This window comes from Anabrus simplex, chromosome 1 (genome assembly GCF_040414725.1).
Source record: "Anabrus simplex isolate iqAnaSimp1 chromosome 1, ASM4041472v1, whole genome shotgun sequence".
NCBI classification, from domain to species: Eukaryota; Metazoa; Arthropoda; class Insecta; order Orthoptera; family Tettigoniidae; genus Anabrus; species Anabrus simplex.
The window spans coordinates 1,763,926,346-1,764,070,524 of record NC_090265.1 but is presented as its reverse complement, the minus strand read 5'-3'; the positions used below and the strand labels follow the sequence as shown (position 1 = coordinate 1,764,070,524).

Sequence of the window (144,179 nt, the reverse complement as noted above, 5' to 3'; positions counted from 1 at the left end):
AGTGACGGACCAACCTTTTGGTCTCACTCTCTCAATGACGAATAATTAATGGCTCATTGAGTCTTCTCCATCTCTCGTTCACACTCGTTCACACTCGTTGACTGACCAACTAAGGCCTCTTGATCTAGTAGACTTGTTCACTGTACTGCTTCCGTTTAAATAATGACTGACGCTACAATATGCATCCACCTTTTATAGACGTTGGTTGACACAGCTACGTAATCTCCAGAAATAACAATGACATACTCCCACCTACGCGACAAATATTACATACAGTTGCGAAATCGCCCCGGGGCGGCTGACTCTCTGAGCGCATATCTAAATAAATACGATGACATAGCCATGAAGTGGCGATGACTTGGCAGAATCGCCAACAATATTGCACAATGCACCAACGTCACACCCAATCTCTGATATATACAACAATTCTCTCTGTACAGGTATTCAGTGTTATACTACACATACGTATATATGCATACATCTAGGTACAATCTTGCAAGCAACAGGCATTGCAAAATAGAATTGAATAAGACTGATAATTACAATAATAGTAATAATATCACAGATAAAATAATAATAATACTGACATAATAATAATAATAATAATAATAATAATAATAATAATAATAATAATAATAATAATAATAATAATAAAATACAGATAAAATAATAAAATAATAAAAATACAGATATCATCTTGTAACGGGATTTGAACCGTTACAGCTGCCACCCCCGGAGGTCCGGATTCTTTTCCCGGCTCTGCCACGAAATTTGAAAAATGGTACGAGGGCTGGAACGGGGTCCACTCAGCCCCGGGAGGTCAACTGAATAGAGGTGGGTTCGATTCCCACCTCAGCCATCCTCAAAGTGTTCCGTGGTTTCCCACTTCTCCAGGCAAATGCCGGGATGGTACCTAACTTAAGGCCACGGCCGCTTCCTTCCCTCTTCCTTGCCTGTCCCATCCAATCTCCCCATCTCTCCACAAGGCCCCTGTTGAGCATAGGTGAGGCCGCCTGGGCGAGGTACTGGTTATTCTCCCCAGTTGTATCCCCGACCCAAAATCTGAACCTCCAGGACACTGCCCTTGAGGCGGTAGAGGTGGGATCCCTCGCTGAGTCCGAGGAAAAAACCGACCCTGGAGGGTAAACCGATTAAGAAGAAGAAGAAGTAATTCATTTTGCTGTTTTTATCAATTATAAAACAATTTATTCTCTGTTCCAAAGGGACTTTATCTGAACTAGACTGACTTTACGTCTGTTTCGAGTACACAAAATTTCGGCAAACTACGAAAGCAGAGGCCACTCAGTACTCACATAGCTCCGTCATTTTCGTACGCAGTGTTGGAGTCAGGGTTATCAGCTGCTTGCGTCAGAGACGATGGACTTTTCCTGTGACCGCAATAGAGCATTAATACTATGATCGAAGCCGCAATTGCATGAAGCAACAGCGTGCTCTGTTATCCGTTTGGCGCTGAATTACAAAATTTCTCATAGCGTCTGGTACGTAGGTTGGACCGAGCAGATCGCTATGGTGTAACTCTGCATTCGGGAGGCAAATTGATTCAGATCCCACCGTCGGCTGTGCTGAGGATGGTCTTCTCTGGTTTCCCATTTTCACCTCATGAAATCACCGCGACATATCTTCTGGCCTGAGAGAGGGTATCACCGCCTACGAGGCCCACCCTAACCCAGCAGGGTACGGAATGGATTTTAATGTTTAAAAATATTAAAACCCGCAGGTTACTGTCTCCTGTGGTGTATATTTACGTAGTTATCCGAATCAAACTAGAGCAGCCGCATTGTTATCTAAAGGATTATCGAATCTCTGTACAGCGGAAGCGGAAAGGAAGAAGGCAGATCCTGTGCGTCTATTGACCAAAAAAAAAAAACGACCATCAACTCCACTACGGCCTATATAACGGTGAATGAATTATGCCGTTCGAGCACTTCAAACTCTCTATTAGGGGCCGATGACCTTAGATGTTAGGCCCCTTTAAACAACAAGCATCATCATCATCATCATCAAATTGTCTATCCCGGGTCAAGAGCAACTGAGGCGTTCCGGGTAGTAAGGGGGAGCTAAGTATCAAATCAACTTTTGTTTTGTTTTTTATACAAAACAGAAGTCCGCCTCTGTGGTGTAGAGGTTGGTATGATTAGATGCCACCCCCTGGGGCTCAGGTTCGATTCCCGGCTCTGGCAAGAAATTTGAAACGTGGTACGAGGTCTGGAACGGGGTCCACTCAGCCTCGGGAGGTCAAATGAGTACAGCGGGATCGATTCCCACCTCAGCCATTCTCGAAGTGATTTTCCGTGGTTTCCTAATTCTCCAGACGAATATGTCCGTCTCCATGGCTAAATGGTTAGCTTGCTGGCCTTTGGTTCAAGGAACCCCGGGTTCGATTCCTGGCCGGGTCGGGGATTATAACCTTAGTTGGTTATTTCCACTGGCTCGGGGAGTGGGTATGTGTGCCGTCCTAAAATAGAAAATAAAAAAGGAGAACAAAGAAAATGAGAAAAAAGAAAATATCAGTAAGAAGTCTAGCCTCCGTGACTCAGGCGGCAGCGCACCGGGCTCTCACCGCTGGGTTCCGTGGTTCAAATTCCGGTCACTCTATGTGAGATTTGTGCTAGACAAAGCGGAGAGGGTACAGTTTTTTCTGCGGGTGCTCCGGTTTTCCCTGTCATATTTCATTCCAGCAACACTCTCCGATATCATTTCATTTCATCTGTCATTCATTAATCATTGCCCCAGGGAAGTGCAACAGGCTTCGGCAGCCGGCACAATTCCTATCCTTGCCACCAGATGGAGGCTTCATTTTAAAATAAAATAAAATAAAATAAATAAGTCCGCCTCTGTGGTGTAGTGGTTAGTGTGATTAGCTGCCACCCCCGGAGGCCCGAGTTCGATTCCCAGCTCTGCCACGAAATTTGAAAAATGGTACGAGGGCTGGAACGGGGTCCACTCAGCCACGAGAGGTCAAATGATTAGAGGTGGGTTCGATACCCACCTCAGCCATCCTGGAAGTGGTATTCCGTGGTTTCTCACTTCTCCTACAGGCAAATGCCGGGATGGTATCTAACTTAAGGCCACGGCCGCTTCCTTCCCTCTTCCTTGTCTATCCCTTCCAATCTTCCCATCCCCCCGCGAGGCTCCTGTTCAGCATAGCAGGTGAGGCCGCCTGGGCGAGGTACTGGCCATCCTCCCTAGTTGTATCCCCCGACCCAGAGTCTGAAGCTCCAAGGCACTGCTCTTGAGAAGGTAGAGGTGGGATCCCTCGCTGAGTCCGAGGGAAAAACCGACCCTGGAGTGTAAACAGATTAAGCAAGCAAGCAAGCATAAATAAATAATATTAATTGTACCGGGAGGTACACCTTTACGCTGCGCGTTCAGAATGAGCGCCTAAAAGAACTCCTCGAAATATCAAATGTGAAACCAATAATACAACAAGTTAGAACTTTACTCTGAAGATGTCACCACTAAAATCTGATGTAATTTTGTTATTGTGAAGTTTCCTGAACTGACTGTATTTCTACGTGTTTTGTTTGCCATTCATCAAGAAGATTGGACTTTCTTCCATAGATGTCACTACAAAACAACTATGATCATGCACCCTGGTGCAAAGTGAAAGAACTTTTGATTTAAAGAAGTTTTGCATTCATGTTTTGTTTTTTGTTGTTTTTTTTTTTTTTTTTTTTTTTTTTTACTAATTGATGTTCATTAATTTTTGGGCTGGCAATATTTATCTTTTCTTTCCGCCAGTTTTGAATCTAGCCAATCCCTAATTTCTGTAATTAATTTTCTACCAATCACAGTCTTGTTCTTCTACTTCTGCTTCTTCGATTTTGCGTGTAACTTTTAAAGTACCCAATAAACGTGAGAGGGTGTGGCTAGTTTAATCTGGAATGGTCTCGTACTTTCCCCGAGGGTTTATAAGCTGCGGATTTTCACGTCTCTTGGCCAATTGATCGTCATCTTAGTGAGTGTGTGTGTCAAGCAGGAGGCGGGAGGCCTCTTCGTCAGCTGCTAGAACTTCTACCAGGTAATGGCCACTTAACATCTTTATTTCTTACTACCTCCGCAGTTTAACCCGAGGGAAGGGTCCGAAACTTTAACTATGTAAGCAACTTCTCTAAAATGTATATCTCCTTTCGGCTAATGTAAAATTTCATAAAACTTTAATGGTAAATCGGGGATAGAGAGTGATATACCCTCTCGAGCTCCCTTTCATCTTAGTTTGAGGTGCCACATTTGTTTCTGCAATATATTAAAGTTATTTCCATCCGTGCGACCTCAGTAGTTTGGGATTAGCCCCTGTGTCGTCGGCCAAGTGCCCTATAGGTCTTTAAATTTCTGGAGCTCGATCTTCGACTCCATTCAAATTGTACTCGGGCCATTTATTTAACCTGTTCTGTTTCTCTAAGGCCCTGTAGGTTGGGTACTAGATACCTCTGTGGAATATGATCGCTATTTTTAAATAGTGCCTTGTAAGGCCAGAGATTATTAGAGTTTCTTGCTATGTTGCCTTGAGTAGGCTTGGAAAACTGAGAGCACTTTAGCTCTTTTTCAAGTGTTGTAAAAGTGCCTCTGGGAGGCCTGATATAGTAGTTTAAGGAGCAAGTGCTCCATGTATCAGGGGATTTCTGCCCTTGTGTAAATTCATGAGCTTTGTAAATTTGAGCGGGTAGCTCAGGAAGTGTAAAGCTAGGGGCTTAAACCCCATGGTGTTAAGATTCTGAATCTTGGATTTTTTACCCTATTTAACGTTTGCTACTTGCAAACATTGCCAATTTTGGTGTCTGAAAATATAACCTTCACTTTTAAGTTTTAAATTATATTCTTGACATTGTAGTTAGACCCATTCATCCCGGCATCTTCTTTCACCTCTTCTGCTCCACGGGTAACTCCGTAACATTAATAATAATAATAATATTAATAATAATAATAATAATAATAATAATAATAATAATAATTGTTACCGTGTTTTGGTGGTAGTTATGCATGAAAGAAGGTGCTGGGTGGTGAAGGGGTCTCAAGCTACTAAAGTGAAATTAATTTTAAAATTTAACAAGGTTATATTTTCTTTTCAAAATTAGGTAACAACAAATAGACAGGTACTTAGTAGCCGAAACACGATTGACAATTACATTTACATAGGTACCCCATTTGGGGCTTCAAAAGGTCAGAAACATAATTCTTGAGCCATGAGCCCAACCTTACAATGAACACCATACAACAAAGGGGCCGAAAACCCCCAAACATGCCAGAAACACCGGCTTCCAATTACATCCAAAAGCCTCCTTGAGGCAGAAACACAATTTTCAAAAAGGGCAACTTCCCCTTAAAATACAAGCCTATCATAGGCCACTCCGAACTCCACCTTTAAGCCGTCCTCAAAGGACATATACACAGGGGCAAAATACCCAATCTACTGAGGTCTGTTAAATGACAAGAAAGTTAATACATGACCTCTAAAATCACAATTTGAGAGGAGGCGAACTTGCACTCCTAATACACTTTGTCTTTAAGACCTATTTTGGCTCTAAGGCCACTGATGCAAGGGCTAATCCCATACTACAGAGGTGACTTAAGAAACTACTAACTTACATTACTGAAGAATAGGTTGCGAAAAATAAGTTCACCTCAAACAATGTGAGTGGGAGCTCGAGAGGGTTAACACTCTCTATCCCAGTATGTCGCTTTACAAGAGAATAGAAGAAAAGAGAAGTTACATTTTAGGAAAAGGTTACATAGGGGAACGCTTAGAACCTGCCCCGAAAGTTAAACTGCTGAGCTGGCAAAGAAAAAATTTATTAATCGGCCATTACCTTATTGTTGACCGCTGCCGAGGAAAGAGGCGCTTCCCGCCTCCTGCTATGTACTTAATACACTGAAAGATGGAACAGAAGTGGCCCGGAGACCCTAAAATCAGCAGTTTAAATACTCTCGCAGAAAGTTCTAGGCGTTAGGGGAAAGAAAACACCCTCCCACAAAGATTTTATTGGGTAGGACCCCGCAACAGATTCAAGTTGGGGAAAGATACACCAGATTGGTCAGAATTAATTGAAAAAATTCGTGATTGGATACATTCAAAACAAGGGGAAGAAAGGGGTAAATATTGCCAACTTAAACAATGACAGAAAGAAATTTAACAAAGAACAAACTCCTGAAATTAAATTTTCTCCAACAAAATAGTTCTTTGACTCCGCACTAGGGTGCACTATTGTTGATCTTCAGTAGTGTCCTCTAGAAGAGAAAGTTCACACTTCTTAATACAAGCAAGACAAAAGTACGTCGAAAATGACACAGTTCACAAACTCAAAATTTTCCAGGTAGTGACATCTTCTGAGAAATTTGGAAATTAAGACCGTAGATAAAGTTCAGACTTCCTCCAGAAGAGGAGTTTCAACTGGCGCAACTTTTAAATAAACGGTGTGGAGGTGTACCGCCCGGTACAATAATAATAATAATAATAGACTATACCAAACAGATTCATGACAGCCAGCACAAATGCCCGCAGGTAAACTTGTTGGAGTTCGCCCGTCTTTCTAATATTTGTAAAATAAGGTTTCAAACGAAGTAGAAAAATGATTTGAAGTGTCTGCCTCAGTTGCGTAACGGTTAGCGGTATTATCTGCCATTCTCGGAGGCCTTGGTTCGATTCCCGATACTGTCAGATATTTGAGAATGATAGGAGGGCTGGTATGTGGTTAAAATAAATAGTATATGCAACTCACCTCCAGTGAGAGTATGTTTGAAAAGAGCTATACTACCTCGGGACAGAAAACGAACTTTTCGAGATATAGTGCGCTCGAACCCCATTGTCGGGAGCCTGAAGATGATTTTCCGTGGTTTCACATTTTCACACCAGGCAAATTCTGGGGCTGTACCTTAATTAAAGCCACGGTCACTTCCTTCTTACTCCTAGCCGTTTCCTACCCTATGTGTGGCGGTGCGACGTAAAGCAAATTGTGAGAAAGACACGAATTTACTTTTTTTTTTAATTTCGTGTGCCCAGAGTGAAAGTAGTAACGACCCACGCCATCACGCTGTACCTAGCAATACCTATGAAGAACCTTATTTGTGCAAACTGTCTTTGTATTATTTTGTGTATTTGCGCATTTCATTTAAAGAACAAAGAAGCCCCGCGGGAAGCTGCGTGTGAATTGGAAAGGAATGGAGCTCTAACACAGCAATACTCCAATTTACCTCGGTATTACTCTGGATGGTTCGCTGACCTTCACCACACACTGCACCAAACTCAAGGCAAAGGTGCCCATCCCCAGACAGTAAGGACAACTGCCCTAGCACTCTGCTACTCTGCTGCTGAATATGCTATGTAGTCCCGTGTGGTACAAATCATCTCACGCAAAGAAAGTTGGCATTGCCTTGAATGAATCCTGCAGGCTAATCACAGGCTATTTAAAAGCAACAGCCACACAGAAGTTGTATTCACTTGCAGGTATAGCCCCACCTGGCCGCTAATATCGACCGAAAAAAAAAGGTTTGCAGCATCTCAGCCCATCCCCTTCATGAACATCAGCCACCAGCTCGACTGAAGTCCAGGAAGAGTTTTCTAGTCTTCTGCAACGACTGATTCCGACCCTAAACAATGCCAGGGTTAAGCTATGGAAACAAAAGGTGCCCAGATCATCCTTAATGCCAGTGGCATATGCTGGGATCAAGACGTGGGCTACCACTAGACTTCGGTTACCCCTTTTCGATGGTTGGTTTAATGAACGTCAAGCCTTAAGCGTTTTGAGCTGCAGCCAATAGCCAACGGAGAAGCCTGCTGTGTTGCCAAAGCTGCTTCACAAGCTACTGCCCTGGACCTGCCACTGCCAATACTCAACACCTGATCGGTGGAGATGGTAGCCTAAAATTTAGCAAATTAAAGTCCGGCTTTGTGGCTAAATGGGTAGAATGCTTGCCTTTGGTCCGATGGCAGAGGTCAAATTTTCAGTATCAACCCCCTCATAATGTTAATTCCCCTGGCTTGGGGCTGGGTGTTTACATATGACGTCTTCGCCATTCATTTTATCCTCATTAGGTCACCACCAAGCCTATACAGATACTACGCACCATTATTATTATTATTATTATTATTATTATTATTATTATTATTATTATTATTATTAGCGTATTCTCCCAATAATGTAATGGAAGACGTTAAGCAAACAACTCAATCAAGCTTTCTTTGGTTTCTTCTTGTTCTTCCAATAGGCTTTCATTCTCTGTGAGAAAGCTTGTTTACGTTCTTCCGACCATTTCGGTCTGCACCGTCCTTACTTTGGTTGCTCTGATGTAACTTCCCACTTGTTGACTTTGTGTCTGAAGGTATCTCTTTCTAAAATGTCTGTTGCACATATGTTTGCGCTTTTGAGGTCCTTTCGAAGTTCGTCCAGGCAAGGTGTTGAATTCTTGTGAGCTAACATAATTTAATATTCTTTTCGACAGTCGATCTTCTGGTAATCTTGTGAGGTGTCCAAAGAATTTCATTCGTCTTTTCTTAATGTCAATTTCAATGTTTGAAACTTTTTATGTTGTTTTGATTGATTGTAGCCTGTAACCATCTTGGGTATATCTTGCTCCTAGGATTTTCCTGATGATCTTCCTCTCTTGCTTTTTTATTTCTTCTCATTCTTGTTTACTGTTAAGTGACAATGTTACACTTGCGTAAAGGACTGTTGGTTTTATGACTGTGTTGTAATGCCGAATTTTTGTCTGTAGATGTCTTGAACTAACCCTAATGCCTTCTTGACTTTTTGGAGACGGTTTTGCTGTGAGATCTTCTCAAGGCCTGTCGGTTCGATGAATTCAACGAAGTATTTAAAGTACGGTCGATTTTACCGTATTTTGTTCTCAGGCTCGTGATATCTGTCTTTGAACAGAAGAATTTAGTTTTCTCAAATGAAATCTGTAGTCCCACTTTTTCTGCAGATTCCTTAAGTATCTCAAGCTGCTTGATGGCAGTCTCCTCATCCTCTGTTAAAATCGCCAGATCGTCCGCAAATGCGAGGTATGGTACGTAGAGGTTGTTTTTGGGAAAGCCCAATCGGATCGGTTTCCAAGATTCACGTTTCTTGAGTTCCTTCTCCCATTCTTCCATAACCTTGTCTAGGACGACGTTGAACAGAATAGGAGAGAGTCCATCACCTTGTCTCACACCTGTTTGAATGTCGAAGGGTTCTGAAATTTCTCCCATAAATTTCACTTTAGATTTTGTGCCCGTTAGTGTTTGTTTTATGAGTTCTAGTGTTTTGGGATCTAGTCCTCTCTCCTCTAGAATTTGGAATAGTGAGGGTCTGTCTATCGAATCATATGCCTTTTTGAAATCTACAAATGTGCATACTGTAGGCTTTTATCTGAGGGCTCGTAGTTTAAGTATGGTTTTGAGGTTAAAAATTAGTTCTGGGCATGACCTGTTTGGTCTGAATCCTGCTTGAAATTCTGATAATTTGGGTTCTAATTGTTGTTGTGTTCTATGCAAGAGACAGGCTGATAGTATTTTGTATGCGACTGATACAAGTGAGATTCCTTACGTCTACGATTGTTTACGTCTAACTTGCTGCCTTTTTTATGTAGTGGATGGATTAGAGCAATCTTCCAGTCATCCGGGAGCTTTTCGGTTTGCCAAATGTTTTGGATTATTTGTGTAATTTCTCTGAGTGAATTTGGGCCTAAATTTTTCAGAAGTTCAGCTACAATTCCGTCTTCCCCTGATGCTTTGTTGTCTTTAAGTTTTTTGATATGTGAATAAATTTCTTCCTGAGTTGGTGGTGACGAATTTTCCGGTATGATTTCTGGCTGTACTTTCGGGAATCTCTTTTTGCGTTCTGGACAATTTAAAAGCTGTGAAAAATATGTAGCTAATTCTTTGCAGTTTTCCTTATTTGTCAAGGCTAGTTTACCATCTTGCTTCCGAAAGCAAATGTTCTGTGGGGAATATCCTTTAATTTAGTCCGCAAAGGTCTTGTAGAAATCGTGTGTGTTGTAATTTTTGAAGTTGTCTTCAATTAACTTCAGTTGGTCATTGACGTATTTCCGTTTATTTTGTCTTAAAATCTTGGATACTTGCTTGCGAACTTCGAAGAATTTCCTCTGTGTTTCTTCTGATTTATTACAATTGTAGTTTTGAAATGCCTTTTTCCTTTCTTCTAGTGAGGTCTCACATTCTTGATTCCACCAAGGATGTTTTGGTTTCTTGCGAAGAGGGATTAGGTCCTTCGCCGTTTCGATGATTTTAGTCTGGAAATTCTCCCAGCTCTCTGCAGGTCGTTTTTTCCCATTCTTCTGAAATTTTGGAGTCCTTGATTTTGTGTAGATCAAATTTTGAAATCACCGATGTTTTCCTGTTGAATTTCCCTTTGGGTGTGAATTTAATTTTGATTCTGCTTAAATAATGATCCGAATCGATGTTAGCACCTCTGCGCACTTGCACATCATGAATTTCCTTTTGGTAATCATATGATATTGCCACATGATCAGTCTGAAATTCTCCTAAATGATGGATGGGTGATCGCCAAGTTTTTTGCTTTTTGGGATTCTTCCGGAGTGATGTTGACATAATTTTGAGGTTATTTTGTTGGCATAACTCAGTGAGGCGTGTGCCATTTTTATTGGTGAATCTGTGGGCTGGATAGTATCCCACTGTCCTCCTGTATTTGTATTCCCTGCCAAGCTGTGCATTGAAATCACCGAGTAGAATTTTCACATCATTTTTAGGGATTTTGGCCATTTCTGTTTCAAGTTCTTCCCAGAATCTTTCTGTTTTTTCAAGCTCCTTTTTATTGTCTCCATTTGTTGGTGCATGCACATTAATAAAGGTGTATTTTTTGTTTGTATGGTTGATTCTTAAGGTCATAAGCCTATTGTTGATGGGTTTCACCTCTATTACTGAATCCAAAACTTTTTTGTCTACACAGAAGGCCATTCCTAACAATGCTGCTCCTTTACCAATTTTCTTGTTTGTTACACTTTTGAAGATCCTATAATTATTGTAGTCCATCGTTTCTGAATCGGTGCAGCGTGTTTCTTGTAGGGCCAGAATTTGGATTTTCTGCTTTGTAAGTTCTGTTGTGAGATTGTGCAGTTTTCCTGTTTGAATCAGTGTCTGAATGTTGAATGTGCCAATGAAAGTGTGAGTCTTTCGTGGAAGTTTATCAGAGCACTCCGACTTGCTCTCTCGTATTCTCCCAAGCTCCCCAGAATCCGAATGCTTGGTTGCCACTTTAGAGTGGGTAGATTGTCCACCTGGGATAATTTTCTCTTTAGTTGTACGAGTCATGTCTGCTTGTAAGCAATCTTCTAGCTTTCGCTAGTGGTGTAGAACCAGGGATTGTTAGTTCCTGGAGCATATTTACAGCCGCACCTCTGGTAATCAGACGCTGACCACTTGCCACTTGCTACAAGTCAGACGCGAAGTGGATTTGATTCGGTTCTTCCGTCCTCTCTGCCATTGGGATATGTCCTCTTCTGCCGTCGAGGCCATTGACCATTTCTCTGTTTACCTCAGTTGATCCGCGGCTGCTTATTTGGCTAAGCCTTATTCACACCTGTCCTGCATATCTACAGGAGCTTCCCCTATCAGCCATATGGGACGCGCCGTGTCGGGGTTGAGGGCCCCCACCCCAGTGTCTTACGCAGGCTTATGCCTAGCTCCTACTCATTTCAGAACCAGACCCCCACGTATTATTATTATTATTATTATTATTATTATTATTATTATTATTATTATTATTATTATTATTATTATTATTATTATTACGGAGTTACCCGTGGAACGCAGAGCTGAAAGAAGGTGCCGGGGTGAATGGGTCCAGCTACAATGTCACGAATTGATTTAAAACTTTAACAAAGGTTATATTTCTTTAGAATTTCAAAAATCAACAAATAACAATATAACAGGTACAAGTAGCAATTCATAAACAAGTCTAGGGAAGACAATATTGGTGGTATAAACAGATCATGGGCTTCAAGCCCTCACTTTACAGTTCCTGAGCTCCTAGCTCAAATTTGAAAAGACACAAATTTACACAAGGGCAGAAATCCCTCAATACATGCAGCGCTTGCTCCCAACACACAATATCAAGCCTCCCAGAGGCACTTTTACAACACTAGAAAAGAGCTGACGTATTCTCAGTTTTACAAGCCTATTTTAGGCGATATCAGAAAATTACAATCACTCGCCATCAAGGCACAACTTACAAATTCGAAACAGAGGTATCTAGTACCCAACCTATTGGGCCGTTGCGGAAAAGAAAAGGTTAAGTAAATGGCCCGAAACACAAATTGAATGGAGGCGAGTACTTGCACTCCTAAATATGCATTCTTAAAACCTAAGGGGCACTAGGCCGATGAAACAGGGGCTATTCCCAAACTATGGAGGTGACTCGTAGAAGAAGATAATTTACCACACTACAGAATGAAAAACGTAGTCACTTCAAACAAAGATGAAGGGGAGCTCTAGAGGGTAGGCCTACATCACTCTCTATCCCCGATTCACAGTTAAAGATTTATGACATTTTTATATGAACCGAAAGGAGATTTACATTTTAGAGAAGTTGGTTACATAGTTAAAGTTTCGAACCTTTCCCTCGCGTTAAACTGCGGAGCTAGCAAAAAGTAAGATGTTAGATGGCCATTACGTAGCTGAAGAACTGCTGCCTGATGAAAGAGGCGCCTCCCGCCTCCTGCTTGACACACATACTTAGTTAGATGACGATCAAGTGGCCAAGAGACGTGAAAATCCGCAGTTTATAAACCCTCGGAGAAAGTTCGAGACCTTTCATGAATAAACCAGTCACACCCTCTCACTTTATTGGTTAAATTCAAAAGTAACACTCAGAATCGAGGAAGAAGCCTGTGATAGGCGGAAAATTAATTACACAAATTAGGGATTGGCTAGATTCAAAACTGGTGAAAAGAAAAGATAAATATTGCCAACCCGAAAATAAATGAACATGATTTAGTTAAAAAAAATTATGAATACAAAACTTCTTTAAATCAGAAGTTCTTTCACTTCGCACCTGGGTGCATGATAATAGTTTTTAGCAGTAACATCTATTGAAGAAAGTCCACACTTCTTGATGAAGGGCAAACAAAACAAGTAGAAATACAGTAAATTCAGGAAACTTCAGAATAACAAAATTTCATCAGATCTCTGTAGTGACATCTTCTGAGTAAAGGTTTAAGTAGGTCTAGTTTCAAGTTAGTTCCTCCAGTAGAGGAGTTCTTTTAGGGGCAAGATTTAAATGCGCGGCGTTGGGGTGTACCTCGCGGTACAATTATTATTATTATTATTATTATTATTATTATTATTATTATTATTATTATTATTATTATTATTATTATTATTATTATTATTATTATTATTATTATTAAATAAAAATGGTGAATTACAGTGGTCGTGCACATCGTTCATTGGTTAATTAGCTTCCTCGGGAGATCAGTGGTGGTGTACGACCCATGATCACGTGTTCGATTCCAATCAACAAAAGAGAACATTAAATCTGAAAGATTGCATTTCATTTTAGCAGATCTACCAATAAAAAGAAAACTACATTGTTCCTATAACAGCAGCCCTGCAGTGTCTTCCTACAAGGATGTAGAAGTAAACGGGAGTGTAATACCAGCACTCCGTTATCCATATAATTAAGTCAGAAATATGAGGTGAGGAAGTATCTACGAAGAGTAACGCATAGTTGATAGCAGTGGCGATATGTCGGACCGTAGCCTATAAAATAGTACACCTATCTACTCCTGCAACAGACAAGTCACAGTAACGCAATAAGGTCCACAAGATTCTGTAGCAGCAGACAAAGGGATGCTTCTTCCATTCTATAACTCGGAAGAAATATAATCAAATACTCAAAATTTGGATTGAAGCCCCTTTTAACCATAACTTACATTAAAACAATCAACTTCCAACGGAGAGTCTGGTCGCTACAGACAAGAATTAAATATGTCAATACTTCCTCTGATCAAATTGCAAAACTGCAGCAACAAGCCTCATCAAATCTAGAAGCCATTCTCCAATGAACCCAAGACTTCAATTCTAGATTATCATCATGACTCTAATCACGCATAATGCAAAATTACAGTCTTTTCAAATAACATTATTTAGAGAGCACAATTCTTAACTAAAATTCTCAATACTGAAATGTTACTGTATTCTAGAAACCAACGCACTTTAGAAACTACGGCTCCTATATATTAACATCCAATATTTATATTTATGACTCAAATTTTAATGCCAAATTATAGTTGAATCAATTTTATTTTAACATTGCAAACAATTTTTAGCCACATTTTCAAATTGTATAAACTGTGTTTTGGACGTCAATGTGGTTTAGAATTAAGAGTTACTCCATTTTAACATTGCAAATCAATTTGTCATAATTTTTAATGTGTATATTATTCTTATGTTTGAAATATTGTTATCACAGAAATTAGATTTAAATTCAATGTAATGAAATTTGTAACAACAATCCAAATATGACAAATCCTGAGACAATTGTATAGGCTGATGATGCTTGTGAATAAAGCGAAACATGTCCCGGTAAATTACTGTTGTAACATTACAACTTAGCAACACAAACTGTAATTTGTATTGAAAAGGTGGATCAAAACAACCAACAAATTGTTAGTATATCATAGCATAGTTCAATACGGGTCTAATCATGAGATTAGTTACATGTAACATACCACTTAGTCAAGCAGCTCGTCTTCTTTCTCCCAATTCTTCCCAGCCCAAACTTTGCAACATTTTTGTAACGCTACTCATTTGTCGGAAATCACCCAGAACAAATCGAGCTGCTTTTCTCTGGACTTTTTTCCAGTTCTTGAATCAAGTAATCCTGGTGAGGGTCCCATACACTGGAACCATACTCTAGTTGCGGTCTTACCAGAGACTTATATGCCCTCTCCTTTACATCCTTACCACAACCCCTAAACACCCTCATAAACATTTGCAGAGATCTGCACCCTTAACTCAAAATCCCATTTATGTGATTACCCTAATGAAGATCTTTCCTTATATTAACACCTATGTACCTACAATGATCCCCAAAAGGAACTTTCACCCCATCAACGCAGTAATTAAAACTGAGAGGACTTTACCTATTCGTGAAACTCACAACCTGACTTCTAACCCCGTTTATCATCATACCATTTGCCTGCTGTCCGTCTCACAACATTATCGAGGTCATGTTGCAGTTGCTCACAATCTTGTAACTTATTTTTTACTCTATACAGAATAACATCATCCGCAAAAGGCCTTACCTCTGATTCCACTTCTTTACTCATATCATTTATATATATAAGAAAACATAAAGGTCCAATTATACTGCCTTGAGGAATTCCTCTCTTAATTATTATAGGGTCAGAAAAAACTTTGCCTACTCTAATTCTCTGAGATCTATTTTCTAGAAATACAGCAACCCATTCAATCACACTTTTGTCTAGTCCAATTGCACTCATTTTTGCCAGTAGTCTCTCATGATTTACCCTAGCAAATGCTTTAGACAGGTCAATCGTGTTACAGTCCATTTAACCTCCTGAATCCAAGATATCTGCTATATCTTGCTGGAATACTACAAGTTGAGCTTCAGTGGAATAACCTTTCCTGAAACCAAACTGCCTTCTATCGAACCAGTTATTAATTTCGCAAACATGTCTAATATAATCAGAAAGAATCCCTTCCCAAAGCTTACATTCAACGTATGTCAAACTTACTAGCCTGTAATTTTCAGCTTAATGTCTATCACCCTTTCCTTTATACAGAGGTGCTACTTAAACAGACTGCGCACCGACGTTGCAAGATCTAAGGACAATCTCATGAAATGGGGCATCGTGCATGGTGGGGACTGATTGTGTGAATAGTCCGGCTCCATGGCTAAATGGTTAGCGTCCTGGCCTTTGGACACAGGGGTCCCGGGTTCGATTCCCGGCAGGGTCGGGAATTTTAACCATTATTGGTTAATTTCTCTGGCACGGGGGCTGGGTGTATGTGTTGTCTTCATCATCATTTCATCCTCATCACGACGCGCACATCGCCTACGGGTGTCACATAAAAAGACCTGCACCTGGCGAGCCGAACCCGTTCTGGGATATCCCGGCACTAAAAGCCATACGACATTTAATTGTGTGAATGTGGAGAGGAACAGACTTCTAGGCATCTCTTGGACTGTCGTCTATGCCCAGATTCATGTACAAGGCACTGGCTGGAAACAATGCCATCAATGTAGCCAAATACTGGTCACAGCTTGCGTAAATATTGTATATATAATGTAGATATTTCCTTGTAATAGTAGTATAATAAGCGGGTTCGGGCGCCTCCTCCCGCGGGAAATTTGAATTTTGGCGCGAGGTTTGAATTTGTAAACAAAGCCACGTGCGTTTTGACAGCTGTCATCGACAACAACGCATCGCTAACCTCACTGCTGCCATCTTGAAGGGCCTAAACCTCAGTGGTACCAACTTAACCTAACTAGCGCGAGGTAAACAAAGCCCGTCAAGATGGCAGTACTGAGGTTAGCGATGCGTTGTTGTCTGTCAAAAGCACGTGGCTGTCAAAAAACACCCGCTTATTATACTACTTGTAATACTTCCTTGTATATATTGGTACTTCTGACACGAATAAAAATCTGATTTGCTGTAGATTATACATAAATCTAGTCTCGACTTATTTTATGTTAGTTCTCGATCTGCCCCACTTATCGGAGTTGATAACCACGCTGTTTTCCCCCATTAAAACAAGAATCACCACAAACACCTCCCGCTTTGTTTATCATTAGTCCTTGGACTGCCCTCATGCAATTTCCAATTCATCTCATTTTACTTTACCCGCCCCTCTCTTCCAACTAATCTGCATACAGTGGCTCATAAAAGTATTGGTCTGCCCATAGCCGTGGTATGAACGGAAAGTACAAATAATGGTGCATATAATGAAATTACGTGTATGTAGATATGCAGGACAGTCAAGCATATCTGTAGGTTGAGTGTGGAACCAAGGAGATTCATGCTGTTTGCAAACGGACCAGTAATACCATAGAGTTAGTATATAAATGACACACTTAAGGTACCGGTAGCATTGGCGCCACCGTCTACGAGAGAATCACTGTAGCGGGCGGAGCATGTTGAAATCGTAGCTGTTTGACAAAAAGCTCACTCCGCTGTACTCATCAATGTAAATAGGGGACTTTTAAAACTGTATGGATATAGATAAGGTTTAAAATTTTTACATGTAAATTTTCAGATACTGCAGTATACTTGCGATTCTTCTCTCCAGTAAAAAAGAGGCCCAAAAAGCATCAATGCAGGACTAAATGCGTGAAAAAAGAGGACGGTGTTCAAGTGTAGTTAAGTAAGACAAAATCAATTTACTGTTCATATTAAGTCTTCTAACAATATACGTTTGGAAGGAGGGCTCGTATATTTCGCTATTTTTTGTGGAAATGACCGGAATTTGGTATAATTCTGCCCAACGATCGAAAATGTCCTCGCTCGTACGAAGCGGATGGGCGAGTTTTTAGGCCTAAAAACGTTGGCGAGACTTTGGGGTAAAGTAGATAAAATTTTATTATCGCGGGTTTAGAGCCTAGCTTTCTGATCCCAAGTTGCCAGGTTCGAGCCTGGCTTAGTCTGGTGATACTTGAATGTGTTCAAATATGTCAGCCTCTTGTAGATAGATTTAGCGGCACATGAAAGAACTCCCGTGGTCCAGTGGGGAAAAAAATCCGACACCTCAGCGTCTCCGAAAACAGTGCAAGTACTTACTGGGTCGTAAGGCCAATATTATTATTATTATTATTATTATTATTATTATTATTATTATTATTATTATTATTGTCGTCGATGTTTCCTACAAGTGGAAATTTGGCACTCGTTGTGATTTCAGCCTATTATGGAATTTTTATTTAGCTTTTCCTGAAATGTATGATTTGTTTTAAGATTTTAACTTGTAAAATGATTTCCGTTAATGGAAATGGAGAGTGGTAAATTATATGATTGAAGAGAACTGAAAAAGTACTTACAGTATTTTTTACAATTTGCTTTACATCGCACCAACACAGACAGGCCTTATGGCGATGATGGGATAGAAAAGGAATAGGAGTGGGAAGGAAGTACCCGTGGGCTGAATTAAGGTACAGCCCCAGCATTTGCCTGGTGTGAAAATGGGAAACCATGGAAAACCGTCTTCGGGGGTCCCGACAGTGTGGTTTGAAGCCACTATTTCCCGAAAGCAAGCTTACACCTGCGTTGCCCTAACCGCATGCCCAACTCGCTCGGTCAATAATATATTATGCGTGTATATAGTCCTATATGACATTTAAAAGAATAATAACATTGACGAAAGTAAAGGACTCAGATGTTCACACGGTGTTGCACATCTAGTCTCTAAATTGTAAAATCTGGTAAGGAATGGATGGGGACTGCTACACCTATTGTAAGAAGGGAAAGCAACCAACTGTATATACACGAAACATATTCAATATCTTTTAATAGGCTTACTATAAATATACACAAAAAGTGAAAAACGGAGCACAATTCCAGGCTATCATACACATCTTTTCTTATTTTCTTTTTTGTACCAATTCGCTTTACGTCGCACCGACACACATAGGTCTTACGATGACTATGGGACAGTAAAGGTCTAGGAGTGGGAAGGAAACGACTATGGCCTTAATTAAGGTACAGCCAAAGTATTTGCCTGGTGCAAAAATTTGAAACCATCTTCAGGGCTGCCGACAGTGGGGTTCAAACCCACTATCTCCTGAATGCAAGGTGACAGCTACGTGACCTGAAACCTGCAGCCACTCGCTCGCTATCATACACATGATTTTTGTGGATATTCGCTTTCAAAAGAATGGCCATTCAGTCATCCCTTATATTTCGTAAACATTAATTTCAATCTTTAATGTAGGATCCAAAGAATCTCATTCACGCCGACAGCGGAATCAGTCGCGAAGTCAACCCAAGTAGGCCACTTCACATGACAATAAGTGCCATGCAAATTATTATTTTATACGCACGGAAATGAATTTCAAGGTACACACCTGTGAAATGATACGCCATTGCCCTTTGTGAATCCATCTATGCAGCCATAAGCTGCACAGGAGACTGGTACTTTCCTTCAGAGAAGTAGGCCTGTATACAGTTCTTCAATTTATCGGGAAGCTCCAATAGTGACAGTGCCAAACAATCTAGCTTTTGCACAGGGAGTAACCTGCTTTTGCCAAACAGCGCGCTCGTTCAACTTCGCACCCGACTGCAGCGCCAATGCTACCTCTAGTGTATTATTTACTAACACTATGAGTAGTACAACGGCGTGCGTCATTAATTATGCTTTCCAACACTAGTGTTAACTACAATGAGTTACAAAGAAGACTACAGAGTGATTAACATGACTGCTACAGCGCTCTGGGTGGTGCCAAAGCGAAATAGCAACGCCATAGTTTAAGCGTCATCCATACAGTTTCGTCCGCTTGTAGTGGTTTTTTTTTAATATATTAGATCGAATAAATTAACTGCATAAAATTATGCCGTCTATGTGTGCGGTATACAATTGCTTGTAACACAATCCACCATGTGTACAGTGGGCCTACTTTTCTTTTATTGTAGGAAATGACGAAATAGCGAAACGTGATAAACGTTATCCTGCTAGAGAGTGAATTTCCTAGTCACCACATCCTCTCTGCCTACGATACAGAGTAATATTAGGACTTTCCGTCCTACATCACCACTATACTGAGCGAGCTCCCTACGTGGATCGAGGCATATAGCTCTTAGCTTGTATTCGGGATATTGTGAGATTGAATCCCACTGGTCTGCTGTACCTTAATCCAAACACCACTGCCACTTACTTCGCAGCCATTATTATTATTATTATTATTATTATTATTATTATTATTATTATTTCCGGCTCCATGGCTAAATGGTTAGCGTGCTGGTCTTTGGCTCAGTGGGTTCCGGGTTTGATCCCAGCCGGGTTGGAGATTTAAACTCTCATTGGTTAATTCCAGTGGCTCGAGGGCTACGCGGAGTCAACTCGAAAGATCTCCACCAGAAGGATATGAACAATTTCCACCCTAGTCTTGTATTGCTTAATTATTACTACAATTGTAATTATGTGATAATGAGATATTTAATTACATTGTTTTATTACAACAATTCCAAGTGATATGTTATATTATTTTGTTCCAGGTTTTCTGCTCTATACTTTCATTCTCTGTAAATAGGGCTATATGGATTTAAGTTAATGGCAATATTGTGATTTCTTTTATAATTACTGGAAATATGTGAATTCTTCTTTTTTTATGCAATATGTAAGTATGTAGTCTATATCTTGTATTTTTAATGCCCTTTTGACAGGAAATTATGCACCTTTGAGTTCTTTCCTAAATCAGAAAACCAGGAAATTGTCTTTATTCCTGCGAATTGTGTACTTGCTTCATCACTACGCCCTCGTGTTTTGATCGTTTAAAATATGGCAGATGCGGTTTTCAAGTAGATTCAAACATGGCGGTGCAATAGCCACTCTATAGTTCTCTTTCTAGCTCATTGGTTAACTATGTGTACTATTCTCTGCTGTCGTAGTTAAATTTCTGTAAGGGCAACAGATGGCAAGGCATGTACTGGTTTTCTAATACCAACAACACGACTTGCGATTACGAAGACAGGTGAGAGAGAGTGGCATATTGTGCATGTGTAAAGTATAGATATCCGTTTCCGCGATATCCTGGTCTTGTCTTCGTCTTGGCCGGCATCTCCCCGCACCTCACCACGTCCTTCGCTATGGTACAGACGGAAATGAGGGTTGCATTTCAGACGAGTACTGGTATCCAGCCAGAACTTTGCACGGTTCGCTTGAATTGAAAGTCGGTACGGCTAGATTGGCTTAGCAAAGGCTTCGAAACTGACAAGGGAGTTGTGAAAATTAAGTAGTTGAGTACAAAATGACATAAACTTGAGGTTCATTGCTCCGTTGCGCTATACCAGAAACCGCCACTGGAGTCCTGGAACAGATTTCGATCTTTGGTCTAAGTAGCATAAGTCAGAACTATATGTACATTATTTCATTTGGTCCTAATGGTACAAATAAACATGTTAATATCCGTGTAAGGGAGAAGAGTACAAGTCAGTTTTTGACTTAGAGGCTCCGTGCGCTGCTGGGAAAAATGCACCGCTGCGCTGCAAGTGGCGAACATTGTAAGTTAATGCGACCACCGCGCACATATCTCTATCGTTCAACAATGTGTTGCCATGACCGACTAAATAATAACAGTGGGATTTCAAAGTATTTTATGCAACAACAATCGGCCGAATTATTCCAAACATCCACAAAATGGTCATGAATAAAATTTACAAGAAAAACTGTTCGCAGGAAATAGCAACAGAGCGAATAACGGCAAATATGATAAGAGAAAAACGTTGGTTCACTAGAGACACAACAATTTCACGATAGAGGCAACATCAATAAATCAATCACTACTGACCTGCATTTAGGGCAGTTGCCCAGGTGGCAGATTCCCTATCTGTTGTTTTCCTAGCCTTTTCTTAAATGATCGCAAAGAAATTGGAAAATGATTGAACATTTCCATTGGTAAGTTATTCCAATCCCTAACTCCTCTTCCTATAAACGAATATTTGCCCCAATTTGGCCTTTTTTTTTTTTGCTAGTTGCTTTACGTCGCACCGACACAGATAGGTCTTATGGCGACGATGGGACAGGGAAGGGCTGGGAGTGGGAAGGAAGCGGCCGTGGCCTTAATTAAGGTACAGCCCCAGCATGTGCCTGGAGTGAAAATTGGAAACCACGGAAAACCATTTTCAGGGCTGCCGACAGTGGGGTTCGAACATACCATCTCCCGAATACTGGATACTGGCCGCACTTAAGCGACTGCAGATATCGAGCTCGGTCCAATTTGTCCTCTTGAATTCCAACTTCATCTTCATATTGTGATCTTTCCTACTTTTAAAGACACCACTCAAACTTATTCGTCTACTGATGTCCTCCAACGCCATCTCTCCTTTCACAGCTCGGAATATACCATTTAATCGAGCAGCTCGTCTCCTTTCTCCCAAATCTTCCCAGCCCAAACTTTGCAACTATTTTGTAACCATACTCTTTTGTCGGAAATCACCCAGAACAAATCGAGCTGCTTTTCTTTGTATTATTCCAGTTCTTGAATCAAGTAATCCTGGTGAGGGTCCCATACACTGGAACCATACTCTAGTTGGGGTCTTACCAGAGACCTATATGCCCTCTCATTTACATCCTTACTACAACCCCTAAATACCCTCATAACCATGTGCAGAGATCTGTACCCTTTATTAACAATCATATTTATGTGATTACCCGAATGAAGGTCTTTTATTATAATAACACCTAGGTACTTAACAATGATCCCCAAAAGGAAGTTTCACCCCTATCAACTCAGTAATTAAAACTGAGAGGATTTTTCCCATTTGTGAAACTCACAACTTGACTTGTAACCCCGTTTATCATCATATCATTGTCCTCCGTCTATCTCACAACACTATCGAGGTCACCCTGCAGGTGCTCACAATCTTGTAACTTATTTATTACTCTGTACAGAACAATATCATCTGCAAACAACCATATCTCTGATTCCACTTCTTTACACATATCATTGATATATATATAAGAAAACACAAAGGTCCAATAATACTGCCTTGAGGAATTCCCCTCCTAATTATTACAGGATCAGATAAAGCTTTGCCTACACTAATTCCCTGAGTTCTATTTCCTAGAAATATAGCCAGCCATTCAGTCACTCTTTTTCTAGTCCAATTGCACTCACTTTTGCCAGTAGTCTTCCATGACCTACCCTATCAAATGCCTTAGATAGGTCAATCGCAATACAATCCATTTGGCCTCCTGAATCTAGGATATCTGCTATATCTTGCTGAAATCCTACAAGCTGAGCTTCAGTCAAATAACCTTTCCTAAATGCAAACTTCCTTCTGTCAAACCAGTTATTAATTTTGCAAACATGTCTAATATAATCAGAATGAATGCTTTCCCAAAGCTTACATACAATGCATGTCAAACTGACTGGCCTGTAATTTTCAGCTTTATGTCTATAACCCTTTCCTTTATACACACAGGCTACTATAGCAACTCTCCATTCATTTGGTATAGCTCCTTCAACCATACAATAATAAGTATTTCAGATATGGTACTATATCCCAACCCATTGCCTTTAGTATATCCCCAGAAATGTCATCAATTTCAGCTGCTTTTTCTAGTTTTCAACTTTTGTATATTACTGTAAATGTCATTGTTATCATAGGTAATACTTCTTTAGTGTTACTCACATCCCCTATCTGGACATTATCCTTGTAACCAACAATCTTTACATACTGCTGACTGAATACTTCTGCCTTTTCAAGATCCTCACATACACACTCCCCTTGTTCATTAATGATTCCTGGAATGTCCTTCTTGGAACCTGTTTCTGCCTTAAAGTACCTATACATACTCTTCCATTTTTCACTAAAATTTGTATGACCACCAATTATGCTTGCCATCATGTTATCCTTAGCTGACTTCTTTGCTAGATTCAATTTCCTAGTAAGTTCCTTCAATTTCTCCTTACTTCCATAACCATTTCTAACTCTATTTCTTTCCAGTCTGCACCTCCTTCTTAGTCTCTTTACTTCTCTGTTATAATATAGTGGATCCTTACCATTCCTTACCACCTTTAAAGGAACAAAACTATTTTCAGATTCCTCAACAATTGTTTTAAACTCATCCCAGAGTCTGTTTACATTTGTATTTACCATTTTCCAGCGATCATAGTTACTTTTTAAAAACTCCCTCATGTCTGTTTTATCAGCCATATGGTACTGCCTAATAGTCCTAATTATAATACCTTCCTTTCTTTCACATTTATTTTTAACTACGACAAAAAGAGCTTCGTGATCACGAATACCATCTATTACTTCGGTTTCCCTATAGAGCTCATCTGGTTTTATCAGCACCACATGCAAAATATTCTTCCCTCTAGTTGGTTCCATCACTTTGTGAATCAGGTGAGCTTCCGATATTAACTTATTTGCCATTTGTTGGTCATGCTTCCTATCATTCGCATTACCTTCCCAATTGACATTTGGTAAATTGAGATCACCTGCTACTATCACCTTCCTTTCCATATCATTTCCAACATAGCTGATTATCTTATCAAATAATTCTGAATCAGCGTCAGCGCTACCCTTTCCCGGTCTGTACACTCCAAAGACATCAAGTTGCCTGTTATATTTAGAGAAGAGCCTTACACCCAGAATTTCATGTTTTTCATCCTTAACTTTTTCGTAGCTTACAAATTCTTCTTTCACCAGAATGAATACTCCCCCTCCTACCATTCCTATCCTATCTCTACGATACACACTCCAATTCCGTGAGAATATCTCTGCATCCATTATATCATTTCTCAGCCATGATTCAACTCCTATTACAATATTTGGTAAGTATATATCTATTAAATTACTTAATTCGATTCCTTTTCTTTACAATGCTTCTACAGTTGAGCACTAACATTTTTATGTCATCCCTACTTGATTTCCAGTTCCCTGTTCTCTTAACACCGCTCCCTAGGCCACCCCGTTTCCCTGAATGTACCTGCCTATAACCCTTCTAAACAAGTTTCCTAACTTATATGTATCACTGCGGTTTAAGTGAAGGTCATCTGGTGCAAATACCTGTCTCCTACCCACCCATTAGGAACTAGAAATCTCACTCCCAATTTCCCACAAACCCACTCCATAGTCTCATTTAAATCCCCAATCACCTTCCGGTCAGTATCCCTTCTACAGAGTATTTCACTAATAACAATATCCGCCTCCTTAAACTTCATCCGTGCTGCATTTACCAGATCCCACACATCCCCAACTATGTTGGTACTTATACCTGGTGGCCTTACGTTGTTAGTACCAACGTGAAACACTACCACCTTCTCCTTTCCCTCTTCCTTCTCTTCTACTTTCCTCAACATCTGCCTCAACCTAATTCCTGGACAACACTCTACCCTGGTTCCCTTTCCTCCACACACTTTCCCCACAGGTCTAACGATGGAATCCCCCATGACCAGAGCCTCAACCCTACCCACCTCATTTGATCCTCTCCCCTCCTGGTCAGCCCCATCTTCTCTCACTGCTGCAGAAGCTACTTCCTCCTCCCTTTTCTCCCTCCCATGATCCTGTTCCACCTGTCTTTTCCTTTCCACTACACTACATTTCCCTTTCCTACCTTTTCCCGCCCTCCTACTTCCACACATCTCAACAATAGTTACCTGGTCCTCATCTTCCCTCGGTTGTTCTACCTGCAGTGACTCGGACCGATTTCTAACAGGCACCTGTCCTGAATTCTGATCCTGAACAGAGCCCTTAGCCTGCAATCTCCTTCCCCTTAAAACATTAGACCACCTGTCTTCTACAATTCCCCCATTTCCTACCCATCCCTCCTTTACACCTACTGTATCCTGTACATTATTTGAGGGAGGCCCACTTTCCTTCCTGTCCTCTAAGAGAATCCTAATTATCTCCCTCAAAATCTCCAACTCCTCCCTCATACTCCTTAATGCCTGGCCACACCCACATTTCCTACAATTGCACTGCTTAGCCATTATTTACGGAATAATGGGAAGAAAAGGAAAAATAAAATAACTTATTCTTTGCAAATAAAATGAAAGGAAAGAAATATTGCCCATAAAAATGAAAGGAAAGAAATATTGCCTATAAAAATGAAAGGAAAGAAATATTGTCCAGGATAGTTCACAAAAATCACACAACAACAAGGTGATTAATATAAGCTACTACACTACAATATTACCGGTACTTAGTTGTACGATTTTTTTCTACAACACCCTAACAGAATGAAAATTGCTGTTCATTACTGAAAACCCAAAGTAATACACAAGAATTAGGTCTAAACAATTCTAAACTGCAGTTACGTCTGCCCTAATTACTGCAACAGAATTCTAGTAAGAGAGTCAATACAGATACTTTAGATACTACACAAATATTTCACAGTAATAGAATAAACGCACTAATTTATAATAAAATACCTACTATAATACACTACAATGATTTTAAACTACGTTCAGACGTAGGTAACCTAATTATAATACTACAGGTTATTACAAAACACAATATGAAATGGAAAACAATTAAATTTTGAAATTCGCAAGACTATTCAAAATAATAGAATAAGCACTCTGTTGCGAACGACGAAACAACATATCGGCCGCACATAACAAAGTTCAGTTCCATAGGCGCACAAATACAATTTTGAAACAAATCAAATGGAGGACCAGACTGCCCCAAACGAGCAGACACAAACACATCACTCACAAGGTGATTCAAACATTTATTACACATGAATAAAACACTGCATATTTACACATTATGTACAACAAATTCGGAGGTACACCAAAACACGTGTACTGCTGCCGGTCGCCATGTTCAGTGTCTGTGTATAAAACAAAAAAGCAGCAGCACATTGGCAACTGTTACAAAATGAAATGCGGCAGACGAGTACCAACACAAAAGCCGCAACATACTCCCCCCTTTGAGGGATCTTAACACTCAAAATCAAAGTCAAGTGTTCATGTTCATCACAGACAAATTAATAAAAAATAAACTCAGATACAACATATACAAATATACAACTATACAACATCCTTGGGCAATGGACACAATTTCACTATGGCACGGCGCAAAAGACCAGTTTTAGTCTTTACACTGACCACACGAGTAATATTGTCACAACCAGGATGGAGCTCCTGGATTATACCAGTTTTCCAAACCAGAGGAGGAAGGTTATCCTCCCTTAGAAGCACTAAATCTCCCACAGTTGGAGTCCACTTTCCTACAGAAGACCATTTACGTCTTTGTTGAAGTGATTGTATGTATTCTTTTGACCACCTCTGCCAAAAATCGTGATACAGCTGTTGCACCAAGTTCCATTTAGTTAGACAGGAGCGGGAGCTGTTGGATATGTCTGGAGAGGGGATAGAGGTCAATCGTCTCCCTACTAGAAAATGTCCAGGTGTCAAATAGCATTGATCATTGGGGTCGTCAGTCATTGAACAGAGAGGTCTCGAGTTCAACACAGACTCAATTTGACACAAAAGAGTACTCAGCTCTTCAAAATTAAGAATGCATTTTCCTAGGGTCCGCTTTAAAAGTGATTTTGTAGACTTTATTCCAGCTTCCCAAAGCCCACCGAAATGAGGACTGGAAGGTGGAATAAACTTCCAATTCACATTCAAATTAGATGAATATTCCTCTATTTCAGTAGAGCTATCCTTAATAAATCTTAATAACTCATTGTTGGCTCCAACAAAATTTGTGCCATTATCACTCAAGATGAGATTTGGAAATCCTCTACGCGCCGTAAATCTTCTAAATGCGGCGAGGAAGTCCTGAGTCGTTAGACTCTTCACAGTTTCAAGATGTATTGCCTTAGTGACAAGACAAACAAAGAGAGCAGTGTACGCTTTAAACTTTATCTTACTCCTCGGGTTATCACCTTTTATGATGACTGGGCCACCATAATCAAGAGAAAACAATTGTGAGGGTAAAACACCTCGAGACAAGTGGTCGGCTGGATTGCTGTGGGTAGGTACGTGTCTCCAATCTGAGACTGAAGTGAGGGATTGAATTTCAGCAACTCTATTAGCGACAACGGTTTTCCAACAATTGGCGGGTTTCTGTAACCAACACAGAACTATTGTGCTGTCAGTCCAGCAGTATGTTGAGAAAGGAATGTGCAATTTCAGCGATTCAGTTACCTTACTCATTAGGCGAGAAAGCAATAGAGCAGCACAAAGCTCTAAACGGGCAATAGATTGCTGTTTTAATGGAGCAACTCTCGATTTAGAAGTCAACAGGATCACTGATATCTCATCATTATCAGATACTGTCCTAATATACACACAAGCACCATAGGCAGCTTCTGAAGCGTCAGAAAAGCCTTGGATTTCAATAACCTTATTCTTAGCAAAGGGCATTACATTTCTTTGCACTCTGAGGTCATTAAGCAAGGGGAGCTCACTGTAGATAGCATTCCAGATTTCAATAATTTCAGATGAAGGTTCTAACACATCATCCCAATCAATTTTGAACTGCCAAAGAGACTGCAGGATAAGTTTGCACTTAACCACGGCACATCCTAACAATCCAAGGGGATCAAATATGGAAGCAATGATAGTGAGAATGCTTCTCTTAGTGACTTCCTTAGGTGCTTTCTTCAAGTTTATTTGAAACTGAAACTCATCACATTTAGGATGCCACACGATACCTAATGTTTTAATAGCTTCATCCTTAGTGAGGTTACAAGGTGACAACATTTCTCTATCCTCTACAGGGACATTGGCAAGAGCTTCTGGACAATTTGACGTCCACTTTCTAAGATGAAAATGTGCACTATCAAGCACAGAAGAGATTTCTGATTGAAGCTCCTTAGCTTCTTCAACTGAACTAGTACCTGTCAGCAGGTTGTCAACATAAAAACAAGAGCGAATGATCTCTGAAGCAGTGGGGTGAGATTCCTTGTGTTCATCAGCAAGTTGAACTAGACATCTCGTAGCAAGAAAAGGGGCGGAACTTGTACCGTATGTGACAGTAGTAAGACGGTAGTCCTTGATTTCTTCATCAGTAGATTCACGCCAGACAATTTTCTGAAGATTTCTGTTGTCAGGATGAATTAACACACATCTATACATCTTAGCAATGTCAGCCGTAAGAGCAACAAAATAGGTTCTGAACCTTAAAACAATGGACAGCAAGTCAGGCTGAATAGTAGGACCAACCATTAACATAGAATTCAATGCTATCCCATTTGATGATTCACAACTTCCGTCAAAAACAACTCTCAACTTGGTTGTAGTGCTAGAATCCTTGAGCACACAATGATGGGGCAAGTAAAAGCTTAAAGAGTTAGAGGTCTCTGGAGGTGCAATTTCCATGTGACCCATTTCACTATATTCACGCATGAAATCTACATACTTCCTTTTCAAGTCTGGAAGCTTAGCAAATTTATTTTCCATCTGTTTGAGCCTTCTAACAGCATTATGCTTAGACTCAGCTACAGGTGGCACTTCAGCACGAATAGGAAGTTTGACAACAAACCTACCGGAATCATCTCTTTGAACACTATTCACAAAGTGTTCTTCACAAGCCCTTTCTTCAGGAGTAAGAACTGGTTGATGAAGTTCTTCAAGCTCCCAAAACCTTTGGAGTTTAGTGTCAATAGAATCAAGTTTTACAAGATTAGCACGACGAGCCTTGGCATTATTCTTAATGCACGACTCAGGGAAAGTGCCTGACAGCACCCAACCAAATTCGGTATCTAATAAGGCGGGATAACCCTTCTTATGCAAAATATTAGAAGACACAATTTCATAGTAGACATCAGCACCTAGCAAAATATCAATAGTAGAGGGCTGATTAAATGTCCTATCACTCAAAATAATATCATCAGGAATAACCCAATTGGAACAATCAATTTCCTGCGCAGGGAGTGGACTTGTGATTGTGTTCACGACTGCACAGTTCAACTTCAATGTATAATCTGATACATTTGAGAACAAAACAAGGTTACATGTGGAACTTACAGGAGACACATTCGAATTGCCTATACCAACAATAGGTAGACGACAAGACCTAGTACGGATACCAAGCTTCTTGACAAGATCAGAAGTCACAAAGGATAATTGACTCGCAGAGTCTAACAAAGCTTTAACTAGTATAATCTCTCCTGAGCTATTTTTTATTCCTACACACGCTGTGCTCAGCAAAACATTAGAACCTAGTCCTGAAACAACCTTCATGGCAGTGGGTGAAACAATTGCAGAACTTGTAGTATTCATATTATTATTGTTATTATTGGGACGTGTTTGTTCCTTGTGAACCAATAAGTTGTGGGGCCCATTACACTGGGAGCATTTGATTTGCTTACAATGTTTAGAAACATGAGAAGCGGAAAAACAAAGATAACAAAGTTTATTTTCCCTCACAAACTTGCGACGGTGATCAATGTTTGCTTGTTTGAACTTCCTACAATCAGAAATGCTGTGATTATCAAGTTTGCAAAACCTACAATTCAAGGAAGTGCTATTGTTGGCAATGTGAAGGGCTTTTAGGTTGGATTTTAAGTCTCGTTTTTGCTCAATAACAGGTTTCTTGCATTCTGTTAGCTCTAATGTTTGACATTTTCTTTCCAAGAAATCAATCAAATTATTTAGTGTGGGAATATCAGTAGAGGCAAATTTGTTTTCCCATTCACTTCTATGGTTGGACTTGATCTTACTTAGAATCAATTCCTGCAGCAAAATTTCATGTAGTGGAACCTGACCCTCTAAATTGTCAACAGCACTAAGATTAGATTTTATTTGGTTTATCAATTTGCGATATTCAACGGAAGATCCACTAGTACAATTATGGAGATTGAGCAAATGTTTTACGTGCTGTGAAACAATCAAGCGTTTGTTATTGTACCTTTCATCAATTAAATTCCAAGCAACAGTGAAATTATCAGCACATATGGATAGGTTATCTAACAAATCCCTGGGTTCGCCTTGAAGAGACGACAATAGGTAGTGTAGTCTTTGCACATTGTCAATGCGGGTATTGTTAATAACTAAGCTTTGAAAGGTGTTCCTGAAACTCAAATATTTTGTCAAATCTCCTTTAAAAACAGGCAATTCAATGGGCGGGAGCTTCAAGCTACAGTTGGACCGAGTAGAGTTATCAGAAATAATGGATGCATTGCTTGGACTTGTGGGTCTCTCAAATGAGCAAAGCAATTCTTGAATCCTAGCAACTATTGCATGATATCTGTTTTCAAATTCATCATGCTCTCCAAAGTGAGTTTCGCTAGATTTTGAGTCTAATTCACATTCTAGATACTCCCTAACAATGCTGAATTCCTTCCAAATTTCTGGCAGCCTATTTTGCCTAGAAATTAGTTCGTGATGGTTGATGTTATCTTGCTTTAAGTAATTTTCAAGGTGAGTTAATGACCTTTTAAGTAGACCACGTTTTTGAACAGCCTTTGCTTCGGATTCAAACACCATGATGAATGGTTCAGGTAATCAATTATTGACAAGATAACAATAGAAATCAATCTTACAACAATGGTGACTATACAAACAATAAGCCCTATATTCAGTGCACTGCATTCATTTGCATTGTTGAAATGAGTGACAGTCTTTGAATGGAACCAACAATGTAGGTAGATGAACAAAGGCATGAAATAACGTATAATAAACCACGTACGTTCTAAAATATGCAAAATACACAAAGCGGCCCAACAAATTATTAGCACGAAATCGTATAATGCCCATGAGAAGTCAAGACAAATCTGTTAATTCTATACACGAAAAGTGCTAGCAGTAGGGTTAGGATATCAGGCAGGATGTCCACCCTAGTCAAGATAGGAACAATAAAGACAAATGGAACAGACTTACAGTACATGGCGGTGCTGTATCATCAATCATCACTACCACTGGAAACACTCCTTGGCTGGAATCACATGCCCAAAGTGACTGGAAAGTCCAAAGGATGACGTCTGCGATGTAATGTTCACTGGAGTCCAAATTCCAAGTAGCATTTAACATCTCGAACATCAGGGTATCAGATACAAGCTGGCATAAACAGCTCACAAGAACAAATGCAATAAATAGCACGTGGTAACTTCCACAGATTGTTAACGTGCGATATCAAAGCAGTTCCAAAACAATGTAGACTTCGTTGAAATCTCAATATGACGAGTTCAAACATTCGCAGTAATTAGTATTGAGCACGATATTCTGGTGCTTTTGTACAATAACTGTTCACGATGCTTTTCGCGCCAAGCTCGTTGCTATGTTCAAACGGCGATTGCAGGCAGCAATTCATGACGATAACAATTTTTAGGTGACTAGCACAATGTTCAAAGTTCATAATGATTCTCATCGCGGCCCGGAAGGACCAAAATTTTATGTTGCGAACGACGAAACAACATATCGGCCGCACATAACAAAGTTCAGTTCCATAGGCGCACAAATACAATTTTGAAACAAATCAAATGGAGGACCAGACTGCCCCAAACGAGCAGACACAAACACATCACTCACAAGGTGATTCAAACATTTATTACACATGAATAAAACACTGCATATTTACACATTATGTACAACAAATTCGGAGGTACACCAAAACACGTGTACTGCTGCCGGTCGCCATGTTCAGTGTCTGTGTATAAAACAAAAAAGCAGCAGCACATTGGCAACTGTTACAAAATGAAATGCGGCAGACGAGTACCAACACAAAAGCCGCAACACACTCTAAGTCCTAATAAGTCACTACAATACACTATAACAGTTTTTAAACTACGTTCAGACGTATCCTAATTACAATAGGTTATTAACAAGCACAAATAGAAATGAAAATTGCAATTTGGCCTAAAGTTTGAAATTCGCAAGAACTACCGTACTCAAGGATTACCAACAAAGTTAAACGTGTAGACAAAAGATTATTTCTTTAGGGTATAACTTTATCCTACTATGCTCTAATAGAAATGAAATCTTGCGTTTGGTTAAATGCTTAAGTATCGAAGGGATTGCCGTACACAAAGAAAAACACGAATATAACAGGCAAGATACTATCTAATATACCTTATCTTCACTACAATTCTAAACTGAAACGCGGTTATGTGATTATTACAGCTGGTGGATAACTATTATTTTCCTTGGTCCATGGGACGGAGAATAAAAGTGTCCTTAATTAGGCCTACTGAAAAATACGAGGTTGTCTACAATAATTTCTCAAAAACATTTCTGTCAAAACTACTCCTACTACTCCAGGGACTTGAATTGCAATTACTGGAATATATGAACTTTATTATTATTATTATTATTATTATTATTATTATTATTATTATTATTATTATTATCTAACCGCTCATAAATACTGAAAGATCGGGGGAGCGCAATATAAATTACGGATTTTATACACTCTTTGTTCACGAATTAGCCAACAATGCAATATTTGAATATGAAGAGCGACAATAATCAATAACAATACAACGACTGTTAAATATTACCGTGTAATCTCTTTAACTTCTTTTTAAATGGAAATTTACAGGCGTATCGTGTTTATTAATGTAGTAAATTATTACCTTCGCGATAGTTTGAACGGATATCTATACGAAATACCGGAGAAGTTGCGGCAGAAGTTACGGTACAATTCCTTATGATAATCTGCCTTTGTATGTAACCCATGGTGTCCCCCAAGATTCCATACTAGGTCCTATTTTATTTCTCATTTACATAAATGATATTTCTTCATGTAATCTAAATGGTTATATCACATTATACGCTGATGACGCCAATATCTTCTATACGGGCAAAATTAAGGACACAGTTTTAGAAAACATGCAGCAGGATATACTCACTCTCTTACACTGGTACCAGTGTAACAAATTGACAGTGAATCTGCAGAAAACTAAATAATATCTATTTCAAAACAAAAAATACTTCACTCAAATAGTGATAAATTACTCATAAATGATACGGAAATAGAAAAAGTAAATAAAGAGAAATATCTTGGATTAATTATTGATGAGAACCTGACCTGGAATGACCATGTTGAATACATAACTAAGAAAATCGCCCCAGTTACTGGGTTACTAAAAAGACCTAGATATTTAATCCCTAAACACCCCCTCCTACAAATTTATTATGCACTAGTACATAGCCACTTGCAGTACTTATGTGTAATTTAGTCACATTGTATAAAGTCTTCCCTGAATGAACTAATGGTGATACAGAACAGGGCAATAAGGAACATATTTAACCTACCATTATACACCCCAGTAAAAGACCTCTACACTCAGACCAAATTCCACCTCTCAGCATAATTACAGAGCTTAATTCTGTATTACTAATGTATAAAATAAAAAGAAACATAATATTTCACAATACTACTTTAATAACCAATTCAGACAACCACAGGTATCAAACTAGACATGCAGATGACTTGGCCTTGTATCACATACACTCTTCAAAATATGGGAAGAACAGTTGTAAATTCTCAGCAATTCAAGCATACAACAAACTTCCTGCTGACGTAAAAATTGCCCCTACTTTCAAACGAAAGGCAAGGGAAAATCTATGGAATAGATACTTCATAGGTGAAATATAAATATGTAACGTTTAAAACAAACACTCGCCCCGCTTTGTCAATCCTGTAGAATTGTTACTCACTTGTAGTACTAAGTAGTTTAAGTATCTTAGTATAATTAAGGAACTATAGAATGGTATTTTATTTTTATTTTTTACACTTTCTGTATTGATGTCCCTGCTTTTACTGTTTAAGTCACCTGATTGTATCATTGTAAGTATTCAGAGTTTGTAGATCCGCCATTGAATATATTATTCATTGTACAATTCCTCTGTACGAGCCTTTGGCTCGTTGGAATTAATTATTGAAATAAATATCTAACTATTACACCAACGAGCCTACAGATATTTACAGATATTTTTCAAGTTCCATGAAATGTGAGCATATTTCTGCTGTTATTTACACAGTTTACTCAGAACATGTCACCTCGCGTACTGATGAACCCTGTGAATAGTCTCGACCTCGCATCTCAAAACCAGGGAAAGAGAAATACAACAAGGAGAAGAGCTTAGAGGAACTTTTTCCGATAAAAAGGCACAGGTTTGATGTTGGACCAATTGAAAATATCAGGATATCTTAACGTTGCCCATCAATTATTGCGTCTGTACAGAGCCATATAACTGTAGTCGGCTATGTGACAAATTCCACCTCTCAGCATAATTACAGAGCTTAATTCTGTATTACTAAGCGGCTATGCGACCACCTCTGTAATATAACGGTTAGTGCTACTAGTTACCTTCGTCGGGGGCCCTGGCTTGATTTCCGATACAGACAGAAATTTAAGATTGACATGAGTGTGCATGCAGCTCATTTTCATTAGGGATTGCTTGAAAAGAGTTGCGTCACCTCGGATCGAGGACCAGGCCCCGATTTCAAGTAGTTAGCGCCCTGGGCAAACAATATTTAGCCGCCCCCCCCCCACACACACACCACCGCTCGTTTTCGTGTTTATCTAAAAAATAATTGTTTACAAATTAAATGTTACAGTTTTCAAGATTATGACTTTTAAAACAGCACATTATGAAAATAAAATTAATTCTCATAATTAAATTTGTCAAGCTAAATAAAGGTAACAGCCAAATAAGGATCAGGCTATTTTTATTTTTATTGAAAAAGCCGTTGGTTCAGTTTGATAGTTTGTGTGTGAGTAAAAAATTTTAGAAATAAGACACATATAAATTATCATTAATTTACTGTAATTTATTTCGATCGCATTTAAAAATACAAGTTTTGTTTATAGGCTACTTTACATAAAACTATTTTTCCTTGATTTTTTCCTAACAAACTCTTGAACAATTTCATCAAAGGTGGTTTTCAAAGTTAAATCTTTTTCAGTGCACATAAGGACTAATGAGTTTAACTTTTCATTAAGAAGCGTTGTCATCTTAGCATTATTTTACTCTGCTTAAAACTAAAAAAATTCCTTTCTGCCGTACAGTCGGTTACCGGCAAGGTCATTAAAACCTAATTTCAATTTCAAGGTTGGGAAAAGTACTTGACGAATTGTTTTGCTTAATGTAAGAATACACTTTAGGCAGGTTTTGAAATCCCTCGAGTTCAACATACAACTGAAAGTGTGCACACTCATTCACAAAATGTTAACTGATGTCTTCAGGGTACGGCGAATTAAGTTTCAAAGCAGCGTTCTTCACTTCTGATGATTCGGATGAGCAAGTCAGTAGTAGAAGTGACACTTGAAATCTGAAATCTACGACTACATATACTTCTTTCCTTCTTGCTAAGTTTCCTATAAGTGTGTCCATTATTTTAAGGAACACATTATTTTTGAAATTTGTTCTTGCATCTAGGTCTCCTTCAATCCCACGTGTTTCGTCTACAAATATTTTCCGTTTTCTTACCCTTGAGTAGCTTGGAACATCACATCCACCTATTTTCAAAGTAGATTGCTCATGTATGTCAAACTCATCCCTTTTCGCTTTGATAAATCCTTCCAGGGTTTTCAATTGTTTTACCCCTCCTTCAAGATTTAGATTTTCATACTGCAAGTTTTTAGAACTCTTGTCAACTCTTTCCAAAATGTCATTCCACACAACTAACAGAAAAGGGTCTCGAAATTCTGAAATTTAGTTTCAAGTTTTCGTGCCTCAAGTCTACAAGCAGGTTTTACACTGGAGTCTTCAGATAGCTGCCTCAACGATTGTCGTATTTCTTCATAACCTTTTACCAAAGCTCTGACAGCGTCTGCTCTTGCAGACCATCCGGTTACTGATAAGGATTTTACCACTGACGTACCGTTTCTTGCCAAGAATTGCTTCAAAATACTCCACCTGTACGTTGATACAGAAAAGTATCAATCAATCAATCAACCAATCAATCAATCAATCAATCAAACAATCAATCAATTATTCATTCAATCAATCAATCAATATCAATCAATACTGATCTGCATTTAGGGCAGTCGCCCAGGTGGCAGATTCCCTATCTGTTGCTTTCCTAGCCTTTTCCTAAATGATTTCAAAGAAATTGGAAATTTATTTAACGTCTCCCTTGGTAAGTTATTCCAATCCCTAACTCCCATTCCTATAAATGAATATTTGCCCCAGTTTGTCCTCTTGAATTCCAACTTTATCTTCATATTGTGATCTTTCCTACTTTTGTAAACGCCACTCAAACTTATTCGTCTACTAATGTCATTCCACGCCATCTCTCCGCTGACAGCTCGGAACATACCACTTCGTCGAGCAGCTCTTCTTCTTTCTCTCAATTCTTCCCAACCCAAACTTTGCAACATTTTTGTAACGCTACTCTTTTGTCGGAAATCACCCACAACAAATCGAGCTGCTTTTCTTCGGATTTTTTCCAGTTCTTGAATCAGGTAATCCTGGTGAGGGTCCCATACACTGGAACCATACTCTAGTTGGGGTATTACCAGAGACTTATATGCCTTCTCCTTTACATCCTTACTACAACCCCTAAACACCCTCATAACCATGTGCAGAGATCTGTACCCTGTATTTACAATCATATTTATGTGATTACCCCAATGAAGATCTTTCCTTATATTAACACCTAGATACTTACAATGATCCCCAAAAGGAACTTTCACCCCATCAACGCAGTAATTAAAATTGAGAGGACTTTTCCTATTTGTGAAACTCACAACCTGACTTTTAACCCCGTTTATCAACATACCATTGCCTGCTGTCCATCTCACAACATTTTCGAGGTCACGTTGCAGTTGCTCACAATCTTGTAACTTATTTATCACTCTATAGAGAATAACATCATCCGCAAAAGGCCTTACCTCCGATTCCACTCCTTTACTCATATCATTTATATATATAAGAAAATATAAAGGTCCGATAATACTGCCTTGAGGAATTCCCCTCTTAATTATTACAGGGTCAGATAAAGCTTCACCTACTGTAATTCTCTGAGATCTATTTTCTAGAAATATAGCAACCCATTATACAAAAAGCCTTTTCAGGGGGGATTAATTTTGAATTTTGACAGGTTTAGTTAGAATGAGTCAGATAAGGCCGACATTGGGGGCGTGACCAGTTAAAACAAGTCATAAGTTTGCCATTCAGCAAGGGGACTTGTCTGCTTTATTCGTGCCTGAAGACCTGAGTAGGCTCCTGACATATTGGAAGCATTATCATAACTTTGGCGCCGACAATTCTTGATGTTGATTTTGAAACTCTCACGACAGTCAACTACAGCTTTTTCTAGTCCACCAGATGTATGTGATATTCCAGGCAGAAGCTTAATGAGTCGTTCTACAGGCTTTGGCTCTGTTTGAGGTACATATCGTAAAACAATAGCCAACTGGTCAGTTTGAGAGTAATAAGGCGTCGAATCTACAATGAGAGAGTAGTATCTAGCTTCTTTTACTTCATCAACTACAGTTTTAAGCACACAATTCCCCATAGTTTCAATAAATGAATTACAAATTTGAGAAGACAGGTGTTAGGTGTGCCCTTGACCTTTGTTACCATATTTCCCGATGTGCTGGGCTAGGAAAGGGTCATATTCACTGATTAAGTCGAGGCATCCAAGATATAAACCATTTGAAGTTGATCAAAAATCCTCATTGTCTCCTTGGAAAGGTAAACCCCTAACTGCCAAAAATCGTACAACAGACACTATTCTAGAGATTATACTTCGCCAATAGTTTACCTCTTCTTCATATTATGTAAACAGAATTTTATCAACCTGCATTGCTGTTTTTGTCCGGAGATGTACATAAGAGCATTACGCCTGTGGTCATGAGAATGTTCATGTTGTTTCAGTAGTTCGTAGCAGTTCTTCCAATAATTAAAACCGGTAGAAAAATGTGTTTTTGCATTGTCTGGTTGAAATGAACAACATTGATTACAGAATACTTTCCCAGTTGACTGTAAATACAATAACCAATCTCTTAAAAAAAACGTCTCCATTAGGAAGAGTACCGGTACTCTTAACATGTTTTGAGACAGTGTTCTTTTACCATCATTGTAAGTTCGCAGAGATTTCGGAAAATCCACCATCAACTTAGGTTTTGTTTTGGAAAATGCTTAATAACATTGTCAACTACTGAATTTAACTTGACATTCCAAGTAGCAGGATCATCTATGGAAAATGAATTAGGTAAGGTTACCTCACGTTGTGATTCTGAAATAGTTCCAAACGGCTGCTGGAAAACTTCAGGCTCATCGTTCAATTTAATACTAACACAGGGCTGATCAGTTTATATATCTTGTAAGTCTTCTTGTGTAAAGTTAAATGGGGCCGATGACAAAGTCGTAGGTTTTGTTAAGTCATCTTGGCATTCCAATTCAGAGGTTGGAGTTGAACGAGTCAAAGTAAAGAATTTTCCCATTTTAGGCACTTTCATAAGTAGTTCAAGTTCGTCACTCTGCTTTTTAGATGCGCGTTTTATGTATTCAGCACCACTTTTTACTCATGATTAAATAGTGAAAAACATGTAAGAATTACACGAGACAATGAGTTGGCTAAGTGAGGTTATCAGGTTGATGATGAGCGGATGTAAACAACAATACGCACACGAACCGTCACGAGCCAATGGCAGACAGGGCAGTGGATGTCTAGACTAACAGGGTTGCCAAAACACCAACTACAATTGCCCATCTAGCACCCGCACGAGTTAAATAATATCTTTCTTATTGTTTGCAGTTATTTAATTTTCTTCATAAAATTTAAATATATAGATTAAATTCAGGTTTTAAAGTTACAATAGTTTAAAGTGCTTTATATAGACTAATAAAGTAATTGTAATAATTTGTGGAAAGTAAAAGTAATTTGAATGTAATGAATTTAAGACGTAATTCATGCAGGCTATAATTACTCGATCCGTCGGCCGCCGCCCCTCAAAAACTGGCACCCTGGGCAAATGCCCAGTCCGCCCATTTGTAAATCGGGGCCTGGCGAGGACAGAACTTTATGTATGTAAAATGCGGTATTTCTGTGAGCTATTGATATTGTGTAATGGAGGCCTATTTATATAATTAGCCTATATTTGAAGACTGGACATCAATAATGGGCTAAGTGCCAAAAAGTTGATTTTGAGTTATTCACTTTTTCTTGTTTTTGTCAAAAAAAATTTGATAAAGAAACTTAACCATATTTTTATTTAATATCTAGGGTAAGATTCATATTCCTATTGCAGTTTTTCTTAATTTCATTTCTCGTATGAATGAAACATAAAATTGTATTCAGCAAAATGTAGAACGTGTTAAGTGCCACATTTTTTGTCAGCAAAAAAAGAGGTAAGTGCCAATGAAAAATCTCAACCTTTTATTAATTTTAACGGTTTATTTCAATAATTCTACAATAATAAAAAGTGCCATAGTACATTTTCATGCATTTCATTACAGTTTACCTTTTTCTTACTTCTAGTTAGAAAGTCCTAGTATAGTTTTCTAGGAATACAAAACAATTTTAATTGATTAATTCTTCGAAGAATACTCGATTCTCTTTCTTCAAATCTCTTCTTCTCAGCTGACAAGTTGTTTTGAGACGGTTGTGATGGTAAAACCAAGTTCTTGATTGTATTAGTAGTAACCCTTTTCTTGAGATCCTTGCAAATGCTCCATGCTTCAAATTCATTAAATATTGTTCTCTTCTTGATGAATCCGGGTGCGGCTTTTTGAACTCTAATCCAGCTGCATTTGGAAATATATCGTTTTGTCGTATTGATGTATGAATCAGCTGTTTTTTTAAATCAAAGAAATCAGGTTGAAGCATAGTAACCGTAAATGGATTGTTCGGTGTTGCATTCACCATAAGTTTGACCAGGTCAGGAACTTGACAATTTTCAACCCTTTTACGTTTCTCGATCTGTGCAAAACCTCTATCGCAGATAAAAATGAATGGCCAGAGACCAAAAATTTATGGTTTATCTCATCATACTTGCCAGTAATCGTCACGTAAATCCAAAGAAACATCATCATTTTGTTCTCGTTCTGGCCAGTGCAGTTATCAGACTAGACATTAAGTTTTCGTTTCGTCATAAATTCAGGACTACCGAGTGCTTTAAACAGACATGAAGCAATTTCATTACCGCCTCGACCACTCATACCATCGTGCCACAAGTTGGACAAGCCCCTTGTTGTTGTCACCAACATGGTCGCACAGATTGTAGCATGAAAGCTGACGGGAATAAAACATTGATTCTCCCTTCTTTCTATTTTGCTTGTGTCACTGTTTAATTCCATCGTTCTTAAAATTTACTATCACAAATTAAAATTCTCAACAGGCTTTTCTCAAGAGAATTAGGTTAAAATTCACAGCGATGTTGTTGTCATGACGCTCAGAATCAACAGTAAAAGCTCGGTGGCACATAGCCCGTAATAGCTTCACCAGCGGCCCGGCACATACCTCTCATGCCATATCTCGGGCCTTGTATGCTCTACAATCATGGTCATGGCAGTTAGCCCGCTTTATAGGTTGTTGGCAATGGCACAGAGATCACTTTTTTGGGTCTAAACATTTTTTAATTATTTTGGCACTTAGAGCCCGTTATTGATGTCCAGTCTTCATTTGTCTACTGTCTTTTTAAATCCATTTCGTGAGGTTGTAACAGAATACTATAAAATTTCACATTGTGGTGTGTAGTACAGTACGGTATGCTATTCTTCTCCTTATTATTATTTATTTTGCACACTTCCGTGTTAATGATATTCAAGCAGTTGTACAGATTTTAAGAAATCAAAGCAGAATAAATCTTAATTTACACTACAGTTTTATGTAGAATTTGAACCCATAAATTTCCGTACAATTCTAGTCGTGTCAATGACCACCGTCTTCTGCATGGTCTTGTAGATGTTGGTGTTGACATCTAACTTCTTTATTATTATTATTATTATTATTATTATTATTATTATTATTATGGCTATCATTAAGACTATGTTAATAGAATACACTGTATCTGTTAGAGTATGATGTGTGTGCTTTAAAAAAGATGGCCTATTGTAGCTTACTTTTAAATTTAACGTTGCTATAATATACATATATACATACATACATACATACATACATACATTATCATTATAGACTGTTATGCCTTTCAGCGTTCAGTCTGCAAGCCTCTATGAATTTACTAAACGTCGCCACAATCCTCGATTTGCAACTAGTGTTGTGGCCTCATTTAGTTCTATACCTCACATCTTTAAATCGTTAGAAACCGAGTGTAACCATCGTCTTCTTGGTCTACCTCTACTTCTCTTACCCTCCATAACAGAGTCCATCATTCTCCTAGGTAACCGATCCTCCTCCACTCGCCTCACATGGCACCACTACCGAAGCCGATTTATGCGTACAGCTTCTGAAAACAGACCGATGTAAAGATAGTTTCGTCCGGGAGCTGACTTCCTTCTTACAGAATACTGTCGATCGCAACTGCGAGCTCACTGCATTTGCTTTACGACACCTGGATTCAATCTCACTTACTATATTTCCATCCTGGGAGAACACACAACCTAAATACTTGAAATTATCAACCTGTTCTAGCTTTGTATCACCAATCTGACATTCAATTCTGTTGAATATCTTACCTACTGGCATCAATTTAGTCTTCGAGAGGCTAATTTTCATACCATATTCAATGCACCTATTTTCAAGTTCCAAGATGCACTGACTGACAGAGCAAATGCAACACCAAGAAGGAGTGGTCAGAACTTTATGCCAATTGCAGGGCAGACCGACGTCACTGAGGTATGCTCATGATGTGAAATGCGCCGCTGTGCTGCGCACGTAGCGAACGATAAATGGGACACGGCGTTGGCGAATGGCCCACTTCGTACCGTGATTTCTCAGCCGACAGTCATTGTAGAACGTGTTGTCGTGTGCCACAGGACACGTATATAGCTAAGAATGCCAGGCCGCCGTCAACGGAGGCATTTCCAGCAGACAGACGACTTTACGAGGGGTATGGTGATCGGGCTGAGAAGGGCAGGTTGGTCGCTTCGTCAAATCGCAGCCGATACCCATAGCGATGTGTCCACGGTGCAGCGCCTGTGGCGAAGATGGTTGGCGCAGGGACATGTGGCACGTGCGAGGGGTCCAGGCGCAGCCCGAGTGACGTCAGCACGCGAGGATCGGCGCATCCGCCGCCAAGCGGTGGCAGCCCCGCACGCCACGCCAACCGCCATTCTTCAGCATGTGCAAGACACCCTGGCTGTTCCAATATCGACCAGAACAATTTCCCGTCGATTGGTTGAAGGAGGCATGCACTCCCGGCGACCGCTCACAAGACTACCATTGACTCCACAGCATAGACGTGCACGCCTGGCATGGTGCCGGGCTAGAGCGACTTGGATGAGGGAATGGCGGAACGTCGTGTTCTCCGATGAGTCACGCTTCTGTTCTGTCAGTGATAGTCACCGCAGACGAGTGTGGCGTCGGCGTGGAGAAAGGTCAAATCCGGAAGTAACTGTGGAGCGCCCTACCGCTAGACAACGCGGCATCATGGTTTGGGGCGCTATTGCGTATGATTCCACGTCACCTCTAGTGCGTATTCAAGGCACGTTAAATGCCCACCGCTACGTGCAGCATGTGCTGCGGCCGGTGGCACTCCCGTACCTTCAGAGGCTGCCCAATGCTCTGTTTCAGCAGGATAATGTCCACCCACACACTGCTCGCATCTCCCAACAGGCTCTACGAGGTGTACAGATGCTTCCGTGGCCAGCGTACTCTCCGGATCTCTCACCAATCGAACACGTGTGGGATCTCATTGGACGCCGTTTGCAAACTCTGCCCCAGCCTCGTACGGACGACCAACTGTGGCAAATGGTTGACAGAGAATGGAGAACCATCCCCCAGGACACCATCCGCACTCTTATTGACTCTGTACCTCGACGTGTTTCTGCGTGCATCGCCGCTCGCGGTGGTCCTACATCCTACTGAGTCGATGCCGTGCGCATTGTGTAAACTGCATATCGGTTTGAAATAAACATCAATTATTCGTCCGTGCCGTCTCTGTTTTTTCCCCAACTTTCATCCCTTTCGAACCACTCCTTCCTGGTGTTGCATTTGCTCTGTCAGTCAGTGTATTAGACTGCAGGCTTTCGGCACAATCTGCCATTAAGACCAAGTCGTCAGCGTAGGCCAGACTGCTTACTACATTTCCACCTAACTGAATCCCTCCCTGCCATTTTATACCTTTCAGCAGATGATCGATGTAAACTACGAACAACAAAGGTGAAAGATTACAGCCTTGTCTAACCCCTGTAAGTACACTGAACCAAGAACTCATTCTCTCATCAATTCTCACTGAAGCCCAATTGTCAACATAAATGCCTTGGATTGATTTTAATAATCTACCTTTAATTCCATAGTCCCCCAGTATAGTGAACAACTTTTCCCTCGGTACCCTGTCATATGCTTTCTCTAGATCTACGAAACATAAACACAACTGCCTATTCCTCTCGTAGCATTTTTCAATTACCTGACGCATACTAAAAATCTGATCCTCACAGCCTCTCTGTGGTCTGAAACCACACTGGTTTTCATCCAACTTCCTCTCAACGATTGACCGCACCCTCCATTCCAAGATGCCAGTGAATACTTTGCCTGGTATACTAATCAGTGAGATACCTCGATAGTTGTTGCAATCCTTCCTGTTCCCTTGCTTATAGATAGGTGCAATTACTGCTTTTGTCCAATCTGAAGGTACCTTACCAACACTCGACGCTAATTTTACTACTCTATGAAGCCATTTCATACCTGCCTTCCCACTATACTTCACCATTTCAGGTCTAATTTAATCTATTCCTGCTGCTTTATGACAATGGAGTTTATTTACCATCCTTTCCACTTCCTCAAGCGTAATTTCACCAACATCATTTTTCTCCTCCCCATGAGCTTGGCTGTTCGCAACACCACCAGGATGATTTCCATTTACATTGAGAAGATGTTCAAAATATTCCCTCCACCTCTCCAGTGATTCCCTGGGATCTATTATGAGTTCACCTGAATTACTCAAAACACTGTTCATTTCCTTTTTCCCTCCCTTCCCAAGATTCTTTATTACTATCCAGAAATGTTTCCCTGCTGCTTGATCCAGTCTTTCCAGGTTATTACCAAAATCTTCCCACGTCTTCTTTTTGGATTCAACAACTATTTGTTTCGCCCTGTTTCTTTCATCTACGTACAAATCCCTGTCTGTCTTGGTCCTTGTTTGGAGCCATTTATGATAAGCCTTCTTTTTACGTTTACAAGCTGCTCTCACTTCATCATTCCACCAAGATGTTCGCCTTTTACCATCTTTACACACAGTTGTTCCTAGGCGTTCCCTTGCTGTTTCTACTACAGCATCTTTGTATGCCACCCATTCACTTTCTATATCCTGAACCTGCTTAGTGTCTACTGTTCGAAACTTCTCACTAATCATATCCATGTACTCCTGTCGAATTTCCTCGTCCTGGAGATTTTCTACCCTTATTAGTTTGCAGACAGATTTCACTTTCTCTACCCTAGGTCTAGAGATACTTAGTTCACTACATATCAGATAGTGGTCTGTATCATCGAAAAATCCCCGGAAAACTCCTACATTCCTAACAGATTTCCTGAATTCGAAGTCGGTTAAGATATAGTCCATTATGGATCTGGTACCCCTAGCCTCCCATGTGTAGCGGTGAATAGCCTTATGCTTGAAGAATGTATTCGTAACTGCTAAACCCATACTAGCACAGAAGTTCAGCAAACGCTTTGCATTCCCATTAGCTTCCATATCTTCCCCACACTTACCAATCACCCTTTCTTATCCTTCAGTTCTGTTCCAAACTCTCGCATTGAAATCGCCCATTAGCACTATTCTATCCTTGCTGTTTACCCTGACCACAATGTCACTCAATGCTTCATAAAACTTGTCAACTTCATCCACATCTGCACCTTTACATGGTGAATGCACGGAGACAATTCTAGTCCTAATTCCTCCAACTGACAAATCTACCCACATCATTCGCTCATTTACGTGCCTAACAGAAACTATGTTGCGTGCAGTGGTATTCCTGATAAAGAGCCCTACCCCAGACTCTGCCCTTCCCTTTCTAACACCCGTCAAGTACACTTTATAATCTCCTATTTCTTCCTCGTTATCTCCCCTTACCCGAATATCACTTACTCCTAGCACATCCAGATGCATCCTCTATGGTGATTCAGCCAGTTCTACTTTCTTTCTTCCATAAGCCCCATTCATAGTGATAGCTCCCATCGAATTCCATTTCGTTCGCCAAGTTGTTTCCAAGGAGTCCCTCGCCTGTCAAATGGGAGTGGGACTCCGTTACTCCCATAGGTCCGAGGCTTGCTTAAAATGTTCTGAGCTTAGTAAATTCATGAAGCAGGATGCTACCCTACTTGCACATAGTCCAAGTGAGGATCTCTCCTCTAACGGGTTATGGACCACCGGTGAATTGTATAGTCCTAGCCACCTGAGCACAAGGAGGGCCACGACTCAGAGTATGTCTGAGATGCCCACTCCCATTCCATAGTAACTGGTATCCCTACTATCAGGACCACATACTAGGCCACTCAGCCGTTGCCCATGGTTCACGAACTAGGACGTGACTACAGTAACCCACAACCATGAACCATGTTGCTATAATAATTTGTTTGTAATTGTTAACCTTTATATTGTGTAAATAGTTGTTTTGTATTAAATAAATGTACAAATTCTGAATCAACTCCTGCAATTTAATGCAAAGATCCACCGTCTTTCAAATCCATTTCGTGAGGTCGTGAATGAAAACTCTGTACTACAGTATCTATTAATGCAGCCAAGAACAATCACATCATTCTGTCGGAACGTTGGGACATTAAAATATAATCATCTGAAGTCAGCGCTGTAAAATAATTGAATAAATGCATGTAAACGTCACACATATTCCAGCTTATGAGCTGTTGATGAAGATGCCTCTAAGTAGTTCTCGCAGTATCCAACCGCAGCAGCACAGTGCTATACTCGCTTTCCTTGACAGCCTATATACGGTACCGTATGTAATCATGTCAGTTTATTTTCATCAGTTACAGATTTCAATCCTCACCTGTGAAAATATGTCTTACTTCCCTTTTCAAATTTATGACTGCAATTGTAAGCAGCGCAAGATATGACGATTTTTGCTCTATTCCATCAGATTGGCGTACATTTCACTTACCACATTTACGAAAATACGTGCTTTTATATGTTTATAATATATTACAGTTATACAGTAAAAGCCTCGTATGTCAACAATGATTACTTGAAATGTCCAGCTTACGCCGACAGCCCGAGCATATTCACCATAGGTGCCCAACAACAGCTCATTTGTATCCTGGCGCCGTGTTCTGCCTTGAGCCTTGACAAGCGATGCTACTGCCGGCTGTAGCTACTCATTCTCTTTGGCTGTAGCCAAATACAGTAGAGACAATACACGACACTTACGGATTTCGCCTTGCTAAAATGGGAGACAATTCGACGGTGGCGCTCCTAGTGACTTGACCTGAACAAATCGCGCTAAATTCAAATATCAATGGAAATGTATATACGGAAATGGATAAATAAATTACGTCTAGAAAGAAAGTGGTATTGAGATATTAACTTCGAAGTTGCTAAAGCAATTCTGGATAAATGAATGAAGAATTATTTAAAAGGTTATTATTCAAAGACTGAAATCAAACACATAAACAAGATATGAAATGGGCTGCTGTGAAATGGCTTGATCTTTCATTTATGCATTACCTTTTTAGCTTTAGCATTCCTGCCTGAACTTTTACGGTTGGATTTGTCTTTTTTCTCATTTAAAAAACATTGTATGATCACATTAAGACACTTGTCAATAAAAATATCGGCACATTCCTTACACACATGATGCAATGAATTAACAATTAAAATCTGGACAATTTTCCTCTTAATATGAAGCCTACTAACAGAAAGAAAATCTATAAAATTCCGGCTTTAATCTGAGAAGAGGGATTAAAGAAAGAAAAGTATGAAAATGTTGTCGATAGTGATGCTTTGAGGAATATTTACGTACAATTAGAGTAAAAATGTAACATACCCTTGGCTGTATAGCCGAGGATTTTTAAAGTCGCTGGCCTGGAAATGATCTGAACAGATCTTATAATTCTTATATAAGCGTAACGTCCCGTATTTCTTGTACACCTTACCCAAATCAATTCTGTGACATTTCAAAACCCACAGATCACACCTAAAACAACACATCGGTATTGAAGGTTAACTGCTGCACTATACAATAAAATATGCGTATTACATTTTATGCCAGTTAAAATATGGGTCGAGCAGGTCAGAAGATTATGAAGTACTATAAAAATCTCTGTCTCTGGAAGAATATATATATGCAAACACAATATTACTTACATGTCTACTTCATAATTACTGCAGCCAAACACAGCACATACCTTTTCCCTCATGTTGAGAGGAGATATCAAGGAATGACACACGCTAATATTTTATTATGTCAACTCACTGAAAACGCATAAATAACACCAAAAACTTCACACAAAAATACACGTGCTCTTATGAGAGAATCAGTACTGTTCAGGTCTATCCGCTAGAGTGAGCTCCAACAGCTGTCTCTCGATATCTCGCTCAGTGTCGCGTATTGTCTCTACTGTATTTGCTGTAGCACACGATATGTCCTAGACCAGGGATGGCGAACCTATGCCAAGCGTGTCACTAGGTGGACCGGTAGCAGCTAACTGCGAGTCGCATCGCAACACTGTCACAGTAGCAGTGGACCGGTAGAGAAGAGGATCCTGGAGCAGGTTGTCACTGCTCCTTTCGGAGAATAGGTGACGCGGACCGGTACGCCAGTACCGACACACCTCTAGTATGTCAGATTGTCAGTTCTCAGTTGGCAACCTAACGTGTTGGCAACACGCAGTTGCTGTTACTGCATCCAGAGTTAGACTAGCCTGATTGGAACAACGAAAGATTGCGCTAATGCAAAATGTTTTACAAAATATTATTATAGGCCTATAATTTACAATTAGAGTTGAAGTCTGACAGGTGAGCGGCGAAAGCTGTAACTACGAAGTACGCTGCGTTGTCATAGTTACATCCATTTGCGGCCTACCACCCTTTCAGACAGGCTGAGTGTTTAATAAAACATGTAGGCCTAGGCCTAATGCAATTCATTTAGGTTGACCGGTTCCTAAGCTCGTGTTAATAATTCTAGCATTTAAGACAGAACCCGACATTATCGATATATATAAAATATTTCATAATCACTAACAAAATCATCAGTTTCTGACAATAACCTCAACAAATGCACATGGTAATCACAGAATAGAACAACACTACCTACATTAACAGTTTTTTTATTATTTAACTCCGATTGTTAACGGTACCTGTACAATTCAGGAACAAACTACGGTATAATAAACACAATAGGAAGACGATACTTCATCGAGAAAAGAAATCAGTCAGAATATGAATGACAAAAGCGACTGAGAGCAAGCCAACCCACGTGGTGATAGCGTCTTAAAATGTTGCAACTCTGTTATCGTTGCCATAGCAACAGGCCATTTTCGAGCAGCATTAGTCAACTTTTTCTCGCCGGTGGCGCTAAACGTCAGACTTCAACTCTCGTGGGCCCTACTGTATGTTATAGCGCAGTAGCACATTAGGGCGGGCCGCTCCTGCGTACAAATTGAGCCTCGGTGAAACATTTTTTTTCCGAAACCCGAATTGCCTTTTATCAAACGAGTTAGAAATTTCTCAGGGCTTCCATGCAACACATGTCAAGCTGCCCGTCCTGAAATGTTCCTCTTTATGTTTCTCACTATAGGGCTACTACAGCCACTCTCCATTCATTTAGTATATCCTCTTCATGTTTCATGTAAGAGAATGTATGAAGGGATAATGTGATAGATTCAGACTTCATTTTTATTGACAGAGCACTAAACAGAAAACGACGCTGCGCCACTTGTGGCTAGTTGTTTCTGGTGGTTTTCCCCAAATACTTGTTTTCACTGTTGGCAATTCGAATTGGAGAAGGATGAGGAAGTTTGAAAAGCATTCGTTCCAAGGTTCCAAGTTAACACGTACGTACAGTATGACAGGACCGTGTAAGAGAATGTACAGAGATGTTAACGTGATATATTTGTAGTTGAATATTAATGGATTAGTTAATTCCTGATAAAAACCATGTGGATTAAAGGTTCGCCGTTATATGTGGCATTATTTTTGGTCTGCACTGCAATTTCTCCATCAGGATCAGAAAGTATACAATGTTCCAAAAATTGCACTTTAGAGGTATGTTGACATACTTCCCCCTTTTTTATATTACATTTATAAATATTTCTAGCAGTGCTTCGTAGGGACTATTATGGCGTAAAATAGTTATGTAGTTCGCAAATAAAGGTGTCTGTACTTCCCTATATTTTTTTCTTTCTTTCAGGTCGACGATATCGCTCATCATATAACAAATATAAATGATGAAGGTGAGGATAAACATATTATTATTCATTATCTTGCATAATTTTATTATTGTTTATTGCTCTTTGGTTAGGATTAAACAGTGATTGTAACCTTTGTAAGGTGCTTTTGAAAACTGTCTGAGACCTGTGTAGATCATGATAGATTCTACCATCACCCGCGTCTTCTCTGACAGACGTATCAGTCAGCAATTTAGCAATATTGAAGCTGCAATAATAGTAATATGTAGGCCTACACACTTCCAAAGTAGTTTCGTGTCCTGTATGCTCCGAATAGTACATGACATTTAACAGACAAGTGCAGATGAGATATGCAGGTTTAACATATTTGCTATGGGCCTACCTATTAATCAAGATGATTTTTTCTTATAAGAATAAAGTATTGGTTTGTTAGTTTGAATTATCCAAACTATTCTCAGCATTTTTCCTGTTTGGTAACTTGTCCCCTATACTAGCCTACTTCTTGGATGTCATTAATGGTCTAATTTGCCTCACCCTTCAGTACGGTAGTAATTCCACACTGTTCTTGTAGATTGCATTATCTGCCTGGACTGCCAAAACTGGTTGTTTTAATTAATCCTGAGCATGTTTGTGTGGTTTGGAATAAGATGAGCTAGAAGTCTTGCTGCTTGGGCAACAGCAGCACTGTAGAGAAAGATATAGGCCTAAAGATGATGCCTGCGCATGTTTTTGTAAATGAAATCTTCTGTCGGTCTGTTGTTCCATATGGAGGAGGCTTGAAGTTAGTGTGTAGGATCAGCAGAGGCTTATAGTGACAACGTCAAAACATCACTGAGTTGCTTTGCTGCAATTACTGTAAACTTTTATCTGAGATGTACAGCTGCAAAAATAGAAATGAGCATATGATATTGTATGAGTTCCTCGCAGTTACACTTTTCTGAGAAACATAATACCATGTGCTCATTCTTCCCCCCTACCCCCCCCCCCCCCTTTGTTTTCTTTTTCTTTTTTAGTAACTAGCCTATACATCATTTCTGGATTCTCTTTGAAAACATAATGCAAGACTACAAGTTAGATCTGGTTTGCTACTCCCAAACAGAAATACTTTAGGTGGACAGAGACATGCAAGTTATCTTGGACCTCGTATTTATTATATCTTATCCCCCGCCCCTGGGTTACAAATGTCAGAAACAAACCCGGAGTAAAACAAATTTTCTATACCTGGCTCCTACAGGCAGTAGTAACAAGAAAAATAAATTTTCATCTAAAATGATTTTATATCACTTAGAATTAGGCCTTAGAATACATCTAAACAGACCGGGCGAGTTGGCCGTGCGCGTAGAGGCGCGCGGCTGTGAGCTTGCATCCGGGAGATAGTAGGTTCGAATCCCACTATCGGCTGCCCTGAAGATGGTTTTCCGTGGTTTCCCATTTTCACACCAGGCAAATGCTGGGGCTGTACCTTAATTAAGGCCACGGCCGCTTCCTTCCAACTCCTAGCCCTTTCCTATCCCATCGTCGCCATAAGACCTATGTGTGTCGGTGCGACGTAAAGCCCCTAGCAAAAAAAAAACAAAAAAAAGCAAACATCTAAACAGGAGTGAAAAGCTGAGAGAGAGGATTACACTCATTAATTTAAAAATAAATGTGTACAGTCCGCGCACCTTTTAGCGATATTACTTTGTACGGGGAGTGAGGAGTAAGGAAGGAGCTCTCCCAGTTCCGGTTATACTACTAACTGAATGGAAATTAAATCTGAATTGATTTGATAATATGATAGGTCAATATGAATTTTCTAAACATTTATTATTTTCATGGTTCATGTTTGTGGGTTACCGTAGTCACGTCCTAGTTCATGAACCATGGGCAACGGCTGAGTGGCCTAGTAAGTGGTCCTGAGAGTCGGTATACCATTTTCTATGGAATGGGAGTGGGCATCTCGGACATATTCTCAGTCATGGCCCTCCTTGTGCTGAGGCGGCTAGGGCTATACAATTCACCAGTGGTCCATAACCCGTTAGAGGAGAGATCCTCACTTGGACTATGTGCAAGTAGGGTAGCATCCTGCTTCATGAATTTACTGAGCTCAGAACATTATAAGCAAGCCTCGGACCTATGGGTGTAATGGAGTCCCACTCCCATTTGACAGGCGAGGGACTCCTTGGAAACAACTTGGCGAACGAAATGGAATTCGATGGGAGCTATCACTATGAATGGGGCTTATGGAAGAAAGAAAGTAGAACTGGCTGAGTCAGCAAAGAGGATGCATCTGGATGTGCTAGGAGTAAGTGATATTCGGGTAAGGGGAGATAACGAGGAAGAGATAGGAGATTATAAAGTGTACTTGACGGGTGTTAGAAAGGGAAGGGCAGAGTCTGGGGTAGGGCTCTTTATCAGGAATACCATTGCACGCAACATAGTTTCTGTTAGGCATGTAAATGAGCGAATGATGTGGGTAGATTTGTCAGTTGGAGGAATTAGGACAAGAATTGTCTCCGTGTATTCACCATGTGAGGGTGCAGATGAGGATGAAGTTGACAAGTTTTATGAAGCATTGAGTGACATCGTGGTCAGGGTCAACAGCAAGGATAGAATAGTGCTAATGGGTGATTTCAATGCGAGAGTTGGGAATAGAACTGAAGGATATGAAAGCGTGATTGGTAAATGTGGGGAAGATTTGGAAGCTAATGGGAATGGGACTTCTGTGCTAGTATGGGTTTAGCTGTTACGAATACATTCTTCAAGCATAAGGCTATTCACCGGTACACATGGGAGGCTAGGGGTACCAGATCCATAATAGACTATATCTTAACCGACTTCGAATTCAGGAAATCTGTTAGGAATGTAAGAGATTTTTGTGGATTTTTCGATGATACAGACCACTATCTGATCTGTAGTGAACTAAGTATCTCTAGGCCTAGGGTAGAGAAAGTGAAATCTGTCTGCAAACTAATAAGGGTAGAAAATCTCCAGGACGAGGAAATTAGACAGAAGTACATGGATATGATAAGTGAGAAGTTTCAAACAGTAGACAGTAAGCAGGTTCAGGATATAGACAGTGAATGGGCGGCATACAGGGATGCTGTAGTAAAAACAGTAAGGGAATGCCTAGGAACAACTGTGTGTAAAGATGGGAAAAGGCGAACATTTTGGCGGAATGATGAAGTGAGAGCAGCCTGTAAACGTAAAAAGAAGGCTTATCAGAAATGGCTTCAAACAAGGGCCAAGGCAGACAGGGATTTGTACGTCGATGAAAGAAACAGGGCGAAACAAATAGTTGTTGAATCCAAAAATAAATCATGGGAAGATTTTGGTAATAACCTTGAAAGGCTAGGTCAGGCAGCAGGGAAACCTGTCTGGACAGTAATAAAGAATCTTAGGAAGGGAGGGAAAAAGGAAATGAACAGTGTTTTGAGTAATTCAGGTGAACTCATAATAGATCCCAGGGAATCACTGGAGAGGTGGAGGGAATATTTTGAACATCATCTCATTGTAAAAGGAAATCATCCTGGTGGTGTTTCAAACAGCCAAGCTCATTGGGAGGAGGAAAATGATGTTGGTGAAATTATGCTTGAGGAAGTGGAAAGGATGGTAAATAAACTCCATTGTCATAAGGCAGCAGGAATAGATGAAATTAGACCTGAAATGGTGAAGTATAGTGGGAAGACAGGGATGAAATGGCTTCATAGAGTAGTAAAATTAGCGTCGAGTGTTGGTAAGGTACCTTCAGATTGGACAAAAGCAGTAATTGCACCTATCTATAAGCAAGGGAACAAGAAGGATTGCAACAACTATTGACGTATCTCATTGATTAGTATACCAGGCAAAGTATTCACTGGCATCTTGGAATGGAGGGTGCGATCAGTCGTTGAGAGGAAGTTGGTTGAAAAGTAGTGTGGTTTCAGACCACAGAGAGGCTGTCAGGATCAGATTTTCAGTATGCGCCAGGTAATTGAAAATGCTACGAGAGGAGTAGGCAGTTGTGTTCATGTTTTGTAGATCTAGAGAAAGCCTATGACAAGGTACCGAGGGAAAAGTTGTTCACTATACTGGGGAACTATGGAATTAAAGGTAGATTATTAAAATCAATCCAAGGCATTTATGTTGACAATTGGGCTTCAGTGAGACTTGATGGTAGAATGAGTTCTTGGTTCAGGGTACTTACAGGAGTTAGACAAGGCTGTAATCTTTCACCTTTGCTGTTCGTAGTTTACATGGATCATCTGCTGAAAGGTATAAAATGGCAGGGAGGGATTCAGTTAGGTGGAAATGTAGTAAGCAGTTTGACCTATACTGACGACTTGGTCTTAATGGCAGATTGTGCCGAAAGCCTGCAGTCTAATATCTTGGAACTTGAAAATAGGTGCAATGAGTATTGTATGAAAATTAGCCTCTCGAAGACTAAATTGATGTCAGTAGGTAAGAAATTCAACAGAATTGAATGTCAGATTGGTGATACAAAGCTAGAACAGGTCGATAATTTCAAGTATTTAGGTTGTGTGTTCTCCCAGGATGGTAATATAGTAAGTACCAAGCTGGATAGCTGCAGTCGCTTAAGTGCGGCTAGTATCCAGTATAGATGTTGATTCCCATAGGGAATCTGAAGTATTTGTCCTGAATGAGCAAATTTATAATACCAATATAAATGGTCCGTTATTGGACATTATAAATTTTCCAGCTAGCTCATTCTTGGTTGCCAGCGTTTCGCCCTCGTGTGCTAGGGTGGGCTCATCAGTTGGTACCTAGCACACCTACCAATACGCTGGCTAGTGCATACCGTGGAGGCCACTGCGTAGGCTAACTGGAGCCACCGGCAGTGCCAATGCACTAAGAGACTTTGTCTCATCACTAAAAATTGATGCCTGCTTGGCCATCAGATGATATAGATGTTGATTCCCATAGGGAATCTGAAATATTTGTCCTGAATGAGCAAATTTATAATACCAATATAAATGGTCCGTTATTGGACATTATAAATTTTCCAGCTAGCTCATTCGTGGTTGCCAGCGTTTCGCCCTCGTGTGCTAGGGTGGGTTCATCAGTTGGTACCTAGCACACCTACCAATACGCTGGCTAGTGCATACCGTGGAGGCCACTGCGTAGGCTAACTGGAGCCACCAGCAGTGCCAATGCACTAAGAGACTTTGTCTCATCACTAAAAATTGATGCCTGCTTGGCCATCAGATGATATAGATGTTGATTCCCATAGGGAATCTGAAATATTTGTCCTGAATGAGCAAATTTATAATACCAATATAAATGGTCCGTTATTGGACATTATAAATTTTCCAGCTAGCTCATTCTTGGTTGCCAGCGTTTCGCCCTCGTGTGCTAGGGTGGGCTCATCAGTTGGTACCTAGCACACTTACCAATACGCTGGCTAGTGCATACCGTGGAGGCCACTGCGTAGGCTAACTGGAGCCACCGGCAGTGCCAATGCACTAAGAGACTTTGTCTCATCACTAAAAATTGATGCCTGCTTGGCCATCAGATGATATAGATGTTGATTCCCATAGGGAATCTGAAATATTTGTCCTGAATGAGCAAATTTATAATACCAATATAAATGGTCCGTTATTGGACATTATAAATTTTCCAGCTAGCTCATTCTTGGTTGCCAGCGTTTTGCCCTCGTGTGCTAGGGTGGGTTCATCAGTTGGTACCTAGCACACCTACCAATACGCTGGCTAGTGCATACCGTGGAGGCCACTGCGTAGGCTAACTGGAGCCACCGGCAGTGCCAATGCACTAAGAGACTTTGTCTCATCACTAAAAATGGATGCCTGCTTGGCCATCAGATGATATAGATGTTGATTCCCATAGGGAATCTGAAATATTTGTCCTGAATGAGCAAATTTATAATACCAATATAAATGGTCCGTTATTGGACATTATAAATTTTCCAGCTAGCTCATTCTTGGTTGCCAGCGTTTCGCCCTCGTGTGCTAGGGTGGGCTCATCAGTTGGTACCTAGCACATCTACCAATACGCTGGCTAGTGCATACCGTGGAGGCCACTGCGTAGGCTAACTGGAGCCACCGGCAGTGCCAATGCACTAAGAGACTTTGTCTCATCACTAAAAATTGATGCCTGCTTGGCCATCAGATGATATAGATGTTGATTCCCATAGGGAATCTGAAATATTTGTCCTGAATGAGCAAATTTATAATACCAATATAAATGGTCCGTTATTGGACATTATAAATTTTCCAGCTAGCTCATTCTTGGTTGCCAGCGTTTCGCCCTCGTGTGCTAGGGTGGGCTCATCAGTTGGTACCTAGCACACCTACCAATACGCTGGCTAGTGCATACCGTGGAGGCCACTGCGTAGGCTAACTGGAGCCACCGGCAGTGCCAATGCACTAAGAGACTTTGTCTCATCACTAAAAATTGATGCCTGCTTGGCCATCAGATGATATAGATGTTGATTCCCATAGGGAATCTGAAATATTTGTCCTGAATGAGCAAATTTATAATACCAATATAAATGGTCCGTTATTGGACATTATAAATTTTCCAGCTAGCTCATTCTTGGTTGCCAGCGTTTCGCCCTCGTGTGCTAGGGTGGGTTCATCAGTTGGTACCTAGCACACCTACCAATACGCTGGCTAGTGCATACCGTGGAGGCCACTGCGTAGGCTAACTGGAGCCACCGGCAGTGCCAATGCACTAAGAGACTTTGTCTCATCACTAAAAATGGATGCCTGCTTGGCCATCAGATGATATAGATGTTGATTCCCATAGGGAATCTGAAATATTTGTCCTGAATGAGCAAATTTATAATACCAATATAAATGGTCCGTTATTGGACATTATAAATTTTCCAGCTAGCTCATTCTTGGTTGCCAGCGTTTCGCCCTCGTGTGCTAGGGTGGGCTCATCAGTTGGTACCTAGCACACCTACCAATACGCTGGCTAGTGCATACCGTGGAGGCCACTGCGTAGGCTAACTGGAGCCACCGGCAGTGCCAATTCCCAGGGAATCAACATCTATATCATCTGATGGCCAAGCAGGCATCAATTTTTAGTGATGAGACAAAGTCTCTTAGTGCATTGGCACTGCCGGTGGCTCCAGTTAGCCTACGCAGTGCCCTCCACGGTATGCACTAGCCAGCGTATTGGTAGGTGTGCTAGGTACCAACTGATGAGCCCACCCTAGCACACGAGGGCGAAACGCTGGCAACCAAGAATGAGCTAGCTGGAAAATTTATAATGTCCAATAACGGACCATTTATATTGGTATTATAAATTTGCTCATTCAGGACAAATATTTCAGATTCCCTATGGGAATCAACATCTATATCATCTGATGGCCAAGCAGGCATCAATTTTTAGTGATGAGACAAAGTCTCTTAGTGCATTGGCACTGCCGGTGGCTCCAGTTAGCCTACGCAGTGGCCTCCACGGTATGCACTAGCCAGCGTATTGGTAGGTGTGCTAGGTACCAACTGATGAGCCCACCCTAGCACACGAGGGCGAAACGCTGGCAACCAAGAATGAGCTAGCTGGAAAATTTATAATGTCCAATAACGGACCATTTATATTGGTATTATAAATTTGCTCATTCAGGACAAATATTTCAGATTCCCTATGGGAATCAACATCTATATCATCTGATGGCCAAGCAGGCATCAATTTTTAGTGATGAGACAAAGTCTCTTAGTGCATTGGCACTGCCGGTGGCTCCAGTTAGCCTACGCAGTGGCCTCCACGGTATGCACTAGCCAGCGTATTGGTAGGTTTGCTAGGTACCAACTGATGAGCCCACCCTAGCACACGAGGGCGAAACGCTGGCAACCAAGAATGAGCTAGCTGGAAAATTTATAATGTCCAATAACGGACCATTTATATTGGTATTATTAGTATCCAGTATTCGGGAGATAGTAGGTTCGAACCCCACTGTCGGCAGCCCTGAAGATGGTTTTCCGTGGTTTCCCGTTTTCACACCAGGAAAATGCTGTAGCTGTACCTTAATTAAGGCCACGGCCGCTTCCTTCCCACTCCTAGCCCTTCCGTATCCCATCGTCGCCATAAGACCTATCTGTGTTGGTGCGACGTAAAGCAACTAGCAAAAAAAAATATATATATATGTAGTAAGTGAGATTGAATCAAGGTGTAGTAAAGCTAATGCAGTGAGCTCGCAGTTGCAATCAGCAGTATTCCGTAAGAAGGAAGTCAGCTCCCAGACGAAACTATCTTTACATCGGTCTGTTTTCAGACCAACTTTGCTTTACGGGAGCAAAAGCTGGGTGGACTCAGGATATCTTATTCGTAAGTTAGAAATAACAGACGTGAAAGTAGCAAGAATGATTGCTGGTACAAACAAGTGGGAACAATGGCAGGAGGTTACTCAGAATGAGGAGATAAAGGCTAATTTAGGAATGAACTCGATGGATGAAGCTGTACGCATAAACTGGCTTTGATGGTGGGGTCATGTGAGGCGGATGGAGGAGGATAGATTACCTAGGAGAATAATGGGCTCTGCTATGGAGGGTAAGAGAAGTTGGGGGAGACCAAGACGACGATGGTTAGACTCGGTTTCTAACGATTTAAAGATAAGAGGTATAGAACTAAATGAGGCCACAACACTAGTTCCAAATCGAAGATTGTGGCGACGTTTGATAAATTCACAGAGGCTTGCAGACTGAACGCTGAAAGGCATAACAGTCTATAATGATTATGTATGTATGTAATGTATGTACGTTTATTATCTTACACCAACAACTGTGTCACACATACATTATATAACATTATATATCATTTCTCGATGCGAATCTTGTTCCTGGCATGAATTCTATAATTTGGCTTTGCTGTGTAAACAACAACAGTACTAGTACGTAAAGTGTATGCCAGTTGTCACACAGCGATGCATAAGCGATTCATAATTTGTGTTTCAAAGGTTGCCGATACGAATCTTGAAGATAATGGAGGTCGACCGATTCAGCACTAGGGTGTGCCTGTATCACTAAAAGGTGCACGTTCTGTACTCATAAAATTCTGTTGTATATAATGTCTGTTAAGCATCACCAAACCAATTATTTATTCAGTATACAGTGTCTCTCATATAAACTCAGACCAAACGCACAGTGTTGGTACTCTGTGCTATGGCAGCTGCTTCAGCCGAACTTATGTTGCACGTGGCCACCCTGCTTTAAGTGTTTGTACAAGTTGCTGGAAGTGTCGTCCTTCCTGGGTTATACAGGCATTGTATCTGTTAACCACATTCTGGCTGATGCGAGTGAGTTCTGCCACTAATCTTTTTGATTTCATTCATTTTCTATCAATTCCTCCAATGTGTGAGGATTTGTTTGATACACTTTTTCTTTCAGTTTACCCCACAAGTAAAAATCATACACCGTTAGATCTGGAGAACGAGGGGGGAAAAATAGATGAGCACTGATCACTATGTCTGCAAACACTTTCGAGATTGTAAGAAGGGAATCTTCTGCTGTATGGGCAGGGGTTGAATCTTGTTGAAACCACCCATGTAATTCTTCTTCCATTAACTGATGGAAGGATGGCGTAAAAATGTTATCTTGGTACCTCTCTGCATATGCCCAATTATTATTCTTGCATAAAGAGCACACCGAAGACCAATCTTCCTATCATAATGAGGGACTTCATAAACACCATTAGGATTTTCTGCACACCAATAGCGAGAGTTATGACTGTTCACACAACCATTAAGATGAAACCAGAACTTTTACATACAAATATACGGTGTTGCAATGATAATTGTCTCACCATGTTAATGTATAATTTTTAATTTATTTTTTGATGATTGCTATTTGATTTATGTTGCACCGACACAGATATGTCTTATGGCGACGATGAGACAGGAATGGGCTAGGACTGGGAAGGAAGCGGCCGCGGCCTTAATTAAGGTACAGCCCCAGCATTTGCCTGGTGTGAAAATGGGAAACCACGGAAAACCATCTTCAGGGTTGCCGACAGTGGGGTTTGAACCCACTATCTCCCGAATACTGGATACTGGCTGCATTTAAACGACTGCAGCTATCGAGCTTGGTATAATATATTTTAACATTGAATGAGTTCTCACTTGTAAAGTGAAGTGTAGCCTATTGATTGAGTGGACCATTAAACCTAATACTCGTTCATAATTAAACAGTACGTTCCAAGCTGTCTGTGGAGAGATGGCGTGGAATGACATTAGTAGACAAATAAGTTTGAGTGGTGCCTCTAAAAGTAGGAAAGATCACAATATGCAGATAGTTGGAATTCGAGAGGACAAATTGGGGCAAATATTCGTTTATAGGAAGGGGAGTTAAGGACAGGAATAACTTGCCAAGGGAGATGTTCAATAAATTTCCAATTTCTTTGAAATCATTTCAGAAAAGACTAGGAAAACAACAGATAGTGAATCTGCCACCTGGACGACTGCCCTAAATGCAGATGAGTAGGGATTGTAGTGTAAATTTGTACATCTCCAAAAATTGTAAAAATAATTATAAAGTAACATGTGAATATAACATACTTGGACATTGCCTTCTCAGCATACGTTAACTTCTTCTAAATCTTTATGACAGAATGAAAATACTTACTTCTCAATTGTACAGCTGTACAATCTCATTTGTTGTTCTTGCTTTCCTTCAATTCTTCTTTGTTTTAGAGTGGTAGGGTTATGTGCAGATTTCTTTACATTTACTGTCATTCCCAGAGAATAGTTATTGATGTAACCAGGTTTCGTATAGTTATGCACCGAAAATGTTTAAATTTGCATTGAAAACAAACATTTTCTATCAATTAGCAATGTGTATCATAAAAAATTAAATGTACACGTTAAACATTGCCAAAATAATTTTTTTAAAATGATTTACTGTACTACAATGAAATGCTCAAGTTTTTTCGATGAAATTTACAAATCTTGATTACACTTAATCACAGCACAATGCAGTAAACACAAATTTGCACCTATTTTCACTTAAAAGGTTTTTGTACATTGAAACGTACTCCAACTTAACAAAATCATTGACTTGTATTCATGCACTGTTTCTGTGCCTTGGAGTACACCAGAAATGTCTTCAAGCTTGTGGAAGTTGAAGTTTGTGATTACCACTTTTTGATATAAGAAATAAGGGACATTTAACTAAAAATATAAGATTTTTCACAAAAATAAGGGACAGTTCATAAATACCAGAAAATCAAACATTAGGTACCAATTTCAATTAGATTATAATTAGTTTCATTAACAGAATAAGATAATTATCGTAAAGTGAAAACCGTCAATACGGAATGATTCTAATATCTTGTAATAATAATAATTATTGAAATTTGTAAAAGAAACTAACTTCCACCCTTTTAACAGTACATACAGTACAATGCATCTGACATCTTAACACTGATGTCTTCGATGAGCTTTGATAACTTCACAATTTATGTGGATTTAGTCTCAAACAGCATGAACAATCACGTTAGAAATTGGAATGAAAGACCTATGGAAGTACGCGGCAGAAGACTAGGTAAATGACCCAGCATGTTCAGCTTTAGCAGCAGATGGCCAGATTTCCTTCTTCTGGGGCTCCAAAGAGAAAAAAAATAATGGAGCTACTTTGAACTGCAATGGCACTCAACTTCAATACGGGTTTGAAAATATTCAGGGAGAGATAAAGACAGACGCTTGTTTTTACGGGACTGTACCGGGAGGTACACCCGCCCCATTCATTCAAATGAAGCGCCTTGAAGAATGCCATCTGATATATGAAGTTTGCAACAACTAGTGCAAGAAGTTTGGACTTTTCTCTCCAGATGTCTCTATGAAAAAATGTACGTAATGCCCTTTGATGTATGGAGGAATTATTAAAATATTAAAGTAATTTTGTATTTTAAGGATTCCTGAACTGAATTGATTATTCTTTGTTTTTTGGTGTATTAAAGTATAGGCTACAACTCTTCTATCTCTGCCCGCCAACTACAAATATTGACCAATAGGAACTTTAGTATATTTATATTTCAGCCAATAGGCTCTGTCTTGTATCTATGTAATTACCCAATCAAAATTTGGGGGTGTGTTCAGCCTTAGCCCAGAGCTCTCTACAACCTTCCTCTCGAGTATAAAAGCTGGCACATATTTTGACCAGGTTGTCTTATTGATTGTCGCTCCAGTCTAGTGTATGTGGTTGTGAAAGGAGGCGGGGAGCCTCGCCCATCATCGAGTAGTACATCAGCTGAAAGGTAATGGCAGCCATTATATAACCAAGTGATAGTCTCTGAAAGCTAGCTCAAGGGGAAGGTTTTCGATCTTTAACTATATATCTTTAATTTTCTAAAATGTAAATTTCATCTTCTAATGTAAATTCCAAACAAGCCTAAGGAACCTAGCCGAAATTCGGGAATAGAAAGTGTGACACCCTCTCCCATTCCCTATTAATTTGACTTTGAGGTGACTATGACTTTGTAACCGTTTTCTGTCTGTAGTTTTTATAACTTAAATTTTCTCCTTCTAGTCACCTCACTAGTATAGGCTTACCCTCTGTAACTTCGGGCCTGAAGCCCAACTAGGGTTTTAATCTTTTAAGTGCAAGTGTCTGCCTCTGCATCATTTTGATTTTTGGGCCATTAACTTTAACCTGTTGTGTTTTTCTTTCTTTCTTTCTTTCTTTCTTTCTCCACAAAGGCCCAGTAGAATGGGTATTCAGTACCCCTGTAAAATTCAATTTCATTCTTTTATATTAAGAGGTAAGATGTTGAGTGTCTAAGACAGTGAACACTATTTGAATTTTAAAATGTAGGTTGTGCCTTTGATAGACCTGGACCTTTCTGGAACTAGGTTTCCAAGTGTAAAATTTTAATAGAGCAAAGACTCTCCTTTGTAATGGTTAATTGGTGCCTTTGAAAGGCCGGTGTGGTATAGGGTTTGGAGAGTATTCTCCTAGGTAATTTTTTGTAGCAAAAGGGTGCTCTTGAAACATTGTATATTTTGAATACTCTGTAGGCCTAGAAGAAATTGGGAGGTTCGTCTCCTTGACTTTTTTTGGGGAAGGAGCCGCAGCGCTCAGGGAGAATGTATTATTAGGGAGCTGCAAGTTCAAGTTGAAAAGTTTGTTATTGGTTGATTGTTCTGATTTGCTAAACCTAGTTTATAATCCAAACTTTGGTACTTGAAATTGTATAGTCTAACTTTGAAAAACCAAAAGATAGCTAAGAAAAAAATATAGCTATAATTTTAAAGTTTTAAATTAATCTCCTGATTGTCCAATTTTTACCCACTCATGCATGCACCTTCTTTCACCTCTGCATTCCTCAGAATTCCCGGAACAGGGACAACAGTTCATTAAAATGGTATTACCATTAATAAAGTATTATTATTATAATACGGGATGCAAAATTTTCACCTCAAATACGGGATGTCCTGTACAATATGGGACAGGTGGCAACCCTACTGAAGTTTTCTAACACTACACTGCATTTTCACTGAGAAAACCTTATGTTCATTAGGGATCATTCTGTTTCTTCAACAATTCTAGACCAGGTTGAAGGAATAGTCCTCTTTCTTTTAGTTTCATGAAGGCTAACGCCAATTTTAGAGACCATTATAAATTTCTGGAAGACAACTACAGAAATATGCTCCTCTTACATTAATGTTGAAAGATGGGAATTGAAAAATGGCACCTAGCAGTAGTAAAAATGCTGAGATTATGCAAAAGCATTCAGTAAACTTTTGAACTGTGAAGAACTATTACAAATTAATACAAATACTCCAATAAAACCCAAATTTAATAAGACAGACCCTCCAACATTTCAAGAATTACAAAAAGCAGTAAAAGAACTTAAAAATTATAAGGCATGCAGAGAAGACCAGGTTTTTGTAGAGATGTGGAAATATTCAAGTAATACGGTTCCGATTTCCTTACACATGGCTTTAACAAAAATTTGTATCACTGAACAGTTTCCAGAACGTTGAACAAGAGCCTTAACATACCCTCTTCATAATAAAGGAGATAAAGAGTAATCCAGATAATTATAGAGGATTGTTTGTCTTGGACTGCACATACAAGATTTTTTCAAAGAACTTATATGGAAGGATTAAAGATCAACTAGAAAAAGAGTTAGGAGAATACCAAGGAGGCTGTAGACCCTGGAGAAGTTGTGCTGAACAGATCATTGCTCTAATAATGGCATGCTACAGAAAACAAAACAACCCTATAGTAATAAGATTTTATTGACTTTCAATGACCTTCAGTGTTAAAAATAGTACAGAATTTTGAACTCCATCCTACATTAATTTAACTGATAGAACATTCGTTAACTTATACCATATAAAAAGTAAAGTCAAGAGGAGAGGTTTATGAACCATTTTTGGTTAAGACAGGTTTAAGACAAGAAGACTGTTTATCACCATTGTTATTTAACTGTGCATTAGAATTTTTAATAAGGGAATGGTACAAGGTCAACCCAAAGAACATAAAAGTTGGAAGCTCCAAACAAAATTTAAGTTTAAACTGTTCAGGTTTGCTGATGACCTTGCTCTATTGTCCAACAATATTCAGAAAACTTGACACCAAAACAAATCTCTACAGGAAATAGCACAAAAAATAGGTCTTACAATATCCTTTGAAAGAACTGAAATCATTTTACACATCCTCCATTGGTAAATAAAATAACAATTAATGGGCAAGAAATCAAAATTGTTGATAAATTTAAGTATTTAGGAAAAATCATAACTTAATGAGAAACCAGTTTGGCATAACAGAATAAATAAATTTAAAAAAGTAAATTATATTGCCAATACTACTTATAATTTTGAAAAAGCTTATCGACAGAAGCAAAATTAGGACATTATAAAACAGTCGCACGGCCAAAATAACGTATGCTAGTGAAACCATTTTTATCCGAGCACTCGATTCCTCATAGTGTGACAAACCCATATGGCACTCCACAGCAACCCAGTTTTACATGATTATGATCGAGCAGTAGAAGACTATAAGTTCAAAATACTCAGTTTTGTCTTGTTCATGATAACAAAACTAAAATAGTTCAATTTTGAAGTGAATGTTTACCTGTCTGTTATTGTTAATGCCCTCTGTGGATCTGTGGTAGTGTGTCATCCTCCAGGTCTCATGATAGCGGGTTCAAACCCGGCAGAGGTGTTCGGATTTTTGAATGGTGGGATAAATTCCATTCAACATTCCATGTTTTTGAACTATAACAATTTTCAATACGGATCAATAATGAGGTTTATAACGTGTAATACGATAGCCAAGCAGGCAAGATGTGGATTTTTTTAGGCTGAACATGCCCTAAATTAGGGGCAAAACATGTCCCAAAATAAGTATCTTAACCTTAAAATGAAGATTTGTACGTATAACTTTTAATGTAACCACTTATAAGATGGCATCAAATGAAAATGCTTGCACACGGTGGGTTAGTTAAATTAATAAATTTCATTGTTTGTCTGTATTGAACCAAGATTACAACTTTATTATAATTTGGATCCACCTTATTCAATACATAAAAACTGTTGTTTAGATGAAATTACAACATATATTTCAATCAGAACTAGTTTCGACGCCCTTTTTGCGTCATCATCAGCTGATATAGGTTCTTGGAAAAATTGGCAATCACATAAATTTATCTACGTCAAATTGAACACAATTTAAAACCATATTAATAACCTAAAACTGTGTTACGATTATACTGTCTCAAAGTCCATATTTTCTACAAGTCCGAGACTTGCAAGTTGTAATCACGGTAGGTTGGGCCATATGATTATTGTTGTTGTTGTTATTATTATTATTATTATTATTATTATTATTATTATTATTATTATTATTATTATTATTATTATTATTATTATTATTATTATTATTATTATTATTATTATTATTATTGCCCTGAGGGGAATAAATTGAAATTCTATCACATTCATTTCTTATGTAGTATTCCCCACCCGGCTACTCATTCCTGCCACCCGCCTGATGAACATTTCTGGGGAGAACACCAATGTTTATTTCAGTTGTTCATGAGAATAGAAGAATACATACTTTTTTTTTCATGCAGTACTTTTATTCTTATTTAGATATTTAGGTCCAGGCAGCAGCTAATTGTAAAGAAATTTGGCACATTATCAGAGCATGTCAAAAGTAAAAATAATAAAAATATAGGGGTTGTGTTTTGAAATCACTCAACATTTTTTGTGTACAGTGTGTGTACAGTGTGTGTATCACTACAACCAACTAAATTACACTAACTTAGAGGTCTTGTGGAGCTCATGATGTGGCTGATCATACAGCAATTTCGAAAAACTTGCCAGCTGGCTGTGTCACTTTTGTGAGTTGTCTGGAAACTTGGCTGTTCAATTGTAATCCATTTCTTGCTATCCTATCATTTCTTGCATTGAAATATGTAAGTACAATTTTTTTCTTTTTGTTACAGAATGTGAACGCATGGAGTTTAAACGTATTTTTGGTAGTCAGCTATCAAAATTTAACATTCTATCATCCATTTACAGAGGACCATATCGATCTTTCAGTGTACTTGACATGAAATTTTCTGAACCAAAATGGAATTGTAAGTAATATACAGCAATCTTATTTTTAAACATTCATTATAATGGGTTTCCTTCTTCAGTTTTATGAGATTTTCACATGAAGTTAATTGTATTTCATGAGTTTCACCTACCATCCAAATAAATTTTAATTCCATTCCGTTTTAGATGAAAATTAAGATGCAAGCATTTTAGTGAAGGTTTTTCTTGATGATAGTATTGTGCCATTTCACTGTCACGTAAAGTTCCATCCGTAGTAAGAACAAAGATGGAGTCTAAACTTCCGAATACTAAATATCAAAACGTCTGGCGATACCGCAAGCTAAGGTGACAACATTTACATCAGGCGCTTGTGAAAGGATTAAGATACAGGAGTCAATGCAAAAAGAATGAAAGGAGGAGATTGTTACGGACAATTATTGAGAAAAAAAGGAAACAAATGGAAGAGAGCTACTTTTCAAGTGAATCATATACGGAAAGCAACATCGTTTACTAAATAAAGAGGGTATCAACAAGAGATTCATCCAGCGGAAACAAGGAGTGGATTTTACTGATAGCTGCGCTGCAGATCATTAATAGAAGATTTTTATTTCGCTCCACGAAATTTAAATACGTGGAAATCCAAGTACAAGGCTACGACAGGCTTACGTCACCACAACCTTTGCTGACGTATTACTTGATATCATCAAACCTAAAGAATTAAAGAAGTGAGATTTCGATAGTAAACTCTAGAAAGAATAACTGAACATAATCTGTTTGTTTCGAACGTCATATTCAATCATTACCCCAGAGTTCTAGTTGTCGATAAAATCAACTCTTTCAAGGAGACAATCTTTCGCTATAAGCAGATAATAACACAGCTTTTCCTATAATGATAAAGTTAATTAAAATTATATGTTATTCTGTTTCAACTAGTCCAGAAATGAGCAAGATGTTCTAAGAAGATGAAGGGCTAGACTGCCCAAGTGAGCGCCGTCGGATGATATTGCCTGCCGCAAGATGACCAAGCCCAGAGGAGAAGTATTTGAGCCTTCCCAGTTTACATAGGGAAATGAAAGGAGGCGTGTCCATATGTCCTGTCACCTGGACATAACCGGCTACAGGAATTGCAGAAATTCAGATAAGTCTTTCTTGTAAACTAATGTATTAATGATTGATGTTCTTTTCTTTGTTCATTACAAGTTTACCGAGTTATTCAGTGTATAAATAATGAGACGACGTAAATAGTGGATTATGAACTAGGTTAGAGGTGGTCAGGTAATCTTCACATTCTAAATGTCAAATCCCTAGATAGGTGGTCAGTCGGTGATAAAAGCCTACGCTCGAAATATGATCCATTTTATGTGAGAAAAGTTGATTTCGCTAACGTGTTGGTAGATAGTGTACCTTGTCAAGAGTAAACTCAGGTATGTGGGTGCGATGGTTATAATCAAAGAATGTCAAATTAGACAATCCGTAGGAAATGCTTGCCAGATGAATATGTGTGTACAATAATTTAGGGTTATGACAAAATCGAGGTCATAATGTTGTGAATAAGTCCACAAGCCATGGTAGAAATAATAGATACATCGTGAGAGTGAGGAATAAAATATATTAGGTAAATGAAATGTGTTACATGTTTAACGAGTAGTATAATAGTTATTTAAAGAGATGTTGATATGAGATTGGTGATTAAGAATGGTGATAGTTATTGATTCGTCGTGAATACGATCATGGTTAGGTAGTGGTGGACTTAATTGTTTCCAAGTTGAGTTTTATGGAATGGTAATGAGTTTGTTGTGTTTCCTTTGATTATTTCGTTAGTGAGCAAGCATAAATAGGTTGATATATAATCGCAGTGACACCTGTTGGTTAACCAGTATACCTGAAAGTACCAATAATTTCACGGTTAGGAGGCTGAAGTCGAGCATGTTCGTACCACCACAGATATTTTTCAATTCTGAATTTATTCTCAAGTAAAAGGAATGTAGTATACTTCTTAGGCAAAATCCCATATCACTGATGGCTGACTGTAGGTGCATGAGTTATCACCATGTGACAGAATTTTCACACAAAGTAGACCACGCTAGCCAATGCGTTTCAGATGGAACTAAGATAGTATAGAGAATATGATGAAATTGCACTAGTACTCATTTAGAGTAACCAGTATACTCAGGTTAAGAGTAGTATTTAAGCTTACAGATACAATGTTGAATCATTTATTGAACGTATGCATTAGTTTAAAAAAAGGACTTACCAGTATTCACGCGGCAAAATAAAGAAACATGAACATTCATACCTCTTAAGATCCAGTACTTGTTATAATACTAGGAAAGGATTCTCCCAAGTTAATCTGAGTGTGTATCTGTATCACTATGAACTGAGAGAGAAAAGAATTACCATATTTAAGTAGGCCAATATAGGCTCGAACAATTAATTCGAAGGCTTCAAAATGTAATATAGGGGGATTGTGATTCCAATTTTATAAGATTTGGTTCTAAACATGAAAGTGCGTCCTGCATATTTGAAAACCACCCTCAATCTACAGCTTTATATACAGTGTATTATAATGTAAATATTATTTCTCGTTAGATGCATCTGACCTTATTTTAACTTAGTATTTCCAATATAATATTTTCAATTTTAATATTTTTAATCTAGTATTTCCTTTTAATCTAATATTTTGAACCCAACATTTCTAACCTTATACTCCTAATTTAGCATTTCTGAGCTAAAGGCTTAGTAATATTTAATTTGATAATTTACCTTACGTACCTTAATGATCTTTCGTTGAATTTCATTCCTGACTTTAGCCAATTTTTCGACCAATCAAGACTCTAGCACTTGATATATTACAGATACAATATTCTTGTTGAGGAGTATTTTAACTCAAATGATCATTCTATTACTAGGCACGACTGAGGTCGGACATATTGAGTGCTTTATTACAAGTTGTCCATTTCATGACCATATCGATGTTTAATCAAGAAGTATAAATAACCACCTAATCGATACTTTATTAATGCCTCAGGCAAAATTGAATAAAATTAAAACTTACAGGACATGTTTCGACCACTTAGTGGTCCTCTTCAGCTGTATAAATAAAGAACTGAAAAGAAAAACATTGACAATAAGCACAAATAAACGTTCTTTGGAGACTCCTTTGATAAAAATGGAGGTCATCAGAATAGGTCATCTTGCCTCTCGTTCTTGTTTGGAAAAGATGTTTATTCTGCGCTGTCTAGAGGGTCTGTCTTTGAGCGCGACCTGGTGAAGTAACGATGTGATACAGTTTGACAATTCATGGAAAGCTCTGGAGAGAAGGGAAGTAGAGTTTTATCGTCATCTAAAATAACATGTGAGGGAGGAGGGAGATTGGGCTGTGCTTCTGCGATGTCGTGTTTGATTATATCTCTTGTTCGTCTAGTCTGTTTCATGTCTACCCATTCTAAGTATTTGCTAATATTCTCATATAAGATGTTTTTATGCTTGTTGTTTTCGTTGAGATTCTCTTCACCGTTTTCCAATTTATCAAGAACGATGTGGATGTTTTCCAGGTTGTTCATAAGATTACCTTTATTAATCATACAGATAATTTGAAGGTCCTGTTTTATATTGGTGAATTTGTGGTTGGACTCTTTCATATGGGATCCCATGGCAGAGAATCTTTTGTATCTTTCAGCATTGACGTGTTCTTGATATCTAATTGAGAAGTTCCTTCCAGATTGTCCCACGTAAGTTTTTTTACATTGAGCACAAGTCAGCTTATAAACACCCGATTCCTGGAATTCGTCATCTTTAAGTTTATTAGCTTTATTATGACTAAAGAATCTATGTTTCATGTTGTTGTTTGTAGAGAAGGCTACCTTGGTATTGTGTTTCTTGAATAAGTTGGTGATTTCGTAAATCTTCGGGTTATTAAATGTGAATTTTACATATCCTTTTTCTTTTTCTGAATGCTGTTTAAGTTTAATTTGTTGTTGGTATTTGCATTTAGTGATGATTTTATTGATGAATTTCAAACTGAAACCATTATGTAGAGCCTGTTGACGAATGAAAGAAAGTTCCTTTTTTCTGTCTGTTTCTGTTAGCGGAATTTCAAAGGCTCTGTTGACGAAACTATAATAAGCTGATTTCTTTTGCGAGATGGGATGTAAAGAATCACTTTTGATTGTAGTCGGGGTAAAAGTGGGTTTCCTGTATATTTTAAATTGGAAATGGTTGTCTTTACGAATTGTTTGGATATCCAGAAAATTGAGTTTGCCTTTCTCTTCTTTTTCAGCTGTAAATTTTATGTTTGGGTCTAAATTATTCAAAGTATTAAGGATACTGTGACTATCATTTATTTCCTTGTTAATTATGGCATAGGTATCATCAACATATCGAAGCCAGAGATCGAGTCCTTTAAAGAACAGTTAACCGCATATGGCTTAAACGAGAAATTAAATTTATGTATAGGAAGAAATCCTTCCTCAACCGGGAGCTTTACCTAGCGCACCTTTCTGCTTCTAGTAACTTAGTTCCGTTAGAATGGGATTCTGTACAAAAATACGGCAGAGATAAAGTTGAAATTCTAATAAACAAGAAACGTACAACTTTGAATAAGAAGTTAGAAAACCTAAAAAACAATCCCCCAACAAATCTAAATAAGCATCAACCTAAATCTTCTTTTAATTGTGAAGAATTCCCACCCCCCGTCATGAACTTGTCGAACACGACGTTTACAGAACAAGAATTACAATTATTAAGCAAAGGGCCTAATCACAATTGGCATAGTTTCAATAACAGACAAGTATTAATACAAACTTTAGCAGAAACAGAGACAGCTATACAAACCCTTCCAGTCGACATTCAGAATGACGTACGGTACGAAGCAAAGAAAAAAATTCCCTCCATAATTAGAGGGTTACTAACCAATTCCACAAACACTAAAATCGAGAAGGATCTTCAGCGTAAAATTAGACAAAGTGATGTAGTGATAACGAAAGCTGATAAAGGTGGAACAGTAGTAATATTAAATGAAACCGAATACATCAATAAAACAAACTTTTTTCACTAACAACAAATTTAAGGTAATTGAGAAAGACCCCGCCCTAAAAATTCAAAAGAATTTGAAAGGGATACTGAAGCAAAGCTCCTTCCTTTTTAACGACCAAGATATTCAAAAACTCATTAATATGAATCCAGGACTTCCTAAAGCAAGAGCTATGCCTAAATTACATAAAAAGGATGCACCTATGAGACCTATAATTAATTTTCGGAGAAGCCCCACATACAAAATATCCCAATTTATTCATAGGTTCTTAACTCATAACTACGTATTTTATACCAAATCTTCGATAAAAAACTCCAAAGAGTTCTGCATTGCTATTAAAGATTTCAAGTTAACTTCATCTCATGTAACAAGTTCCTTCGACATCAAGGACATGTACACGAACATTCCTATTAAGAACACCATTGAGATTATAAAGACGAATTTATTAATTCACAAACGTATCAGTATACCTGAAATAGAAAACTTCATTACTATCTTGGAATTCGTTTTGAACCACAATTTCTTCTCTTTTAATAATAAAATATATCAGCAAGATGGACTTCCAATGGGAGCGCCGGCTTCTGGAATTTTAGCTAACATTTACCTCGACTTTTTGGAACACACTCAGATAGTAGGTCACATTAAAGGACTCGATCTCTGGCTTCGATATGTTGATGATACCTATGCCATAATTAACAAGGAAATAAATGATAGTCACAGTATCCTTAATACTTTGAATAATTTAGACCCAAACATAAAATTTACAGCTGAAGAAGAAGAGAAAGGCATACTCAATTTTCTGGATATCCAAACAATTCGTAAAGACAACCATTTCCAATTTAAAATATACAGGAAACCCACTTTTACCCCGACTACAATCAAAAGTGATTCTTTACATCCCATCTCGCAAAAGAAATCAGCTTATTATAGTTTCGTCAACAGAGCCTTTGAAATTCCGCTAACAGAAACAGACAGAAAAAAGGAACTTTCTTTCATTCGTCAACAGGCTCTACATAATGGTTTCAGTTTGAAATTCATCAATAAAATCATCACTAAATGCAAATACCAACAACAAATTAAACTTAAACAGCATTCAGAAAAAGAAAAAGGATATGTAAAATTCACATTTAATAACCTGAAGATTTACGAAATCACCAACTTATTCAAGAAACACAATACCAAGGTAGCCTTCTCTACAAACAACAACACGAAACATAGATTCTTTAGTCATAATAAAGCTAATAAACTTAAAGATGACGAATTCCAGGAATCGGGTGTTTATAAGCTGACTTGTGCTCAATGTAAAAAAAACTTACGTGGGACAATCTGGAAGGAACTTCTCAATTAGATATCAAGAACACGTCAATGCTGAAAGATACAAAAGATTCTCTGCCATGGGATCCCATATGAAAGAGTCCAACCACAAATTCACCAATATAAAACAGGACCTTCAAATTATCTGTATGATTAATAAAGGTAATCTTATGAACAACCTGGAAAACATCCACATCGTTCTTGATAAATTGGAAAACGGTGAAGAGAATCTCAACTAAAACAACGAGCATAAAAACATCTTGTATGAGAATATTAGCAAATACATAGAATGGGTAGACATGAAACAGACTAGACGAACAAGAGATATAATCAAACACGACATCGCAGAAGCACAGCCCAATCTCCCTCCTCCCTCACATGTTATTTTAGATGACGATAAAACTCTACTTCCCTTCTCTCCAGAGCTTTCCATGAATTGTCAAACTGTATCACATCGTTACTTCACCAGGTCGCGCTCAAAGACAGACCCTCTAGACAGCGCAGAATAGACATCTTTTCCAAACAAGAACGAGAGGCAAGATGACCTATTCTGATGACCTCCATTTTTATCAAAGGAGTCTCCAAAGAACGTTTATTTGTGCTTATTGTCAATGTTTTTCTTTTCAGTTCTTTATTTATACAGCTGAAGAGGACCACTAAGTGGTCGAAACATGTCCTGTAAGTTTTAATTTTATTCAATTTTGCCTGAGGCATTAATAAAGTATCGATTAGGTGGTTATTTATACTTACTTCTTGATATTGAGCACTAGCGTACTTATGGTGAACTTCACCAACTTCTTAGTCCGATACTGACATTTTCTTATTATTCCTTTCATACCAAAAAAGAAAACAAACGTATTCTAAGCCAAATAGTGGTAATAGAGGATTTTAATGGAATATTTAGGAATTACATCAAACATTCTGATAGGAGATATATTAGATTTTTGGAATTCAAGGCTAATCCCGTCGAGTATGAATACAATATTTAGATGAAGCCTACAAGGTCCTTAATTAGAGTCTAAGGGAGAATGATACAATGTCCAATACTTGGAACGAAAGGAATGCATAATAAATATGGTATGTGAAACACGACTTCTTCTTTCAATGTGTATCATAATATAGCGACCTAGTTTTAAGTGTGTATGTCGTAACAACTTGATAGTTATAAGGAATTCTAGCCAGTAACGTGTAGGAGACGTCCTTCGACGTGATTTAGGGATTCCTTAGGTTCAATATGACGTGTTTTTCTCAACATTGGGAACTCATAGCCCAGGTAGATGATTATGTTAACCGTTACGTTTGCCAGTTAAGCTAGCTTGGATCTTATGTATCCTCTCCTGGACGCAGGGACGGCACAGTATATTTTAATGTTTGGTATCTTTGTAATTGTTACAAATGATGAAATTAGTACTAATAATTCTGACTTCTTTTATCCTGCTACCATATGTGGAAGGAGACAGTACTACCTGCCACTCTCTGGCCGAGAGTCAAGCGGCTACTACCAAACAGAATGCTCAAAGGGGGGACCAGCGGCAATGGGCAAAGGAGTCCTCTCTTTGGAGACCTGGTGGTGCGTTTGTGTAGGAAATGACATGTAAGTTCACCAGTAAGGAGAACATATTCAGCAATTTAGATGGTGGAAGAAGACCCCAGTCCTACCGGCAGATAAATTGGAAGAACTTTCTCCTGTCAGCAACGTCTGTACTTCAGCGACGCCGTTGCAAAAGGTGTCTGTACTCCTGACGAGTGTTCTAAAGTTACACCTGGCGGACAATATAACTTGCCCTAGAAGAGGTTAGGGAATGGCCTGCAAGCAACGCACAGTTCCTTGGGTGCTGGAGGAACTGTGAAAAATGGGCGACCAGTAGTCAGCACCATGAAGGTGGGAATAATCAACCTTATGATCCTGACAGGAAAGGTAGAAATATGGATTTTATGGAGAAAGAGGGTATAGAAATTATGTGGTTGAGCAAAGAAAATGGAAGGGGAAAGGAAAGAAGAGACCAAGGAAAAGATATACACTATTGCATACTGGAGTGGTGGCTGAAAGGCAAAGAATGGACTGGGCCTGATAATTTCAAAACAAAACTAGGAGGATATCGAAGAATTCCTGGAGAAACTAGAAAAAGAGTTAACTGATGTGGAAGTGATTATAATGGGAGACTTAAATGCACAGGTGGAAAATGAGACAACGAAAGGAAGAAGGAGAGAAATTAGTGAGAGTGTGGGAGGAGTGGAATGTCTGTGGGCAACATATGGTTTCAAAAGAAAAATAGCAGGAAAATTACAAGGTATGGTTGGGGTGACAGAAGAATAAAATCAGTAATTGATTACTTTATGGTGGATAGGACAAATCACAGACAGTTGGTGGATATTATTATTATTATTATTATTATTATTATTATTATTATTATTATTATTATTATTATTATTTAATATCCAAAAACAATACAGGAACCCAATTATACCAGATATATATTAGGGTTATAATTTAAAATCATAACAGAGATGTTTTTATAAATTTAGTTTACAAAAAAATGTTGTTAATGAATGTGAGAAACTGCACAACAACTTTGTCTCTTTAGTACATGATACAGTGGTTTAGTAAGTTCCAGATTACAACCATTCAGGTGGCATTGTAAAAAATATCTTCTCATTTCAAGCACTGGATACTCAAATGATGCACTGTCTGAACTGATCCACAAAAGCATAAGTAGCCATCTGTAACAGCAAGTTTAAAGTGTTCTAAATAAGATTTGAACTATCCATGACCAGTTGAAAATTGAGTTAAAAACAAAGTTCGGCATTGATAATTTACACAATGTTAGATTTTGAACTTCTGGAAAAAATATTTCCCGTGTAACAGATCTTTTCAAACTACGTGTCCATAAAATATTCCAGTGATGTAAAATATATTGCCTGATTTGTCTTTGAACATAACATAACATAACATGGATATAACATCTTTACAAGGAGAAGCATTCGATGGAGACCATAGAGTTGTGATAGCAAATATAAGAAAGGGGAAGAAAGGAAAAGGATAAGATATAGTAAATAAAAGTGTGGAAATGAAAAGAGAAGAAAGTACAGGAAGAATTACTGGGAAAACTGAAACAATAGATTCCAATTACTGAAGTAGGAAATGTGGAAGATGAATTGGACCATTGGACCAGGCTTGTGATAGAATATTGACGAGACTTAAAGAAAAGAGACACGTGGTGGAATGAGAAGGTGAGAAAAGCAATGAAAGAAAAGAAGAATGCACGGCAAGAATGGAATAGAGATGAAAAAGGGTGAAAGCAAAAGGAACTACTTTGATAATAAAAGGAAATGTAAGAAATGGGTAAGAGAAGAAAAGAAAAGTTGGCAAGAATTTACAGAAAAGATGGAAACGGTTGGTGCTAACAGTAAAATAATGCTGTATGGATAATACGAAGTAATAGGAAAGGAAGAGTTTATACAAAGCTGATGAAAGAGGAAGGTAGAGAGTACATAACACATCTGGAAAAAATAAAGAGAAAATGGAAAGCCTATTTTGTTAAGCTGCCAGATTTAAGAAAATGTGCAGGGAAGATGGTAGTAATACGTGTGATGACTCAACAGTAGAAGGTGGAATTAGCAGTCCATAGAATGGACATGGGGAAGGCACCAGAAATGGATGAAATTTCTGTGGAAATGATAAGGCTGCTGGACCTGTTGCACTACAATATGTGTACAGATTGCTAAAGTGTATAGGGAAATGTGCAGAGAAGTAGTCAAGTGGGTGAAATGAAATACCTTAGAAGTATAATAGGAAAGACAAGGACAGACAGATTGAGAAATAAAGATGCTAGACTGGGGGAAGGGAATAACACTAATTTTTAAGGAGGGGGACAAAAAAGTGTGTGATAACTGTAGAGGAATCATACTTTTATCAGTGGCAAAAATATTGGAAAGGATATTAGAAAAATGAGAAGAAAGGTAGAGAATTGCAAGAGAAAGGCTTTAGAAGATGAAGATTTACGGTGGACCCAGTCTTCATCATGAGGGAATTAATGGAAAAGAATTGGGAATATGGAATGGATCTGATCATGAAATGTATAGCTAATAACAATAATAATAATTATTATTATTATTATGATGGTCCCTTTCGGAACACACGAAGCTTTATTTATGATTTCGTTTGCGGAGGATCCAGGATGCTTTCATCTGTTGACTAAAGATCCTCTTCCTTTCTTCCATCCGCTTGGTACCTGCTATTTTTGGTACTTCATTCTCTGGAGTAACTTCCCACTTGTCAATTTTCTTTCTATATATATTTCGATTCAAAATTTCTTCAGGTTGAATTTGTGTGTTCTTCATGTCCACTTTTGTTTGTTGTATCCAAGGAAAATTCTTCAGTTTATCAACTCTTTTAAGAACTTGGTGGGTTAGTCTGGTTTCTGGAAGCCTCTTAACATGTCCATAAAATTTTAGCCTTCTTTTCCTGAGGTCTGCCGCAATATTAGATAATTTTTCTGTGAATTTCTTGGTTTGGAGGCGGTACCCTTCTCCCGTGTGTCTTGGTCCTAAAATTTTTCCTCATGATTTTTCGCTCTTCTTTAGGATATTTTCCAGCTCGCCCTTTCTGTGATGCGTTAGAGTTTCCCCTGCATATAAAGCCTCAGGTTTGATTACAGTATTGTAATGTTTAATCTTAACGTGGAGAGACATATACATTTTTTGTTGTAGATTTCTCTTGTTCTCCCATAAGCTCTTCTGAGTTTTTGGACACGGTTGTTTTGGGCTATTTTCTCTTGTCCGGTTGGTTCAAGGATTTCGCCCAGGTATTTGAAGTGAGGGACTCTGTTGATTTGTCCGTATTTTGTATTGAGACTATGGATGTCTAGTTTTGCACAGAAAAATTCAGTTTTCTGGAAAGAGATATGAAGTCCGACCTTTCTGGCACATTCTTGGAGAATTTCAACTTACTTTTTTGCTGTGACTTCATCGCTGGACAAAAGGGCCAGGTCATCTGCGAAGGCTAAGCATGGAATTTCAAGCTTGTATTTTTGTGTCCCATTGTTTACTGGGTTCCAGCTATTTTGTGCTTTCAGTTCTTTTCTCCCATTCCCTCATCACCTTATCTAGGATGAGGTTAAGAAGAGGGGTGACAGTCCATCTCCTTGCCGGACACCAGTTTTTATCAGGAATTCGTCTGAGATTTCTCCCATGAATTTCATTCTTGACTTCGTGTCAGTGAGGGTCTGTTTGGTCAAGTTTAGCGTTTTGGAGTCTAGTCCTTGTTCTTTCAGGATGCTGAACAGAGACTGACGATCAATTGAATCATAAGCCTTCTTGAAATCTACGAAGGTACAGATGATTGGAAGGTGTCTGAGGGCCCTGAATTTTAGAGCGGTTTTGAGGTTGAAGATCTGTTCAGTGCACGATCTGTGAGGGCAGAACCCAGCTTGATATTCACCACTCTTATGCTCGAGTTGTTCTTGTACTCTTTTCAACAGGCATGCAGAGAAAATTTTGTAGCCGACTTCAAGGAGGGAGATTCCCCTATAGTTATTGACATCAGTTTTGTCTCCTTTTTTTTTCTTTTTTTTTGTGAAGTGGGTGAATCAAGGCTCATTTCCAGTCTTCTGGGAGTTTTTCTTTTTTCCAGATTTTCTGTATGATTTCTGTAAGTGTCTTGAGTGAATTTGGACCAAGATTCTTAAGGAATTCTGCAACAATCCGTCTCTTCCTGAGGTTCTGTTGTTCTTTAGTCATTTAATGTGGCTCTGAATTTCTTCCTGGTTTGGTGGAGGTGATTCTGAGTGAGTGAAACTGGATGCTTCTTCAGTAAAACTTTCAGTGGGTTCGGGGCAGTTAAGAAGTTCTGAGAAGTACTGTGCAAGTTCTTGGCAGTTTTCTTTATTAGTAAGCGCCAATGTTCAGTCTTGTTTCCTGAAACATAAGTTCTGTGGAATGTATCCTCGGATTTTTTCTGTGAATGTTCTATAGAAATCCCTTGTGTTGTGGTTTCTAAAGTTTTCTTCAATTGAGTCCAGTTGTTCTTTCAGGTGCTTTCTTTTATCTTGACTGATGGTTTTGGATACTCATTTTCTGGTCTCATAAAATTCTCGTCGAGTTTTCTGGGATTTTCTACTGTTGTATTTCTGAAACGCAGATTTTCTTATCTCTAAGGCTCGGTTGCATGTTGATTTCCACCAGGGGTGTTTTGTATTCCTTTTTAAGGGTACCATTTCTCGTGCCTTCTGTATGATTTTGGTGTGGAATTCTTCCCATGTTTTCGCTGGTTGATTTTCCCATGCTTCTTTTAGATCCATAACAGGAATCCTTTTTGTGTCAAATTTCTGTTGTTGGATTTTCTTGGGGTGGTATTTTCTTGGAGTAAATTTTACTTTAACTCTGTGAGGTGATCAGAGTCGATGTTTGCTCCTCTTCTCACTTGGTACATCATGTACCTCTTTCTGTAGTGGATATGAGATAGCTACATGATCAATCTGAAATTCGCCAGTGGATTCAATGGGGGACCTCCAGGTTTTTTGTTTCTTGGGATGCTTCCTGAGGGATGTGGACATGATTTTAAGGTTGCACTGTTGACATAGTTCAGTGAGTCTTGAACCGTTTTTGTTGGTAAATTTTTGCGCCGGGTAGAGTCCGACAGTCTTCCTGTGTTCCTTTCCTCGGCCAATTTGTGCATTGAAATCGCCTAAGAGGATTTTGACGTCATCCTTTGGAATTTTTGACATTACCTTTTCAAGTTTGTACCAAAATTTGTCCACCTTTTGGGGATTCTTCTTGTTGTCTATATTTGTAGGGGCATGTGCATTTATTAATATATATTTTTTATTGGCACACTGAATTCTCATGGTCATTAGGCGATTGTGGATGGAATTAACTTCTTGGATCGAGTTCAGTATACTTTTATGTACTACGAAGCTCATACCAAATAAAGGGGTCCTATTTAGAATCTTTTGGTCTGTTTTACTTTTGAATATACGGCAATTTCCATAATCCAAGGTGGCATCATCAGTAAATCGAGTTTCCTGCAGGGCAAGAATAAGAATTTTTTGCCGATCAAGTTCTGTGAGTAAATTGAGTAATTTTCCTGGTTGTATCAAAGTGTTGATATTGAATGTACCAATGTATGTGGGGGTTTTGTGGGATAGTTTACCAGAGAGCTCCGACTCTCTCCCATCTGTTCGTGGTTGTCCAGGCTCCCCAGAATCCGAAAGCCTGGTTGCTGTCTAAATACGACGGGTGGATTGGGTACCACCTGGGGTAATGTTGTTACTACGCTCACAAATCCTGTTTGGCTTGTAATAGGAGATCCAGCAGTGCTGGGTGCTTCGAACCAGGGATTGTTAGTCCTGGAGCTTGATATTGCCGCCGTACCCACAAGGTGTCAGACGCGGACCAGGAAGCTGGTGGATACCACTCAGACGCACCTGGATTTTAAACAGGCTTTTTATTACTATCCCAAAAAGCAAGGTTACCTCTTCCGCCAGTTCCGCCATACCAGTGATCTTCATCTCGGCCTTCACTGCCGTTGAGGTCTTCACTTGTAACCCTGGGCTGGGACCCTTACCAGATGATACCCACTGGGTCAGTGTGCTCTGGGACTCACATAGGCAGGGGCGCCACTCCCTGGGCAGGGCTGCCTCCGAAGAGGGTCCCTACCTGCTACCCATAATAATAATAATAATAATAATGTTATTGACTTTACGTCCCGCTAACTAGTTTTACAGTTTACGGAGAATGAGGTGCCGGAATTTAGTCCTGCAGGAGTTCTTTTACATGCCAGTAAATCTACCGACACGAGGCTGACGTATTTGAGCACCTTCATATTCCACTAGATTTAGCCAGGATCGGACCTTCCAATTTGGGATCAGAAAGCCAGTGCCTCAACCATTTGAGCCTCTCAGCCTGGCAACAGGCATAGATACAACAAAGACATACGATAGTGTTTCCAGGGGGAAGGTTTGGGAAACCATGGTCAGAAAGAGACTGAAAAGGTGGAATGGTTTAGAAATGAAATTTGACCAAGACAGGGGAGTGTGCTGTCACCTCATTTGTTTCTAACGGTTATGGAAAATATTGTAAAGGAGACAAAGGAAATGTATGGGAATAGAAAGATGAAGTTATTAGTTTTTGCAGACGATTTCTTAAGAAAAGAAATTTGCTCACTTTGAACATTAGTATAGAAATTAGAAAGATTACCGGGCGAGTTGGCCGTGCGCGTAGAGGCGCGCGGCTGTGAGCTTGCATCCGGGAGATAGTAGGTTCGAATCCCACTGTCGGCAGCCCTGAAAATGGTTTTCCGTGGTTTCCCATTTTCACACCAGGCAAATGCTGGGGCTGTACCTTAATTAAGGCCACGGCCGCTTCCTTCCAACTCCTAGGCCTTTCCTATCCCATCGTCGCCATAAGACCTATCTGTGTCGGTGCGACGTAAAGCCCATAGCAAAAAAAAATTAGAAAGATTATTTTGAAGACTTTCATCTGGACCTTGACATTGTATGGAAGTGAAACATGGACAATAACTAGCTCTGAAAGAAAGAGGATAGAAGCTTTTGAAATGTGGTGTTACAGAAGAATGCTGAAGGTGAGATGGATAGATCGAATCACTAATGAAGAAATACTGAATCGAATTGGTGAGAGGAAATCAATTTGCCTAAATTTGACCAGAAGGAAAGATAGAATGATAGGACACATCTTAACACATTCACGCCCGTATCCGAGTTATTGCCTATAGCGCGTGGCCGTGCTGTGGACCGTATCCGAATTAGCCCGGATAAGGGCAACCTTGAACTGGAGTCGTTCCTACGCAGCTGGGATCTATTTTGGTCATAAATATGTGCAAGAGAGATGAAAGTAATACCCTTATGAATGCTTCTACTCACCAGAAACCACATGGCCACGGCGATTTTCCCTCCCAATGCACTTTCTTTGTTTTGTTTCTGAAGGTAGCCTAGCGCTCGCACAACTAGCTGCGTAGTTGGTTTGTGATTGCACAAGCGTGTGTATAATCACGTTCTGAAGTATAACCATGGCATGTAGGGACAATATAAATGATGCAAGTGATGCGAATTTACAAAGCACAGTTTTTCAGCTGCTTGAAAATTATCTTGGCCAGGGGTATACAGTCTATATGGACAATTATTACAAATAGCGTTGGACTCGCGAAACAGTTACGGGAACAGAACACTGGCGTATGTGGAACAATACTGTCAAATAGGGATGTACCAAAAGATAAGGTACACCAGGCAATTCTCAAATGGGGTAAAAAGTGAACCCGACATACAAGTACAGTCACCTCTCTCCGAAATCTCAGCTCCATGTACGTCATCAGCTCCAAGTCAATGTTCTGCAATTTTGCCGCCAAAAAGAGCACCGGCCAAGTATCCATCATTTAGGTTAGATGGGAAGAGAAAAGAGCATATTCTCTTAAAGTTTCCACCATCAAATAAAGACAAGTTCCCCTGAAGAATGTGCAACGTGTGCTTCAAAAATATAATTATTAGTGAAACACGCTATTTTTTGGAATGTGTAGTGTTTCCATTCACCCAGGAAAGTGTGACATTACCTACCACACCCTACAGAGATACTAGAGGACTTCATTAAGGTATGTGGAAAATTTTGTTTCCATATCTTGTTCAGTTTAGAACTTATTGTGAAAAGAATTTGTTGTTGTTTGCTCTGCCACTAACAGCTGGAATAGCTGGGCCAGCCCTTTAAATAGCCGCTTAGATGATGGGCGTGAATGTGTTAAGACACCAAGGACTTGTTCAGTTGGTTTTTGAGGAAAGTGTAGGAGGTAAGAGCAGTAGGGGTATACTAAGGTATGAATATGACGAGCAGATGTAGGATGCAGCAGTTACGTAGAACTGAACACAATTGTGGGAATGAACAGCAAAGAAGCACAAGAACAACTTGATGCACTGAACGAGAACTTAGAAAAGTGTGGTGTGAACTTCAGCGCAGAGAAAAGCAAGACCATGGTGATATCAAAAGGAGAAAGAGAAAGGAAAGGCATTGTGAAAATGGGTGGTCAAAGCCTTGAAATTATGGACATCTCAAATATCTGGGGAGTGAATTAGTGCAGAATACAAGGCTGGACATAGAGATTTTTTTTTTGCTATGGGCTTTACGTCGCACCGACACAGATAGGTCTTATGGCGATGATGGGATAGGAAAGGCCTAGGAGTTGGAAGGAAGCGGCCGTGGCCTTAATTAAGGTACAGCCCCAGCATTTGCCTGGTGTGAAAATGGGAAACCACGGAAAACCATCTTCAGGGCTGCCGATAGTGGGATTCGAACCTACTATCTCCCGGATGCAAGCTCACAGCCGCGCGCCTCTACACGCACGGCCAACTCGCCCGGTGACATAGAGATTAGCAAGAGGGTGCAACAGGGCAAAGCATTCTACAAGTGTGTTGGAAACCTTGTCTGGGTAAGGAAGTACCAAGAAAAGAATGTACAAAATGTATTATGCACCGATATTGACTTGTGCAACTGAAACGTGGACAGTAACAAGTAGGGAGGAGAGAAGAATTCAAGCCAGCAAAATTAAATTCCTAAGAAATGACAGGAAAGAAAACGAGAGTGAGAAACAAAGATGTTAGAAAGGAAGACTGAATAGAAAGCGTAAATGAGGGAATTCATAGAAATAAACTAAGATGGACTGAGCGAGTTGGTCATATGATTAGGGGCGCACAGCTGTGAGCTTGCATTCAGGAGATAGTGGGTTTGAATCCCACCATCAGCAGCCCTAAAAATGGTTTTCCGTTGTTTCCCATATTTATACCAGGCAAATGCTGGGGCTGTACCGTAATTAAGGCCATGGTTGCTTCCTTCCCACTCCTAGCTCTTTCCTATCCCATTGTCACCATAAGACGTATCTCTGTCTGTTCTATGCTCATGTTTGTTATCTGTGTTATGCATTATTTACAATTGTACATTCTTGTTTGTCAGTGTGACAATTTGTTGTAATGCACTAGTTCACCACCAGGTGGCAGGAAATGTAGTGTTTTGTAATAATAATGAGTGCCCCTTGTCTTGTCTTAGCAACTCCTGTGTCAACCGTGGTCGCAAATAGAGAGTGTGATCAAGTGATGTTCATTTCATTATTCAAAGTTTGGCATGCCATCAGCATGACATACCGGTATTACAGGAATAAGTGTAAATTTTGTATATTTTTGTGTTTGTAAATATTTAATTGCAATCTTTTTTCATTAAACATGTTTGACCCTTATGTTACATCTGTGTGATTTGAATTCAGTCTTATGAAGTCCATTAATCATAGACATTGAAGAAAAGAAATCTAGAACACCTCGTTTCAGATACTATTCAATCATAAAACAGTGTCAGTGCAATGTAAAGCAAATTGTTAAAAAGTATAATTCACCTCCCATGTAGATGCATTCCCTGTGGAAACCCACAACAACCATAATATCATCTTCTTTTTTTCTTCCTTCTTCTTATTCCTATTCTAAGTCTTTCCCATATTCCCACCTCTTCTTGATAATTTGTCACATGGCAAAGGATCAGCTCCCCTGTAGATTTCCCTCTCCTGAAGCAATATTGTTCCTCCTCTAAGGTGTTCTCTACTTTTTTTTCTAATCCTTATTTCAAGCTTTCAAGGATCTTAACAGAATGAGGGATTGAAGTGACTCCCCAGTGATTATAACACATCTTTCTATCTCTTTCCTATAATAGAGGAGCTATTACCCCCTAAAAAAGTAAATTTGTGTCCTCATCCCCAGGTGTTGCAGCTCTATTCAGGCATACCCCCAGTGGAAGTGAGCTGTATGTACCAATTCAACCACATACCAGACCTCCTGCCAATCTTAAATTTCTGGAAGTACCGAGAATCGAACGAGGACAGCAACTAATAATGCTAACCATTACGATAAGGAGGCGGACTTTATTCCAGTCTTCTGGAACTTCCTTCTCCTCCCATACTGCCCTAATGAACTAAAGTATGTGTCATTTCTGCAGTCAAATGAAAACAGAACACCCACCATAACACAAATTACATGCAAAAGGTGGCAATACTGCTGTTACGTATTGATACTGCCATCACTGTGCTAGCAGAACTGCCTAGTGACAATTCACAAGTGAATGAAATTGTTGGGTCATGTCTTTGTTGGTGCGCGGACTGGCCTAGTATATTCGTCCAGCTGTAGAAATGGAGGCAAGCAAAGAAGAACAAAGAAGTGTGGGTTTTTTTTCTGGTGGCCGAGAGTGCTGGATTACATGAAACTCATTTTCGCATGTGTATGGCAAACACTGCATGTCCATGACGAGTGTGCGAATGGCATAGGAGATTCCAAGAAGGGTGCATGTTGCTGCAAAACGATGCACGTCCAGCCATTACTCCTGATGTGATAGGGCGGATTGATGGCCTTATCCGGGAAAACCAACAAATAACGCAGGAAGAAAGACATTCGTGGACACCGATTTAATTCGGACAAGGAAGTGCAAGAGTGGGTGCGGTTGTGGATCCGTCAGCGACCTACCTCTTTCTACAAAAGTGGTATTGATTGTGTCGTCTCTCAGTGGGATGAATGTATTAATGTTTTTGGTAATTACTTTTGAATAAAACTGTTCCATGCTCATGTTGTAGCAGGTGTTCGGTTTTCAATTGACTGCCCCTTATACTCTCATCTTCTTGAACATCATGTCAATCTCCAGATATGAGATTTCTTCTGATTTTTTTTTTTCCTCTTGATTTATATCTTGATATTTACTCTCTTCCACTGCCATTTTGGATCTTTTTTTAGAAGTCCAGAAAAGTATGTTTTCCATCTGGTCCAAATATTATAGCAGTTAAAAAGGATCTCTCCATTGTCATCCTTTATTAATGTTCTTTCTCCATTTCCTTTCCTCTGTTATATTTATATGTTCAATTCAATTGTACCTGTGAAGAAAGAACTATGCAATATCATGTGCTGTTTCTTTTTTTTTTTTAGTGGCCGTACATATCACTGTATATCTGCCTCCTTAGTTGAGAACTAGTTTCCTGATGCTTAAATTAATTATATTTTGTTAATTTAGATTTAAATGGATTTTGTATAACTTACACCCATAGTATAATTATAAAAGCAACAATACATTTTTTTCAGATTTGAGAATGAGGATAAAGCCAAGGAATGATGAACCGCCTTTTTGCCAAGAACTGAAGTTGAACGAGTTCAAAGAACCTGATGTAGTTAAACTTGGCTGTCCTCGCTTTTGCCATGATGGTCAAGTATTGGATATTGAGTACTATAGCAAAAATTATAACAAGGAGGAAAGTAGAAATTATGCAGTAAAAATTCCTAGTCTGTTGCGCATTGGTAAGTCTCGTTTAGAACATCCCATTATGAAAGAATCGCTATCACTATTCATATTTTAAAGTACTTTCTGATTATAATTTTTAGTGTTACATGAAATACATGTGCTGGTAGAAGTATCACAATCAATGTATCCAGTATACCAGCATAATTAAATGTAGGCATGTTATCCCTCCTTGCCTAATTTTTAAGTGGTTTCCCTTTACCTCCAGTGTTTTTTCTTCTTTCACTGCCTGGGGTAAATGTTTGAGTATAAATTCTGAAGTGCAAATGTAACTAAACACACTGTAGAGAAGACACCTTGCTTATGCTACTTTGCAGGTAGAATGCACACATCCAATACTTGCTGGTATAAATACAGTGTTTGTTCTGAAGCTGTTAGCTTCAGATGTTACTAATCCATGCAGCTGTAATGGTTGGTACATCCAAACTTGAATGCAAAACCAGTTGTTATTAGTAGGTATGCACGCTTTGCTAACTAGGCTAGATCAATCAATTGTCATTGAACTGCTCACATAAATAAATGAATAAATAAATAAATAAATCAACCAATCAGGTATCAAATGTTTCTACAGTACGAACTATTCCAGGCAGAACTCTGGACAGAAATTTCTGTCGCAGATGCACCAGAGAGAGAGAAAGACTGGCTCACGTTCTGGGTTCTTGCCCCTACGGCGACATACTGAAGGCTGAAAATTGAGCTCTCAGTTTGGGAGAGTTCCCTCCGTCCTCCAAACGTGCCCTAACCACTGTTGGTTTTACTTTCAGTCAATCAGTCACTACCGATCTGCATTTAGGGCAATTGCCCAGGTGGCAGATTCTCTGTCTGTTGTTTTTCTAGTCTTTTCTTAAATAATATTGCAAAGAATTTGGACATTTATTGAACATTTCACTTTGTAAATTATTCCAATCCCTAACTCCTAATCCTACTGTCCCAGTTTGTCCTCTTGAATTCCAATTTTGTTTTCATATTGTAATCTTTCCCAATTTGAAACACACCCCTCAGACTTATTGTCTACTAATGTCATTCCACGCCATCTCTCCACTGACAGCTCGGAACATACCACTTATTGCATAAAACTATTTTCATGTTTTTTTGCCTGTATTGAAATTAATACTAATTGTTACACTACCGAGCTCGATAGCTGCAGTCGCCTAAGTGCGGCCAGTATCCAGTATTCGGGAGATAGTAGGTTCAAACCCCACTGTCGGCAGCCCTGAAAATGGTTTTCCATGGTTTCCCATTTTCACACCAGGCAAATGCTGGGGCTGTACCTTAAGGCCACGGCCGCTTCCTTCCCACTCCTAGCCCTTCCCTGTCCCATCGTCGCCATGAGACCCATCTGTGTCGGTGCGATGTAAAACAAGTAGCAAAAAAATAATTTGTTACACTTCTTGTTTTTATTTTCCACCTAATTCAAAACATAAAAATGTTTGTCTCTAGAAGGGCATTTTATTACAATAGAACATTAACAGGGACATGTTTTGCTCATTATATTAACCCATTAACGCCTAGCGTTACCATATGGTAACACATGTAATACATTATTAAAGCTGTTACTGTACTTTCAACAGTTGTGATGGCGGATTGGTACCACTGCTTATCGCTCTATAAGGGAACCGCGCTTACGACAATGTAGCGCTCATTGACGTGTTTGTTACAATAATAGCATACAGACAGTTCAAAAATTGCTATCGCTGAATGTGCAGCAAAAATGGACATCCGCTTCGAGTAAGTGCATTTTTATAAGCTTATAATTATTACATGGATTATTTTTTGGTGTTATACTTATTTGTATAGTGTAATATACATTCTATGACCATAACAAATGATTTTACTCAAAACATGTGGAAGTTATAGCTTCCGAATTTCAAGTTTACCATATGGTAACGCTAGGCGTTTATACTCAGTAAAACGTATATTTTGCTTTATTGTTTTAGGAGCGGGTTTTCACTTGCTGAAGCACTGGACATCATTTACAATGATGATATTGACGGTGATGTGTTTATTGAACCACCAATACCAAATATAGACACAGATGAGGATTCTGGAAATGAGGATGAAGGTGGATTAGCTGACAACCTGACGTCTCGTCAATTACTGGCTAACGCTGAAATAAAGTTATCCAACGAAGGAGCTGGACGACCAGCAGTTTCACGGACCTCTCTTAGCGGCCGCATATCAGATTCTGTAAGACTTGATAAAACTGACCACCTTGTCCAGCACACAGAAGGAAAGAAGAGGAAAAGGTGCGCTAATGAAAACTGTAAATCCAGTGTGAGGACAATGTGCTTGAAGTGTGGAGTGGGATTGTGCATCGACTGTTTTGTTCCTTTTCATACTGGCTAGACCGTGTGGTTTTACAAACACAGAAAGAAGTGATGTGTGTAATATATCAAATGTGAAGTTCTAATTGTTATTGAATTTTAGTAGTATTACATTTAATAATAATCATAATGTAGAATAGTAGCCTGCCGATGATTCAGAGTGTAAATTTTTAATCAAAGTGATATCCAATATACGTAGGTAGTAGAAGCGCCTAGCGTTGCCATATGGTAACGGCAAATATTTTCAAAACTGAGTGATGAATAACATTAAACATTTCTTTTTCAGTGTGTTTGTGTTACTTAGAGTCATAATAATGTAAAAAACAAATAAAAATTTAGAAAAAAATAATTCAGGCGTTAATGGGTTAAGCATCTTCAGCCTCATGTGAACAAATATCTCAAGGTTAAGTCTTTACAGTGAACATTCTTATAATTAATTTGTTCTATAAAAATTGTTGTACATCAATAAAATATTTACCGCTAGCAAACACTTCATAAAATTAACAAATTAAAATATAGCTGTGATGGACTAGATATTTACCACAATTTACTGATGTCCAAGTTATAATATTGTTCTAAACATCTGTGAGATACCTCCATAGTAGTTGCAATCCTTCCTGTCCTTGCTTATAGATAATCTTACTACTCCATGAAGTCATTTCATCCCTGCCTTCCCACTATACTTCACCATTTCAGGTCTAATTTCATCTGTTCCTGCTGCTTTATGACAATGGAGTTTATTTACCATCCTTTCCACTTCCTCAAGCGTAATTTCACCGACATCATTTTTCTCCTCCCCATGAGCTTGGTTGTTCGCAATACCACCAGGAAGATTTCCTCTTACATTGAGATGTTCAAAATATTCCCTCCCTCTCCAGTGATTCCCTGGGATCTATTACAAGTTCACCTGAATCACTCAAAACACTGTTCATTTCCTTTTTCCCTCCCTTCCTAAGATTCTTTATTACTGTCCAGAAAGGTTTCCCTGCTGCTTGACCTAGCCTTTCTAGGTTGTTACCAAAATCTTCCCACGATTTCTTTTTGGATTTTAACCAGAAAACTCGTACATTCCTAACAGATTTCCTGAATTCAAAGTCGGTTAAGATATAGTCTATTATGGATCTGGTACCCCTAGCCTCCCATGTGTAGCGGTAAATAGCCTTACGCTTGAAGAATGTATTCATAACTGCTAAACCCATACTAGCGCGGAAGTCCAGCAGACACTTCCCATTCCCATTAGCTCCCATATCTTCCCCACATTTACCAATCACCCTTTCGTATCCTTCAGTTCTATTTCCAAATCTCGCATTGAAATCGCCCATTAGCACTGTTCTATCCTTGCTGTTGACCCTGACCACAATGTCACTCAGTACTTCATAAAACTTGTCAAATTCATCCTCATCTGCACCCTCACATGGTGAATACACCGAGACAATTCTTGTCATAATTCCTCCAACTGACAAATCTACCCACATCATTCACTCATTTACGTGCCTAAAAGAAACTATGTTGCGTGCAGTAGTATTCCTGATAAACAGCCCTACCCCATATTCTGCCCTTCCCTTTCTAACACCAGTCACGTACACTTCATAATCTATCTCTTCCTCGTTATCTCCCCTTACCCGAATATCACTTACTCCTAGCACATCCAGATGCATCCTCTTAGCTGACTCAGCCAATTCTACTTTTTTTCTTCCATAAGCCCCATTAATATTGATAGCTGCCCATCAAATTCCATTTCTTTCGCCGTGTTGTTTCCTTGGAGTCCCTTGCCTGTCAAATGGGAGTGGGACTCCATTACTCCCATAGTTCTGAAACTTGCTTGAAATGTTCTGAGCTCGGTAATTCATGAAGCAGGATGCTACCCTACTTACACATAGTCCAAGTGAGGATCTCTCCTCTAACGGGTTATGGACCACCGGTGGATTTTATAGTCCTAGCTGCCTGAGCACAAGGAGGGCCATGACTCAGAATATGTCCGAGATGCCCACTCCCTTTCCATAGCAACTGGTATCCCAACTCTTAGGACCACTTACTGGGCCACTCAGCCGTTGCCCATGGTTCACAAATTAGGACATGACTACAGTAACCCACACCATGAACCAGTCCATTTGACCTCCAAATCCGAGATACCTGCTATATCTTGCTGAAATCCTGCAAGTTGAGCTTTACTGGAATAACCTAACCTAAACCCGAACTGCCTTCTATCGAACCAGTTATTAATTTTGCAAACATGTCTAATATAATCAGAATGAATGCTTTCCCAAAGTTTACATGTAACACATGTCAAACTGACTAGCCTGTAATTTCAGCTTTATGTCTATTGTCCTTTCCTTTATACACTGGGGCTACTATAGCAACTCTCCATTCATTTGGTATAGCTCCTTCATGCAAACAGTAATCAAATAAGTACTTCAGATATGGTACTAAATCCCAACCCATTGTCCTTAGTATGTCCCCAGAAATATTATCAATTCCAGCTGCTTTTCTAGTTTTCAACTTTTGTATCTTATAGTAAATCTCTTTGTTATCATAGGTAAATTTCAGTACTTCGTTAGTATTAGTCATCTCCTCTATCTGGACATTTTCCTTGTATCCAACAATTTTTATATACTGCTTATAAATCTCATATTTTGTCCCGTATTGGCTCAACGCAACTAAGGTTAAGTTATAAGGAGAGTCCCACCTTCCAATACTTGTTAATTTCTTATAACAGTTTTATTGTTTACATATAGTACACGAACCTTTTCTTGAGCCCTAGTTCCCATTCAGCACTATGCAGCTCAGGGCTCAAGAAAAGGTTCGCGTACTATACTCCTGACTGAATACATCTGTCTTCTGATGATCCTCGCATATACACTCTCCTTGCTCATTAATGATTCCGGGAATGTCCTCCTTGGAACCTGTTACTGCCTTAAAGTATCTGTACATACTCTCCCATATTTCTCTAAAATTTGTATGATTGCCAGTTATGCTTGCCATCATATTACCTTTAGCTGACTTCTTTGCTAGATTTAATTTCCTAGTAAGATCCTTCAATTTCTCCTTACTTGCACAACCATTTCTAACTCTATTTCTTCCCAACCTGCACCTCCTCCTTAGTCTTATGACCATAGACAAGCATCACTGCAGACAACATTCGTGCAGTATGTTACCTTATTGAAGAAGATCGACGCACAAACATTTCTGAAGTTGCTTCGCTCGTAGGAATAAGCTTTGAAAGTGTTCAAGCCATCATCAATGATGAACTCAACCTTCGGAAATTGTCTGCTTTGTAGAATCCTAGTCTTCTTACCCAGGATGTTAAAAGGTTTGTTTTTTTCTCCTATTCAATACATATAAATTTTATAATTAGGAATTTATTGTAGATTCCACTTGAGACATGTTTCGCCCTTCATTGAGGGCATCATCAGTCAAAATATCACCTCAAGGTAAAAAATCAAGGTAACTGGTTAGTAGTAGACATGTACAAATTAATACATATTATTAACAACATATAAAAATTAAGTATGGGAAAAAATTTGCACAAAAGTCATGGTTGAACATGTAGGTTTAGATGAAAAGTCAGCACCAATGCCTAAAAATAACAAAGTAGAGTTCTGCAGTGGTGCTCTGGAGAAACAGTTGACGCAATCATATGAAAATAAAAAGTTTAAAAAATATTTACAATAAAACAATTAAGGGAGAAAAGGTGTAGTGTTTGGCATCAATGTTAGTAACCAAAAATTGATGTCAAAGGTTGGTAACTATACAGTATTTACATAGTTCAATTGAACAGTTGAGATAAAGTTTTTTAAAAATATTTACATTTAACATTCAGCGTAAATGTTTGTAATAAAAACATGTTAATGATTGGTAACTATATAGTAATTACATTATCTAATTGAAAGTTGAGAATTTACAATTATATACATATTTACACAAGAGCAGCTGGTGCGCAAGGATAAAAAAATTTAGTACCAAGTGCGTCCTGATGTTTTAGAGGTTGGAAGAAAGAATTAGCATTGACATTTCAGAAATATGTAGAGCAGATTATTTTAGTTAAAAATCACCGGGGGTAGGGGAAATTTTTATAGCCAAATGAGGTTTTATAGGCATCAAGCTGAAAGTTTTCCAGTTGAAGCGCCGAGATCGGGACGGAGACTGGTCAGTGTGGCTGGAGATTCATGGGTAATTCGTGCGTTTGAACGACAACAATGGTGACAGTTAAAGTGGATAATTGCTAATTAGGAAAAATGTTGTGGGTTGAAACTTCTGCTTATTCTTTTAGTTGACTTCTGTAGCATTGATTGTGATGTGGAGACATCGGTGTGAAATGCCGGTGAGACAAAATGATATTGTTCCGTGAAATAAAATAAGGCGGACTACGGGATGAAGTTGTTGGTCTTTACTGGTCTGGTGAGATAGAATAGAATAGAATAGAATAGAATGCTACAGAAGTCAACTAAAAGAATAAGCAGAAGTTTCAACCCACAACATTTTTCCTAATTAGCAATTACCCACTTTAACTGTCACCATTGTTGTCGTTCAAACGCACGAATTACCCATGAATCTCCAGCCACACTGACCAGTCTCCGTCCCGATCTCGGCGCTTCAACTGGAAAACTTTCAGCTTGATGCCTATAAAACCTCATTTGGCTATAAAAATTTCCCCTACCCCCGGTGATTTTTAACTAAAATAATCTGCTCTACATATTTCTGAAATGTCAATGCTAATTCTTTCTTCCAACCTCTAAAACATCAGGACGCACTTGGTACTAAAATTTTTTATCCTTGCGCACCAGCTGCTCTTGTGTAAATATGTATATAATTGTAAATTCTCAACTTTCAATTAGATAATGTAATTACTATATAGTTACCAATCATTAACATGTTTTTATTACAAACATTTACGCTGAATGTTAAATGTAAATATTTTTAAAAAACTTTATCTCAACTGTTCAATTGAACTATGTAAATACTGTATAGTTACCAACCTTTGACATCAATTTTTGGTTACTAACATTGATGCCAAACACTACACCTTTTCTCCCTTAATTGTTTTATTGTAAATATTTTTTAAACTTTTTATTTTCATATGATTGCGTCAACTGTTTCTCCAGAGCACCACTGCAGAACTCTACTTTGTTATTTTTAGGCATTGGTGCTGACTTTTCATCTAAACCTACATGTTCAACCATGACTTTTGTGCAAATTTTTTCCCATACTTAATTTTTATATGTTGTTAATAATATGTATTAATTTGTACATGTCTACTACTAACCAGTTACCTGATTTTTTACCTTGAGGTGATATTTTGACTGATGATGCCCTCAATGAAGGGCGAAACATGTCTCAAGTGGAATCTACAATAAATTCCTAATTATAAAATTTATATGTATTGAATAGGTGAAAAAAACAAACCTTTTAACATCCTACATTCAGTATCTTCAATACGGATAACAATGATTTTTATCACTTCTTACCCAGGTAATAAATTTCAAATTATTCCATATTGAAGAGAAATATAATGTAAAGCAAACGCTAAAGGTTTCCACATATTCAATACTATTAATTTTAACCTTTAAAAAAGTTACATACCAGTATATTTGATGAAACTAGTGCTGGTCTTGCTAGAGACCATCAGTCAAGATTGATAAAGTTAAGGCAAGACATGAATTATAGATAAAATTTATGAAGCAAGCATGTGTTGTTGATGTTCAGTGCAAGACAAGTAAAGATTTGGATGTTAAACACTCATCACAATCACACGTCTTGTGTAAGTTCTCAGTTTTCTTCCAATTTGAAGAATGCACTTCACTGAAGACCAGGTGAAACACTTAACATACTAGCACTTGAAGAATCTTCTTGAATTCAGTTCAGCTGAAACAACTGTGGGAGAGTGTTGAGATGTTCGTTCGTTTCCAGTATGGATCATTAAGAAAGATGAAAGAACAAAAACAAGGAATTTGAACAGAGCTGAGTTGTAGACGGGAGGTATGGTGTAGCCTAAGGTGGGGCTAAGGGATGTGGAATGGTGGGTGATTGCAGGAGGGAAAGAAGGGGGTTTAGAGTACTTCATTTCTTTTTATTGAAAATAGGAATTAATAGATCAAATCAAGTATTTGTTTCTTTCTGATATCTCATTAAATTTCAACCTACACTATGTGTACTAATATCCAATAATGGACCAGCTATATTGGTATTATAAATTTACTCATTTGGGACAAATATATCAGGTTCCCTGTGGGAATCAACATCTATATCATAAGTAGTATGTTCCGAGCTGTCAGTGGAGAGATGGCGTGAAATGACATTAATAGACAAATAAGTTTGAGTGGTGTTTGTAAAAGTAGGAAAGATCACAATCTACACCGACTGACAGTGACAATGCAACACCAAGGAGGAGTGGTTCGAAAGGGATGAAAGTTGGGGAAAAAACAGAGACGGCACGGACGAATAATTGATGTTTATTTCAAACCGATATGCAGGTTACACAATGCGCACGGCATCGACTCAGTAGGATGTAGGACCACCGCGAGCGGCGATGCACGCAGAAACACGTCGAGGTACAGAGTCAATAAGAGTGCGGATGGTGTCCTGAGGGATGGTTCTCCATTCTCTGTCAACCATTTGCCACAGTTGGTCGTCCGTACGAGGCTGGGGCAGAGTTTGCAAACGGCGTCCAATGAGATCCCACACGTGTTCGATTGGTGAGAGATCCGGAGAGTACGCTGGTCACGGAAGCATCTGTACACCTCGTAGAGCCTGTTGGGAGATGCGAGCAGTGTGTGGGCGGGCATTATCCTGCTGAAACTGAGCATTGGGCAGCCCCTGAAGGTACGGGAGTGCCACCGGCCGCAGCACATGCTGCACGTAGCGGTGGGCATTTAACGTGCCTTGAATACGCACTAGAGGTGACGTGGAATCATACGCAATAGCGCCCCAAACCATGATGCCGCGTTGTCTAGCGGTAGGGCGCTCCACAGTTACTGCCGGATTTGACCTTTCTCCACGCCGACGCCACACTCGTCTGCGGTGACTATCACTGACAGAACAGAAGCGTGACTCATCGGAGAACACGACGTTCCGCCATTCCCTCATCCAAGTCGCTCTAGCCCGGCACCATGCCAGGCGTGCACGTCTATGCTGTGGAGTCAATGGTAGTCTTCTGAGCGGACGCCGGGAGTGCAGGCCTCCTTCAACCAATCGACGGGAAATTGTTCTGGTCGATATTGGAACAGCCAGGGTGTCTTGCACATGCTGAAGAATGGCGATTGACGTGGCGTGCGGGGCTGCCACCGCTTGGCGGCGGATGCGCCGATCCTCGCGTGCTGACGTCACTCGGGCTGCGCCTGGACCCCTCGCACGTGCCACATGTCCCTGCGCCAACCATCTTCGCCACAGGCGCTGCACCGTGGACACATCCCTATGGGTATCGGCTGCGATTTGACGAAGCGACCAACCTGCCCTTCTCACCCCGATCACCATACCCCTCGTAAAGTCGTCTGTCTGCTGGAAATGCCTCCGTTGACGGCGGCCTGGCATTCTTAGCTATACACGTGTCCTGTGGCACACGACAACACGTTCTACAATGACTGTCGGCTGAGAAATCACGGTACGAAGTGGGCCATTCGCCAACGCCGTGTCCCATTTATCGTTCGCTACGTGCGCAGCACAGTAGCGCATTTCACATCATGAGCATACCTCAGTGACGTCAGTCTACCCTGCAATTGGCATAAAGTTCTGACCACTCCTTCTTGGTGTTGCATTTGCTCTGTCAGTCAGTGTATATAATATATATAAAAGCAAGTCAGTCTGGAGCGATGGATATATAAATATTTAAAAATGAAAAAAGACGTGAATTAATGAGACACTTCCAGAAATCTCAGAAATATGAAACTTGGTACGGGAGAAGCTGATGACCCCAGGATCCCTAGAAAAATTGAAAATTCTCAAATTTTCCTCAAGGGGGCACAGTGGGGGACCTCAAATTTTGGGCTCAGTACAAGAACGCAGTCGTATAATTTATCCAAAACAAACACCTGTGGGTTTCGTGGGCTTAAAAATTTTCAGGAATTTCCTAATTTTTAACCCCCGTCCCCCCAAATCAAGATGACGGCACAACCTGCCAGACGAGGTAGAAAATTTAAATTTGGTGAAATTATAGCTTTTGGTCCCTAACCGACGTAAAAATTCCAAGATGTTCAAATTTTTCACTTTTAACCCCCAAAGATATCGAAATATGGAGGCAATTTTAATGACTGTGCAGACATTTCTTTTGAGCTATTTGTTGGCTAAACGGTAAGTCGTATCACAAAACGGATGGCACAATCTCGCTTCAATTTGGAGTGATCTACAACTTTGGTCCTATGGCGTTTTGTCGTATCTCTCTCCCGTATACGTTAGATTTGGCCGTATTTCTGGATTGTTCATAAATTTGGTGATTTTTACAAGTATATTTCATTGTTTGACACACTTATATGAATGATAGGATCATCAAGTTGGGTTCGCACATTGGCACGAACAAGGGCCATATGTGGACCAAATTTCATGTTTCTAGCTTATAGATAAGTAGGCAAAACGTAATATAAAACGTTACAAATGTACCCAAATTTCACCCTATTCAAACTTTGAAGTCAATTTACCCACTAAATAGGGGAGATACGAGGAAATGGTTTAGGAACCAGCATGTAGAGCGATAAATGAGGCGCCTTATGGCGCAAACCGTTTGTTAATATCATGCACCGTTTAGGAGTTATGATTCTCGAAGTGGAAGTCTGCACTCTTCAACGAGCTCATGCTTATCCCTCATCTTACTAGATATAAAAATGGATGTATGTGTGTAAATGACACATCTCATCCTAATCCGCTAAAGCAATTTCAACCAAACTTGGTACACTTATGATTTACTATGTGGAGACGAGCACTATGGGGGTAAGCAATCCGTAGCTCTATTAGGAGTGGGGTGTCAGGTGGGGGGGCAAGTGAAAAAGGTGTCGAATCCACAGTTTTCGGGGTCACTGAGATAAATAGTGACATTCCCGATTTTTTTAAAGTCAAAGTTCAGCTCCCTTTTGGGTAGGGGGCGAGGGTGAGTGATATATAAAATTAAACGAAAATAGCGTCGAATACATAGTTTTCGGGGTCGCCGAGGTTGAATTGTACACTCCGAATTTTTAGTATCAGGAGAAATACCACGTGGGGGTAAGACAGCCCAGGAACCCGTATGGGTGAGGGGGGTGAGGGTGTCAGATATACAAATTAACGAAAATAGTGTCGAATCCATACTCTTCGGGGTCGCTGAGATGAATAGTGACACTCCGGATTTTTTTAAAGTCCATGTTCAGCCCCCTCTGGGGTGGGGGGCGAGGGGGGAGTGATATATAAAATTAAATGAAAATAGTGTCGAATACACAGTTTTCGGGGTTGCCGAGGTTGAATTGTACACTCCAAATTTTTTGTATCAGGAGACAAACCACGTGGGGGTAAGACAGCCCAGGAACCCTTACGGGTCGGAGGGGGGGGGGCGAGAGGGTCAGATATTACAAATTAACGAAAATAGTGTCGAATCCATACTTTTCGGGGTCGCTGAGATGAATAGTGACTCTCCGGATTTTTTTATGTCCATGTTCAGCCCCCTTTCAGGTGGCGGCGAGGGGGGAGTGATATATAAAATTAAACGAAAATAGTGTCGAATACACAGTTTTCGGGGTTGCCGAGGTTGAATTGTACGCTCTGAATTTTTTGTATCAGGAGACAAACCACGTGGGGGTAAGACAGCCCAGGAACCCTTACGGGTCGGGGGGGGGTGGCGAGAGGATCAAATATTACAAATTAACAAAAATAGTGTCGAACTATACTTTTCGGGGTCGCTGAGATGAATAGTGACACTCCGGATTTTTTTAAAGTCCATGTTCAGCCCCCTCTGGGGTGGGGGATGAGGGGGGAGTGATATATAAAATTAAACAAAAATAGTGTCGAATACATAGTTCTCGGGGTCACCAAGGTTGAATTGCATACTCCGAATTTTTAGTATCAGGAGACAAACCCCGTGGGGGTAAGACTGCCCAGGAACCCTTAGGGATGGGGGGGCGAGGGGGTCAGATATACAAATTAACGAAAATAGTGCCGAATCCATACTTTTCGGGGTCGCTGAGATGAATAGTGACTCTCCGGATTTTTTAATGTCCATGTTCAGCCCCCTTTGGGGTGGAGGCGAGGGGGGGAGTGATATATAAAATTAAACGAAAATAGTGTCGAATACATAGCTTTCGGGGTTGCCGAGGTGAATTGTACACTCCGGATTTTTAATATCACGAGGGGGTAAGACAGCCCAGGAACCCTTAGGGGCAGGGGGGCGAAGGGGTGAGATATTAAAATCATCGAAAGTAGTGTCGAATTCATACTTTTCGGGCTCGCTGAAATAAATAGTGACACTCCGGAATTTTTTAATTTCCAAGTTCAGCCCCCTTCGGGGTGGGGGCGATGGGGGGTAATATATAAAAATAATAGAAAATAGTAATAATAATTAACACCACCTTTCCAATACTTATCTTTCCTTATATTTAGGAAATAAACATTACAACAGGCGTTGTAAGAATGTTCACCTTGTTTTTATGTTTGAACATTCTGATTGACTGACTTGTAGCAATGATATCCTAATGATTTTAATTATTTCACTACCAGCTCTGTATTGTACTTTCTGTTCTTATCCCCTGTCTCAACTCGATTGTGTTTTTTTTCTCTTAGCCATGTTGTAACATTCTATGTTTTTTTCACACTAGTTTTAAGCCTATTTTCATTTTCTAAATATAAATGTTGATTCTTAGGGTGCCATATATGTTAAGGACACTAGGTTCGGGGCCCTGACCTAACTTTAGGCTAAGATTTATTTTCGGCTGATGATGCTTACGACTGTTAAGTGAAACATGTCCCATCTTACAACGCCTGTTGTAATGTTTATTTCCTAAATATAAGGAAAGATACGTATTGGAAAAGTGGTGTTAATTATTATTCTTGTTTTAATGTTCATATCTGATGTCCAATACGGTCTACAATGAGATTTATTACTTGTAATAGAAAATAGTGTCGAATCCATAGTTTTTGGGGTCACTGCGATGAATAGTGACACAACCGATTTTTAGTATCAGGAGACAAACCACATCGTGGTAATACACCCCAGGAACCCTTAGAGTCAGGGGGGCGAAGAGGCTGATATATAAAAATCATTGAAAGTAGTGTCGAATCCATACTTTTCGGGCTCGCTGAAATGAATAGTGACACTCCAAAAAATTTTAACGTCCCAGTTCAGCCCCCTTCGGGGTGGGGGCGATATATAAAAATAATAGAAAATAGTGTCGAGTCCATAGTTTTCTGGGTCGCTGCGATGAATAGTGACACAACAGATTTTTAGTATCAGGAGACAAATCACGTGGGGCTAATACATCCCAGGAACCCTTAGGGTCAGGCGGGGCGAGGAGGCTGAGATATAAAATTCATCGAAAGTAGTGTCGAATCCATACTTTTCGGGGTCGCTGAGATGAATAGTGTCACTCTGGAATTTTTTGAAGTCTCAGATCAGCCTCCTCCTTGGTGGGGGTTTGATGGGAGAGTGATACATAAAAATAATCTAAAATCATTTTGAATCCATAGTTGTCGGCGTCGCTGAGATGAATATTGCGAAACCAGATATTTTATAAGTCCGAGTTCAGCCCCCTTCGTGGTGGGGGCGATGGGAGAATGATATGTATACAAATAATCAAAAATAGTGTCGAATGCATAGTTGTCGGGGCCGCTGAGATGAATAGTGAGACTCCGGATATTTTATAAGTACAAGTTCATCCCCCTTTGGGGAAATAGTGTCGAAGACATAGTATTCGGGGTCGCCGGGGAGAATTGCACACTTCGAATTTTTAGTATCAGGAGACAAACCACATGGGTGCAGGACACCCCAGGAACTCCTAGGGGCAGGGGACGAAGGGGCTGAGAGATAAAAATAATCGAAAGTAGTGTCGAATCCATACTTTTCGCGGTCGCTGAGATGAATAATGATACTCCGGAATTTTTTTCAAGTTCAGTCCCCTTCATGATTGGGGGACGATGGGAGAGTGGTATATAAAAATAATCAAAAATAGTGTCGACTCCATAGTTGTTGGGGTCGCTGAGATGAATAGTGAGACTCCGGATATTTTATAAGTCCAAGTTCATCCCCCTTTGTGGTGGGGACGAGGGGATTGAACTTAAAAATAATCGAAAATAGTATCGCTGAGATGAATACTAACACACCCGATTTTTTTAAAAATCAATGTTTAGCCCCATTTAGGGTGAGAGAGGGTGGGAGTGAGATATAAAAATAATCGAATATACTGCCGAGTCCATAGTTTTCTGGGTCGTTGAGATGAATAGTAATATTTCTTATTTTTAAAGTCCAACTTCAGCCCCCTTCAGCATAGGGGGTGAGAAGGTTAGAAACTAAATTGTCAAAAATGACCAAGATAGTCTACATATGTATGTTCCAGTGTGACTTTCAAGTATGACTTACTAGCTGAAAAACATACTTTGGGAGTAAGACGCCCCTAGAACCACTAGGGAAGCGGGTGAAATATAATCTGTATTAATGAATGGAAGTCAGTTTGGAGCGATCTATATATACTGTACTACATATATATATATATATATATATATATATATATAAATTAAGGCATTAAAATGAAAACAGACGTGATTTAATGAGACCATTCTAGGCATCTTAGAAACTTAAAACTTGGTACCAGACAAGCTGATGACTTCGGGATCCCTAGAAAAATCTAAAAGACTCATAATTCTCTGAGGGGGACACGCTGGGAGTTTCAAATCTGCTTAAGAACACAGTCGGTGATATTTATCCAGAACGATAACTTATAGGTTTCATGGGCTTAAAAGTTTCCTGAAAGTCCTCATTTTTAACCCCCTCCTCCATATGAAGATGGCAGCACAATCTCCCAGACAAGTTAGAAAATTGAAATTTGGCAAAATTATAGCTTTTTTGTACGTTAAATTTGGCTGTATTTCTGGATTTACCTAAATTTTCCACTTTGTACACGTGTAATTGATGGTTTGATTCACTTATAGGAAAGACGGGATCATCAACTTCTACACGAATATTGGCCCACCCAGTAGCCATATGTGAGCCAAATTCTATGTTTCAAGCTGTATGAAAAGTAATTCACTGTGTGAAAATCTTACACAAATTTCGCCCTAATCAACGTTTCTGCTCAATCATACCTTTAAATAGATGAGATACGAGGAAATATGAAATATGTCGATCTACGTTTATTCATTGAAGTCGATTTGTAGCGATCTAGAAGAGGGTGTGTCTGACATTGTAATTAATACTTTACAAATCAATAGTGAATGTCAGCTGGAGGGCGTCTGCTGTTGTAATCAGTACTCCCCACATCGACTTTAACTGGCAGTAGGAATGGGGAGCGTGCATTTTTCAAAACTCTTTTAGCTGATTCTCTTTATCGTTAGGAATAGGTGCCGCCTTGCAAGGGTGCCACCGATTATAAAAAAATTTACCCATCAAAATGTGACTGATGTTACGCGTAGTGAATTGCGGTAGACAAGTGGACCTGTCATTATTATCACAACTCCTCAACTTGCACTTTACATTGGAAACAACGTCTGCGTACCTTCCTATGCTGTTTCTCGGATAACGTCAAGAGACATGCAGTTTAAAATTTTTTATTCACTTCATGTACAGTAATTTCCTTCGATATCCGTATACAATGTAGAATACCGTAGTGAAGCACGGGTACATTTGCTAGTCTATATATATATATAAAATAAGAGTTTTGTCTGTACATTGCTCAGAATTTGAAAAGCCTGATATTTCCATATCGGTCATGTCCACAGTAACAAGGAAATGCACTTTTTACTCTTTTTTTTTTTTCAAGTTGCTTTACGTCATACCGACACAGATAGGTCTTACGGCGACGATGGGACAGGAAAGGGCTAGGAGTGGGAAGGAAGCGGCCATGACCTTAATTAAGGTACAGCCCCAGCATTTGTCTGGTGTGAAAATGGGAAACCACGGAAAACCATCTTCAGGGCTGCCGACAATGGGGGTTCGAGCCCACTATCTCCCGAATACTGGATACTGGCTGCACTTAAGCGACTGCAGCTATCGAGCTCGGTCCGTAATGTCTGTCTGTATGTATGTATGTATGTATGTATGTACACGCATCACAGGAAAACGGCTGAAGAGAATTTAATGAAAATTGGTAAGTAAAGTCGAGGGATGAGCCACTACAATCTAGGCTGTAAATCATATTATTGACGCTGAGTGAAATGGTAGTTCAGGGGAAGGCCTAAAATTTAATACTCAAATATTTATATTATTAGTGGTCCTATCGATAAATACTACCCGGTCTAGAAAGCCAAGAATAACGTCCGAGAAGATTCGTCGTGCTAACCACACGACACCTCGTAATCTGCAGGCCTTCAGGCTGTGCAGCGGTCGCTTGGTAGGCCAAGGCCCTTCAAGGGCTGTAGTGCCATGGGGGGAAAAAAAATCAATAAATACTACATTACTAAAGTTATATAGAATTATATTTCCGATCATTTATGTCTTATACATTTTTACCGTACCGGCTATGATAACACAGATATTCATGAATTTGTATTTTTGTTGCTAAGTACATTTCAACTCCGAACCATGAGAAAGTGGGTTAACAGAATTTAATGAAAATAGGTATAGAGCCGGTGAATAAGAACCTACAGTCTAAGCTATAAACAATTTTATTCACCCTCGTTGAAATGGTAGTTTAGGGGAAGGCACCTAAAATTGTATTTTTAAATACCTATATTATTGGTCCTATCAAAAAGTACTACATTACAGAAGTTATAGAGAATAAAATTTCCGATCACTTATATTTTATTCAGTTTTATCGTACCAACTATGATAACAGTGGTATTTCAGTATCAGAAGAAAACTAAATGTGAAAGCTAATAAAATTGATCAACGATAACATTACATTGACCATTGTTTGTTGTGTTATTCTTTGTCTCTGATACTGCTATTCGTCTCCGATAGATGGGGTTACTACTGCGTACTATGTATAACAGCCTGCCCGAATATTGGCGGCAAATATCTGGGAAGTTAGATAACTTCCTTCTTTACCATGCCATTCCTCTGGTTCATACATTTTCTGATACTGCTGGTACATATCACACTGGTTCATCATAGTATTCCAGCTATTCGATCCGTACTCTGACGCGCTGATTGGAATGATCATTGTGCACATTTAACGGAATAATGGCACAGGCTCGTTTATTACCTGGTCTAGAATTACAATTTCGGTCTGTTCCAAATTATAGCACCACGTTTCACTAAATAACTCAAAATGTAAGAAAAGCTTCTTCCTCTTCAATTTTATTAAATTCTACATTCATTTTATTCCAAATTAGCCATGAAGAGGGGGTTCCTCCTCTGGCTTGGAGAAAAATTTGCTTCCAAGTCAGATAGATTCTTCCGCCGCCAGTGTAGTGAATTGAGATTTTCCAACTCATCGGATACTCCTAGGAAACAGATTAGTAAAAGGGCATAGTTTTTGCCCTGGAACTCGCCACTATTCGACCTCCTGCCGAAAAAAAAAATCTATTGTTCATGGATCACGGCTGTCTGCGGCTTGGTCATTCCAGCTCTGGAACTTTGGACTGTTAGATCGGCAGTGTAATACTGTTCGTTAAAATTGAGAAAATGTGTGGTTTTTCATTTGATCGAGTATTTCATATGAAAGCGTTGCTTTTAAAATGCGCCACTCCTACTGACATCATTGTAATGACCTATGTTCATTTCATTTGGGAAAACCACTAAGACGGTCTTTCTGAAGATGTAAAAAACCAGGTGGAGAGTGAGTGTCTGCCATTGTAATGAAAACTCCCCAACCTGATTGTGACTGATGAACCTACCATTACAGTGAAATTCCTTAACCCAGTCTTCATATGAGAAACGATGTCTGGTGACTTCCCCGTCGCGTTTCTGGGGTAGCATTAAGAGCTATGAAATTTAATGCAATCTTGCTCACAATGTGTACACTACGTAACCTAGAACTCTGTACACAATGTAGAATTATGTAGCGAAGCACAGGCACATCATCTAGTATGAAGATAAAGTTGGAATTCAAGACAACAAATTGGGGCAAATATTTGTTTATAGGAAGAGGAGTTAGAGATTGGAATAACTTACCAAGGGAGATGTTCAATAAATTTCCAAATTCTTTGCAGTTATTTAAGAAAAGACTAGCTAAAAAACAGATTAGGAAATCTGCGACTTTGGCGACTGCCCTAAATGCAGATCAGTGGTGATTGATTGATTGATTGATTGATTGATTGATTGATTGATTGATTGATTGATTGATTGATTGATTGATTGATTGATTGATTGATTGATTGATTGATTGATTGATTGATTGATTGATTGATTGATTGATTGATTGATAAATAGATACATAGATAGATAGATAGATAGATAGATACTGGATGGCTGTGTCAACATCTTTGTCTCTGTGGTGCTTAATAAATGTTGTGCCTCGTTTATAGTCGGTTAGCATTTGATACTACAGTGTAGAGTGCAACAGGTTGTACGATGGTGTATTAGAATTTTGATTTAATGTGATCTTAATTATTTTAAACTGTTGTTATCTGTATGAATTTAATGTTGAGGACGTATTAAACCATAGTGTTTTCTTCTTTTTTCCAGGTGATGATACATTTTTTGAGAAATGGCAATGTTTTACATATGTTGATACTACAGATATCCCTACGTTAATAGTGCACTGGCAGAGTGCACCAAAGTTCTTTTTAGTTGAGTCCTATGTATTGAGTATGACGGATGCCGATACTGGACAGGTTGTGAAATCTGTAGAAGTTCCGGCAGATCTTGCTTCAACACACATGTCTAAGGACTTTACTGTATATTCTTCAGGAAGTTACTTATTTACAGTCCAGCCTATAAATATTAACAAAACAGTTGGTTTTAAGTCCATTTCAGCTAAGGTACGGATAGGTGAGTATGAAAACTAGTACGACTGAAGATACAGTTGTTGAATTTCATTCGGTCACCAAATTCCAGCAAACCAAATGTTTGTTTAGTGAATTTGGTCTCCTTACATATAATTTTATTTTCAGATCTGCCATCTCAGATGTTACCTTTCATCATCGCTGGTGTTACATTTGTAGTATCTGTATTCGTGTGTGTTTTACTACTCAAGGTCTTCACACCAGGTAATATAGTATTTCCTCATCAGTTGAACTTAAGTATGTCATTGAAGCATGAACGCTTTCAGTATACTCACTCCTATGAACCTATGTGTAGTATGTGAATATCATTGTGCTCAGTTTGTATGACAGTGAGTGAGTTTTGCATCAATACTCGGAGCAATAGCACATCTTATAGTATACAGTAGAACCTCGATAATTTGAAATTGGTTCATTCAAAATCCCACCTAATTCGAAGAAGCTCTCATTCCTGGAAACATGAGATATGGTTTTGCATGTTATTTAAATTGCTTAATTCAAAATACGAATAATTCGTAATTCAAAGTACAGTGTCAACCCCATTACCAAAATTCAGACTTTTAATTCAAAACTGCCTTTACATTTTAAAACAATAGTATGTTGCAGAGTAATTTGAATTCAAAATTTATCCGCGTCATGATAGAACGCCTGTTTCGGAACATGGAGGCGTAGCTTTCCGCACTTACACTCACTTCGGTGTGTCTACAGTGTGCTTTATAATTGCTAAGTTAAATGAAATCGGAATTCTTTTATATTCAACCTTTTAGGGAACGCCATAATATCATGCAGGAGGCTGTGTGTGGAAAAGCAGAATCCACGACCACTGACGATGCCGACAGTTGACGAAAAAGTGTGGCTCATATAATCAGTTCATAGACACCGAACAGTATTGACATTACATGTAATAAATATCATTTTTGGTCCGTATTGATGATATTTGATTGAAATAATAACATTAAGTTATTTATTTATTTGACCACCTAATCAATACAAAATCGTCTTAATGTTATTATTTCAATCAATATTGACATTGCCGATGAAACTGCATTGCGTTCTTTTAATGCCGAGCCCAAACGGTCTTATGGTTTTAAAGGAGAAAGTGCCAGGCGGTGAATCGTACAAGGGTGGGGCTCATTGTATTGTGTTGCAATGCGCACGGAAGCGAGAAACTTTATCCCTTCATCATAGGAAAGTTTGATAAGCCACAATGTTTTAAGGTCGTCGGGCACTTTCTGTACAAGGCATCTAAAAGTGCAAACAGTACAGTAATCCAAAAAATAATGTATTTGCACAGAGGAACCAGCATAATTTATCCTCGTCTGAATTGTGTGAATTTCTTTCTTTCATTGCGTGAGGTTGTGTTTGTCAGTAATTTATCCAAGTGCATTATTTGAACATTGTAAATGCACCTTGTTGGATAAATTTCAGAAATAGTTTTTCATTTTTTTTTTTTTTTTTTTCATGGCATTTGAAAGGTTTAAACTGTGAATCGAGGTACTTGCATGCATTAATGGGTCTTAGAATACTTTGTGACGCAGCAAATGTTTACATTTCTGAAGTACAAGAGAAGTGCCATGGCGGGAAATCATATAAGGATAGAGTCATAGGAAAGTTCGATTAGCCACGATGTTTTAAGGGCATCGGGTACTTTCTGTGTAAGTACAAGCGATGGTACAAGGCATCTAAGATGCATACAGTACAGTAATCCAATGAATAAAGCACTTGGACATGGGAGCCAGCATTGATTTCTCCTTGCCTTTGAATTATGCTTCTTTCTTTCTTTCTCTCTTTCTTTCTTTCTTTCTTTCTTTCATTGTGTGAGGTTATGTTTGTCAGTGAGTTATCCAAGTGCGTTATATGAATGTATTTGGTTTTTTTTTTTTATGGCATTCGAAAGGTTTAAACTGTGAATCAAGGTTAACTGCATGCAGTAACTGGCCTTAGAATATTTTGTAATGCGGCAAGGGTTGGCACTTCTGAATTAGGAATTGGCAGTTAATTCAAAATCACGTAATTCGAAGTCCGATTTTTGAGTCCCAACGACTTCGAATTAACGAGGTTTTACTGTATGTACATATATATATACACACACATATATTCAACATTTTTTCCAAATGTTTTAATGTTGTAGGCTATATACAATCGAACTTTGATATCTCGAAGAGCCTGTGGACTGGACTAAAAATACTGTCAGTTATAAAAAATTTGAGGTATAGAAAAATGTACATACTACTACAACTCTGCAAAACATATCAGTCAGCATCTAAAATGTTAATATTATTCGATACCGTATTAAAAGTTCTATTTTGTCATATAAAGCAACATTCTCATTTGAAAATACTTGCAAATTCATATTTTTTAAAAGAAATCTCTACTTTTCCTGCATTGTTTTCTCTGAAATCATGTGCTCCCTACAATATTCTCTAACAGATTAACAGCATCCCGTGCGTCCTCACTAACTGAGGACTGTCAGCCCCATACAGTAAACCGCTTGCTGGGGTTCGCGAAGTGGCCATAAGTGAAAGCAATAATTTTCAATTTTTGCTCATACTGATGTATGTAACTCACTTTTTACAATCTTGGTTTGTAACTTTGTTTCATTCCACCTAATCAGTACGTATCATTTTTTATGAATAGGAGTTTCAACTGTTTTGACTCGGTCATCTTCAGCTACTCATTTACACAAGTAAAACTCAAATAGGGACACATCATTAAATAAAATGGGGTTTGTAAACCCTGAGCTAAAAGTTTAAATATATTGTGAAACACTTTGAACAGTAATATTATTAAGGACAGTTCAGCAATACTTCTACTCTATGCAGATGATATGGTAATAGGTTCAGAAGACACAGAGGAGTTCCAGAAGGTACTAAGCAGACTCACTTCTTGGGTCCTAAAAATGACTTACAGATAGATGATGACAAAACTAAACAAATGACTTTTAGAAAATGTGGGAAACTCTCTCCGAAAGTTACACTGACCCTTCAAAATAAACCTCTAGAAGTAGTACCAAAATTCAAATATCTCTGAGTAAATCTTCAAACAGCATTGACATCTTTAAACAATCATATCAAAGAAAGAACATCATCAGTAAAAGCAATTTACAATATTCAACAACCACAAAAACTTTCAACAAATACTGCAATAATACTATTTAAAACAGCTATAACACCAATAGCAACTTACAGGATCCATATAATCTGGGATAAACTTAAAATTAATGACCTGATAATGCTAGAGTAAGTTAAAGCTCATTATATGAAATGAATCCTGGTATTGGGAAGGCAGCACCATGAAGACTGGCCTATGTCTTACAAAAAGAAACTTCGTTATAGAAGACATCAGAATGCAGATACACTTGCCAAACACTAAGGCCTACGAGAACACATTCCAAATTCTCATAGAAAAACACAACTATATCTGGAACGACTTTTATTCAGCAGACGCCATAATGACGGATGATTGGAAACAAGCAAATTACGAGCTTCGACATATAATAACGCGATATGCAGCGCATGGTTTTCATCACAAGTTCTGCCAAAATAAGAGATTTCGTCACCCGAACGAAAATTGTGTGTGGATTGTGCGCATTTTTGTTAATAAAATTGTGAAACACATTAGTCTACATTAAATTTCTTGGATTTTCACTTGACACTTGTCTTGTGAAATAATGAGAATAGACTAATTTAAAAATCTTGATAGGAATATTTCAGTTGTGTACAGGAGTGTGTCTTTAACAGCTGGGCTTGGTATCGCACAGCGGCCTCGAAGGATATCCCCATTTAATACTCTTAAGGACGGACTCTAACTCACTTTAAGAACTTCAGGAAATATTCCATCTTTGATAATTGACCATTTTGACTACTTTTATAAACTATACAAATTACTCTCATAAGACCTAATGTGTTCAAGACGTAATAATTTCTTCACAGCCCAAATTTTAAGCCATTGTTTTTGAGCTTCTTGACAACCATTGTCAGGTTGTGTTGGAATGACGAACTGAATGCTGTAGCACACATGTTGTAATACTAAACAGCGATGATTACTCTGGTAGTGGACTGTAGTTCAGTTATGCACGTGATTGGACCATAGGGCCGAGTCTTTCACCAATATTACACGTAATAAAACTTTTATTTCAATTATTCATGATTAACAAAATGCACAAAACTTTTACACCTTAAAGAATAAAATGAAACGTCTGGATGGCTATCGATTAAGACATAGGCCATGTGGCCGTGAATGCGTGTGTAGACGATGTGTTATCACTTGATCGAGTCTGCCCTATAGTTGCCGGAAACCAGATGCATTCTGGTCACTCAAACGAGATGCGGACAAGAGCGCGCTCTATAAATTTTCTAAGAGGACGAAACCGGTTGTTTCGCCTGTAATTTGAACATAATCTTCGGATTATTTTTAAAAGCATTTGTTATTTTGTATGATGTAACCTGTACACAATTGGAACATTCCTATCAAGTTTTAAAAATTAGTTTATTCTCATTATTTCAGAAGACTAGTGTCAAGTGAAAATCCAAGAATTTTAATGTGGACTAAAGTGTTTCACAATGTATTTATACTTTTATCTCAGGGTTTCCAAACCCCATTTTATTTAATGATTGTATCCTTATATATCTTTATATGGAATAAAACCATTCACTATCATCGAGTTGGTGTGAGGACATGTTTGTACAGTAACACAGCTGACAGCACAACAGATTTGGTGTGCACAGCATATGGCACAAGTGCTTTAGTAGAGATCACAGAAAGGAGAAACTATCTTTCTTATCGTTTCAGTTTAAATTTCCCAATAACTGCTGCATTATAGTGGACACTAGATAAACTACTACCTCCAAGCAAGGGACAAGACTCGTATCTCATACGTGCAGCTGCATGTAAACACACGAGAAAATCACGCCCATGTCCTGTGCAGGCACTGTCTACAACCAGGAAAGCAGTGCCCTGGTATTGCATACAGGCATAGTGTTGAAAGTATTAAGAAAACATTTATTTAAAAGTATCTAAGCGCTGGCCCCTTGGTTTAGGGGTAGCATGCCTATCTCTCATCTAGAGGCTCTAGGTTCATTTCCTGGCCAGGTCAGGCATTTTTACCAGACCTGAGGCTTGGTTCGAGGTCTTAATCAGCCTGTGTGATTACAATTGAAGAGCTGTATGTCTCTGAGATGGTGGCCCATGCATCACCTTGTAATCTGCTAGCCTTTGGACTGAGCAGCGATTGCTTGGTTGGCAAAGGTCCATCTGGGCTTTAGCGCCATGGGGTTTGTTTGTAGAACTGAATAGGTTTTTTCACTCATTATTGTCAGCATTATGTCCCTGAGTTGATCAAATTTATTTATACAACACAGTAATTGGCTTCTCTATACTGATGATCTAAAGATCTATAAGGTGACAAATAGTGAATTGGACTGTAAGTTGCTACAGTCTGAGTTAAACCTAAGTAACTAGTGTCAAATGTTTCTGTTCCGAGGTATCTGTGGAACAGCAGAGGTGAAAGAAGGTGCGGGCTGGAATAGGTCTCAACTACCAAATTAAAGTTAATTTAAAACTTTAACAAAGGTTATATTTTCTTTTCAAAATCAACAAATGACAGCAAATAACAAAAGTGTAACAGGTACCAAGTAGCAAATCAACAAATTAAGAAATTATAGATTACAGTTGTTAAAAGTTTTGGGGCTTCGAGCCCCGTTTTACATTCCTTGAGCCCTCAGCTCACAACCAAAGGGCAGAAAACCCCTTCATACCAAGGAGCAATTGCCCCTAATTAGAATGTTAAGCCTCCTAGAAGCACGCAGAAATCAAATTTAGAAAGAGCAGTCCCGCTCTTAAGTTTACAAGCCTATCAAAGGCCACAACAAACTTCACTCCTAACTGCCCTCAAGGCACACATACAGTGAAACAGGGGTATCTTGTACCCAACCTACAGGGCCTTTACATGAAGAAAACAAAACTTTGGGTTAATTAAATGGCCAGAAAAAAAACCAAATTGACTGGAGGCGTAGCTTGCACTCCTACATGACACTTCTTAAAACCTAGGTGGCACTCGGCCAGATATACAAGGGCTAATCCCATACTAGGGAGGTGACTCGTAGAAGAATAATTTATTACATTAAGAAGAGAAGAAAATCGGTTATAAAAACGTAGTCACCTCAAAACAACACGAGTGGGAGCTCGAGAGGGTTAAGCACTCTCTATCCCAAATTGCGGTTAATTTACATGAATATAGTAAGGTTTACATTGAAAAGCATTCGAACCTTCCCCCGCGGGTTAAAACTGCTGAGCTAGCAAGAAATAAAGTTCTTAATCGGCCATTACCTTGTTGATGAACTGCTGCCCGAAGAAAAAGGCGCTTCCCGCCCCCTGCTACATAATCACACACAAAGCGAGTTGTCGATGGAGTGGCGACGAGCCATGAACCTCAGCAGTTTTATATGCTCGGGGAAAGTTTGAGAACTTTTGTGAATAAAACAGTCCCGCCCACTACCTTTTATTGGTCGGCTAAAGATTACATGTCAAAACTGAAGAAGAAATCTAGGATTGATGGAAAATTAATTTAGAAAATTCAGGATTGGCTGAATTTAAAACTGGCGGAAACAGAGATCAATAATGCCAACCCAAAAAATGAAAGAAAGAAATTTAACAAAGAACAAACTTATGGTTCAAAATTTCTTCAAAAACATTCGTTCACTTCGCACCAGGGTGCACAGTTATAGTTTTTATGTAGTGACATCTAGAAGAGAATATCTACACTACTTGCTACAGAGCAAACAAACACAAATCGAAATAGACACAGTTCAGAACACTTCAAAATTTACAGTAGTGACATCTTCCAAGAAACCTTTAATTTAATACCGATTTTAAATTTCAGAGTTTCTCCAGTAGGGGATACTTTTTAGGTGCACAATTTAAATTTGCGGGATCGGGGTGTACCAACCGGTACAGACCTCCCCCCCCCCCAAAGTCCTTCCCAGTGGTGACACAGAAGAATGTTGAAGAAAATCTTTTCCCAGAACAAAGTCCAAGTTTGTTGTAGATAATTTGAAATTAATTGAATTGCAGCCTCCTTTGAAATAGATTTGTAGGAGTATATGGAGGAGTTATTAAAAATTTTCAGAATCAGTAGCAGCATTTAAACAGAAACCATTTAAAGCATGAAGACCTGTTCCAACGTACTTAGGAGTTAGTTGAACTCCAGCTAGGGAGTGTCTTTGTTGTAGTTGGATTTAGATGCAAAATTTTTGAGTACGGTAGTAGTTGGATTTCAAAACAAAACTTTAATTCTTGAAGGAATATATTTTAAAGTTCAGCATTGTTGATGTTGAAGTCAAAATATATTAAACGTAGGTATAGGATGTCCATGTGACAGTTACATGCTGCTTGGTCTTGACGGCAATTCCTGCCGCCGCTGCCGATATTTCACCGATGTCGCTCAGACCCCTCAAGTACCCTGAGATACCGTTCTCCCGCACTATGAGAGGGGTAGAGGTGCTGCACGCCGCAGATGAGAGGCAAAGTTTAAGCTTCCCGCTGAGTAGATGGAAGGGCTGCTGCACAACAGCCCGTGCCGTGAGATGGACTCCAGCGCGCCGTACTCAAATAGCCATCACGGGAGTGGGGTGGGCCCGTACCCCACCACAGTGGGAGTACGACGCCGAGCAGCTGCCGGGCACTGAAACATTAAAATTTCTGCGTCAGAAAGATGTTGTTGGAGACAACTTATTTAGTGGGTACGGTATAGACGTTGAGGCTGAGGGGTTAGCGGCGTTACCTTGTTTTTTCAAGCCACTGGTGTGTTTGAGCAGGAGACGGGAGCATGGTAATGGCCTAGGTGGGCAGGATAGCAGTTTAACTGACAGGGGAGGTTGTACAATGAATATTTAAATACAAGGAACATTATTCAAAGGGCAGAAGGCCTAAAAATGAAACCAAAAATATAACCTTTACGCTGTTGCAGCCAGACTTTCAAGACTAAGTTATTAGACATTACACAGACTTTATCTGCAACAGATGTACCCTAAAGATCCTCTCGGTGGCTGGATTACTCACTAACAAAGTGACCGGCGTAAGAAAATCTAAAATTATGCACGGGCCATGAAATCTGGGGGCAAGCTTGCCCGCGGGAACAAAATTCTTGACCATAACTTGGTCTCCTACCTTTAAATTGGTGGGCCTCCGTCCACGATCATATCTTTCCCTAACCTTTTCATGAGAAATTTTAAGATTGGCCTTCTTCCAAAGATCTTTAATGTTATCAGGATCTATTGTCTCAGGTAGAATATCACTAAGAGACCAAAGGTTAGAAAGCGGCATGTTGGGAACAAACTTGAACATCAAAGAAGCTGGAGTAAATTTATGAGATTCATGAACTGCCGAATTCAAAGCAAAAGCTAACCAATGCAGGGACGTGTCCCACCTAGAATGATCTTCATGATGATATGCAATCAGCGCCGACCTCAGATTACAATTGACCCATTCAGCCAGAGATGGTTGAGGATAGTAAGCAGAAGTTGTTACATGAGAGATAGATAGATCAAAACAGAATTTACGAAAGAGATTAGAGGTAAAGGCTTTAGCATTATCAGACACAATATATTGACACGGACCAAATGAAGCAAAAATGGAATTTAAACAAGAAATAGTGGACTGAGCGGTAGCCAGCTTAGTCGGAAATAACCAGGAAAATGTTGTGAAACAGTCTACACACACAAAAATGAATTTGTTGGCGTTCCCCTTTGACTGGGGGAAGGGTCCTACGTAGTCGATATAAAGACGTTCCATGGGGTGCGACGCCTGATGAGAAGACAAGAGCCCTTGCTTAGTGGACATAGGGTTTACTAAGCCAACAAGTTTTACAAGCTTTTACTAATTCACGGATTTCTTCGTCGATACCCTTCCAAATGAACATTTCACGGATCTTTTCACGGGTTTTGAAGATGCCTAAATGCCCCCCTAATGGGGTCTCATTATAGTACTTGAAGATCATGGGCACGAGAACAGCTGGAACCACAACTTTCATCATCTTATCATGCCTTGACGGGCAACATAAAACACCATTCCTCAGTACATAAGGGACGACGTGTTCCCCAGAAGAAAGGGTTTCCATTATCGGAGCCAGCGTCGGATCTTCACGTTGATATTTTTCAATATCCCTAAAGAGCGTGGGAGCATCTGTTAGAATGGCATTGACCTCAGGTAGTATGGACTCGGGAGGTGAAGAACGATCAACCTGTTCAGGGGACTCTACCTCATTAAAAATCATACGGCTTAGTCCGTCCGCCACAACATTTTCAGTACCTCTTATATGCCTAACGTCAAATTGGAGGGCAGAAATTCGGATGGCCCACCGAGCTATACGACCTGTGCGACGCGGCCTACCTAAGACCCAACTTCAGGCTTGGTTATCAGTTTCCAAGTCGAACTTGACATGTTCCAGATAAAGGCGGAACTTTTCTAGCGCAAACAAGACAGCCAAACCCTCAAGTTCATAGATGGAATACTTGGCTTCTTGAGCCGAAAGAGTCCTAGATGCATAGGCGATGGGTCGCCTCCCTAGTTCGGTCTCTTGAAGAAGGACCGCAGCCACTGCCGACGATGACGCGTCGGTTTGGACGATGAATTTCTTAGAGAAATCGGGCATGGCAAGAACAGGGGCATTACACAGAGCTAATTTAAGATCTTCAAAAGCGGCTTGTTGAGAAGGTCCCCACTCAAATTTGATGCCTTTTCTACGAAGTAAGTTCAAGGGCGCCGCTCTATTGGCGAAATTTGGAATAAACTTCCTGAAGAAATTCACCATACCAATGAATCTAGCAATCCCTTTATGTCCTTGGGAGGTTTGAAATCACGGATGGCCTGTGTTCTAGAGTGATCGACTGCGACACCATCGGGCGACACAATGTGCCCCAGAAACGACATGGAGGGCTTAGCGAATGCCACCTTGGACAACTTCACCATTAACCCTGCCTTACGAAGGTGGCTTAGGACCTCTTTCAGATGATCAAGGTGTTCCTCAAAGGTCTCAGAAAATACGACGACATCATCCAGATAATGATACAAGTACTCGAATTTGATGTCGGAGAAGACCCTGTCTAGCAGTCTCGTAAGTACAGCCGCTCCCGTGGGGAGCCCAAAAGGCATGCGGTTGTATTCATACAAATTCCAGTCCGTGGCAAACGCTGTCAGGTGTTTGGATTCCTCTGCTAACGGTATCTGGTTATAAGCCTGGTTGAGGTCCAAGATCAATCAATCAATCAATACTGATCTGCATTTAGGGCAGTCGCCCAGGTGGCAGATTCCCTATCTGTTGCTTTCCTAGCCTTTTCCGAAATGATTTCAAAGAAATTGGAAATTTATTGAACATCTCCCTTGGTAAGTTATTCCAATCCCTAACTCCCCTTCCTATAAATGAATATTTGCCCCAGTTTGTCCTCTTGAATTCCAACTTTATCTTCATATCGTGATCTTTCCTACTTTTATAAACGCCATTCAAACCTATTCGTCTACTAATGTCACTCCACGCCATCTCTCCGCTGACAGCTCGGAACATACAACTTAATTGAAATAATAACACTATTAGCTAACAAATTTATGTAAATCATCCAAGACGATTTTGTATTGATTAGGTGGTCTAATAAATAAAAATGATATTTATTACATGTAACATACCACTTAGTCGAGCAGCTCTTCTTTCTCTCAATTCTTCCCAACCCAAACATTGCAACATTTTTGTAACGCTACTCTTTTGTCGGAAATCACCCAGAACAAATCGAGCTGCTTTTCTTTGGATTTTTTCCAGTTCCTGAATCAGGTAATCCTGGTGAGGGTCCCATACACTGGAACCATACTCTAGTTGGGGTCTTACCAGAGACTTATATGCACTCTCCTTTACATCCTTACTACAACCCCTAAACACCCTCATAACCATGTGTAGAGATCGGTACCCTTTATTTACAATCCCATTTATGTGATTACCCCAATGAAGATCTTTCCTTATATTAACACCTAGATACTTACAATGATCCCCAAATGGAACTTTCACCCCATCAACGCAGTAATTAAAACTGAGAGGACTTTTCCTATTTGTGAAACTCACAACCTGACTTTTAGCCCCGTTTACCAACATACCATTGCCTGCTGTCCATCTCACAATATTTTCGAGGTCACGTTGCAGTTGCTCACAATCTTGTAACTTATTTATCACTCTATAGAGAATAACATCATCCGCAAAAAGCCTTACCTCCGATTCCACTCCTTTTCTCATATCATTTATATATATAAGAAAACATAAAGGTCCGATAACACTGCCCTGAGGAACTCCCCTCTCAACTATTACAGGGTCAGACAAAGCTTCACCTACTCTAACTCTCTGAGATCTATTTTCTAGAAATATAGCAACCCATTCAGTCACTATTTTTTCTAGTCCAATTGCACTCATTTTTGCCAGTAGTCTCCCATGATCCACCCTATCAAATGCTTTAGACATGTCAATCGCGATACAGTCCATTTGACCTCCTGAATCCAGGATATCTGCTATATCTTGCTGGAAGCCTACAAGTTGAGCTTCAGTGGAATAACCTTTCCTAAAACCGAATTGCCTTCTATCGAACCAGTTATTAATTTCACAAACATGTCTAATATAATCAGTAAGAATGCCTTCCCAAAGCTTACATACAATGCATGTCAAACTTACTGGCCTGTAATTTTCAGCTTTATGTCTATCACCCTTTCCTTTATACACAGGGGCTACTATAGCAACTCTCCATTCATCTGGTATAGCTCCTTCGACCAAACAATAATCAAATAAGTACTTCGGATATGGTACTACATTCCAACCCATTGTCTTTAGTATATCCCCAGAAATCTGATCAATTCCAGCCGCTTTTCTAGTTTTCAACTTTTGTATCTTATTGTAAATGTCATTGTTATCATATGTAAATTTTATTACTTCTTTGGCCTTAGTCTCTTCCTCTATCTTGACATTATCCTTGTAACCAACAATCTTTACATACTGCTGACAGAATACTTCTGCCTTTTGAAGATCCTCACATACACACTCCCCTTGTTCATTAATTATTCCTGGAATGTCCTTCTTGGAACCTGTTTCTGCCTTAAAATACCTATGCATACCCTTCCATTTTCCACTAAAATTTGTATGAGTGCCAATTATGCTTGCCATCATGTTATCCTTAGCTGCCTTCTTTGCTAGATTCAATTTTCTAGTAAGTTCCTTCAATTTCTCCTTACTTCCACAGCCATTTCTAACTCTATTTCTTTCCAGTCTGCACCTCCTTCTAAGTCTCTTTATTTCTCTATTATAATAAGGTGGGTCTTTACCATTCCTCACCACCCTTAAAGGTACAAACCTGTTTTTGCATTCCTCAACAATTTCTTTAAACCCATCCCAGAGTCTGTTTACATTTTTATTTACCGTTTTCCACCGATCATAGTTACTTTTTAGAAACTGCCTCATACCTGCTTTATCAGACATATGGTACAGCCTAACAGTCCTACTTTTAAGACCTTCCTTTCTATCGCATTTATTTTTAACTACCACAAAAACAGCTTCATGATCACTAATACCATCTATTACTTCAGTTTCCCTATAAAGCTCATCTGGTTTTATCAGCACCACATCCAGGATATTTTTCCCTCTGGTTGGTTCCATCACTTTCTGAATCAGCTGTCCTTCCCATATTAACTTATTTGCCATTTGTTGGTCATGCTTCCTGTCGTTCACATTTCCTTCCCAATTTACATCTGGCAAATTCAGATCTCCTGCTACAATCACATTTCTTTCCATGTCGTTTCCCACATAGCTGACTATCCTATCAAATAATTCCGAATCCGCATCAGTGCTACCCTTTCCCGATCTGTACACTCCAAATATATCAAGCTGCCTATTATCTTTAGAAATGAGCCTTACACCTAGAATTTCATGTGTCTCATCTTTAACTTTTTCGTAGCTTACAAATTCTTCTTTCACCAGAATGAAAACTCCCCCTCCCACCTTTCCTATCCTATCTCTACGATACACACTCCAGTGCCGTGAGAAAATTTCTGCATCCATTATATCATTTCTCAGCCATGATTCAACTCCTATTACAATATCTGGTAAATATATATCTATTAAATTACTTAATTCTATTCCTTTCTTTACAATACTTCTACAGTTCAGCACTAACAATTTTATGTCATCCCTACTTGATTTCCAGTTCCCTGTTCCTTTATCACCGCTCCCTAGGCCATCCCGTTTCCCTGAATGTACCTCCCTATTACCCTTCCAAACAAATTTCCTAACTTATACGTACCACTGCGGTTTAAATGAAGGCCATCCGAGCGCAGATCCCTATCTCCTACCCACCCATTAGGATCTAGAAATTTCACTCCCAGTTTCCCACATACCCACTCCATAGTCTCATTTAAATCCCCAATCACCCTCCAGTCAGTATCCCTCCTACACAGTATTCCACTAATAACAATCTCCGCTTTCTTAAACTTCACCCGTGCTGCATTTACCAGATCCCACACATCTCCAACTATGTTGGTACTTATATCAGCTTGGCTTACGTTGTTGGTACCAACGTGAAACACTACCACCTTCTCCTTCCCCTCCTCCCTCTCTTCTACTTTCCTCAACATCTGCCTCAACCTAATTCCTGGATATCATTCTACCCTGGTACCCTTTCCTCCACACACTTTCCCCACGTGTCTAACGATGGAATCCCCCATGACCAGAGCCTCAACCCTACCCACCTCATTTGATCCCCTCCCCTCCTGGTCAGCCCTATCTTTCCTGATAGCTGCAGAAGCTACTTCCTCCTCCCTTTTCTCCTTCCCATGACCCTGTTCCACCTGTCTTTTCCTATCCTCTACTCTACATTTCCCTTTCCTACCTTTTCCCTTCCTCCTACTTCCATGCATCTCAGCAACAGTTTCCTGTCCCTCATCTTCCCTCTGTTGTTCTACCTGGAGTGACTCGTACCGATTTCGCACAGACACCTGTCCTGAATTCTGATCCTGAATAGAGCCCTTGGCCTGCAATCTCCTTCCCCTTAGAACATTAGACCACCTGTTTTCTACAACTCCTCCCTTTCCTTCCCCTCCCTCTTGTACACCTACTGTAACCTGTACATTGTTTGAGGGAGTCCTATCTTCCTTCCTGTCTTCTGTGAGAATCCTAATTATCTCCCTCAAACTTTCCAACTCCTCCCTCATACCCCTCAATGCCTCACCACACCCACAATAAGTACACTCGCGCTCCTTAGCCATTCTTTACGGGGGAAAAATTATAAATTAAAAAAATTATGTAACTTATTTGCAAAAAAATAAATTAACGGAGGGATATATTGTCTGGGATAGTACACAACAATAAGGTAATTAATATACGACTACACTACAATACTACTTAGTCGTGCTCTATTTTTTTTTTTATCCTACAACCCCTAACAGGATAAAAACTGCTGTTAATTACTGAATATCGAAAGTAATACACAAGAACTACACAATTCCAAACTGCAATTAAGCCTATCCTAATTTCAACAATATTTTAGTAAGAGTTTCTACGGATACCTCTACTACACCAGTACTACACAAATATTTTACAATAATAAAATAAGCACACTAAATTCTAATAGGATATTACTCGTATACTACTGTACAGTACACTACAGTAATTTTTACATTACTTTCAGACGTATCCTAATTACGATACCGGTACCGTACCGTATGTCACTACTAAGCACAACAGAAATGAAATTTGCAGGAACTACTGTACTCAAAGATTACCAACGAAGCTAAATGCTTAGACAAATTATTATTAGTATTAGGGTCTAATAGATACACACGAAAGATAACACACAAATATAGCAGGCAAGATACGGCACTATCTAAATGTACTGTACTGTATCTATACTACAATGTATCTACACTACACTATAATGCGTTTGGTTAAATGCTTAAGTATCAAAAGGATTGCCGTACACGAAGAAAAACACTAATATAACTGGCAAGATACTATCTAATATATTATACCTTATCTTCACTACAATTCTACTGAAATATGGTTATGTGATTATTACAGCTGGTGGATTACTATTATTTTCCCTACTCCACGGGACGGAGAAAAAAAAAAAGTATCCTTAATTAGGCCTACTGAAAAATACGAGGTTGTCTACAATAATTTCTCAAATATTTCTGTCAAAACTACTACTACTATTACTCCAGGGACTTGAACTGCAATTACTGGGATATATGAACTTTATTATTATTAGCTAACCGCTCATAAATACTGAAAGATCGAGGGAGCGAAATATAAATTACGGATACTAACTACCTACTCAGAAGTACAAATGAATGGAATACAAGGTCAGCTGATTTTTATTTATATTTACTTGACTACACTACACCCTTTGTTCACGACTGTAGCCAACAATGCAATATTTGAATATGAGGAGCGACAATAATCAATAACAATACGACTGTTAACTATTACCGTGTAATCTCTTTAACTTCTTTTTAAATGGAAGTTTACAGGCGTATCGTGTTTTTTAATGTAGTAAATTAATACCTTCGCGATAGTTTGAGCGTATATCTATACGAAATACCGGAGAAGTTGCTGCAGAAGTTACGGTACTATTCCTTATGATAATCTGTCTTTGTAAGTACAACCAACGAACCTACAGATACCGGTATTTACAAATATTTTTAAAGTTAATATCGTGAATATTTATTATTTATCGTGTCAGAAGTACAAAGTAAGAGAGACAAAAATTAAACCAAAAAATTTTAAACATTGGTTGACCAAAAATTGGCCACGACAAGCGCATTTGGAGTTGCTCTTATTAGATCTTTAATGGTACAAGTGGCTGGAGAAGATGGACACAGTAGAAGATGTTCGTTAGTCTGCTTAGTACCACACTTGCAGTAAACTGTCTCCACAGGAAGGCCCCATTTCTGTAGGTTGGTCTTGCATCTCGTGGTACTGGAGCGTAATCGATTGAGAGCCTTCCATGTTGTCCACTTTTCAGAATGTCCAGGAGGAAGTTCTTCCTTTGGAACCATCCATTCTCTCAAATGTTGACATTTTTCCCGCCACATTGAGATTCTTGCTTGTTGTGGAGTTCCTTTAAGAGCTTCAGTGGTTGTCAAGAAGCTCTTTCTTGATTTCAACCTAGGATGTGCTGGTTGACAGGCATACAAAGGATGGGCTTCCATAGTCATAGCCTTGCTTTTCTCATGCCTAGCAGCAATCTCACGTCGGATTTCAGGTGGTGCTATACCAGCGAGACAGTGGAGTTTATCTATGGGAGTAGGTCTTAAACAACCTGTGATAATACGGCAGGTGTCATTTAGTGCTACATCTATGTTTTTGGCATGGCTGGACTTATGCCACACGGAGCAAGCATACTCAGCAGTGGAGTAGCACAGAATATTGTGAAGAATATGGTGAAGAACTTAGCTTTACGAAACCAGGAAAAGCAAGAATGAAGGTCAGGAAGGGGCACAGATTGTAACACCACGTTCCGATTGAGAGCCCTATAATCAATCACAGGCCTGAAGCCACCTTGGGGTTTCGGGACTAGAAAAATAGGGGAAGAATACGCTGACTTAGAGGGCCGAATAATACCATCCTGATCTATGATTTCCTTCAAAGCTTTCATTTTAGGAGGAGACAGCCTATAAGGTGGAAAACGGACAGGAATCGAATCCGTAAACTCAATCTTGTATTCAATAAGGTCAGTAACACCAAGAGTATCAGAGAACACCTCTGGAAACGACTGACACAACTTACGAATACTATCAGCCTGCTCCTCAGGTAGATGTCTAAGATCTAACAACATCTCATCCTGGGCAGGCGAAACAGATGAACAGGACACAGAACTACATTTCAATAAAGGGATTTTACAATTCGAAGCAAATTTGAACGTGCACGACTTGCTCTGAAGGTCGAGCACTAGACCGGTGTGAGACATGAAATCAGCTCCCAATATAATGGGGCAAGACAAGTGCTTGGACACAAACAGTTTTATTTTCCAAGTGAACTTCGAAATGCGGATTTTAGCATACAGAAAACCTAAAATATCTAATGGGGATGAGTTTGCCGAAACATAATGAACCGAAGTCGAACCAAAATTAGGAAGATTACAAACAGTTTTCAATTTGGAGTACCATTCAGCCGAAATAATAGAACAAACACTGCCAGAATCTAATAGAGCTGTTACAGGTTCATTATTTAATTCAGTTTTGAGAAAAGGAACAGGTGCGGGGGTATCCGCCGCAATCCTAAGACATTCTTTGGGACCATCGAAAGATAAATTTGAAGACTGAGTTTTCCTTGGGAATTCGGCAGTTTTACTTGGGGCTGAGCCTCGGAAAGAAGAGTTAGTTGACTCAGCCGAAGCCATTAGTCACTTGTTATTATTGGCATTGGTGGAGGTTGCACCAGAAGTTGAGCAGGAGGGGGTGCTATTCGAATTTGGGCATTTCTTGGCGATATGGGAAAACGCGTCGCATTTAAAACAGCCTTGAGATAACCCTGCTCCATTCCTTGTCCCACTAGACTTGATCAATGGACATTTATTGTGAAGATGGTCAGGCGACCCGCAAGCGTAACATTTACAGGGTGTGACGGGTCGGCGAGGTGGAGGCCGAAAACTACTAGAGGATGGAGGGGGTTCTTTCGCGACACGCAAGGTATCGGCGTATCTAACTCCTTCGGCTGAGACAGCCATAGCCTCTAACTCGGCAAAAGTTTGCGGACGCGACGCAAAACACAAGTATGATCTGTAAGGTGGTGAAATTCCTTCCACAATGGCTTGAACGATTTGATCTTCGGGAAAATGAAGGGTGAATACCCTAGTATAGAAGTTGATGTCTTGTATGAAGTCTGCCAGGTTTTCATCAAGTCGCTGCACTCTATAATAATACTTCTGAATTAGAGATGACCTAGCTCAAGCCGGAATAAAATTAGCTAACAGATGGGCGTGGAAGTCTTCTATGGATGACTGTTCAGCAATTGCCCTAACTATCTTGTTGGAGAGAACACCAATTGCATAGGGATAAATGATCTGCAAAATTTGACACGGAGAAAGAGAAAAAACCAGGGCATGATCCTGAAACTCAACTAAAAACCTTAAGAATGAAATTACGTCACTGGTAGAGTTAACAGAAAACTTAGAAATACCTCTGAGCAACATTGCTAAAGGCTGGGGCAAACTGCTGAAACCCGGTGACGTAGTAGGAAGGGGCCTAAGTGGTGGAGAAGCAAATTCAGAAGGTGCATTATTTAACACGAAGGGTGGAATGGACGTGCGACGATCGGACTCGGTTTCTAATGGGGCAGATGTTCGTTGGGTAGCCTCCGCAGTACTACCTCCTTCCTCTTTAGAGGAATCCTCCCCACTTACGATATTTACTACCATAGGCTGGTCGGTTTTTGGAATAGCAGATCCAGATAACAAATGGCTAACTTTACTAGACATTTTGGACAAGTTTTCGGCAACAGCGCTAGGTTCCTTACCTTGAAGGTCATTTAACTTCAGGGACAATAGATCACATACCCTATTATAAAAGTGGTACAATCTGACCTGTATCTTTTGAGTTGATTAGGAGATGGATCACTTACTTCAAAAAAACTAACTACAGTTGCTAGCTCAGTAGTATTGTCAGTGATCGTGGAGAGAGCATCGTCAATCTCTTTCTCTCCCAAAGTGGGGATGGAAATAGGCAAATCAAGGGACTCTTTAAGCTTATTGGAATCTACTGTAACCGTACCTCCAGATTGCACATTTCTAATTTTAGAAAAATAAAAAAAATGCCAGCAACTTAGAAAATTGTTAGAGTTTGAATCGAAACCAATGATTAGCCATCAAAAGGGGCTAAATTGAGACCCATTCAACCACGCTCTGCTACCACTTGTTCCGAGGTATCTGTGGAACAGCAGAGGTGAAAGAAGGTGCGGGCTGGAATAGGTCTCAACTACCAAATTAAAGTTAATTTAAAACTTTAACAAAGGTTATATTTTCTTTTCAAAATCAACAAATGACAGCAAATAACAAAAGTGTAACAGGTACCAAGTAGCAAATCAACAAATTAAGAAATTATAGATTACAGTCGTTAAAAGTTTTGGGGCTTCGAGCCCCGTTTTACATTCCTTGAGCCCTCAGCTCACAACCAAAGGGCAGAAAACCCCTTCATACCAAGGAGCAATTGCCCCTAATTAGAATGTCAAGCCTCCTAGAAGCACGCAGAAATCAAATTTGGAAAGAGCAGTCCCGCTCTTAAGTTTACAAGCCTATCAAAGGCCACAACAAACTTCACTCCTAACTGCCCTCAAGGCACACATACAGTGAAACAGGGGTATCTTGTACCCAACCTACAGGGCCTTTATATGAAGAAAACAAAACTTTGGGTTAATTAAATGGCCGAAAAAAAACCAAATTGACTGGAGGCGTAGCTTGCACTCCTACATGACACTTCTTAAAACCTAGGTGGCACTCGGCCAGATATACAGGGGCTAATCCCATACTAGGGAGGTGACTCGTAGAAGAATAATTTATTACATTAAGAAGAGAAAAAAATCGGTTATAAAAACGTAGTCACCTCAAAACAACACGAGTGGGAGCTCGAGAGGGTTAACTACTCTCTATCCCAAATTGCGGTTAATTTACATGAATATAGTAAGGTTTACATTGAAAAGTATTCGAACCTTCCCCCGCGGGTTAAAACTACTGAGCTAGCAAGAAATAAAGTTCTTAAACGGCCATTACCTTGTTGATGAACTGCTGCCCGAAGAAAAAGGCGCTTCCCGCCCCCTGCTACATAATCACACACAAAGCGAGTTGTCGATGGAGTGGCGACGAGCCATGAACCTCAGCAGTTTTATATGCTCGGGGAAAGTTTGAGACCTTTTGTGAATAAAACAGTCCCGCCCACTACCTTTTATTGGTCGACTAAAGATTACATGACAAAACTGAAGAAGAAATCTAGGATTGATGGAAAATTAATTTAGAAAATTCAGGATTGGCTGAATTTAAAACTGGCGGAAACAGAGATCAATATTGCCAACCCAAAAAATGAAAGAAAGAAATTTAACAAAGAACAAACTTATGGATACAAAATTTCTTCAAAAACAGTTTGTTCACTTCGCACCAGGGTGCACAGTTATAGTTTTTATGTAGTGACATCTAGAAGAGAATATCCACACTTCTTGCTACAGAGCAAACAAACACAAATCGAAATAGACACAGTTCAGAACACTTCAAAATTTACAGTAGTGACATCTTCCAAGAAACCTTTAATTTAATACCGATTTTAAATTTCAGAGTTTCTCCAGTAGGGGATACTTTCTAGGCGCACAATTTAAATTTGCGGGATCGGGGTGTACCATCCGGTACAGTTTCTACTTGATTTGAATACCTCAAAATGCAATGCAATTACATTTTCACTTAAGTTGGAAACGGTAAATTACCCCTACCATTTATGCAAGTTTCAAATAGCTCATGTGAATGAAATAAATTATCTTGGTGTGATACTTTCAAACTGTTACGGTCTTTCCTTCAAGAAACATTTAGACAAGATTTCTAGGAAAAGGTTTAAATTACTTGGCTTTCTGAAAAGAAACTGCACCAAACTTGTTTCTCCTAGAACTCTTGATAAGTTTGTTTTGCACTCTAATCAGGCCATCGTTAGAATACTGTTGTGAGGTGTGGCTGCCTTCTCAGCAGTATTTAATACAAAACTTTGAAAGACCCCAAATAAGATTCATGAATGGATCAGCTACAAAGGTTTGGGTGTTTCTCTCTCTTCATCTGATTAAGGGCCTTTTTGTGAGACTATAAGTATGAGGACATTGCAGTCGCGCTGCAGATGTGCCAGTGCCCTCCTTCTTTATAAGTGTCTGACGAAGAGAGTGGATTGCTCAACATCATTTGAGAGTGGATTGCTCAACATCATTTGAGTTGATTCCATCACATGTTCCTCGTCGCAATGCTAGGCAGAGGTACATTTACCATCTGCCTAAAGTGAGAACTGTGGCTTGGGCAAACTTATGGCTCCTGAGGGCACTAAAATCACTTAATAAGGTGGGTGAATCAGTTGACGTTTTTCACTCATCCCCATCTAAGTAGACGGCGTGCTCTAACGACCTCACGAATGTAAGGTACCGGTACTCTCTGTAAAATATATAGATGCCCCTAGATGTAGTTTAATCATGACAATTATTTAAGGAGATTCATTTTATTTATTTATTTATTTATTTATTTATTTATTTATTTATTTATTTATTTATTTATTTATTTATTTATTTATTTATTTATTTATTTATTTATTTATTTATTTATCTAAGGTGGTGTAAATATGTGTATACAAACATCTCTGGTTTAGTTTAAACTTTGTTAATCTTTTAGGAAATTAGTATTATTTAAGTCGTATTTGTTATATATAATGTTTAATTCAATTGTCTATAATTTTGAAAATAACCTGTTGACAATAAATAAATCTATCTATATCTAAATATGAAAATATGAAATCAAACACCTTCAGTCTTCCATGTGAAAGGAAGGTAAAATATAAATGTTACTGAAGGTAAAATATAAATGTCACTGAACTTTTTGGAACACAAAATCACTAGTAAAAACTTTATTCAGTACACAGAAACATTGTAATTGTTATACTGGTACATGTTGGTGGGAGACAGTTTTGTCCACTGCAGACAGAGTTTAGACCATAAAAGGCTAATACAGGCTGATATCACACTTCATTCAAAAATATTGGTTAGGCCCACCGATCTCTATACATGGATGGCTGGTGGCTTAGGTAGCAGTAAGCCGAATAGAAGATGATTGGCGTAGTAAGATGGCAGCGAGCGCACGGTGCAGTAGACCCATTGAATAGACCACGAGGAGCGGGCTTGCTTTGTTTATGCTTAGTTCAGTGACGCCAACCCCCTTGATTGTAGTTCTACGGGTGTTCTGTGCTGTGTTATTTCAAAAGAAGTATAGTGTATTTTATGAATTTAGGTTTGTTGCCTTCTAGTATGCTTGTAAATTCGTTTGTTCGTAATCTGTTTATCCTCCAGGGTTGGTTTTTCCCTCGGACTCAGCGAGGGATCCCACCTCTACCGCCTCAAGGGCAGTGTCCTGGAGATTCAGACTTTCGGTCGGGGATACAACTGGGGAGTATGGCCAGTACCTCGCACAGGCGGCTTCACCTGCTATGCTGAACAGGGGCTTTGTTGGGGATGGGAAGTTTGGAAGGGATAGAGACAAGGAAGAGGGAAAGAAGCGGCCTTGGCCTTAAGTTAGGTACCATCCCATCATTTGCCTGGAGGAGAAGTGGGAAAGCACGGAAAACCACTTCCAGGATGGCTGAGGAGGGAATCGAACCCCCCTCTACTCAGTTGACCTCCCGAGGTTGAGTGGACCCCGTTCTAGCCCTCATACCACTTTTCAAATTTCATGGCAGAGCCGGGAATCGAACCCCGGCCTCTGGGGGTGGCAGCTAATCACACTAACCACTACACCACAGAGGCGGACACTGCTTGTAAATTACAAAATTAAATTTAAATGTGCATGTATTTATGTGAAATCCGAATGAAGAAACATCCTACCGGGTATTAACATACCGCAGTGTTCAGCTTATGGATGTACAAACAGAAACGATCAGCAGAAGGAGAAATCATTTCATCGGTGAGTTTTATACTGTACATAATAATCTTCCTAGGGTAGTGTTTTGAGTTTTAGGTTTATTATATCTTATTTCGCATATTCTGGGAGCAAAATGGCAATTTTTCTAGGTTTCCTTTCTCGAAACCCGAACATCTAAGATCATGGATTAGGAGTATCAGGCGGGAGACTTGGGAGCCTTCTAAAACAGCTGTTCTCTGCTCCCATCACGTTGAGGAAGACTGTTTAGATAAAAATGGACAAACTGCACGCCTTAGAAGTGATGTATAGCCAACTGTTTTCAATTTTACTGAACATTAACTGCAAGTAAAGATTTACTTATATTTTTATTTATTTGTCATAATTAAACTGACGGTTTTGATGAAATAATTGACGTGACCTTATAACAATCTTAGAAAATGAAGTCTGGAGGAATTCTAGACCTTATTTACATCAGTAATAATTATAGGTTTCAGACACTGGAGTGGTGGGAGAAGGCAAAGTGTGGTGGGTGTTTTAGGCTATCCCATTATACTAGTTGTGGTATTTGGGGCTCATTTAACGGGTTTTACATGTTTCTGATGATTACCATCAATATTGCTTTGGTAGCTGAATTTAATTAAAGAGGTCTGTAATAGTAAATTAAGCTGCAGGTAATGTGATATATTGACAAGTTTTGAATATTTGCTGGTTTTATGAATGTGTACATTTGCTTCAATTATATTTTAATTTGATACACTGCGCGTTATTTCATAGAAACAGGAAACAGGAATTAATCATCAAGCACCGATTATGGTATGTCGAATCTAGGCCTGTATAGTGAGCTACGTTTATAGGTACATCATTTTAAGAATGCATAATTTCGTGACATATATGTATACAATTTACAGCAATGTTTCCAGAAACTGATTTTCACTCGTATTGTGTTACCGATCGCTAATTGCATGTATTCAGCACCTAAGTTAATATTAGTCGGCCGTTATTATACACTCATTTTTATTGCTATCCTGGAGATTTACTGACCTCGGAACGACGTGTCAGTGATCCCAATGTCCTTATGCTTTGAGTGAACATGTCGCTATATTTTTAATTATTCCAACGCGCCATTAATTGCGATTTAACATTGACTATATTATCATTGCTTCCCCATAAGGAGAGCTCTAGGATGGGTACGCCAACATGGCGAACCGCGCGCTCAACTTGGCGTACTTTCTCCTGCAGCGGAGAGCTGCCGTCAGCGATCCATGTATAGAGATCAGTGGTTAGGCCACTATTGCTCTGATTTGTTCACTCTTAAAAGTGAGTAGACATCTTACAATATCATGAAATAGAACAGTTTTACAAGGAGTATTTAATCAGTCTGGTGCATTATTATTTACAGCTAAGCCACCTACTGTTCTCATGGTCTATGAGCGATCTCGTCAGACTCATTTGGATGCCATGGTAGCGTTAGCTGATTACCTGAGGACGAAATGTTACATTGATGCCCGAATAGATGAAACGGATGTACATTTAACTGACCACATGGTATGTAATTTATTTATATAACTCTGTGTATATAGGTTACTTTAAAAATTCTAAGGCAGTCTTCTTCTTCTTCTTCTTCTTTTATGACCACATAGGATCACTTTAGTCAGTCCGTCGTTCAGGTCTCTTTGAAGGGATTGTTCGGGCTTTGCGGTCCTCCCAGTACTTCTTCAGACGCTCCGATCTTCGTGCCCTTTCCTCAGTTGAAAATGTGCGTGTTGTTGGTTTGTTTTGTGTAAGGGTAAAGCGGAGGTTTGTATTCTTGAGTTTTGTATTCAATTTTATCTTATTTTTGGTGTCTTCTGTTGTAAGGCCTATTTCCTTCAGATCCTCTCTTACTTCTCTGATCCATTTACATCCTGTTGTGGTATTTTTTGAGACGAGATTGTGTTGTACTAGTTGTTTCAGAAGTCTCGAGTCCTGCATCCTCATGATATGTCCAAAGAATCCCAGTCTCCTCTTACGCATAGTATCTGTAATGGGTTCTAGTTCTTTGTACACGACTTTGTTAGGTATTAACCGCCACTGTCCATCTAAGGCAGTCTATTAAAGAAACTATTTAAAATAGTTTATGTTATGTCCACCTTATCAGTACACTTTTAATTATTGTAAATTATAAAATAAATATGAAATCAAACGCCTCCAATCCTCCATAAAATAAAGGTAAAATATAAATGTCACTGAACGTTTTGGAACGCAAAATCACTAGTTCAACTTTATTCAGTACACAGAAACATTGTAGCCTAATTGTGATGCTGCCACTTGTTGGTGGGAGACGGTTTTGGCCACTGTAGACATAGAATTTAGGTCATGAAAAGCTATTTTCAATCATTAAAGGTGTATTGACAAGGTGTACACATCTTAAAAACTATTTTAAATAGTTTCTTTAATAGATTTAGACAAGTCGATACAGGATCAAATCTGATACCTATTATGGTTAAGTTTATCAACAATTCTAAGGCAGTCACAAAGTGAGTAAAAGAAAATCTAAAATCACTTCACTGCCGTCTTATCAAGTAGCATGGTGGCCTGTCTGAGCTTATAAGATGTGATGGAGGTAGTGCCCTACTAATAGAGCCGAAGATCCTGCAATCAGAAACCAGCTTAGCTAACTCTAAAACCTCGAGTTTTTCAGTGAGAGACAATGTCATCATTAGAGCCCAAATTTTTATGTTCAGTCACATTGTAAAATATGCATGCACATATATAAAAAATGTAAAATCAAATATGCACCATAATATGCTAAACCAGATCAATTAAAATCAAATTCACTATTTGGTTTTTGGGAAATCTTACCTTATTCCTAGTATTCTAGTACATAAGCAGGTGGGACGCTCAATCTCATGTTTATTGATAGAATGGAAAACAAGGATTCATTACTTTCACTGAAAGATTGTATTTTTTATTGAACAGTTCAAGTATGATGGTCAACATTCCATTATTCTTGTCAGTCTCTCAGATATATCTGTGGAAGGCAACAGAAGCAAGGATGTACGCAGTTTGATATCAAGCCAATAGACATAGCTGTTTACCTACGTCGTCATGGTGACGAGACAGTAACTTCGCTATGCATTTTTCGTTAAAGCCACGAACCTACTACGCTGGCGTAGCAGGGAGAGAGGTGATATTCCCACGTGGCGCGTCCCAGATGGCGGATAGGGGGGTCCTAACCGGCTTGCCGGCGGACTTGAGGAAAATAAAATACCTCTCGCGGACCAAACACACTAACCCCGAGTGGGTGGGGAACGCAGACGAAGACTACACCCACGGTATCCCCTGCATGCCGTAAGAGGCGACTAAAAGGGGTGACCAAGGGATGATCAAATTAGAACCATGAGACTACTTGTGCTTTGTACCACCACGCGGGGAACACCATGAGTCGCTTTTACTTGTGCATAGTACCACTATGTTAGGTACCATATAGGTTTGTGATTAGTAGCAATAGAGTACGTTGGCGGTTTCTACAGTACCTGTGATTCATACCCCTATATGAGCAACACCATGGGATGAGCGACACCATGGTTCTGCCTTGCCTATGCTTAGTACCCACTATGTGAGGAACACCCCGGGATAGTGCGGGTCCCTGTGGTTAGTCCAATTTTGTGAGGAACATCATAGGTTTGCGTTGCCTGTAAATAGCGCCGCAGTGTGTGAAACACCATAGGTCTGTATTCCCTTTGCAAATTTCATTACCTGTGTTTCGTACCATACTGTGTGGAATGCCACGAGTCTAAGCTACTTTTGATTAGTACCGCAACATGACAAATGCCATGGTTCTACTTTCCTAACGATAAGTACCATTATGAGAGGCTGATGACTTGGATTTTGGACCATTTTGGACTAACAGCGTTGTTGATTTAGTATTATGCTATAGACGCAGTCCCTTGGTCAGTAATACTATTGTTTCACGTCAGTTTTTGTGAATGCGAGACTTTGCGCGTCGGATCCACTGATTGTTTTAAAATCATCTCCATCCATGCATTCTTCGCCCTCATGTTTTGAATTCTGGTCAGTGGAGGCTTTTGGACTTTTAATTTGTCATTTCTTTTCGTCTCATTTCGTACCATTAGGGGCCGATGACCTCGATGGTAGGCCCCTTTAAACAACAAGCATCATCATCATCATCATCATCATCATCATCATTTTTGTTAAAGTACAAAAGTCTTTACTATTTCTGACTTGGACATTCCATCTCCAATCTGAAGAAACGCAACTTGTCTTCATGTTTTATCCATTGTTATTTGCACCTGATCATAAAATTAGTCATCTTTTCAGTAGGGCACGGATGTTGAAGTCCTATAAAGTGCCAAAAAAAACCATAAATGGACCTAAAAATATCCACAAAAAAAGGACCTTAAAACTGGCAAAGAAAACGTACAAAATGTGATCCAAATTCATTCATAATTTAAGTTTTAATGAAATATCTAATGAAGAAATATAATGTTTAAAAATGCAAAATTCTGGTGGTATGCAACATGCAGTGAAAAAATATATGAGTAAAATACTTCTTCAAATCAAATCAAATTCTCTTTATTTGCAAATGAGGTATCTACCTCGGTGGCAAATGGTACACTAAAATACATTATTGTCAAGCACTGAATATTAAATTAACAAGAGAAGAAAATTTTCCTATAATACAATATTATACAACTTACGCTAACAATTTTTTCTATTAAACACACAGCTCATCCTCAATAAATTTATATTGTTTACAAAATTCTACTTATAATATCTCCTGTACTACTTACAAATATAGTCAACTGATATACAGTATGTGGAATTACTTCAAATGTTACTATACAACTGGTATAAGATTAAAATTTACATTGCATTTATTTATTTATTTATTTATTTATTTATTTATTTATTTATTTATTTATTATTATTTTTTTTTTTTTTAACCCATTCTGGATCCTAAGTAGCATAACAACCTGCTGTGTCTTAACCAGAGCCCCTTTCGCCACCACTTTTCAGAGTTCCTGGAGGGCCTTCACAGCTACCGTAGCGGTCCCAGGGCCCTCAAAGTCCCCACTGTACTTCACCCCTACAGGCAGTCCTCTACGTTGGCTGTCCAAACTCCTTAGACCAGGAGATGGAATTAATTTATTCACACACATTTTTTAAATTTTATTTACAATAACCTGCACTGGTCGAATGCCCTCTAACACTTAATTTATTTTCTCTATTGCTGTTTATTCTCTTCTTGAATATCTGTACAGATTTTGGAAAAGGATCAAACACTACCCCTGGTAAACTGTTCCACTCCTTCACACCCTTCCCAATGAATGAAAATTTACCCCAATCGGTTCTGCTAAAATTCCTTCTAATTTTATATTTGTGGTCAGTCCTGCCGATATAATTATTTTCCAACTGAAGCCTCTCACAGATATCTCCCCATGCTTCTTCTTACAGACATCATATATTTTTAGATTAACGTAATTTAGAAAGGAATTCCATGTTTGTTAAAAAAAGTACTTGCAAACTTTAGAATGACTAGAGGCCATGTTTTTTGGTAATAGCGATATGCACAAATTTTTTTCAGATCTTCTTTCTTGCCTATATGACCTTGTAGGTAATTAAAGTACCATATTACCGGGCGAGTTGGCCGTGCGCGTAGAGGCGCGCGGCTGTGAGCTTGCATCCGGGAGATAGTAGGTTCGAATCCCACTATCGGCAGCCCTGAAGATGGTTTTCCGTGGTTTCCCATTTTCACACCAGGCAAATGCTGGGGCTGTACCTTAATTAAGGCCACGGCCGCTTCCTTCCAACTCCTAGGCCTTTCCTATCCCATCGTCGCCATAAGACCTATCTGTGTCGGTGCGACGTAAAGCCACTAGCAAAAAAAAAAAAAAGTACCATATTTTAGCATATTGAACTCGCAAAATATGATTTATTGCACAAATTGCACAAATAATCACTAAATATACCCCACTTGATATGAAAAATGAAAAATAGTACTGGAAGAGCTCTCCAATAAACGTTGAAATGCTTCTGAGAATGTGACTGTTGTAGTTTTCTTCTCAGTTGCTTGATAGGCTGTATATTCTCTACACAAACGCACACGAAGCGATGAGCACTGTGTATCGGAAGTATGTGTATTCAGTTCCGTGATCTCAAAGGCAGTCAATAAAAATCAGTATATGTTATCGATTATAGCAAATGGTGTTGCGGTCGTAGCAAGATCGGTCGTAGATACAGCAGTGCGCATTATACTCTTTGGCAGTGAGAGTTTGCTACTGGAAAATGTCCAGCATTTAGGTATTAAAATGCCGAAAACTAAAGTCACAGCCGGTTCTTTTTTTTTTCAAGGGCCGAGGAATACATCAGTGAGGCTTTCTATGTATTTGATGCTGCAAGAAAGATTCCAATGTGCAAGTACTGTAATATTCATATTATGTGGTAAATGAAAAACACATCCAATAAACACTGAAGAGAATCAGAAACACAAAAAGAAGAAGAATGAAGCAAATGAACATAATTATAAGCGGCAAATAATCGACGATACTGTACGCATCGCAAAGAAGCTGAAATATGATAGAGAACAGTTTGTAATAGACGCAACAAAAGCTGACGCATTTCAACACCTTCAAATACCACCGGACTGAACCTGCCAACTTGGGCTCAGAAAGCCAGCGCCTTAACTGTCTGTACTACTCATCCCTAGTCGGGGCAGCGCCAGCATTTCCACGAACGTCTTCCAGGGCTATATGACTTTGAAAAATATAGTGCAAGCACATCTGGTACAGGAGAAGAAAGAAGACGTTAGTGAAGTTTTAGGTGGTTTGATAGAAGACCACAGGGAATTTTCATCCAAGTGTTCGCAAGCATTACGGTTTCAGACGTCTATTGTTGTCAATGAAAGGGGCTTCTCTGCTTACACAAAGATACTTTCTGACCGTCACACAGCTCTGCATCCTGATAATGTTGAAATCATGCTTAGTTTGTACTTTGTAGACAAGTGATTCAAAATGTAAAAAAAATGTAGGCTACGTATAAATTCATATTACAGGGCAGATCACCTAACTTCATTTTGAGGTATCGGTGATTTATATACAGGTATTTATTTCTATAACATTTTGTATATTTAGTTGTTCTAAGATTTAATAACAATTTAACACATTACAAGAGTTCACTTTAAAATTCCGAATCACAAAATTAGTTGCTGTACTTTTTTTTTACAAGTTGCTTTACTCGCACTGACACAGATAGGTCTTACGGTGACAATGGGATAGGAGTGGGAAGGAAGTGGCCATGGCCTTAATTAAGGTACAGCCCCAACATTTGTCTGGTGTGAAACTGGGGAAGTACGGAAAACCATCCTCAAGGCTGTCGACAGTGGGGTTCGAACCCACTATCTCCCGAATACTGGATACTAGCCGCACTTAAGCGACTGCAGCAATCGAGCTTCAAAATTAGTTAGATTTACCCCATACTATAAGGAAGATATTACAAGAAACGTCGATCTGTATGAAAGTTTATTTCACGAAATATTATCAGTTATAACACCAAAATCAACAGTTTCATTTCATCAAAAAATAAGGCCCATAAAATTGAAATATATTTTCCACCTAGTATGTACTCAGCGAACCCACAATGGACATCCTGGAGAAGGAAATCAGTATAACTGGAATCACATGTGGCTTAACCACATCAGGGTTACAGAAATTGGAACTCCAAAACCTCACCTCAGCTGGCCTTGCAGTGTATCACAATAGTCATCTCCGGGTTTGTTTCAGGCAGCAGGTTGTGAAAAATTGAGAAACTTATCTCCACATCAGTGGATGTTAAGGGTTCATACGGAAGTAAAAACAGTTGCATCAAAATGTTCTCCTTTCAGTATTTCACTTGTCTTGTACATAATTTGATAACTCTGGTTTCGTTTAACACTAGTTTCGTTTCATTTTCTCTCTTTTCAGATGTGGCTCAAATACATGTATTTATTAGAGAAATGTTGTTAACACCTTTAAAAAGGCAAAAAAAGGACTAATAAAACCCACCATTTTCTTGCCTATAATGACCCAGAATGAACATGTATTATGCTGGGCCTCGTCTTTGGACACTCAAGGGGAAAAAAATATTTTCCTCAATTTCCGAGCCCTACTCATCAGCCTCAATAGCTATGTTAAAAGGTTGAGCCACACCTTGTAACCTGCTTGTCTTGTTTTCATATTCTTCAGATACCGCGATGTCAGTCTGTCGTGGCTGCTTGGCATCATGTATGCCGTATCCGATGTGTAAATTTATCCCTATTTAGACAGATGGCAGCTCATGCCATGAGGATCGCCAAAGCATTTCTTTCTGTCTTATCTATCTTATCTGCACATTATGTGATCTTTGAGAGTCGGATGGTGAGAAAGAAATATAGGATGGAGACTGTGTTTTGTTATGTGGCTTTCATCTCTTACAGAAGGTCTTATGAACGTTTCAAAATGTTTTAAAATGTTATCCTGTATGGCTCTCCAAGTTTGGAGTTGGGTCTATGACTACTACATCTCGAGGTAATGTTTGTTCCTATCATTCTCGGTTTGCCATAGGTAATAAGCCTGTTTATTTGTGTATTATTTCTTTTATATCTTGTTGCAGACTTATTTTCCATTACCTCCCTTCCTACACATGCCTGCTTATGTGTCCTCATTTCAGCCTCATCTTCCAACTCTAAATCCTCATCATTCTGTGTGATCTTCAGTATGTCTTCATTACGCACTTCCTCAAATGTAGATAAGAATTTCTGAAGTGATAGTTTGATTGGCACATCATTATTAATGCACACTCTGATGTGTATGACCTGATGGCAGCGGCAATGTACTTTAAAGCATTTTATGACTCCAGCTGGAGGTTGAAGGAATCCTGTGCAGTTCAATGGTATGAATTCAATTGTTACATTGCTAAGCAGCTCTGTCTTGTGACAAGTAAGACGTGCCTCTTTTCCCTCTTCATGGCTTCAGTGAAATCCCATAACCAGGTCATAAATTCAGTTGCAATCATCCGTGCGTTTTTTGATAACGGTAGACAAACATACAAATTAGAATTAAAATCGTTGAAACATCGTGACCAAGCGGTTTTTCCGATGACAGTCAACAAAGATGGTGACCAGTGCGGCCTAAGCCCAGTAGGAGCTATACTTGGCTTTGGACAAAGGCCAAAAATAATTCCCTGTATTATATTTTTCATTCTCCTTAAGTCTAGTTCTCCTGATATGTAATTTTTGACCGTTCTCCATTTACAGCATCTTTATTCATACAGATAATGTAAATTTATGAATTTTTCTGTTGTAATTTTTATCATTCTTTCCTGCAGGATCCTTTTGATTGGTGTCAAGAGGCGTTCTCTGAAGCTGATGCTGTGATGGTACTTTCATCACCACCTCAGGTTTTGAAGCACGAAGTAGGAAGATATCGCAATTTAGGTGGTGTTGGGCTGAACCTTCTGGCAGAACATCTCTGTTATAGTGATAAAATATTCATCTCCGTCCTACTTTCATATTGCAGTGAAGAAGATATTCCACTCAAGGCGAAAAATCTTCGACGATTCTCCTTGCTGAAAGAACTAAATGAAATGGTGTGGTTCTTACATCAGAGCTCCAGATTTCCTAGGCTTTCAAGATTTAATCTCTTATCAAAATGTTTGACACCTAGTAGTAAATTGAAGTTTTCTTCTCAAGGTACAAAACTCTTACATGCATTTGACCATGCAGCTAAAGATGTCAGAGAGCCTTTGTCATATGCTGCTGAAACTTGTGTCAGGAGTGAATTAGAAAGCCTTCCTGAAATAGCACCAGAGTTGAGTGTGGAATTCAGGCCTGGAGAATTTCCTCTAGTGGACAATGATGAAAACACGCTCCTTATTTATCCTCATGACCTTCATGAAGTGTTATCTGAAGAAGAACAATTACGACAGATTTCTGAAAATAACATAAATAAGCAAGGGGAATATAATCAACTGGTAGATGAAGACTCAAGGCCTTATGAACCTAACAGAATAAGTTTGTGTGATTTGCAGTTATGAGATTTTAAAGACAGGATTTTCATGTATAGTTTCTGGGTAATTAAATAATTTTGTACTATTTTATGTTATATAATGTGTTTGTAATTGCTATATTTGATTGTATTTTATACAGATACCTTTTTGTTGCACCTTTTCCCCTCCTAAATACAGGGTGTCTGAAAATCGTCGTCGGCTTTAACTCGTTTCCGAGTAATGAACTTCTTCCAGTGATTCACTTCTGTCTGTGGATATACTTTTGATGGTTGAACAGACCAATTCTAGCATGGAATAAGCGTCCATACATATTGCACAGAATTGTTGGAAGAGGGCGTGGTTGTGCTGCACGGAGTTTTCGTGCTTTTTTCCTGGCCTATTCAAATCTGCATCATTCCCCTTCAAACAGATTGACAGCAGCGGGGATGGTCTGCCGCCAAATTGTACGGCCTTGAGCAAGAGTGTTCCTTTTGTGGATTTAGACCTGTCATCTTAAGCTGGTCCTTGTAGCGCCTCATGGGGGCTCCATGAGGTCTGGTGCCGGAACAAAGTTCACCATACAGGATTTGGCATGGAAATCTGGTATCACTCATCCAACGAACATGGTCCATCCATCTAAGCTGATGATCAGTGATGGATGATTCTATGCTTTTGGCATACGTTTTCTCAGGAACAGCAATGTTGGTGACATGTTCTTCCCTTTTGATCCTAAGGATGGATCGAAGTTTTCTTTGGCGGAAGCGCTCAGGCTTTTTCAAGTCACGTCAGTAAAGGGTCCAAGTTTTAGAACCATACAGCAATGTTGTGATGACAACAGTGTGGTACACCATGAGTTTCGTCTTCACGGTCAGGTCTTTATTCATGAACACCCAGTGTGATAGTCGTCCAATTGCTCCACGGGCAGCACCAATTCGCTTCTTCACATCTTGCTCACAGTTACAGCGCACAGAAAGGATACTACCAAAGTATGAAAATAAGTTAAGGAAATTGTAAGAGGACCTAGTGTTCTGAAACAAAAATCGATCTCTAGCGTATTTTATTTCCTCCTAGTGAAAGCTCGCCAAAAAATCAACAGAGAAATGTAAGTTCAATCGTGAACAACTTCTGTGTCAGTCTGTCAGTGTATGGCCGGGCAAGCTCTCTTGGTTGATAACCTTGGGCGGTGCGCTGTTGCAAGAATTACCAAGTCATAAACAAATTTGCAAATCTATCGACACGACGTGGTATACAGATGAGGCTGTTAAGTACACGACAGAGTTTTTGAACAACGTGGAACCGACTGGAGCACCCTCGCACGTCTTGGATCTGAAGATAGGGGCACCGATTTTCCTTCTTAGGAATCTGAATCCTTTTTCCCTCTGCAATGGAATACGACTCTCAACCAAGAAACTGACGCCCAATATTATCGAAACCACCATAAAAACTGGGCTCACTGCGGATGAAGTTGTATTCATTCCTCTTGGGCCAATTATCCCTTCGGATATGCCCTGTCTGTTTAGACATCTGCAGTTCCCTGTTCGTTTGAGTTTTGCTATGAGTATCAAGAAGATACGAGGAAAATCACCTAAAGTTTTAGGACTTGATATTCAGAAACCGTGCTTCTCCAATGGTCAATTGTATGTGGGTTGTTCAAGAGTTGGAAATGAAAACAATCTACTCATCTTAGCTCCAAATGGAAGGACACGCAATATAGTTTATATTGAAGCTATCTAAGGAAAAATGAGTTTGTTTTTGGTGTAATATCCGGTCGTTATACCATACAGATAGGCTTCACAGACAGTTACAATTATTAGTATCCTTAATATATCTCGAAAAGCTCCCGTAGCATTTTGTCGGTGTTTGATGTTAGAACATAATTTGGACTTTAAGGAAACATTTAAGCCCATGAAAACTAAAAGTCATCGCTTTGGAAAAATATATACCATTGGGAGAAAGAAATCCTTACACTTGCGTTCTTACACTGAGCACCAATTTTGAACCCCTCACAGCCTGGCCTCCTAGGTGAGTTCAGGTTATTTTCGATTATTCTAAGTATCCCGAGAGCATGAACTTCTCTGATGTTAAGTGTTAAATTTGTAGGATGCCTGGAAGTGCATTATTAATTCATATCCATTCTTCTTCTACTTCTACGTTCATGCATATCGCTCACATTAATTTCCATTCGTTAATATACTTCAGCTGCGACTGGCAGTAGGAAAGAGGTCATGCCAATGTAATGAAGCATTCGCAACTCGACTGTGGCTGGCACTTGGCAAGGGGGCCTACCATTATAATGAAAACGTCCCACATGCATAGTGAATGGCAGTAGGAAAGGGTGCCTTCCATTACAATCAAAACTCCCCAACTCGACTGTGACTGGCGGGAGGCAAGGGAGCCTGTCTTTAAGTGAAAAATCCCTACTCGATTGCGACTGGCCGTAGGCAAAGGGACCTGCCTTTATAATGTAAATTTCCCAGCTAGATTGTGACTGGCAATAGACAAGGCTAGCCAAATCTACACCATGCAGATATCTGAAATATTTTAACATAGTTTGGCACAGACTTTCATCGATCACGCATCGCTGTGTCAAGAAATGCTCCAAGGAATGCTGTCAACGTCACCAGCAAGCAACGTTTACAGGAATTACCCAATGATCTATAAACTTGCAAATCTACCGACACCACACGTAATATAAAGCAGGCTGTGGATCACACGACAGAGCTTCTCAACAACCTGGTGTCACCTGGAGTACCCTCGAACATCGTGGAGCGGAAGGTTATGAATATTGATCCTCCTTCCCGCTGCAATGGAACACGACTCTCAATCAAGTCATGACTGGACATGCCGGAGGCAAAGTAGCATTCACTCCTTGGATTTATATCAACCCTTCAATCAATCAGTCACTACTGATCTGCATTTAGAGCAGTCGCCCAGGTGGCAGATTCCCTATGTGCTGTTTTCCCAGCCTTTAAAAAAAAATTGATTGCAAAGAAAATGGAAATTTATTGGTAACTAGCAAATGTACCCGTGCTTCGCTACGGTATTCTACATTGTATACGGATATCGACGTAAATACTGTGCATGCAGTAAATGAGATTGTTTTAAAATTGCATGTCTCTTAGCCTTATCTGAGAAATAGCATGGGGAGGTCCCCATACGTTGTTTCCAATGTAAAGTGAGGGTTGCGGAGTTGTGATGATAACGGCAGGCTCACTTGCCTACTGCCATTCACAGTCGAGTTGGCAAGTTTACATTATAATTGCAGGCCCCATTGCCTACTGCGTGGTCACAACCGATTTTGGGCAGTTTTAGTTACAATTGTAGACCCATTTCCTACATTCAGACAGATTACAGTTGAGATTTTATTATAATAGCAGGCAACTTCCCTACACACAGTCAAAATTGAGTTGTGCAGTTATCATTATAATGACAGGCCCTTTTTACTGCTGCCAGCCAGCTTACTGCCAGTCATACAGAATTAGTGAGTTTCCATGAAAATAGCAGGCCACTATGCCTAATGCTAGTCAAATTTTAGATTGGAAAAGTTGTTTATAATGGCGGGCACCCTGGCCTAGAGCCAAACACAATAGGGTAGGGGACTTTCGAACAAAACTGCATGATCCCTTGCTTTCTGCAAGACAAATCGAGAAGTGAATAATTCATTAAAATGGTAGGCCCTCCTTACTAATGCCAGTACACAGGAGCTGGAGAAGGACCCCATTCCTACTGCCAGCAGTCAAAGTCGGTGTAGGGAGTACCGATTACAATAGCAGACACACCCTTTCTCGATCACTACAAATCGACACCAATGAATATATATAGATGGGCATACGAAAGTACATGCATGTTTACAATATTGCAGACCTTTATTTACAGATTAACTGCTGCTAAACGGTACGTCATATTGACAAAGGATTGTTCCGTAAGGCGCAGTATTTAGCGATCTAAATGGCTGGTTCTATGATATTTTCTCACCTGGATTATGGGTGAGGGGGTAAAAATTATGACTTTCAGGAAATTAAACTAAAAAATATGCAGACGATCATTATTACCCCTCAAACGGGTATCCGTACGAAAATTTCACTAAAATAGTCAATGTACAGGCACACACAGTCGTTACGATTTTATTTATATAGATAGATAAGGAATCTGTTCCACATACAACACATTTTGGCTACGTCCGCTGGACTTAACCTGCAAAAGCAACCGTTCATGATATCTCACTTATTAATCCTCCTGTCGAAAAATTCACATGAGAACAAAAGTTTTAGAAATGGATTTCCATTAAGGATTGTAGATTTCGATTAATTTCGGATGTGCATGTTTTGAGAAAGTACAAAATCATGGTTCCGGTTTCGAACAAACCCACAGTAAATTTAGGTATTCAGAAATAATATTTGCCCTAAAACCTACACAAGGACAGGCGGATTCTAAATATCAAGTATGGTAGAAATATATTCAGTAGTTTTCAAGTTATAAAAACTCGTACAATCAAATCGACAAACAGACACCGAAGTTAAGAAATATGCAGATGGTCATAATAACAAATGAAACGGAAAACTGTACGGAAATTCCGCCAAAATAGCCAATGTATAGACAGACGGTCGTTGCGATAATATTTATATAGATGACATTTCGAGATTTACTGCTCCTAAACGGTACATCATACCAACAAACGGTTTACACCCTCAGACGTCCCTTTTATCGCTCTACATGTTTGGTGTTAAAACATTTTCTCGTATCTCACATATTTATGGGTTCAATGGGGTGAAATTTGGGTACATTTTCATCATTTTACATTATTTTTCACATACTTATGTGGAAGCTACAATCATGAAATTGGGTTCACATATAGCCATTGGTCGTGTCAATGTGCGTGCCAAATTCGATGACTCTACCTTTCCTATAAGTGTGTCAAACTAAGTAATACACGCGTAAAAACCACAAAATTTACGAACCATCGAAATATACAGCCAAATCTACCCTATAAGGGAGAGAGAGAGAGAGAGAGAGAGAGACGACAAAATATCACAGGACCAAAGTTGCAGATCACTCGAAATTGAACGGAGATCGTGCCATCCGTTTTGTGATAGGACTTACCGTTTAACCGTGAAATACCTCGAAACGAAGGTCTGCACCGTCATTAAATTGCCTATATTTCGATACCATTCGGCATAAAAAGTGAAATATTTAAAGAACTTGGAAGTTTTCCGTAGGTTACCGGCTAAAACGTATAAATTTGCTTAATTTCAATTATTCAGCTCGTGTGGCAGATTGTGAGGCAATCTTGATTTTGGGCGAGGGGGAGGGGGTTAGAATTTAGGACTTCCAGGAAACTATAGCTAAAAAATATGCAGGTGGTCATTATTACCCCTTAAACGGAAAGCTGTACGAAAATTTCGCCAAACTAGTCAATGCACAGACACACGGTCGTTACGATATCATTTATCTAGATAAATAAGGAATCTGCTCTACGTATAACACCTTTTAGACTATGTCCGCTAGACTTAGCCTGAAAACCGACCTTTCATGTTATCTCCCTTATTAATCCTCTCGTTGAAAAATACACATGATAAAAATAAATTTGAATTGGATTTCCAAACAGTTTGATCGATTTCCAGTCAGGTAGGTCTTGTACTTTATATATTGTGGGAGAGTAAAAATCACCATTTCGGTCCCCTATAAAACCCCAGTCCATTTCGGGAATTTGAAATGGTATAAACCTTAAAAGCTACCCTTGGAGGGGTGGATGCTAAATATAAAGTTTGGTTCAAATATCTCAGTAGTTTTCAAGTTGTAAGAAATACGCTTTACGCACACCCGCTCTTGCGTTAAGTTCGCTGGGATTTGTATCGAAAAACGGTCCGTTAATAATATCTCCCTTATTAAATCCTCTTATCGAAATGTTGCACATGAGAAACAAAGGTTTAGAAATTAATTTTCATTAAGGCAGGTAG

At 39.2% G+C, this 144,179-nt stretch overlaps 2 protein-coding genes across 3 annotated transcripts; both read left to right on the top strand.

The window, feature by feature from the left end:
• The first annotated feature begins 49,309 nt into the window (after positions 1-49,309).
• On the top strand, positions 49,310-138,343 carry LOC136858753 (uncharacterized). Of its 2 annotated transcripts, XM_068229706.1 has the most exons (8): positions 49,310-49,906; positions 50,052-50,094; positions 66,442-66,576; positions 85,985-86,197; positions 105,249-105,554; positions 105,677-105,772; positions 129,620-129,765; positions 137,563-138,343. In XM_068229706.1, the coding sequence occupies exons 1-8, from the start codon at positions 49,799-49,801 to the stop codon at positions 138,268-138,270; spliced, it is 1,755 nt and encodes a 584-aa protein (XP_068085807.1). In that variant the 5' UTR covers positions 49,310-49,798; the 3' UTR covers positions 138,271-138,343. The 2 variants fall into 2 exon arrangements, with proteins under 2 accessions (XP_068085807.1, XP_068085809.1); XM_068229708.1 differs by lacking the exons at positions 49,310-49,906; positions 50,052-50,094; positions 66,442-66,576 and adding an exon at positions 74,136-74,475.
• On the top strand, positions 87,801-88,872 carry LOC137502708 (uncharacterized). The gene is made up of 2 exons (XM_068229705.1): positions 87,801-87,926; positions 88,136-88,872. Exons 1-2 carry the CDS (start codon positions 87,910-87,912, stop codon positions 88,542-88,544), a joined length of 426 nt encoding a protein of 141 aa, XP_068085806.1. The 5' UTR covers positions 87,801-87,909; the 3' UTR covers positions 88,545-88,872.
• Positions 138,344-144,179: the final 5,836 nt, after the last annotated feature.

Excerpts from the sequence above, each read along its gene's own strand:
- LOC136858753 (XM_068229706.1), top strand. The coding sequence starts at position 49,799 with ATGTGGATTAAAGGTTCGCCGTTATATGTGGCATTATTTTTGGTCTGC. Across the intron at positions 49,907-50,051 it reads CCAAAAATTGCACTTTAGAG|GTCGACGATATCGCTCATCA; the intron begins GTATGTTGACAT and ends TCTTTCTTTCAG. Across the intron at positions 86,198-105,248 it reads TCCTAGTCTGTTGCGCATTG|GTGATGATACATTTTTTGAG; the intron begins GTAAGTCTCGTT and ends TCTTTTTTCCAG.